The sequence below is a fragment of the Trichomonas vaginalis genome, chromosome I (assembly GCF_026262505.1).
Source record: "Trichomonas vaginalis G3 chromosome I, whole genome shotgun sequence".
Lineage (NCBI taxonomy): Eukaryota > Parabasalia > Trichomonadida > Trichomonadidae > Trichomonas > Trichomonas vaginalis.
Genome location: NC_067203.1, coordinates 19,741,773 through 19,881,577, shown reverse-complemented (window position 1 = coordinate 19,881,577; position 139,805 = coordinate 19,741,773). Strand labels below are relative to the sequence as shown.

The window sequence follows — 139,805 nt, the reverse complement described above, 5'->3', positions numbered from 1 at the left end:
ATGGTTTGGTTAGATATTAAGTTTTTTAGATTAATATTTTAACATTTTGATAAAACAAGCATTTGTTCCATTTTAGAATCGCCATTGAACTCTGGTTTGACTAACATGATGTTGTATGATCAAATAAATTCTAACTTCATGAGATAAATTTTGAAATTAGAAAATGCAATATCTGACTCAAATATTTATATGAACACATTTAACATTCAATGATAAACTAAAGTACTATACAGCAGATTCGATTTGGCTTATATTTTATATAATCAACTAATAATCCTATAAAATTGTGCTATTCACGTTGCTCAAAGATGTATTGAACATTCACTACTTGTGTATTGATAAAATTAGATATAGATTCTAATGTAAATCGATATTTTGAAAATTCATATATATTTTGTCTTGGTTTGGCATTTGATCGTGTTGAAACAGGAATTGCAATATCTATCATCTAAATATATAACTATCAAAATATGAGCTATAGATTTTTAAATTATTCTCCTGAATATGAGTGACTAACATAATTATATTGAATTGAGTAGTAAGAATCTTAAATATTAGAATCTGACGATAATTTATTATAACTGTATAAAGGAACAAGACTATAAATGATGATGAAAATAAAGATTAAATTTAAATCTGAAAATTTGAAAACATTAAGTGTAGTGTACACTCTTGTCGGTCACAGTGTCTCATTCCGGGAGACATTGTCACTGCATGTCTCCCAGAATGATATAAAGTTCCCCATTCATAACTTGAATGCGAAACTTTGACCGACAAGAGTGTATTGTGCACTCTTGTCGGTCACAGTGTCTCATTCCGGGAGACATTGCCTCTGAATGTCTCCCAGAATGAGACAATCTTCTGCAATCAGAATGTGATTGCAAAACTTTGACCGACAGGAGTGTATTGTGCACTCTTGTCGGTCACAGTGTCTCATTCCGGGAGACATTGTCACTGCATGTCTCCCAGAATGATATCAAGTTCCCCATTCATAACTTGAATGCGGAACTTTGACCGACAAGAGTGTATTGTGCACTCTTGTCGGTTGAAAGTTCTGCAATCAGAAGAAGATTGTTATCTCTCCTGAAATGGCACATATTTGATAATTCATGGAGCAGAACTTTGCACGCAATCAGACAAAAGATTGCGACAGAGTAACTGGGAAGACAGCAACTTGAAGCGATAAGCTGCTTGGGTGCTGTCTCCCAGATGCATCTGTCGGGCAAAGTCTCAAAGGAGCAGAACTTTGCACGCAATCAGACAAAAGATTGCGACAGAGTAACTGGGAAGACAGCAACTTGAAGCGAAGTTTTGTTTTCGAGTCTTTGGTTAAGAAATCTTAACAAAAAAACAAAGAAAAAAATCAGATAAAGTTGTCAATAACTTCATCAGTTAATGCTCACCTATGGGAGGTGTTTTGCGGGAGCTGGGGGTATCTTGGTGAGTACTCAGGAGGCCAAGAAGGGCACCCCAACCGACATTATCCTGATGAATTCAGTTGTCAACCATTCTGAAAACCGCCGAAGCCGTCGTGTGTAGAGAAATTGTTTAAATTTATTTTTTTCAGATTTAAATAAAAATAAGAAATGTTTACTATTATGGATTTTGAAATTTTTTTAAATTAAGAGTAGGAGATGAGACAAATTTAAATTTTTAAGAAATATTTGGAAGGGCGTAAGATACGCCAACTTAAAAATATTATCAAATGAGAGAAAATCACTCAACAAAAAAACAATTCTTTCAAAAAGTTTGACATTGATCTTTCTAATACATATTTTTGGAAGGGCGTAAGATACGCCAACTTAAATATATTATTAAATATGAGAAAATCGCTCAACAAAAAAACAATTCTTTCAAAAAGTTTGACATTGATCTTTCTAATACATATCCTATGGAAGGAGTTTACATTCACAAAATAAAAACCAGTTCAAAATCTTATTACTCCTTGAATTAAAATCATTTAATTTCAAATCCATTCCAAATCCTTAAATCTGTATTAAAATCATTTTGCCAACAACCAACACAATACAAATTACATTTCCATATATCTTCTTGTCCATTTTAATTTTTTATCTCATTTTATTTAATTTTATTTAAAGCATATAGACATCGAGATCCTTTACACATAGTTATATAAAAGTCAAATACATAATAAATTCTTAATTCTAGAGATATCTCAAAATCTCATTTTTTTAATTTAAAATACCTTTCATTTTTCACAGTACGATCACAACAAACAAGCCATTTACTAATTAACACATATAAGAAAAATATCAAATTACAAAACAACTTTCAATATCATTCGCATCAAATTCTATTTTTTCATAATTATCAACTACATGTTATTATATAATATATGTCGGCGCATATTCCACTCTATACAAGTGTCAGACACACTCACACAAAGCTGTGAGATTCATACCTCTATCAGTAGGACTTCTCAAATCAAGAACACATATGTTTCACTATCGCACATCTGTGTAGGATCTAATTAACCCTTTGGACTGGTACTTCAAAATTTGATAATTTGATAATTTCATGTGATATCATCATTTGCCTTTAAAACAACTGTGCGTTAAACTAGACACGTTTCTCTATCATAATGCGAAATATCAAAGTTTGGGAGACTCCCAAAGTGTCTGAAACTGATCATAAGGGTGAAAAACCGTTTTCCAGAAGTTGGGAACGTAGGGTATAAAAAATATGGAAATATCTGTAATGGAGTATTGTAATGTGTAATATCCAAGATATTTTGATTCTTATTCTTTGTAAATTCATTGAATTTGGAGAAAATATATGAACTGTAACTGTAACAATTTGAAATAGATTATGATGATTAGATTAATAAAATGATTTGATTTTAATAAGAAAATGAATCATTATCGAGAAAAAATGAAAATATATCAATATATGAAATTTCGAGATTAAATGGTACGATTCTTAATCTATGTATGTGAATAAAAAATGATATGCAATTGCAATGTCATTAACTATTTTTTTGAAATATTTTTTTGGTTAATTGAAAATAAATACATGAAGAATCGAGGATCTATTAATGTGCATCAACCTATATGCCTGCAGTTACTAGATTTGTAACATCAAATCTATGCATTTGTGACCTAATGCAAGTGTTGAATAAGGAATTAAAATATTTCAATGGGTAACTCAAAGATATTGTAGAATATGGAATCCATATACAATATATTTTATGAGAAGTAGTGGCTTACTGTGAATCTGTTATATTTTTTAAGAACCCATCGATTTTTTGAAATTGAGAACATGCACGTTTTTTAAAAAGCCAAGCTTTATTAATTATAATGCTTGTTATGTAATAATGACAATATATTTTAATGATCGAAAATCATATTCATCAGGAACATTCATATAGTCAAAAATAACGAAACACTAGAAATTTTGATTTTTGTATTAAGCTCTCAAAATATTTTTGATTTTTGCATGAATTGTGTTAAATTTACGGATATATTCAATTTGTTCCAGAATTTCAATGACATTATCACCTTATTCCTTTGATACCTTAATTGATTCCGGGGCTTTTGGTTCCATTTGTAGCTGCCATAACCGATTCAACAATATAGACTATTCATGCGAAATAATTCCGATGGAAATAAAAAATAATGAGCAGCAATTACAAGTATTTAAGCATGAAATCTGTTTAAATGCCCAAATTAATCATCCCAATATCATTAAACTCGTCGATGTCATGATTGATGCTAATAACATTTACACAATTTTTGATAGCTTCATTGGGGTTACGCTAGATAGCATGGTTCAAAAAAACAATGGAATTGATGAACAAACTGCTGCAAAGTACTTCAAACAGATAATGAGTGGCATATCATACTTACATCATCGAGGAATTGCTCATAAAGAAATATCTTTAAAGAGCATACATGTTTTAATGGATAATACAATCAAGATAACAGAGTTCGGAGTATACAGACATCCATCTAAGAGTTCAGGTATGACTTTTGTATATATGCCTCCTGAAGTACTGCTTGAGAAGAGTTTTGATAAGTTTAAAGCAGATATTTGGACTGCAGGCATCTGTCTATACGCAATGACAGCCAATCATATGCCTTGGACTGTAAATGAATCAACTCCTGTAGAAAGCGTTTGGGAAGACATTGAGAGCCAAATATGCAGTGGAGAGATTATATTTGATGATAATCAGTCAGAAATGCTCCAAGACCTCCTCAGTCAGATGTTATCTATCGAACCTGATTTCAGACCAGATGCGGACGAAATTCTCAATCACCCATGGCTTGAGATGATGGCACCTGATGAAAATATCGATGCTCCTGAACCAAATCAGAAAATAATATTTACTGTCAATTCATTGATTAATGATATTGATAATAAGTAATCTTTTATTACTCTTTCTATCATAAAAACTTGTTTTTATACTAAATAGGGTGCCGTTTATGATATTTAAGCCTGAGATACAGTTTCTCCATGTACTCTTATTATTATAAGCATATGGTTCAAGCTTTCTTTCATTAGGAATAGAAAATGGGTATATATTGAAGGTCAAATCTCTGAGTTTATTAAAAATATTAATTTTAAATCTGAATTAATTCCTTATCATAATATCAGCAAACAATCGTCGAACATAATAGCTTGCTGTTTAATTAAAGATTCAAAATAACATGCTTACAAATTGTCACGTCCAACAGCTTGACTATTGGCAATAGCTCATTATGACTACATAGCTAGTGGTTGTTAGATTGACCTGTCCAAACAGTCTAAGATATGACTAAATGAAGATATTGGAAATGTTGAACATGAGATTATGCCAACAAAATTTAATATTTTTGATTACTTGATGTAATGTATTTTGATGGTTATATCAGGATTTGATATTATATTTTGGTCAAGGCAAACTTAGGGAAAAATGAGTGAAGAACAGGAGTTAATTTCCATTAACTTGAAGGCTATGAACAGCGATGAGATGCATGCAATTCAAGTTCCTAAAGATATTACTGTTGATTCTTTGAAGGTTTTAGCTTCAGACTTCACTAATATTCCAGTTGAAAATATGAAACTTATTTTCTGCGGTAAATCACTTAAAAATGGTACAAAAATCTCAGAATACAATATTTCAGATGGTCAAGCAATTATTGTGTTTAAAGGAAGATCACAAGAAAATCGTCCGGCCGCAGATCCAGAACCAGAACCTCTACCACCCCCACCTGGACCAAGAATTGATGTTCGTGTTTCTGAAATAAATATTCCTGATGGAGACAATGGAAATAATTCTCCCCAATACTATCTCAATCAAATTCAGACTTCTTTGGCAAAACTTCAAACAATATGTGCAGACTTACAGATTTCTATGGCTGATAATAATGAAAGTCAGCAAAGAGAACAAGCAAATCACCTTCTTGAAGAAATTAACGCATCCATACCTATTTTAATCAGAAATGCAAACGTTTTGGCCGAACCCGAAGGTGGTTTCCCATTACCTGGTAGAAGAAATGGTCGCAGACCAAGAATTATTACACACACTGTTAATCGCGAAATGACAAACCCGGCAGACTTCTTCAGAACGTTAACATCCGATCTTACAAATATTCTTGGTGGAATTATGAATGAAAACCAAAATAATCAAAACCAACAAAATCAGCAACAACAAGCACCAGCTCAACCTGCTCCAGCTCCAACAGAACCACAAAATCAACCAGATAATTCAAATACTCAAGGAGCTTAAATTTTTTTGATAATATTATTAGATATTAATTTATTAGAGGTGAATTTGATTCCAAATATACTACTTTTATAATAATTTAAATGTGCATGATTCGAATATTATATCTTTTTTTTTTTTTATTTGATTTGATTTGATTCCATATGCAGTGTCAAATCTTTGTCACTGATAAAGTCTGATGGACCCAGTGAGAACTGAGTATGTTCAGCAATTAATTCGCATAAATCTAAATTTTGTATCTATGAGGTAAATCAGATTTTACTGATCCCACCCGGAGTTATCTGACATTTCACATGTAATTTTTATAAAATTGTAGAGTTAATAATAGGTGGCAATAAAATTTGTTGAATTTCTATAATTTTCATTTAATGTAATGTTGATTTAAAAGATTGTAACAAGGACATATTTGATACAAGCAATAACAAGCAAAATTAACATGTTTACAATATACAAAATATAATAAACTACAAAACAGTTCTATTAAGTATAGTAGAAAGTTCATCGATCTCTATATCAGGGATACTTTTTGCTTCCTCGATATTAATTGGGATTTGGAAACGTGTATCATTACAAGTTCCTTTTTCCATAAGTTCAAATAATACTTTACAACCAGCAACCATTCTTGGTACGTCGCATGGAATTGGCTGACTAAAGTAATGTTCCATGTTAGTATGAGTAATTCCTACGATATACATGTTTGAAATAGCTGCTAAATGGAAATTTGGAAAGTCTTTTTGTTTGGACATCATTGCTAGGTATCCTGTGTTCTCCTGCATGAAAATACTATTATAATATCCAGATCCACTTGGATGGCAAACAACTTTTATAGTGGACCATATTTTAACGGTTTTGCCGATATCATTAAAGTCCCATTGCTCAATTTGCCATTTTTCGGATTTCGGAGGACATTCCTGGGAAAGAGCAGCCAAAAGCTCTTTAATATTGTGAATCTTTCTTGACAGTCCTGGTCTATTGATAATACTGTACTTATAAGGTTTGATCCCTTCCAATTTAAATATTTTAAAAATTAATTTTCGGAGTTTAATGATTCCTCCGACCGTATATCCATGTGCAAAGTGTAATGATGATAAAATATATAACTTATTGACGAAAACTTGTTGAGTTTTTAAATCAATATTTAAAACGTTGATATTTTTGTCCATTTTGAAGTATTTGAGATACTCTGTGATCATTCCATAACCTGATGGATTCGTACAAATGTAAAATCCCTTATCATACACTTCCTGTGGTACATGCATTATTGCACAAAAGAAATCATGAATCAAATGACCCCATTGCCCTATAATCTGTGTGTAGTATACTCCAATATCATAAGAACCAACTGTAATTCTTTGAATCAATTGTTTTGGATCTTCTTCGAAAAAAACTCGAATTCTAGTGTCACCAATAGCTGGTTGTGGAGACAAATATGCATTATCAAATTCCGCAATGTATACTGCTGATTTGAGGAAAAAATTGCTATGAACAAAAGAACATGAAAGTTTTCTCTCATCATCATTGATTAATCTTGCTTTTTGATATCGTGAAGGATCAATTCTTGTAACTGTATAATTAAGCTTTGAATATTTTAAATTGAAAAACCATTCCGTCCGTGTAATTCGATTTTGATATGCTATAGTAAGATTGCTTACTTGAACCCAAACGAAATCATGTGGATTTATAAATGATTTCATAATAGTTAGCATTAAAAATTGGATCAAAATTATCATAAATTTCGCATTATTTTCCATTTTGTTTGTCACTTTTCTTTTATATAGAAAATTCCGTTAAATCTAAAATCATAATTTATTTGAAAATAAACGGTTGACCATATTCAGAAATTTGAAAGGATTTAATAATTCACGTATGAATATTGATGAAATCGTTCTTATTTAAATTCAGTCAAAAAGTTAGAATAATCGTTATTTTATATTACGACTTCAGGAATCGAAATTTTTCAAGGGATTTGATCTAACAGAGAACAAGATTTTGAGGTTATTCATATTACAGTCGAAATCAAAAGGCATCCGCTATTATTCACACTCTTTATAACCTATTTTCTGTCGAAATTTCAAGTCGTTTGCTATGATACGACTTTTAACATATTGCATCAATGTGCTTTGATGTATGTTTATTGTTCAAAATAAAAGTTTGTGCCCATTCAAAAAAAAGTTGATACAAAAATTTTGTCACTTTTCATATGATTTATTTTTTGTAATGGAGTCAGAATTAGACGCATTAATGGGCTACAAGAATCCCGAATTGTTGACTAATAGTAATTTTCAGATTGATTTGAAGCTCCCACAATCCGATATTCAGAATTATAAGTTTCTTTTGCCAAAACAAGGCTTATCACTATTACATATTGCAGCATTTGCAGATTCTTTAGAATGTTTTATTTATTTGTTTAAAAATGTCGGAATTCCTCTTACAAAGCCAAGCACGAATGGATACACTCCAATTCATTATGCAGTACAAGGTAATTCATTAGAAGTTTTATCGTTTTATTTAGCATATTCAAATATTAAATATGATATTGATTTTCAGAATATATTTGAATCAGAATACAAGAGTTCTTCAGACATTAATCTTCCATATATAGCAATAGCAACAAAATCCATTCATTCTTTATCTATTTTAAAGAAAATTGGATATTCGATTTCAAAATTATTCCAAAATTCCGTTTATTGTTTAACAAATCTTGTCAACCTTGCTTTAGATGTTGAAGATATTGATTGTCTTGAATGGATTTTAAATAATGCAGGCATTGAGGATGAAGAAGAAATCAATTCACTTCAAAAAGCAATATCTCTTGATTTTGACGATGCATTTTACTTTTTATTTTCAAAGAATAAAGAAAATGCATTGATAAAGAATAATTCCAATCAAAATGCTTTAGAAATCGCTTGCAGAAAACAGAAAACTAAAATTGTTGAAAAGATTGTTCGTTCTATAGATAATATAGATACTCCAAAAGATGTTAAGGCTACATGTGCTGTTCACTGGCTTTGTGAATCACAAAACTTAGAAATTGCAAAATTGATTCTTGAAAAGAAGATTGATGTAAATAGATATGATGATAATAACAGATTAGGACCATATTATATGATTAATCCAAGAAATGAAAATCTTTGCTTGGAAATTTTGAAATTGTTGGTTCAAAACGGTCTAGAAATTGATGGGCATGCAGAAAACAAAAGAACAATACTTGGAGAATATGTAATGTCTATCAAAAAATCTCCAAAGATTATTGAATATTTAATTGATATTGGAGCAAGTTTAGACACTTATGTGACACCAGAAAGGACTATCAAAGAACAATTATTAATAACTTCCCAACGAAATCCAGCAATAAAGAAAATCATTGACAAATATCCATCAAAATTTAAATGAAACACAGTATTTACTCAAATATTGTTACATTGTTATATCTAATTACGGAATACTTTGTTTTTATGCATATATTTAATAAAATTATTTTGTTATTTTGTAGGTACTTGATATTTATCTTAAGTTGAAGTAAATTAATATACTTAGTAGCTAATCAGATAAGTTAGTGGAAAAGTGAGTATTTCAAGCTGAAGAATCTTAAAGTGGAGCTCATTCTTTGCCCAAAAAAAGTGGCATATGAGTATATTGTTTCTCCTTTATCTGGTCATTAAAACATAATTGATCCATATTATTAGTATGAAGCAATTATTTACTAGGTGGTGAAGAATATTTATATTGCAGCAATCCAATAATTCGTTGTTCAACTCAACATATCCTCCATTAAAATTTATATTTTTATTTTTTCGAAATATTACAACAGTTGCAACCTTACGTATCATCAACTATAACCAAAGTACTTTTCCGGCTTAAAAATTTAAATCAATATTGAAAAAGCAGATTGACTAATCATTCTGATTAAATATTATGTACATGTACCGGGCAATAAGATCTCAAATATATTACCTTAACTTCCTTTTGATTATAAGATACTGATCAAATTTATGCTCGTTGTGGGGCAATTGTCACTAACTCATCAAAAGCTTAAGATGAGGAATCTAAACATACAAATTTAATACACATTTTGTTCAGATTATTTATTGGCATCTTTAACTTACTTATGAATAAAATCATGATTTTATCATAATGCTTGTTGATATATATATGTAACTATATATTATATTTGAGAAAATACTTTATATGGATTAAGCTCAGGAATTTAAGTCTCCTTTATATAATAATAAAAAAATTAGATTTTATTTTGATGTATAATTGACATATTTTAGGCTAATAGTTATAGATTAATAAAAATAAAATACATCTATCGATTTAAAATACAAAGAAATTGTTTTATTTCTTTATAAAATTAAATTTTCAAGATTTTTAAACCTCATTTTTCCAAAAAAAATCAAAAATTGTAAAAAACTGTTTCATTTTCTACAAATTTGCTTATGAATTTTCCAAAATCTAAAAAATTTGGAAAAAAACACCAAGGGGAAACTCATTCCAAGTGTCCAATACAGTAGCTTCCAGCCAAAGAAGATTGGAAAATTTTAAATATTGATATCGATTTTCATCAATTACCTAAAATTGATTGTTCACAGTTAACTGCATCAGATGCAATTAAATTCTAATATTTTTGAACATACTCAAAATAGTTTTCGAAACTTATCAAAATTTCCCACAAATTAAGAATACTCCAACTCTCATACGCAGATATTATTACCAAAATCTTATTGTAAGAAGGGATGATTAGTATAATCGAAGGTATAGCGATTGATTTACCCGATTCCCTTTTTATTTTTAATTACAAATCCTTATTAATGCATATTTTGTATGCAACTGTAGAAGGAAAGCGAAAAATTGTTTCTTCCAAACAATTTCCGAAAACTGCCTAATTAATAAACAATTTCCTTTCTTAACATCGAATCCTGCTCTTCTAGGGCCATATATACAAACGAATCGAAGTTTGATGTTTTATTTTTACAACATATTTATTTTCATTTTTTTCCAGAGGAATTAGTTGATGTCTGAAAACCAAAATGAACCCAAAGAGAAAAAGATTCAGTATACTCCAGAAATTAAGTTTAGAATATATGAAACTGATAATGAGTCACTAAAACGTTTTGAGGACTTAATAGATGTTGAACCTGTCGACACAATCGAAAAAGTTAACAAGATTATTTCAGACTCAGAACAATCATCGCCTGATAAACCAGGAACTCCTATACAATTAGCTCAGCGAAAGAAAGATATTGATCTGAAACGTATGATGGAGCCCCAAATACAAGATTTACTATCAGAAACATTAGGTGTACTAAGGAAATACGGTGCATCAGCCCAGCACTAAATTTTTGTAATAACTTTACAAATCAATTTCCTTGTTACAAATCAATTTCCTTGTAACAATTCAAATCGTTGTCTGTACAATAATTATTTTTGGAACCAAAAATATTTTAAAGAAAGTTGAGTCAAAGACAGCTCTCTAAAGATAAGAAATATTTCAAAGATCAAATCAAAGAATATTCTATCTAATGTTTCTTTTCATATCGTATAGAACTTAATTGTCATGCTAATTTCATCGATTATATGATTTCTTGATCAGGATTCAAAAGGATTTGAGCATGAATTTTGAGTTATTTCTTGATTTCATCATAATTCATTATCCACATCTAAAGATGTAACTCAATTATTACGCTTGTTGAATAAAATCTAGTATTTTTAAAATCAAGATATTCATCTTGATGAAATGAATAAAAGTCGAATGATATTGATAGACGTTAATTAATGTGATTTATTTCATATTGCGATCATGTTTTTCAATTATTCACTTAAAATTTTATTTGAGAGAGATTGTGAGAAAAAGTGACATTAAAATCCGCTAATTGAGAAAAAGTAATTCATTTTGATCGCATTGAAAATTTTATTACCGGCATTATTCTTGAATGTCAAACATCAATCTCGACTCTAAGATTGAAAAGGCAAACAAAGTAATTTATGAAGCCTTTAGAAGATACGGCAATAGGCTCTCATTCTGCTACAATGGAGGAAAGGATTCAATTGTTTTATTAGATTTAGTTCTCAGATGCGCACAGAAGATGAATGTCAACATCAAGCCATTCTATTTGGAAGTTGATGACGAGTTTGATGAGATCGTTGATTTTATTTCCTTTTCCGAAAAGTATTACGGAATTAATCTTATCAGATTACAAGCAGATAACTTAAAAGATGGTCTTGAAAAGTTGGTTAATCAATACCAGATCAACTCTGTTTTCTTGGGTGTAAGAGGAGATGATATTCCGAATATCAAAATGAAGCATTTTGAACCAACAACAAATGGCTGGCCAGAAGCTGAAAGAGTTATGCCAATACTAGAATGGACATACAGTGATATTTGGGATTATATTGATAGATTTAACGTTCCTTACTGCACTTTATATAATTTTGGATATACTTCAATAGGACCCAAATCGTTGACAATTCCAAATCCAAAATTATATGATCCAGAGAAGAATGTCTATCTTCATGCAAGATATTTGACAGATCCTTCTTACGAAAGACTAGGACGCACTAATAGAAATCATTAATATATTTAGGATTTTTAAAATGTTTGTATTATATCAATAATTCACGTAATTTCATTTTTCATGAAATTTTCTTTGAGATTTGATAAGCTCAGCTGCATTATTTGAGATTCCAATGGAAATTTAAGTAACTCGGTTTAATCTTATATATCATGGATCAAATATTCTATGCATTCTTTTTGAATTAAACAATAAAAGCCATTGGTATCTGGCTTGAATTCCTGAAAGACTATATTGGAATCATGATAACCAAAATAGCTCGTAAAGCTAAATTGAAATGCTCTGTTTCAAATCAAGGAGGTACGTTAAAAACAAAAGTTTTCATATGAGTATCGAAATTGATGGTATTTTAAAGAACCTAGCTACAATTCCTGGAGTTACTGGTTATCTGGTTCTTAAAATGAATGGTCTTCCATACAAAACATCACTCAGAGAAGCCGAATCAGTTCATTACGCAGGATTAGTCAGCGAATTTGTTAAAAAAGCAAAAGTATCTCTTGAAAATAGCTTACTTCCAGGTGCAATCAGCCAAATTCGGGTTAGATCTCACAAGAATGAAATTATTATTGTTCCAGATAATGACTTCATTCTCGTAGCTATACAGGATGCCACCATTCCAGTTTAAACGAATTTTTGTAATAAGATCGTTGTTATTCTTAAATAAAATTTGTCTGTATAATTATCTTAATAAAATGACAAAATAAGATATCTATGATATCGCCCAAAACTCAACTAAAATCTGTCAGGATTCTTTACTTCAAAGAAATCTCTTTCTTATTAATTTTTTTGCTATATGAATTCCATTTCATGTTTCAACAACAATTGTGGCAATTTTTCTCATTCCTCATGAAGCACAAGAACGCTTCAGTGAAATTAATCAATAGGATAGAATGTTTATCCTTCATTTCAATAATTTTATATTTTGCTTAGTGGAAAACTCAAAACTTTTGGAATATGCATATCCATATTATAGTGATCTTTTTCATTTAATTTGACATTTTAGTCAAATATAACTGTCAGCCCCTCAATTTCTAATCCTTCCTATGAATTTACTGACCGATGAGGAATTTATTAGTATAACAGAAAATCTCATTGATCCAAATTTTCCGAAGGAACAGCTGCAAGGGCTATATGATGATTTGCTATCTAGACCAAATTTTGCCAATATGGTTTTATCTTTTTCGCTTAAACAAGAGACTAATCCGAACGCTAACACTGGGAATCAAAAGGTTATAATAGATGCTTGCTTTAAACGCTTATTTATACCAGAATATCACAAAAAAATTTTTATACACAATCAAGATTTTCTGGTTCAATCAGATTTCATGGACCTTGCGCTAGAATATATCGATAAATCTTATACTAGATTAGGGAAAATGATTTCTAAACTACTTTTCATCACAGAAAACAAATTTGACGTATTCTTTCCATTATTAAACAAATTTGAATCATCTGATAACATATATGACAAGTACAAATTGCTGTTCTTCAAATATTTATACTTTATTATTAATCCAAATCAAGAATCTTATTCCGACTTCTTTATTTTACTCCAACAGTTTACAACTGATGACTTATTCACAGATACAACAAACAACTACTTTAGAATTAGAATTTTAACAAAAATTTTTAAAAAAGTTCATTATCCATCAAAAAATCAATTTGTTTTGATGCTTTCTAAAGAACAATCACATATTGAATATATTTTAGCCATGATTTCACAGCTACTATCAATAGAAAGTCCATCAGACTTGAATTTAAAGTTAATTAACGTTTTTGTCATGTCTCTGTGCAATTTAGCAGGTTGTTTTCAGAAGAACGAACAATCAGAAGAAGATCTTAATGCATTTTTGCAGGAATTAATTGAACCTTTTATCAATATTTTAAATTATTTAATTAATACGGATTTTCTTAAAGGATCTAACACTATTGAACTTATTATATCCAATTTCACATCACAGATTCTAGATGTGATGGATATGGAGACTTATTTACCTCATTTATTTCCAATAATTGAAAATTGCTGCAAAGTTCCAGATTTATCAGATGATGATCCAACAGTTTTCATTTCTAGTCTCTATGATGAACTAAATCTTAATAGCTACTTGAAAGATGATGATTTAAGACTACTTTCTTCAAAACTCTTCAACAAAATAATTGATATGAATCCTGATAGCAAATACATCATATTTAATGCGATTTTGCATGATGGACAGGACATAAATACTGAAAATTCGTATTTATTTACGTATTATATTCAATATTTGATTTCTTCTGAAACAAAGCTCTCAGATGATGATATGGCGATCCTAACAACAACATATGATGCAATTCTTGATTTTCCATCTGATGAAAACGATGCTTTTATGATTTTAGCAAAAATTGCGTTGTTGTCAGTTTCTCCTTACATTGGAAGGGAACAATTCACAGAAGATATTGTTCAAAGTCATCTTGAGATCATCCAGAATTCGATAGAAACTTATTTAACGGAAAAATCTCTGGATATTGATTCAATTCCGAAACTAAACCTCATAGAAGTCATTCCTACCTTTAGTTTATGCGTTTTCACATTGTATCTAAGGTATATTCGCAATTCTGTTCAATGTGGATTCGAAACTTTTATAAATGAAAAAGTTCTTGAGTTTATAACAGAATATAAGAAGATTTCTATACTTTATAGTGATACTTTGGCTTATTCCGCTATAGCAAAGAAGATTCCGGACGAAGCAACAAAATATCTTGAATCAATTCTTGTTCCTTTATATGATTCGATACTTTTGATGCTTGATGACGAAGATATATGTGATAAGGAATACGAAGTTGATGCAGAAATCGAACAAAAATGCCATACAATTTCAGATATTTTATTATCTGTTGGAAAATTGATAGATTTCAGGCCAATGATGGAAAAACATTTAGAGATAATAGAGAAACTGGTAGAAAACGATTTAGAAATAGTAGATTTCGTAGAATCGTTAAATCCTTTGATTGATTTCGAAAATCACTTGCAAATGATGATCGAATACACTATGAGACTATCAGATATAAGAAACCTATCCGCTTGTTGTCTTTCTGAGGTTTTATTACAAATTTCGTATAGTATTTGCAAATATCCGAATGTTTTCTTTTCTCCGAACGAAAATGGTCAGACACTGGCAGAAATATTTGTGTCCTTCTTCATGGGAAAGCTTTATAACGAAAAACCAAAGAATTATGAACTTGGTGGTGAAATCTTTGTTATAAAGAGCCAATTCAATCTTTATGATACGGATTACTTCCCATTCATGGTCATATTCGCACTTGTTATTTCAAACAAAGTTAATTTTGATGTTTCTCAAATAATTAACTTTTGTCTTGAAAAAATCAACGACCAAAATAATGAAGATAATCCAGTTGTGAAAAGATGCTTATCAATTCCTATCCTCGCTGCTTTATCCATTCCTGATTTTCATATTCCAGAAGAAGTTTGTGTTTTGATTTACCAATTGTTCCAAATTTATTTTGAAAACGAAAACACTCAACCATTCGACCAAGAAGACACAAAAATCGGTAAGAAATTCGTTTCAGAAGGATTTTCAAAATTATCCCAAATCTTTGAAGTCGAAAGTGAAAATCTTATGAAAATATCCAATATATTTAATAAATAAATATCTATGTGTTGTATGTTGTTAATGAAAAGTTAATTTTTTTATAAACAAGAATTTCATTACAAAGAAAATCCTGAATTTTAACTTCTGAGCTAAAGATTCCATAAAATTTGCATTTGGTGATTGCTTTATTTTACAAAGGATATGAATTCAAGAATTCTCCAATCATGATGAATTGCATTGCAACTAATTTGTTTTTGATTGCTGATTTATTCCAAACCACAGCTCAGAACATTGCGAAAATATTGCCATATTATATATTATCTGGTAAGATAGCCTCGTTTATCATTATTGACAGATATTATAAAATGAGCAAATTCTTAATATATTATAATTGCAATTTCATAGTCATTTAAATGTGATTCCAAGTTCATCAAACAAAATACTGCCTGGTTTAGTTATCGATACAATTGTCTGAGGCTTTTTTTAACATTTTCTTTATGATAACAAATTAGAATAATTTTTCTTTTTCAATGTTACAGATGGCTAAAAAATCATTCCTAGGTTAAACCAATTATCAATATGACTATCAATTTCATATACTTCATAGTTGATTGCTTCATAATCAATAAAAATATTCATATGAAATTCTTCAAATGAAATTTTTCATAAATGATTTTTATTCATGCATTTAATCACTTAGGGTTCTGGTTGATCTGATGATGAAGATTTCTTTCTAATAACGAAGAACCAAATAAGAACTGCAATAATTACAACTGCAGCTATAACACCAATAACAATGCCAGCAATAGCACCACCACTTAATCCATCATCATCTTCTTCAATTTCTGCTGGAGGGGTGGGAACTTTGTAACATTCATATTTATATTTGTTAACGATGCAAGGATCTTTCTGAAATACATTATCCATTTCTTGCTTGGTATAATCAGAACATTGTTCACGAGTAAAATGGCCTTTTTCATCAGGTAATAATAAAAATAGATCTTCATCGAACATTATATCAACACCTTCTGAAACTGTTGTTTCGTTCTTTTTAATAGTACCCAGATTTGCTTTACTTTTACCACTCCCCATGTAATTTCTGGGGAAAACGATAATTCATTTTTTTTATGGATGAATAGATCGTTTTCCTAGAAAGGACCTCATATCTCTGGCTAAAAAGAGTGTCAGATCCTAAATAGGTTATTGATCTAGTGTACAAATCCAATAAAAAGCCTATTTTTTTGGCTTTTTTGGTGCTCATTTTTTCGAAGATCTACATGAATATGGGGAAACCATCGGATTTTTTTGGTTAACCCACATCTTCATGTAGTCTGGACTATCTTTCCTCGAAGGACCTCTTTACGGGTGTAAAAACTCATAAAGTTCTCAAAAGATTCATTCTCGATCTCCATGCTGAAAGAATTTACAATAAAAAAGAGATCTACGCATCAAACTACAGCCATAAATGAACTGAACCCCTAAAGCTCAGCTCTTAGTTTATCAAAAACGTCGAAATCCTTCTCATTGCAATCAAATTTTCTCAATAACTCATAAGAAAAATCGAATTTTGATTAAGCCGATGTTATAGGTATCACAAATACTACAAACTTGAGCAATATCGAAATTGCCAGCAAAAGTTTGAAATTGCATTGCTCATATTTGTTTTGTAAACTAAAAATCTGCTTATATTATTCATTAAGTTTTATATATTATTCATTAAGTTTTATATATTATTCATATACTTTAATAAAAACAATACTATTTCACCTTAAAAATGAATTTCATAAGTCAATATTATTTTTTTGAAAATGTATCAATTTTCGATTAAAACAACATGAGAATAAAATTTACGCATAATTATTTTAAAAATGGTTTTAAAAATTTACAATTGATGAAGAATAAGATTGCAAGAAGTTTTGAAGTTTAATTTTAAGAAAAAAAATTCGGATATTATTCATGGATCTAAGTAATCTGATATTTGAGTATCGACACTATGCATAAAACATATATTTATAGTTTTTTTGGATTTTTATGATTTTAAGGCGTCAAAAATTTTCTCACTGGGTTTTCGTCTATCAATCTCAGCTCATTATATACGCAACCAATCAAAAATCTGATATGGGAGTCCAAGGCTAACTTTTTGTTGTCTACCTAATAAAAGAGGAAGCAGCATTAGTGAGAATAATCGCAAATATTCAATTTAAATTATCTTTTTATTCTTAATTTAAAGTGACAAAAAGAATAAAAAACCTATTCTAAGGCATGTTGTTATGTAAATGAGACTAGACATCATATTTTATGTTATGAAAAAAAAATATTTAGAATTTTAGAACAAAATAAATAGAAAAAATAGCATAACTTATGGATGTGCGTATATTAAATTTAATAAATTAAGAGAAATTATTTTTGGCGCCAAAATTATTCGTTAACTCTCAAATTTTTCTGAGTCAATAAGCCGCCAAAAAAGTGTCATTTTGTTTCGTTAGAGAAAGATGAATTGTCCATGTCATCCAATCGGAACAAGGGGGATGGGGATTAGATGATAAAGAAGCAATTCATGCTCTCTATCTGAAGCAATCAGACTTACCAGCAACAATGTGAATCAGTCTTTCACTGAATGAGTAGGTGTTGGAAGAACTGTTCTCTAAAGCGATACAGTTGCGCTACATGTTCGTCAACTTGTCTAGAAATAAATATATCATTTGTTTTATACGTTTTTTCGTAATAAATCTATTTGTATTTGTTGTATTTGAGTATGAAGATAACAAAAACTACGGCATAAGACGCAGTACACTGGGCTTCGTTGCCATTTTATTTATCATGTTAAGAATAAACTTAACAGACATGCTTTGTTTTCGACGAAGCCATCTAAAATAACGTACATCTAAATAAAACTAAAAAAACTGTAAAATTTCTTTATTTGATAGTATACTTCAAATTATGCACTATACCTTCTAGAATTCTATAACACTCTTTGCATATAATTTTTTTAAAAAAGGTTATATCTCGACAAAAATATGATTTATCAATAGAGTATGTAAAATAAAACTCATTCGCAGTTAGTATGGCTAAGTCGTGTACGGAGGCACTGCGAGCCTCCTTACCCATTATATGTGAATTTGACACTTTACAAAACCGTTAACGTATATTTTACAACACAAACACAAACACCAACTTAACCTTAAATATTTATAAAGCCGCCAACCACTTCACCTCACTAATGTTTTCACAAACGACTTCACTACTGTAAAAATAAACGTTCTCACTTACAAAAGTATTGCAACTCCTCCCATTGCTGTGCTTCACACAATACTTCATATTCTTCAGTATCGCTGCTGTCGCTCCAATCGTCAGAGTCAAAGTCACTGTCAAAATAAATGTTAGTAAGTTTTGACAAAGCTAATGAAACACGCTTACCGTTTGTATCGTATGCTTGTATAAACTTTCCATTCTTCATTCCTTCATAAACGCTCAAACTAACTTTACCCTTTCTCCCTCGTATCTGATAGAATGTATTTTCACGAGGAACGAAGAACAAATTCTTGAACTCATGACCGTTGTAGTTTGTTATCTCAATAGTTTTCGCCATTTACATAAAAATAAACTTAAAAATAAACTTAAAATTAATGATATCACCACCCTCACACGTATGAAAACATAGCACAAAAATAAATTTAGGTGAAGCGGTGACATCTCACCTCTTTTTTCACCTGTTTTTTCACCCACTTGAATTCATTGCTTTATAACTCTCTTCCTTTCTCCAACTCTTCTAACTTCTTCTTAAGTTCAGCAATGTTGTCCTCATGAAGTTTAATCTTCCTTAATATACCTTCTCTATCTAATGGTTGCTTTATCTTTCTAAACTGAACTCTACCATCCTTCATAGTATGAATGTAAAAACCTTCTGGAACCGCTCCTGATTTAATGTATTCTACCAAAAACTTTTGTTTCATTGCTTCAGTGACTTTAGTCGTCATTTTACTCTAAGGTGAAGCTAGCACAGCGATAATGGATTTCATGACTTTTTAGTATTTCATGCAATCTTAACAGATAGCCTTACAAGTACTTCCAGTGTCCCTAGCTGTCCCTCCTTTTTATATAACTCCATGACATTTATAATCTCGCGAAACTTAACAGGTAGCATAACAGATTAAAATCAGATGAGGTTTTGAACCAAAATTTCTAAGCAACGTTGTCAAGGATTTTGAGGAACTAGGGACAGAGTGTGGCAAAGTCCAAGATTTAATTTATCTTCATCTGTTTCATCAGCTATCTCATCTAATATGCCAATATTTTATTCATAACTCGTGGCAAACTCACTAACTTTCGTTATGTTCATCTGCATGCTTCATCTGATAGAAAGTATGACTTTCATTAACTCTGTGAGATAATGAAAACTACTAGGGACAGAGACCATGGCAAAGTTCATGACTTTCATTATTTCCAGAACTTAATGAAAACTACTAGGGACAGAGACCATGGCAAAGTTTATGATTTCATCGTTTATGATTTGTCATGATTTCATCGTGAATGCTTTTGTCAAGATTTCATCGTTTATGATTTGTCAAGATTTCATCGTGAATGATTTGTCATGATTTCATCGTGAATGATTTGTCATGATTTCATCGTGAATGCTTTGTCAAGACTTTGTCATGACTTCTTCGTAAATGCTTTTGTCATGACTTTGTCAAGATTTCATCGTGAATGCTTTTGTCATGACTTCTTCATCGTGAATGCTTTGTCAAGACTTTGTCAAGATTTCATCGTTTATGATTTGTCAAGATTTCATCGTGAATGCTTTGTCAAGACTTTGTCATGATTTCATCGTAATGAACGTAAATGCTTTTGTCATGATTTCATCGTTTATGATTTGTCATGATTTCATCGTAATGAACGTGAATGCTTTTGTCATGATTTCATCGTAATGAACGTAAATGCTTTTGTCAAGATTTCATCGTGAATGAACGTAAATGCTTTTGTCAAGATTTCATCGTGAATGAACGTAAATGCTTTTGTCATGATTTCATCGTAATGAACGTAAATGCTTTTGTCATGACTTTGTCAAGATTTCATCGTGAATGCTTTTGTCATGACTTCTTCATCGTGAATGCTTTGTCAAGACTTTGTCAAGATTTCATCGTTTATGATTTGTCAAGATTTCATCGTGAATGCTTTGTCAAGACTTTGTCATGATTTCATCGTGAATGAACGTGAATGCTTTTGTCATGATTTCATCGTTTATGATTTGTCATGATTTCATCGTAATGAACGTGAATGCTTTTGTCATGATTTCATCGTAATGAACGTAAATGCTTTTGTCAAGATTTCATCGTGAATGAACGTAAATGCTTTTGTCAAGATTTCATCGTGAATGAACGTAAATGCTTTTGTCAAGATTTCATCGTTTATGATTTGTCAAGATTTCATCGTTTATGATTTGTCATGATTTCATCGTGAATGAACGTAAATGCTTTTGTCAAGATTTCATCGTTTATGATTTGTCATGATTTCATCGTAATGAACGTGAATGCTTTTGTCATGATTTCATCGTAATGAACGTAAATGCTTTTGTCATGACTTCTTCGTGAATGAACGTAAATGCTTTTGTCAAGATTTCATCGTGAATGAACGTAAATGCTTTTGTCAAGATTTCATCGTTTATGATTTGTCAAGATTTCATCGTTTATGATTTGTCATGATTTCATCGTGAATGAACGTAAATGCTTTTGTCAAGATTTCATCGTTTATGATTTGTCAAGACTTTGTCATGACTTCTTCGTGAATGCTTTTGTCATGATTTCATCGTTTATGATTTGTCATGATTTCATCGTTTATGATTTGTCAAGATTTCTTCGTGAATGCTTTGTCAAGACTTTGTCAAGATTTCATCGTGAATGCTTTGTCAAGACTTTGTCAAGATTTCATCGTAAATGCTTTTGTCATGACTTCTTCGTGAATGAACGTGAATGCTTTTGTCAAGATTTCATCGTTTATGATTTGTCATGACTTCTTCGTAAATGCTTTTGTCAAGACTTTGTCATGACTTCTTCGTTTATGATTTGTCATGATTTCATCGTGAATGAACGTAAATGCTTTTGTCATGATTTCATCGTGAATGAACGTGAATGCTTTTGTCATGATTTCATCGTTTATGATTTGTCATGACTTCTTCGTTTATGATTTGTCATGATTTCATCGTGAATGAACGTAAATGCTTTTGTCAAGATTTCATCGTGAATGCTTTGTCAAGACTTTGTCAAGATTTCATCGTGAATGCTTTGTCAAGACTTTGTCATGACTTCTTCGTAAATGCTTTTGTCATGATTTCATCGTGAATGCTTTGTCAAGACTTTGTCATGATTTCATCGTAAATGCTTTTGTCATGATTTCATCGTGAATGCTTTGTCAAGACTTTGCCAAGATTTCATCGTTTATGATTTGTCAAGATTTCATCGTGAATGCTTTGTCAAGACTTTGTCAAGATTTCATCGTTTATGATTTGTCATGATTTCATCGTTTATGATTTGTCATGACTTCTTCGTTTATGATTTGTCATGATTTCATCGTTTATGATTTGTCAAGATTTCATCGTTTATGATTTGTCATGATTTCATCGTTTATGATTTGTCATGATTTCATCGTGAATGATTTGTCATGATTTCATCGTGAATGATTTGTCATGATTTCATCGTTTATGATTTGTCATGACTTCATCGTTTATGATTTGTCATGATTTCATCGTGAATGATTTGTCATGATTTCATCGTGAATGAACGTAAATGCTTTTGTCATGATTTCATCGTAAATGCTTTTGTCAAGATTTCATCGTTTATGATTTGTCATGATTTCATCGTGAATGAACGTAAATGCTTTTGTCATGACTTCTTCGTGAATGAACGTAAATGCTTTTGTCATGATTTCATCGTAAATGCTTTTGTCATGATTTCATCGTTTATGATTTGTCATGATTTCATCGTGAATGAACGTAAATGCTTTTGTCAAGATTTCATCGTGAATGCTTTGTCAAGACTTTGTCATGACTTCTTCGTAAATGCTTTTGTCATGATTTCATCGTTTATGATTTGTCATGATTTCATCGTGAATGATTTGTCATGATTTCATCGTGAATGAACGTAAATGCTTTTGTCATGACTTCATCGTTTATGATTTGTCATGACTTCATCGTGAATGAACGTAAATACTTTTCTCATGATTTCATCGTTTATGATTTGTCATGATTTCATCGTTTATGATTTGTCAAGATTTCATCGTTTATGATTTGTCATGATTTCATCGTTTATGATTTGTCATGATTTCATCGTGAATGATTTGTCATGATTTCATCGTGAATGATTTGTCATGATTTCATCGTTTATGATTTGTCATGATTTCATCGTTTATGATTTGTCATGATTTCATCGTGAATGATTTGTCATGATTTCATCGTGAATGAACGTAAATGCTTTTGTCATGACTTCATCGTTTATGATTTGTCATGACTTCATCGTGAATGAACGTAAATACTTTTCTCATGATTTCATCGTTTATGATTTGTCATGATTTCATCGTTTATGATTTGTCAAGATTTCATCGTTTATGATTTGTCATGATTTCATCGTTTATGATTTGTCATGATTTCATCGTGAATGATTTGTCATGATTTCATCGTGAATGATTTGTCATGATTTCATCGTTTATGATTTGTCATGACTTCATCGTTTATGATTTGTCATGATTTCATCGTGAATGATTTGTCATGATTTCATCGTGAATGAACGTAAATGCTTTTGTCATGACTTCATCGTTTATGATTTGTCAAGATTTCATCGTTTATGATTTGTCATGATTTCATCGTTTATGATTTGTCAAGATTTCATCGTTTATGATTTGTCAAGATTTCATCGTTTATGAACGTAAATGCTTTTGTCATGACTTCTTCGTAAATGCTTTTGTCATGATTTCATCGTAATGAACGTAAATGCTTTTGTCAAGATTTCATCGTGAATGCTTTTGTCATGACTTTGTCATGATTTCATCGTTTATGATTTGTCATGATTTCATCGTTTATGATTTGTCATGATTTCATCGTTTATGATTTGTCAAGATTTCATCGTGAATGAACGTAAATGCTTTTGTCATGACTTCATCGTTTATGATTTGTCATGATTTCATCGTGAATGCTTTGTCAAGACTTTGTCATGACTTCTTCGTAAATGCTTTTGTCAAGATTTCATCGTGAATGATTTGTCAAGATTTCTTCGTGAATGCTTTGTCAAGACTTTGTCATGATTTCATCGTAATGAACGTAAATGCTTTTGTCATGATTTCATCGTTTATGATTTGTCATGATTTCATCGTAATGAACGTGAATGCTTTTGTCATGATTTCATCGTAATGAACGTAAATGCTTTTGTCAAGATTTCATCGTGAATGAACGTAAATGCTTTTGTCAAGATTTCATCGTGAATGAACGTAAATGCTTTTGTCATGATTTCATCGTAATGAACGTAAATGCTTTTGTCATGACTTTGTCAAGATTTCATCGTGAATGCTTTTGTCATGACTTCTTCATCGTGAATGCTTTGTCAAGACTTTGTCAAGATTTCATCGTGAATGATTTGTCATGATTTCATCGTGAATGCTTTGTCAAGACTTTGTCATGATTTCATCGTAATGAACGTAAATGCTTTTGTCATGATTTCATCGTTTATGATTTGTCATGATTTCATCGTAATGAACGTGAATGCTTTTGTCATGATTTCATCGTAATGAACGTAAATGCTTTTGTCAAGATTTCATCGTGAATGAACGTAAATGCTTTTGTCAAGATTTCATCGTGAATGAACGTAAATGCTTTTGTCATGATTTCATCGTAATGAACGTAAATGCTTTTGTCATGACTTTGTCAAGATTTCATCGTGAATGCTTTTGTCATGACTTCTTCATCGTGAATGCTTTGTCAAGACTTTGTCAAGATTTCATCGTTTATGATTTGTCAAGATTTCATCGTGAATGCTTTGTCAAGACTTTGTCATGATTTCATCGTGAATGAACGTGAATGCTTTTGTCATGATTTCATCGTTTATGATTTGTCATGATTTCATCGTAATGAACGTGAATGCTTTTGTCATGATTTCATCGTAATGAACGTAAATGCTTTTGTCAAGATTTCATCGTGAATGAACGTAAATGCTTTTGTCAAGATTTCATCGTGAATGAACGTAAATGCTTTTGTCAAGATTTCATCGTTTATGATTTGTCAAGATTTCATCGTTTATGATTTGTCATGATTTCATCGTGAATGAACGTAAATGCTTTTGTCAAGATTTCATCGTTTATGATTTGTCATGATTTCATCGTAATGAACGTGAATGCTTTTGTCATGATTTCATCGTAATGAACGTAAATGCTTTTGTCATGACTTCTTCGTGAATGAACGTAAATGCTTTTGTCAAGATTTCATCGTGAATGAACGTAAATGCTTTTGTCAAGATTTCATCGTTTATGATTTGTCAAGATTTCATCGTTTATGATTTGTCATGATTTCATCGTGAATGAACGTAAATGCTTTTGTCAAGATTTCATCGTTTATGATTTGTCAAGACTTTGTCATGACTTCTTCGTGAATGCTTTTGTCATGATTTCATCGTTTATGATTTGTCATGATTTCATCGTTTATGATTTGTCAAGATTTCTTCGTGAATGCTTTGTCAAGACTTTGTCAAGATTTCATCGTGAATGCTTTGTCAAGACTTTGTCAAGATTTCATCGTAAATGCTTTTGTCATGACTTCTTCGTGAATGAACGTGAATGCTTTTGTCAAGATTTCATCGTTTATGATTTGTCATGACTTCTTCGTAAATGCTTTTGTCAAGACTTTGTCATGACTTCTTCGTTTATGATTTGTCATGATTTCATCGTGAATGAACGTAAATGCTTTTGTCATGATTTCATCGTGAATGAACGTGAATGCTTTTGTCATGATTTCATCGTTTATGATTTGTCATGACTTCTTCGTTTATGATTTGTCATGATTTCATCGTGAATGAACGTAAATGCTTTTGTCAAGATTTCATCGTGAATGCTTTGTCAAGACTTTGTCAAGATTTCATCGTGAATGCTTTGTCAAGACTTTGTCATGACTTCTTCGTAAATGCTTTTGTCATGATTTCATCGTGAATGCTTTGTCAAGACTTTGTCATGATTTCATCGTAAATGCTTTTGTCATGATTTCATCGTGAATGCTTTGTCAAGACTTTGCCAAGATTTCATCGTTTATGATTTGTCAAGATTTCATCGTGAATGCTTTGTCAAGACTTTGTCAAGATTTCATCGTTTATGATTTGTCATGATTTCATCGTTTATGATTTGTCATGACTTCTTCGTTTATGATTTGTCATGATTTCATCGTTTATGATTTGTCAAGATTTCATCGTTTATGATTTGTCATGATTTCATCGTTTATGATTTGTCATGATTTCATCGTGAATGATTTGTCATGATTTCATCGTGAATGATTTGTCATGATTTCATCGTTTATGATTTGTCATGACTTCATCGTTTATGATTTGTCATGATTTCATCGTGAATGATTTGTCATGATTTCATCGTGAATGAACGTAAATGCTTTTGTCATGATTTCATCGTAAATGCTTTTGTCAAGATTTCATCGTTTATGATTTGTCATGATTTCATCGTGAATGAACGTAAATGCTTTTGTCATGACTTCTTCGTGAATGAACGTAAATGCTTTTGTCATGATTTCATCGTAAATGCTTTTGTCATGATTTCATCGTTTATGATTTGTCATGATTTCATCGTGAATGAACGTAAATGCTTTTGTCAAGATTTCATCGTGAATGCTTTGTCAAGACTTTGTCATGACTTCTTCGTAAATGCTTTTGTCATGATTTCATCGTTTATGATTTGTCATGATTTCATCGTGAATGATTTGTCATGATTTCATCGTGAATGAACGTAAATGCTTTTGTCATGACTTCATCGTTTATGATTTGTCATGACTTCATCGTGAATGAACGTAAATACTTTTCTCATGATTTCATCGTTTATGATTTGTCATGATTTCATCGTTTATGATTTGTCAAGATTTCATCGTTTATGATTTGTCATGATTTCATCGTTTATGATTCATGATTTCATCGTGAATGATTTGTCATGATTTCATCGTTTATGATTTGTCATGATTTCATCGTTTATGATTTGTCATGATTTCATCGTGAATGATTTGTCATGATTTCATCGTGAATGAACGTAAATGCTTTTGTCAACTTCATGCTATTTGTCATGACTTCATCGTGAATGAACGTAAATACTTTTCTCATGATTTCATCGTTTATGATTTGTCATGATTTCATCGTTTATGATTTGTCAAGATTTCATCGTTTATGATTTGTCATGATTTCATCGTTTATGATTTGTCATGATTTCATCGTGAATGATTTGTCATGATTTCATCGTGAATGATTTGTCATGATTTCATCGTTTATGATTTGTCATGACTTCATCGTTTATGATTTGTCATGATTTCATCGTGAATGATTTGTCATGATTTCATCGTGAATGATTTGTCATGATTTCATCGTTTATGATTTGTCATGACTTCATCGTTTATGATTTGTCATGATTTCATCGTGAATGATTTGTCATGATTTCATCGTGAATGAACGTAAATGCTTTTGTCATGACTTCATCGTTTATGATTTGTCAAGATTTCATCGTTTATGATTTGTCATGATTTCATCGTTTATGATTTGTCAAGATTTCATCGTTTATGATTTGTCAAGATTTCATCGTTTATGAACGTAAATGCTTTTGTCATGACTTCTTCGTAAATGCTTTTGTCATGATTTCATCGTAATGAACGTAAATGCTTTTGTCAAGATTTCATCGTGAATGCTTTTGTCATGACTTTGTCATGATTTCATCGTTTATGATTTGTCATGATTTCATCGTTTATGATTTGTCATGATTTCATCGTTTATGATTTGTCAAGATTTCATCGTGAATGAACGTAAATGCTTTTGTCATGACTTCATCGTTTATGATTTGTCATGATTTCATCGTGAATGCTTTGTCAAGACTTTGTCATGACTTCTTCGTAAATGCTTTTGTCAAGATTTCATCGTGAATGATTTGTCATGATTTCTTCGTGAATGCTTTGTCAAGACTTTGTCATGATTTCATCGTGAATGCTTTGTCAAGACTTTGTCAAGACTTCTTCATCGTAATGAGCGTAAATGTTTTGTGAAGAATATAACAACCGCCTGAATTCAGACGGTTGCTTTTTATACAAAATTCACACAGGAAAATTCTTGAGTTTTGGTTGAAAGAATACGGTCAAGCCAAAAGTGGCTCGACCTCAAAACAAACATTTTATGAGCTTACTAAGGCATTTATGAATGAATTCAAAGGTATTTGCATACATCCTGACCTCGTTCATTTTGTTGCTGAATGGTGCTCTGTAAAGTATGCATTTTATGTCAAAGATATTATGGACTCCATAGACAAGAAAGTTCATGAGAAGTTAGATGAAGAAGAACTCGAAGATACAGTAGAGAATGCAAAAACAAGCATTTTATGAGCTTACTAAGGCATTTATGAATGAATTCAAAGGTATTTGCATACATCCTGACCTCGTTCATTTTGTTGTTGAATTCAGCAAAAATAATGTTTAGGGTAGATGGTTTTTAGGTGTCACTACGTCACCATGTCACCAGGTTAATTAACTTCTCTTAAAATTACTGACAACATGACATTTAGACAACAGTCCAGGAAATATATTTTATCGTATATGTTTTGTCATGATTTTATCGTTTATGTTTTGTCATGACTTCATCGTAATGAACGTAAATGTTTTGTCATGATTTCATCGTATATGTTTTGTCAAGTTTCATCGTATATGTTTTGTCAAACATGAACGTAAATGTTTTGTCAAACATGAACGTAAATGTTTTGTCATGATTTAATCGTAATGAGTGTAAATGATTTCATATAATTGCTTACCTCGGAAAACCGAGAGAAGAGATTCCATATGAAAATCGCAAGAATTTGGCTCCTGGTTTGAAATATTATTATGTTCATAGACTTCATCGTATATGTTTTGTCAAACATGAGCGTATATGTTTTGTCATGATTTCATCGTAAATGTTTCATCATGATTTCATCGTATATGCTTTGTCATGATGATTTTATCGAAACTAAACGTATATGTTTTGTCATGATTTCTTCGTATATGTTTTGTCATGACTTCTTCATCGTAATGAGTGTAAATGATCCAAAAATAATGTTTACGTTCATGTTTGACAACACAGCAGGAGGAAGGTAGTTATGAATTATTTTTAAAGAACTGGAGGTGCTACCATGCTACCATGTGCTACCAGGTCATTTAACTTCTCTGAAAAAGTGTGACAGCATGACATTTTGACAACAACACAGGAGGAAGGTAGTTATGAATTATTTTTAAAGAACTGGAGGTGCTACCATGCTACCATGTGCTACCAGGTCATTTAACTTCTCTGAAAAAGTGTGACAACACGACATTTTGACAACAACACAGGAAATAAATGTTTCATCGTTAATGATTTGTCATGATTTCATCGTAAATGAATTTTCATGACTTCTTCGTCAATGATTTGTCATGACTTCATCGTAAATGATTTGTCATGAGTTCTTCATCATGATTTCTTCGTTAATGATTTGTCAAGACTTCATCGTCAATGATTTGTCATGACTTCATCGGAAATGATTTGTCATGACTTCATCGTAAATGATTTGTCATGACTTCATCGTAAATGTTTCATCGTCAATGATTTGTCAAAACTTCATCGTAAATGAATTTGTCAAACTTAAACGTAAATGGTTTCGTCAAACATGAACGTCAATGGTTTCGTTATGGTTTCATCGTAAATGAATTTGTCAAACATGAACGTCAATGGTTTCGTCAAACATGAACGTCAATGGTTTCGTTATGGTTTCATCGTTAATGATTTGTCATGACTTCATCGTAAATGGTTTCGTCATGAGTTCTTCATCATGAGTTCATCGTCAATGATTTGTCAAGACTTCATCGTCAATGATTTGTCATGACTTCATCGTAAATGTTTCATCATGAGTTCTTCATCATGATTTCTTCGTCAATGATTTGTCAAGACTTCATCGTCAATGATTTGTCATGACTTCATCGTTAATGAATTTGTCAAACTTAAACGTAAATGGTTTCGTCAAACATGAACGTCAATGATTTGTCATGACTTCATCGTAAATGTTTCATCATGAGTTCTTCATCATGATTTCTTCGTCAATGATTTGTCATGATTTCATCGTCAATGATTTGTCATGACTTCATCGTTAATGAATTTGTCAAACTTAAACGTAAATGGTTTCGTCAAACATGAACGTCAATGATTTGTCATGACTTCATCGTAAATGTTTCATCATGAGTTCTTCATCATGATTTCTTCGTTAATGATTTGTCATGATTTCATCGTCAATGATTTGTCATGACTTCATCGTTAATGAATTTGTCAAACTTAAACGTAAATGGTTTCGTCAAACATGAACGTCAATGATTTGTCATGACTTCATCGTAAATGTTTCATCATGAGTTCTTCATCATGATTTCTTCGTTAATGATTTGTCATGATTTCATCGTTAATGATTTGTCATGACTTCATCGTTAATGTTTCATCGTCAATGATTTGTCATGACTTCATCGTAAATGTTTCATCGTTAATGATTTGTCATGACTTCATCGTAAATGTTTCATCATGAGTTCTTCATCATGATTTCTTCGTTAATGATTTGTCATGATTTCATCGTTAATGATTTGTCATGACTTCATCGTTAATGAATTTGTCAAACTTAAACGTAAATGGTTTCGTCAAACATGAACGTCAATGATTTGTCATGACTTCATCGTAAATGTTTCATCATGAGTTCTTCATCATGATTTCTTCGTTAATGATTTGTCATGATTTCATCGTCAATGATTTGTCATGACTTCATCGTTAATGAATTTGTCAAACTTAAACGTAAATGGTTTCGTCAAACATGAACGTCAATGATTTGTCATGACTTCATCGTAAATGTTTCATCATGAGTTCTTCATCATGATTTCTTCGTCAATGATTTGTCAAGACTTCATCGTCAATGATTTGTCATGACTTCATCGTTAATGAATTTGTCAAACTTAAACGTAAATGGTTTCGTCAAACATGAACGTCAATGATTTGTCATGACTTCATCGTAAATGTTTCATCATGAGTTCTTCATCATGATTTCTTCGTTAATGATTTGTCATGATTTCATCGTTAATGATTTGTCATGACTTCATCGTTAATGTTTCATCGTCAATGATTTGTCATGACTTCATCGTAAATGTTTCATCGTCAATGATTTGTCATGACTTCATCGTAAATGTTTCATCATGAGTTCTTCATCATGATTTCTTCGTTAATGATTTGTCATGATTTCATCGTCAATGATTTGTCATGACTTCATCGTTAATGTTTCATCGTCAATGATTTGTCATGACTTCATCGTAAATGTTTCATCGTCAATGATTTGTCATGACTTCATCGTAATGAACGTAAATGATCCAAAAATAATGTTTATGTTAGAATGTTAGATCTAACACCTTTTCTAACATGTTTTCTAACATGGAGGATTTCATCTGATATAAACATTCTTTGGTGAAAGTATCCTAAAAATATTTGATGGACTTTAACTAAAATAATGTTTAGGGAAGAATGTGTATATCAGATGAAACAGTAAAGTATTATATCTATTAAATCGTCTATGATGTAAATTGTGTATAGAATGAAATGAAGGAAGAATGTTTATATCAGATGAAATCCTCCATGTTAGAAAACATGTTAGAAAAGGTGTTAGATCTAACATTCTAACATAAACATTATTTTTGGATATTACGTTCATTACGATGAAGTCATGACAAATCATTGACGATGAAACATTTACGATGAAGTCATTGACAATCATTCGATGAAAACATTACGATGAAGTCATGACAATCATTGACGATGAATCATGACAAATCATTAACGAAGAAATCATGATGAAGAACTCATGATGAAACATTTACGATGAAGTCATGACAAATCATTGACGATGAAACATTTACGATGAAGTCATGACAAATCATTGACGATGAAACATTAACGATGAAGTCATGACAAATCATTAACGATGAATCATGACAAATCATTAACGAAGAAATCATGATGAAGAACTCATGATGAAACATTTACGATGAAGTCATGACAAATCATTGACGTTCATGTTTGACGAAACCATTTACGTTTAAGTTTGACAAATTCATTAACGATGAAGTCATGACAAATCATTGACGATGAAGTCTTGACAAATCATTGACGAAAAATCATGATGAAGAACTCATGATGAAACATTTACGATGAAGTCATGACAAATCATTGACGTTCATGTTGACGAAACCATTTACGTTTAAGTTTGACAAATTCATTAACGATGAAGTCATGACAAATCATTGACGATGAAATCATGACAAATCATTAACGAAGAAATCATGATGAAGAACTCATGATGAAACATTTACGATGAAGTCATGACAAATCATTGACGTTCATGTTTGACGAAACCATTTACGTTTAAGTTTGACAAATTCATTAACGATGAAGTCATGACAAATCATTAACGATGAAATCATGACAAATCATTAACGAAGAAATCATGATGAAGAACTCATGATGAAACATTTACGATGAAGTCATGACAAATCATTAACGATGAAACATTTACGATGAAGTCATGACAAATCATTGACGATGAAACATTAACGATGAAGTCATGACAAATCATTAACGATGAAATCATGATGACAAATCATTAACGAAGAAATCATGATGAAGAACTCATGATGAAACATTTACGATGAAGTCATGACAAATCATTGACGTTCATGTTTGACGAAACCATTTACGTTTAAGTTTGACAAATTCATTAACGATGAAGTCATGACAAATCATTAACGATGAAATCATGACAAATCATTGACGAAGAAATCATGATGAAGAACTCATGATGAAACATTTACGATGAAGTCATGACAAATCATTGACGTTCATGTTTGACGAAACCATTTACGTTTAAGTTTGACAAATTCATTAACGATGAAGTCATGACAAATCATTAACGATGAAATCATGACAAATCATTAACGAAGAAATCATGATGAAGAACTCATGATGAAACATTTACGATGAAGTCATGACAAAATCATTGACGTTCATGTTTGACGAAACCATTTACGTTTAAGTTTTGACAAATTCATTAACGATGAAGTCATGACAAATCATTGACGATGAAATCATGACAAATCATTAACGAAGAAATCATGATGAAGAACTCATGATGAAACATTTACGATGAAGTCATGACAAATCATTGACGTTCATGTTTGACGAAACCATTTACGTTTAAGTTTGACAAATTCATTAACGATGAAGTCATGACAAATCATTGACGATGAATCATGACAAATCATTGACGAAGAAATCATGATGAAGAACTCAATGATGAAACATTTACGATGAAGTCATGACAAATCATTGACGTTCATGTTTGACGAAACCATTTACGTTTAAGTTTTGACAAATTCATTAACGATGAAGTCATGACAAATCATTAACGATGAAAATCATGACAAATCATTGACGAAGAAATCATGATGAAGAACTCATGATGAAACATTTACGATGAAGTCATGACAAATCATTGACGTTCATGTTTGACGAAACCATTTACGTTTAAGTTTTGACAAATTCATTAACGATGAATCATGACAAATCATTGACGATGAAGTCTTGACAAATCATTGACGAAGAAATCATGATGAAAACTCATGATGAAACATTTACGATGAAGTCATGACAAATCATTGACGATGAAGTCTGACAAATCATTGACGATGAACTCATGATGAAGAACTCATGACGAAACCATTTACGATGAAGTCATGACAAATCATTAACGATAAACCATAACGAAACCATTGACGTTCATGTTTGAACGAAACCATTGACGTTCATGTTTGACAAATTCATTTACGATGAAACCATAACGAAACCATTGACGTTCATGTTTGACGAAACCATTTACGTTTAAGTTTGACAAATTCATTTACGATGAAGTTTTGACAAATCATTGACGATGAAACATTTACGATGAAGTCATGACAAATCATTTACGATGAAGTCATGACAAATCATTTCCGATGAAGTCATGACAAATCATTGACGATGAAGTCTTGACAAATCATTAACGAAGAAATCATGATGAAGAACTCATGACAAATCATTTACGATGAAGTCATGACAAATCATTGACGAAGAAGTCATGAAATTCATTTACGATGAAATCATGACAATCATTAACGAGAAACATTTATTTCCTGTGTTGTTGTCAAAATGTCGTGTTGTCACACTTTTCAGAGAAGTTAAATGACCTGGTAGCACATGTAGCATGGTAGCACCTCCAGTTCTTAAAATAATTCATAACTACCTTCCTCCTGTGTTGTTGTCAAAATGTCATGCTGTCACACTTTTTCAGAGAATTAAATGAACCTGGTAGCACATGGTAGCATGGTAGCACCTCCAGTTCTTTAAAAATAATTCATAACTACCTTCCTCCTGCTGTGTTGTCAACATGAACGTAAACATTATTTTTGGATCATTTACACTCATTACGATGAAGAAGTCATGACAAAACATATACGAAGAAATCATGACAAAACATATACGTTTAGTTTCGATAAATCATCATGACAAAGCATATACGATGAAATCATGATGAAACATTTACGATAAATCATGACAAAACATATACGCTCATGTTTGACAAAACATATACGATGAAGTCTATGAACATAATAATATTTCAAACCAGGAGCCAAATTCTTGCGATTTTCATATGGAATCTCTTCTCTCGTTTTCCGAGGTAAGCAATTATATGAAATCATTTACACTCATTACGATAAATCAAACACATTTACGTTCATGTTTGACAAAACATTTACGTTCATGTTTGACAAAACATATACGATGAAACTTGACAAAACATATACGATGAAATCATGACAAAACATTTACGTTCATTACGATGAAGTCATGACAAAACATAAACGATAAATCATGACAAAACATATACGATAAAATATATTTCCTGGACTGTTGTCTAAATGTCATGTTGTCAGTAATTTTAAGAAATTAATTAACCTGGACATGGTGACGTAGTGACACCTAAAACCATCTACCCTAAACATTATTTTGCTGAATTCAACAACAAAATGAACGAGGTCAGGATGTATGCAAATACCTTTGAATTCATTCATAAATGCCTTAGTAAGCTCATAAAATGCTTGTTTTTGCATTCTCTACTGTATCTTCGAGTTCTTCTTCATCTAACTTCTCATGAACTTTCTGTCTATGGAGTCCATAATATCTTTGACATAAAATGCATACTTTACAGAGCACCATTCAGCAACAAAATGAACGAGGTCAGGATGTATGCAAATACCTTTGAATTCATTCATAAATGCCTTAGTAAGCTCATAAAATGTTTGTTTTGAGGTCGAGCCACTTTTGGCTTGACCGTATTCTTTCAACCAAAACTCAAGAATTTTCCTGTGTGAATTTTGTATAAAAAGCAACCGTCTGAATTCAGGCGGTTGTTATATTCTTCACAAAACATTTACGCTCATTACGATGAAGAAGTCTTGACAAAGTCTTGACAAAGCATTCACGATGAAATCATGACAAAGTCTTGACAAAGCATTCACGAAGAAATCATGACAAATCATTCACGATGAAATCTTGACAAAAGCATTTACGAAGAAGTCATGACAAAGTCTTGACAAAGCATTCACGATGAAATCATGACAAATCATAAACGATGAAGTCATGACAAAAGCATTTACGTTCATTCACGATGAAATCTTGACAAATCATAAACGATGAAATCATGACAAATCATAAACGATGAAATCATGACAAATCATAAACGATGAAATCATGACAAAGTCATGACAAAAGCATTCACGATGAAATCTTGACAAAAGCATTTACGTTCATTACGATGAAATCATGACAAAAGCATTTACGAAGAAGTCATGACAAAAGCATTTACGTTCATAAACGATGAAATCTTGACAAATCATAAACGATGAAATCTTGACAAATCATAAACGATGAAATCATGACAAATCATAAACGATGAAATCTTGACAAATCATAAACGATGAAGTCATGACAAAAGCATTTACGTTCATTCACGATGAAATCATGACAAATCATTCACGATGAAATCATGACAAATCATAAACGATGAAGTCATGACAAATCATAAACGATGAAATCATGACAAATCATTCACGATGAAATCATGACAATCATTCACGATGAAATCATGACAAATCATAAACGATGAAATCATGACAAATCATAAACGATGAAATCTTGACAAATCATAAACGATGAAATCATGACAAATCATAAACGATGAAATCATGAGAAAAGTATTTACGTTCATTCACGATGAAGTCATGACAAATCATAACGATGAAGTCATGACAAAAGCATTTACGTCATTCACGATGAAATCATGACAAATCATTCACGATGAAATCATGACAAATCATAAACGATGAAATCATGACAAAAGCATTTACGAAGAAGTCATGACAAAGTCTTGACAAAGCATTCACGATGAAATCTTGACAAAAGCATTTACGTTCATTCACGATGAAATCATGACAAATCATAAACGATGAAATATGACAAAAGCATTTACGATGAAATCATGACAAAAGCATTTACGTTCATTCACGAAGAAGTCATGACAAAAGCATTTACGTTCATTCACGATGAAATCATGACAAATCATAAACGATGAAATCTTGACAAAAGCATTTACGATGAAATCATGACAAAAGCATTTACGTTCATTCACGATGAAATCATGACAAATCATTCACGATGAAATCATGACAAATCATAAACGATGAAGTCATGACAAATCATAAACGATGAAATCATGACAAATCATTCACGATGAAATCATGACAACATTCACGATGAAATCATGACAAATCATAAACGATGAAATCATGACAAATCATAAACGATGAAATCTTGACAAATCATAAACGATGAAATCATGACAAATCATAAACGAAGAAGTCATGACAAATCATAAACGATGAAATCATGACAAATCATAAACGATGAAATCTTGACAAAGTCTTGACAAAGCATTCACGATGAAATCTTGACAAATCATAAACGATGAAATCTTGGCAAAGTCTTGACAAAGCATTCACGATGAAATCATGACAAAAGCATTTACGATGAAATCATGACAAAGTCTTGACAAAGCATTCACGATGAAATCATGACAAAGCATTTACGAAGAAGTCATGACAAAGTCTTGACAAAGCATTCACGATGAAATCTTGACAAAGTCTTGACAAAGCATTCACGATGAAATCTTGACAAAAGCATTTACGTTCATTCACGATGAAATCATGACAAATCATAAACGAAGAAGTCATGACAAATCATAAACGATGAAATCATGACAAAAGCATTCACGTTCATTCACGATGAAATCATGACAAAAGCATTTACGTTCATTCACGATGAAATCATGACAAATCATAAACGAAGAAGTCATGACAAGTCTTGACAAAAGCATTTACGAAGAAGTCATGACAAATCATAAACGATGAAATCTTGACAAAAGCATTCACGTTCATTCACGAAGAAGTCATGACAAAAGCATTTACGATGAAATCTTGACAAAGTCTTGACAAAGCATTCACGATGAAATCTTGACAAAGTCTTGACAAAGCATTCACGAAGAAATCTTGACAAATCATAAACGATGAAATCATGACAAATCATAAACGATGAAATCATGACAAAAGCATTCACGAAGAAGTCATGACAAAGTCTTGACAAATCATAAACGATGAAATCTTGACAAAAGCATTTACGTTCATTCACGATGAAATCATGACAAATCATAAACGATGAAATCTTGACAAATCATAAACGATGAAATCTTGACAAAAGCATTTACGTTCATTCACGATGAAATCTTGACAAAAGCATTTACGTTCATTCACGAAGAAGTCATGACAAAAGCATTTACGTTCATTACGATGAAATCATGACAAAAGCATTCACGTTCATTACGATGAAATCATGACAAATCATAAACGATGAAATCTTGACAAAAGCATTTACGTTCATTCACGATGAAATCATGACAAATCATAAACGATGAAATCTTGACAAATCATAAACGATGAAATCTTGACAAAAGCATTTACGTTCATTCACGATGAAATCTTGACAAAAGCATTTACGTTCATTCACGATGAAATCTTGACAAAAGCATTTACGTTCATTACGATGAAATCATGACAAAAGCATTCACGTTCATTACGATGAAATCATGACAAATCATAAACGATGAAATCATGACAAAAGCATTCACGTTCATTCACGATGAAATCATGACAAAGTCTTGACAAAGCATTCACGATGAAATCTTGACAAATCATAAACGATGAAATCTTGACAAAGTCTTGACAAAGCATTCACGATGAAGAAGTCATGACAAAAGCATTCACGATGAAATCTTGACAAAGTCATGACAAAAGCATTTACGTTCATTACGATGAAATCATGACAAAAGCATTTACGTTCATTCACGATGAAATCTTGACAAAAGCATTTACGTTCATTCACGATGAAATCTTGACAAAAGCATTTACGTTCATTACGATGAAATCATGACAAAAGCATTCACGTTCATTACGATGAAATCATGACAAATCATAAACGATGAAATCATGACAAAAGCATTTACGTTCATTACGATGAAATCATGACAAAGTCTTGACAAAGCATTCACGATGAAATCTTGACAAATCATAAACGATGAAATCTTGACAAAGTCTTGACAAAGCATTCACGATGAAGAAGTCATGACAAAAGCATTCACGATGAAATCTTGACAAAGTCATGACAAAAGCATTTACGAAGAAGTCATGACAAAGTCTTGACAAAGCATTCACGATGAAATCATGACAAATCATTCACGATGAAATCATGACAAATCATTCACGATGAAATCATGACAAATCATTCACGATGAAATCATGACAAATCATTCACGATGAAATCTTGACAAATCATAAACGATGAAATCTTGACAAAAGCATTCACGATGAAATCATGACAAATCATAAACGATGAAATCATAAACTTTGCCATGGTCTCTGTCCCTAGTAGTTTTCATTAAGTTCTGGAAATAATGAAAGTCATGAACTTTGCCATGGTCTCTGTCCCTAGTAGTTTTCATTATCTCACAGAGTTAATGAAAGTCATACTTTCTATCAGATGAAGCATGCAGATGAACATAACGAAAGTTAGTGAGTTTGCCACGAGTTATGAATAAAATATTGGCATATTAGATGAGATAGCTGATGAAACAGATGAAGATAAATTAAATCTTGGACTTTGCCACACTCTGTCCCTAGTTCCTCAAAATCCTTGACAACGTTGCTTAGAAATTTTGGTTCAAAACCTCATCTGATTTTAATCTGTTATGCTACCTGTTAAGTTTCGCGAGATTATAAATGTCATGGAGTTATATAAAAAGGAGGGACAGCTAGGACACTGGAAGTACTTGTAAGGCTATCTGTTAAGATTGCATGAAATACTAAAAAGTCATGAAATCCATTATCGCTGTGCTAGCTTCACCTTAGAGTAAAATGACGACTAAAGTCACTGAAGCAATGAAACAAAAGTTTTTGGTAGAATACATTAAATCAGGAGCGGTTCCAGAAGGTTTTTACATTCATACTATGAAGGATGGTAGAGTTCAGTTTAGAAAGATAAAGCAACCATTAGATAGAGAAGGTATATTAAGGAAGATTAAACTTCATGAGGACAACATTGCTGAACTTAAGAAGAAGTTAGAAGAGTTGGAGAAAGGAAGAGAGTTATAAAGCAATGAATTCAAGTGGGTGAAAAAAACAGGTGAAAAAAGAGGTGAGATGTCACCGCTTCACCTAAATTTATTTTGTGCTATGTTTTCATACGTGTGAGGTGGTGATATCATTAATTTTAAGTTTATTTTTAAGTTTATTTTTATGTAAATGGCGAAAACTATTGAGATAACAAACTACAACGGTCATGAGTTCAAGAATTTGTTCTTCGTTCCTCGTGAAAATACATTCTATCAGATACGAGGGAGAAAGGGTAAAGTTAGTTTGAGCGTTATGAAGGAATGAAGAATGGAAAGTTTATACAAGCATACGATACAAACGGTAAGCGTGTTTCATTAGCTTTGTCAAAACTTACTAACATTTATTTTGACAGTGACTTTGACTCTGACGATTGGAGCGACAGCAGCGATACTGAAGAATATGAAGTATTGTGTGAAGCACAGCAATGGGAGGAGTTGCAATACTTTTGTAAGTGAGAACGTTTATTTTTACAGTAGTGAAGTCGTTTGTGAAAACATTAGTGAGGTGAAGTGGTTGGCGGCTTTATAAATATTTAAGGTTAAGTTGGTGTTTGTGTTTGTGTTGTAAAATATACGTTAACGGTTTTGTAAAGTGTCAAATTCACATATAATGGGTAAGGAGGCTCGCAGTGCCTCCGTACACGACTTAGCCATACTAACTTTCGCAGTATTAAAAAATCGTAAATCTTTCCAAAAAAATTTTGAATTACAAATTTTAAAACTTAAAACAACATTTTTTGAAGCGAAAAAACGAAATCTAATTTTTTTTTGGAAAATTTAGAATAAATAGAGCTCTTTAACTCGTCGAATACAAATTGTTTTCAAGTTTTTTTCGACCGGAAATTGAACTTTTAGAGTTTATACAATAAGATTCACATGAAAAAATACGGGTTTAACAAAGAAATCACCAATATAAAGGTTTTTTAGTAGAACGAGATTGATAAAAACTATGGTATGATAAAAAGACGATAATTTTTTTGGCGGGATAATTGAAGAATATGAATGATTCGAATTACAGACATACTCTTCGTGACTTATTTTTGACACAGAATAGCTGTAGACTAAGGCTTACTCTAGATCCAGACTTATTATACAATTAAATTTGCTTTTGGAATAAGACTTAATTTTAGTTACAAACTTATCTTAATATCAGACTTATATTTAGAATCAGACTTACTTTAGTCTAGAACTTACATTTAGAATCAGACTTCCATTTCAAGTCAGACTTACTTTCGTCCGAAACTTACATTTCAAGTCAGACTTACTTTCGTCCGAGACTTACATTTCAAGTCAGACTTACTTTCGTCCGAAACTTACATTTCAAGTCAGACTTACATTTCAAGTCAGACTTACATTTCAAGTCAGACTTACTTTCGTCCGAAACTTACATTTCAAGTCAGACTTACTTTCGTCCGAGACTTACATTTCAAGTCAGACTTACTTTCGTCCGAGATTTACATTTCAAGTCCAAGGAAAAGAGACTATTGATGACTTACTTTCCATCGATGGTGCACAACAGCAGGGAGGGGATTGGTGGGTTTGGGGAAATTCGCTGAGGCACTAGTGTCCGGATTGTTCGTCAAATAGGTTTCCTTTCCTATAAAGAAATGATACTTTTTTGGCGGCTTATTGACTCAGAAAAATTTGAGAGTTAACGAATAATTTTGGCGCCAAAAATAATTTCTCTTAATTTATTAAATTTAATATACGCACATCCATAAGTTATGCTATTTTTTCTATTTATTTTGTTCTAAAATTCTAAATATTTTTTTTTCATAACATAAAATATGATGTCGAGTAGGTGACAAAAGTGCATACTCTTAAATTAACCTTAAATGTTGAGAGTAGGTGCCAAAAGTGCTTACTCTTAAACAACCGTCGGATTTCCGGGTGAAATCGTGACACACTTTCGTCTTTCGTAGGCAGTGGTGGTTGTTACAAAAGGTAACTTCGAATGTAGCGTGAAATCTGCAAAAAAAATTCTGAAATTTGAATGGAGAACACAAAAATTGAATAGTTTACGTCAATAAAAAAGAGAAAAATGAAGCCAATGTGTCTCGAACCTAGGACTTAGAACAGCAATCCCACTGTTTATCCCATTACACTACATGCATCTTTCAACTAAGTGAATGAGATCAACTATATGATAACTTTTTCCCCATTATATTCTTGTGGAAAAGTGACAAATAGCAACTTTGACCCTCTCTCATATGATGTCTAGTCTCATTTACATAACAACATGCCTTAGAATAGGTTTTTTATTCTTTTTGTCACTTTAAATTAAGAATAAAAAGATAATTTAAATTGAATATTTGCGATTATTCTCACTAATGCTGCTTCCTCTTTTATTAGGTAGACAACAAAAAGTTAGCCTTGGACTCCCATATCAGATTTTTGATTGGTTGCGTATATAATGAGCTGAGATTGATAGACGAAAACCCAGTGAGAAAATTTTTGACGCCTGATTTTAAATATATTCAAATTTGGCAATCCAATAGATTTTTAAAAAATAGGTAAATAAAAATAGATTACATATGCAGCAGATTTAGAACATGAAACAAATCTTATAGTGACCCAAAAAAAAATTCATGATCCAAAAAAGAAAAAAATTGGCTAAATGAGAATCAAACCTTGGCATAATGAATCATTATGTAGGATGTTTCCACTACACCGTCAGTTCGAAAAATACCCTTGGTGGTTCTATTTAATAGCTACTCCCAACGATAGGCGGTGTCCCCAGCTTTAGAGGGGTGGTAAAAGTAAGGAAAATCTGGGTAATTAAGAAATTAGTGGTAACTTTTGGATTTTGATCATATTCATCTCTTTGGGTGAAATGTAATCCTAAAACATTACCAACGCCATCGCTTGAATAATGAGTAATTCTTGGTTCTGCATCAAAATTATCAGAATCTGTAATTATTTTAAGTTTATATTTACTAACGGCTGTTAAAATCAGAGAATTAATTTCAATACCATAATTCAAAATGTATTTGAATTTGAAGACTCTTTCCCAATCAATTGTTGTTGTAAATACAGAATAAAGATTATTAATGTTGCCTGGAAATGTGTATCCTGCGCCAACTTTTATAATTTGAATTTTAATTTCTTTTCCAGGTGTATCAGTGTATAATTTAATCAGTGGATATCTTGTGTTATCACCTTTAATAGTAAATGGAGATGTTGCAGTTAATTCTTCATCTAGAAATTTTTTATCACTTGTATCATAGAATTTATATTTGGCGCTAAAAGGAGAGTCTGCCGTTATAACTACACTTCCTGCAATGCAAACAAAGTTGTCTTGAGTAATTGTTTTCGTCATCAGTTCTGTTTGTACATACCTGGTTCCTGATTGAAATTCATTTACTAATATTATTGTGTTTTCTTGTGTGCAGCCATCAATTTGTCCAGTAACATCTACTGATATACTAAATGCACAGAGTAGAGAAGCGAACATGAAATAAAATAACAACGTTATTGTTGTATTTAAATTCAATTCGAAATTTATTTTGTTATATTAATTATACTAATCATTCTGATTGTTTTTATTTTTAGGCGCAAAATTCAGTGATCAGATATGAAATCCAGTTCTCAATTTGTTTCTCAAGAAGTTTTAGGTAATGCACTATACACAACGAGACAAATAAAAATAGAGAGTAAGACCAAAAAATTTTTATGTTGTGCATTCAGAAAATTGTGAACTAACGATTATCTCACAAAAAATAAAATATTATGGAATAGTAATGAGATGTTCTTTTAATATGGATTAATATTTATTTTATGGAAATTTATATTTTGATACAAGTTTGACTATATGTCATACCTTCGGCGCGACAATTGATGATAAACTTTTGTTGTCTACCAAGAAATTCGACTGTGAGAAATTCCATTTTTAATTTTAAACGAGCACTTGAGCCACGTTTTATCTGACTTCACCAGCCAAAAAGCCCCTGTACTAAGTGTCATGTTTTTGTTTATTTTAAAGTTTCTGCCATGTAATGGTTTACATTGCAATTTTTTTGAATACTTTACATCACCATAAAATGGCAGTACAAGGCTAGTTTATCCGAGACTTGAAATTTATTGTGGAGACAATACATTTAATAGTTCAATAGCTTATCCATAATTATTATCAAATCGATAAGCGTTATCCAGTTTTGGGACAAGAAAATATTTTCAGTTGAACAAATGCTTTTTCGTAATTATATTAAATAAAGCCTTCATATAGAGAGTATTGGTGTTCATTTATTCAACAAGAAATCACAATTTTTTATGAAATCGTAATTAATTTGCCCATAAAATCAAAATTTCGATAGCAGATCAATTTCAACTTGCAATGTGTTAATATATTTAGAATTTTATTAGCAAATTTCAATTATTTAATATGTTACAGACTTCATTTCTGAAGTTTCCGGGTGAGTTCTCAATTTTTTTGTTGTTTTACTGCTTTTTATCCATTCATCTAAAATGATTAAGAAAAGATCTCCTATTAACATATGTACAAATATTGGAAGTTCAAATGTATAAAGCAATGGAGGGCATCCTTTTTAATTTTTATCATCATTTGAAGTTCCAATAATAACGAGTTTCTTTCTTATCTCAACATTACTTCCATATGATTCCCTTCAAATTAGAGTATCCCCATTATTATTCTCTGTATCTGAATTTCCTGAAACAAATATTTTACAGCTTCAAGGTGATCTTCATGTATTGCTTCATAATGAGTTGTTTATCCTTTTTGTAAGAAATATAATAAATCGTTACCTTTGATTGCAAGTTAGAATCCAAGATTTTTGGTAATCAATAAAAATCTTCAATGAAATCGAAACAATCTTCAAGAGTTAAAAGCTTATCATTTCAATGAATTCAATGATATCATTATTTGAATTTCGCCCACATCAAATTAGTATGATAGTATATTTTTTGGTTTTTTGGGATTTGACTTTGCTTGATGGATTTTTGGGAAAAATATATGTGACTTTTTTTTTCAATTGATTGAATGAATTTACCTTGTGCCTATTAACTTTTAACTCTCTCAGGTCCTTCATTGTTATGGTAGATCACAATATATTTCAAAACTATTGCATTCTATTGGGAAATTGACCGAAACAAAAGTATTGGAAATGTTGCAAGATTATAGTTGTAATTTACTTAATAGAACTTTGATCAACAGAAGAATGATATTTTTCGATGTGATAGTATATAAATATAAGTTTGAAGATAATATTAAAAAGAAAATAATTTATTAAACTCTGATAATATGTCTGAAACCAGCATTCTTGCGTGAGTGTTGGTTTGTATATCCTAAATATTCTAATTCACTAACAGCAACTTGGAATCGTGATAAAGCCAAAGCTTTGTCTTCAATATTCGCTTTCGCTTGGAATGCACGCATCCATTCTGATGCTGAGACTGACTTCTCATACTCTTGAAGTATCTGATATGCGATGGCCGTATCTGATTTGTTTTCTGGATCCGAAAGTGCTTCGTTTAATGACTTTCTAGGGTTAAAAGTTGCAGAATTAGAAACAGGCATGTAATTAGGTGCAGACGGATCTAAATCAATAAACAACCTCTGCATAAAAGCAAAATATCTGTGAACACCTTCAGATATTTTATTAATTGTTGGAAAACTGGTAGATTTCAGGACAATAATGGAGGTCAATTTTATATATAATAAATAAACGTGTATACAACAATTTGGAAAGAATAGTTTCTGTCGACGAGTTGAATCCTTTGATGATTTCGAAAATCACTTGCAAATGGTGATCGAATACATTATGAAGCTATCAAATATTCAAAATATATCCGGATGCCGCCTTTATGTGGTTTTATTACAAATTTCGTATAGAATTTGCAAATATCCAAATGTTTTCTTTTCTCCGAACGAAAACAGTCAGAAATTTCTGGAAACATTTGTGTCCTTCTTCATGGTAAAGATACAAAAATCGGTAAGGAGTTCGTTTCAGAAGGATTTTCAAAATTATCACAAATCTTTTAACACGAAAGTGAAAATCTTATGAAGTGAATAAATACATGTGTATATACATGCTGTATATTGTTAATAAAATGTCAATTTTTTATAAACAAGAAATTCTTTACTAAGAAAATCATGAATTTTAACTTATGAACTAAAAAATACATAAGATATGCATTTCATCATGATGAATCACTTAGGGCTCTGGTTGAGTTGCTGAAGACTTCTTTCTAAAAACGAAGAGCCAAACAAGAACCGCAATAATAACAATTGCTGCAATAACACCAATAACAATGCCAGCGATAGCACCACCACCTAAACCTTTACTTTCTTCTTTAGGTGTTGGGGTAGGAATAGTTATTTTATGACATTCAGGATCATCCATTTTATTGAAACAAGGATCATCTTTAAATGCTTTATCTTTTTCTTTTGATGTAAAATCAACACATTCTTGATTGGTATAATGACCAGCATCAAAAGGTAATAACAAAAACAGTTCTTCATCAAACAATATTTCAACACCTTCCGAAGCAGTTGTTTCATTTTTATCAATAGTAATTAAGAAATTTGTGTTAACATTTTGATTTTGCGCATATAAATCACTTGGAGCAAAATTTAATCCCAAATAATTTCCTACACCATCGCTTGTAGTAGGAGTTATTACAGCATTGGCATCAGAATTATCAGAATCTGTACTTATTTGGAGCTTATATTTACTAAGGGCTGTTAAAAGTAATGCATTAACTTGTACTCCACCTCCAATTATATATTTGAAATTGAAAATTCTCTCAAAATGAGTAATTGTAGTAAATACAGAATAAACATTATATGTAGCACCTGGCAATGAATATGATTTTCCTACGTTTACAAATTGAATTTTAATTTCTTTTCCAAGAGTATCGGTATATAATTTAATGATTGGGTATTTTTGATTATCGCCTTTAATTGCAAATGGGGATGTAGCTGTCTTTACTTCATCTTCAAATTTACTTTCAATTGTATTATAGAATTTGTATTTGGCGTTAAAAGGGGAGTCTGCCGTTATAACTACGCTTCCTTCTATGCAAACAAAGTTTTCTTAAGTAATAGTTTTGGTTACTGGCTCTTTTTGGAAATAACTTACGGCTCCTTCATATTCAACTGCAAATGATATCTTGTTTTCTTCTGTGCAGCCATCGATTTGTCCAGTAATATCTACTGATATACTAAATGCAAAGAGCAATGCCGTGAACATAAAATAAAATAACAACGTTATCGTTGTATTTCAATTCAATTCGAAGTTTATTTTGTTAATTAATTATACTAATCATTCTGATATTTTTTTTAATAAATTCAATTCAATTATCAGATATGAAATTTGTTTTCTTGTGCGTTTTTACAGGCGCGTTGCCTGCTAAAAATATTCCAAAAATGTAGTTCCTGGAGTTATGATTATTTTTAATTTAAATACTACTTAATATTTGAATCAAAAATAATCATAGTTTATGGAATTAGTTTTTCAAGAATCTTAATGATTGCTCAATAAGACCAAGAAGAATTTTATCTGGCAAATGAATAGTTGTGATTAATGACCTTATCCTCTCAAAAATAAAAATAATTTGGAATTCTGGAAATATCACAACATTATTTTAATATAAATAATGAGAATTGCAAACATATCACCATAAACTATCATATATTTATGGAAAACCTTAAGTTATCGCAGATTATTGATGGGATTCATTTTATTTCTGATTTCAAAGGATAAAATACTCGTAAATATGAAGAAATACCATATATAACTGTTGTAATGACAGATGAATAGGAATAGATTAAGTTTTAGTAATTAGTACTTTTACATTATTTTTAATTGATTTTTTTTTCAAAATTGCATACCAGAATTCAAAAATTCCGTCATTTTTATTGTTTACCACCTTTTGTGGCTAACTTGAAATACATAATAAGAAAAATATTTTTACGAAATTAAATTTTCTGTGGCATAATTGAAAAAAGATATCTTGCAACATCTGAAAAACCTGCTATTGATGCTAATGTAAATGCAGTGTATCCTTCATTTGTCATTGCATTTAAATTGCATCCGATAGAGATTAGATATTTAACAACATCGATATGGCCATTATATGATGCATAAAGCAATGGAGTGAATCCTTCTTCATTTTGTTCCTCTGTTGAACTTCCAATAGAGATGAGATATTTAATTATCTCAAGATTACCTTCACGTGATGCTCCAAGAATTAGTGAATCGCCCTTAATATTCTTTGTAAGAGAATTTGCTTCAACAGATATTAGATATTTTACAACCTCTAGATGATTTTCACATGTTGCCTCATAAAGAGCTGTAATTCCATAAATGTTCACTCTGTCTTTATTTGCACCAATAGAAATAAGGTATTTTACAACTTCAAGATGGCCATTAGATGAAGCTAACATTAGTGGAGTAAATCCATTTGTGTTAGCAGCCTCTTTCTTTGCACCTAAACATATGAGATATTTAACAATATCAAGATGACCTCTGGATGAGGCAAACATGAGCGCAGTCCATCCATTCCTATCCATTGCTTCTATATTAGCACCAATAGAATTCAGATATTCAACAACATTGAAGTGGCCTTCCATTGCCGCCAGTGCAAAAGGAGTACATCCATCTTGAGATATTTTATCTCTATCACATCCAATAGAAATAAGATATTTTACAATATTCAGTTGTCCATTGGATGAAGCAATCATTAATGGAGTGTATCCTTCTTTATTTTCTGTCTCTTTATCAAAATCACATTCAATTAATGACTGAATGAGACTGAGATTTCCTTTTTTAGAGGCTAAATGGAGGATATTAACACAAAATTCTCTATCTTCAGATGCTCTTAATATTAATTTTTGATCAGCATCTTCTGAAAGTGTATCAAACATTTGGTAGAGACTTTCAATATCATTAGAATTCTTGAACTCTGCAACTTTTGTATGAAACTCTTTTAGAACAAAAAATCTCCTATTCTTGTTATTGGAGTGTCTTGACTTCAAAAACGAAGAACCGAAATATTGGATAAATATTTTGTAGTTATTTTCATTAATTAAATCCTGAATTTCATCAATAATCTCATCATTACATGAATCGAAATGGATGTGCTCAATTAATGGGACAAAGTTATCACTTTCTTTTGCAAGAGAAATAATAAATTTGGCTAATGAATCTTCATCTTTGATTGCAAGCTTGCTATTAGTTAATATCTTCTCAGAAATATCTAATCCAAGTTTTTTCGCAATCGGTATAAGTTGATTTGAATTAACTTCGTAGAAATGTAATGAAATAAAATCAATACATTCAATAATCTTTTCATGTGAGTTGGTATAGAAATAATCTTCAAGTAGTTGGATACAATTACTTGTATCAATTATCTTTTTGTCAACTATTTGAATTTACTTCATCAAAAGTGACAGCTCTCAATTTTTTGACATTTGTAAATTCTAAATTGAATGAGAAAAATGAAATAATACTAAGCATAATACAATATTCTAGATTTAATTATAATTAGGAAAAGTTAGTTTTGAGAGTACTTTTCATAGGCATATAGAATGAAATCTTCTGAAAAATAATATCACATAAACTCATATTATTTTCTAATATATAACTATTTTATATAAAAATCAAATTCAATGATCTTAAAAGCGAAGGATAAACCTCAAAATTTACGAATATAATGAGTGGGAATATAATGCTTATCTATCATAAAACCATATGAAATATCAATTTTTGCTTTACGCCTAATTTTTGACGACAATTAGCAAAAAATGTTAAATGTTAACACTCAGTCCATTTGAATATGAAAAATAAAATTGACTTTGATTAAATGTTTTTATTTATCATGCAATTCTTCTTGCGACCAAAGATTTGAATAAAAGTTCAAAAAATAAGATAGCTTAAAAAATAATATACGGTAGTGTTTACTAATAGATGAATAGTATATAAATTCTATTAAAATGGATTTGATCCAAAAAAATATAAAACCAAAAATAATTGTTATAATTTAAATGAAGAAGTAATTTAAAACGATTTTATTTATGATCAAATTTTATATATTTTTTTGGATCAAATCCATTTTAATAGAATTTATATACTATTCATCTATTAGTAAACACTACCGTATATTATTTTTTAAGCTATCTTATTTTTTGAACTTTTATTCAAATCTTTGGTCGCAAGAAGAATTGCATGATAAATAAAAACATTTAATCAAAGTCAATTTTATTTTTCATATTCAAATGGACTGAGTGTTAACATTTAACATTTTTTGCTAATTGTCGTCAAAAATTAGGCGTAAAGCAAAAATTGATATTTCATATGGTTTTATGATAGATAAGCATTATATTCCCACTCATTATATTCGTAAATTTTGAGGTTTATCCTTCGCTTTTAAGATCATTGAATTTGATTTTTATATAATATAGTTATATATTAGAAAATAATATGAGTTTATGTGATATTATTTTTCAGAAGATTTTGTGTTCTTCTTCAAAATTTTATTTTTTTATTAAAAAGAATCTTTACAAAATATATATTTACTTTAATTAATATTTAAAAACGTGCTCTATCAGAAGTTCCAAAAATTCAATATTTTAGCTTTTCTGAGGTGTCACTTTTGATGAATTTCTGTTTACAACAATTCAAATGAGATGTTGTCCAAAATTAAGGTAGTCACAAAATCTAAGTAGTGAGGCTCTCAAAAATTGAACCGTACTCCATACAAAATTTGTGTACCCTCACTACTTACCGTAGGTTGAATAGCCCGAGACCAATTTCAAAGGTCGTGTACCAATAAAAAATTTTGAATCAATTTACACAACGTGCCCATTTTACTCACTCAATATTTGAAAAAATAATTCAATTTTGAGAAGAATGGTCCTCTGCGTTTTGAGTGAGTGACGAAAAAAAATCTCAGAAAAATTGAATGAGTTTTTATGGCCATGAACCAAATTTGTGAAGTTCCCGTTTAAAAAAATGCAACCAAGAACACGAATTCCCGAGTTTGCAGAATTAGAAAACTATAAAAATCTTGGGCTATTGACCCAGATGCAACTCGATTTACTCTATCGAAGAGTAAATGGCGAGTCTTATCAACAAATACGGAATGTTTACTCAATTTCAAAGACGACAGTAGCACGCGCAATCATGCGCACTGCTACTTGTCGTTCATGGACAAAAGGTCAGTCAGGGGGTGGTATGACCCTTTTGTCACTACCAGATGAAATGCAGTTCAAAAAACTTGTTCAAGAGATGGCAGACGACTTGAACTGTATTACAACATCAATGGCCATTGCTGTCTGTACGGAATTACAAAATAGGAGATTAAAATTTGCGGCGCGGGTACTAATCGCTGCAAGATGCCCGCATCTTCTAGCGAAGCTCGATGATTACTGCCCATCGCCATCCCGTGGCTGGCTTAATCATATCGCCACAAGATTGTCAATTCGGATTGTGAGCTCCCAAACTATTGATATGCTCCGACGCTCTACCTGTGACGCAAACCATATTCGCCAATTTTTCCTCTCCAAGCATAGATACTTTGCCCGCAGGAAGAAGTTTATTGCGAATATGGACGAGACAATGCTCTATTCCAAACGTCGCTATAAAGTTCTTACTGCTGGCCGGAATCGCCCAGTTCGCGCTGAAAAGTCTCAGCTTCCACATCTTACAGGGGTCTGTACCATCTTTGCAGATGGTACAACTATGAAGCCAATGGTGATACTTCCACAAAAGAAGACCCTTGATGCGGAATTGGAAGATCTGGACGCCTTTTTTGTTCGCTCCGAGAGTGGATGGATGAACAAATACCTTTTTATGGTATACTGTATCATGTTCATCTGCAAAGTACAGGAGAAAAGGTCTCAAATGAATGTGTTTGATGCCCAGGTACCTTTTCTCCTAATTGTAGATGGTCATCCATCCAGGCTCTCTTTCTTGGCCGTTCGCCTCTTGAGCGCCTTCAATATCGAGCTTCTTGTTCTCCCAGGCCATACATCTCATATCTTACAACCTCTTGATGTTGGGATTTTTTCTCCCTTGAAGGCCCAATTCAAGAAGTTGTTTGATATGGCGACTATCCGGTACGATCAGCAAGGGCATATGGTGATCAATTATGTATGGAACGCCAGAGAACTGCGCTATATCATGGTTCGCAGCTTCCTTGATGCATGTAGTGTGTCTTGCACAGCTACAAACATCGAAAATGCTTTTAAAGCAACAGGAATCTATCCATTGGATATGAACAAACCTCTTGCTTCCAGATACATTGTAGCAAATGGAGTTCCTCCTGCAAGGCCCAATTTTGTCAACGACAAAGTCCTTACAGATCCAAATGTGATGATGCAAGTCTTCCAAATGGAATATGGACGCCCCATGCAGCAACAGGATTGGTATTTCAATCTGTTTGTGGCTATGCAATCTGTTTTGGCCTGGAATGGAGCATATGGCCAGGTTCTTAGTCGTGAGTTACATCTCCTTTATCCTACTGCAGGTGGATTTCAAAAAATCCAATTAAAATGATATAAAGCTGAGGAGCTCCAGGGTGAAGAGGAATTGATGAAGAAAAGAAGCAGCTGCATAATGGAGTGAGGAAGCATCTTGATGAAGAGAGGAAGCACCTTGATCAAGAGAGGAAGTACTTTGAAGAAGAGAGGAAGCACTTTGTTGAAGAGAGGAAGCACTTTGATTAGAGAGGAAGCTGCATGATGAAGAGAGGAAGCACTTGTTGAAGAGAGGAAGCACTTTTGAAGAGAGAGAAAGCTGCATGATGAAGAGAGGAAGCACTTGATCAAGAGAGGAAGCTGCATGATGAAGAGAGGAAGCACTTTGTTGAAGAGAGGAAGCACTTTGATGAAGAGAGGAAGCATTTGTTGAAGAGAGGAAGCACTTGATCAAGAGAGGAAGTACTTTGAAGAGAGAGGAAGCACTTTGATGAAGAGAGGAAGCTTTGAAGAAGAGAGGAAGCACTTTGAAGAGAGGAAGCATCTTGATGAAGAGAGGAAGCACCTTGATCAAGAGAGGAAGCATCTTTGATGAAGAGAGGAAGTACTTTGTTGAAGAGAGGAAGCATCTTGATCAAGAGAGGAAGCATTTGATGAAGAGAGGAAGCACTTGATCAAGAGAGGAAGCACTTTGTTGAAGAGAGGAAGCACTTTGTTGAAGAGAGGAAGCACTTGATCAAGAGAGGAAGCACTTTGAAGAGAGGAAGCTGCATGATGGAGTGAGGAAGCATCTTGATCAAGAGAGGAAGTACTTTGTTGAAGAGAGGAAGCATCTTGATCAAGAGAGGAAGCTGCATGATGAAGAGAGGAAGCACTTTGTTGAAGAGAGGAAGCACTTTGTTGAAGAGAGGAAGTACTTTGAAGAAGAGAGGAAGCACCTTGATGAAGAGAGGAAGTACTTTGAAGAAGAGAGGAAGCACCTTGATGAAGAGAGGAAGTACTTTGAAGAAGAGAGGAAGCACTTTGTTGAAGAGAGGAAGCATCTTGATGAAGAGAGGAAGCACCTTGATCAAGAGAGGAAGCATCTTGATGAAGAGAGGAAGTACTTTGTTGAAGAGAGGAAGCATCTTGATCAAGAGAGGAAGCACTTTGTTGAAGAGAGGAATCACTTTGTTGAAGAGAGGAAGCACTTTGTTGAAGAGAGGAAGCACTTTGATGAAGAGAGGAAGCACCTTGATCAAGAGAGGAAGCACTTTGAAGAAGAGAGGAAGCTGCATGATGGAGTGAGGAAGCATCTTGATCAAGAGAGGAAGTACTTTGTTGAAGAGAGGAAGCATCTTGATCAAGAGAGGAAGTACTTTGAAGAAGAGAGGAAGCACTTTGTTGAAGAGAGGAAGCACTTTGTTGAAGAGAGGAAGCACCTTGATCAAGAGAGGAAGCATCTTGATCAAGAGAGGAAGCACCTTGATCAAGAGAGGAAGTACTTTGAAGAAGAGAGGAAGCACTTTGTTGAAGAGAGGAAGCATCTTGATGAAGAGAGGAAGCATCTTGATCAAGAGAGGAAGCTGCATGATGAAGAGAGGAAGCATCTTGATGAAGAGAGGAAGCACCTTGATCAAGAGAGGAAGTACTTTGAAGAAGAGAGGAAGCACCTTGATCAAGAGAGGAAGCTGCATGATGAAGAGAGGAAGCATCTTGATGAAGAGAGGAAGCATCTTGATCAAGAGAGGAAGCTGCATGATGAAGAGAGGAAGCATCTTGATGAAGAGAGGAAGCACCTTGATCAAGAGAGGAAGTACTTTGAGAGAGGAAGCACTTGATCAAGAGAGGAAGTACTTTGAAGAAGAGAGGAAGCACTTGATGAAGAGAGGAAGCACTTGATAAGAGAGGAAGCTCATGATCAAGAGAGGAAGTACTTGATGAAGAGAGGAAGCACTTGATTGAAGAGAGGAAGCACTTTGAAGAAGAGAGGAAGCACTTTGATGAAGAGAGGAAGCATCTTGATGAAGAGAGGAAGCACCTTGATCAAGAGAGGAAGCATCTTGATCAAGAGAGGAAGCATCTTGATGAAGAGAGGAAGCTGATGAAGAGAGGAAGCATCTTGATCAAGAGGAAGCACTTTGAAGAAGAGAGGAAGCACTTGATCAAGAGAGGAAGTACTTTGAAAAGAGAGGAAGCACTTTGTTGAAGAGAGGAAGCATCTTGATGAAGAGAGGAAGCACTTGATGAAGAGAGGAAGCACTTTGAAGAAGAGAGGAAGCACTTTGATGAAGAGAGGAAGCATCTTGATGAAGAGAGGAAGCACTTGATGAAGAGAGGAAGCATCTTGAAAGAGAGGAAGCATCTTGATAAGAGAGGAAGCTGCATGATGAGAGGAAGCATCTTGATCAAGAGAGGAAGTACTTTGAAAAGAGAGGAAGCACTTGATGAAGAGAGGAAGTACTTTGAAGAAGAGAGGAAGCACTTGATTGAAGAGAGGAAGTACTTTGAAGAAGAGAGGAAGCACTTGATGAAGAGAGGAAGTACTTTGAAGAAGAGAGGAAGCACTTGATGAAGAGAGGAAGTACTTTGAAGAAGAGAGGAAGCACTTGATCAAGAGAGGAAGCACTTGATCAAGAGAGGAAGTACTTGTGAAGAGAGGAAGCATCTTGATCAAGAGAGGAAGCATGATGAAGAGAGGAAGCACTTTGTTGAAGAGAGGAAGCTCTTGATGAAGAGAGGAAGCACTTGAAGAAGAGAGGAAGCACTTGATGAAGAGAGGAAGTACTTTGAAGAAGAGAGGAAGCACCTTGATCAAGAGAGGAAGCACTTTGAAGAAGAGAGGAAGCTGATGATGAGAGGAGGAAGCATCTTGATCAAGAGAGGAAGTACTTTGTTGAAGAGAGGAAGCACTTGATCAAGAGAGGAAGCTCTTGATGAAGAGAGGAAGCACTTTGAAGAGAGGAAGCACTTTGTTGAAGAGAGGAAGTACTTTGAGAAGAGAGGAAGCACCTTGATGAAGAGAGGAAGTACTTTGAAGAAGAGAGGAAGCACTTGATGAAGAGAGGAAGTACTTTGAAGAAGAGAGGAAGCACTTTGATTGAAGAGAGGAAGCATCTTGATGAAGAGAGGAAGCACCTTGATCAAGAGAGGAAGCACTTGATGAAGAGAGGAAGTACTTTGTGAAGAGAGGAAGCATCTTGATCAAGAGAGGAAGCACTTTGTTGAAGAGAGGAAGCACTTTGATTGAAGAGAGGAAGCACTTGTTGAAGAGAGGAAGCACTTGATGAAGAGAGGAAGCACTTGATCAAGAGAGGAAGCACTTTGAAGAAGAGAGGAAGCTGCATGATGGAGAGGAAGCATCTTGATCAAGAGAGGAAGCACTTGTTGAAGAGAGGAAGCATCTTGATCAAGAGAGGAAGTACTTTGAAGAAGAGGAAGCACTTGATGAAGAGAGGAAGCACTTTGTGAAGAGAGGAAGCACTTGATCAAGAGAGGAAGCATCTTGATCAAGAGAGGAAGCACCTTGATCAAGAGAGGAAGTACTTGAAGAAGAGAGGAAGCACTTTGTTGAAGAGAGGAAGCATCTTGATGAAGAGAGGAAGCATCTTGATCAAGAGAGGAAGCATCTTGATGAAGAGAGGAAGCACTTGATGAAGAGAGGAAGCACCTTGATCAAGAGAGGAAGTACTTTGAAGAAGAGAGGAAGCACTTGATCAAGAGAGGAAGTACTTTGAAGAAGAGAGGAAGCACTTTGTTGAAGAGAGGAAGCACTTTGATTTAGAGAGGAAGCTGCATGATGTAGTGAGGAAGTACTTTGATGAAGATAGGAAGCACTTTGTTGGAGAGAGGAAGCACTTTGAAGAAGAGAGGAAGCACTTTGTTGAAGAGAGGAAGCATCTTGATGAAGAGAGGAAGCACCTTGATCAAGAGAGGAAGCATCTTGATCAAGAGAGGAAGCATCTTGATCAAGAGAGGAAGCTGCATGATGGAGTGAGGAAGCATCTTGATCAAGAGAGGAAGTACTTTGAAGAAGAGAGGAAGCACCTTGATCAAGAGAGGAAGTACTTTGAAGAAGAGAGGAAGCACTTTGTTGAAGAGAGGAAGCATCTTGATGAAGAGAGGAAGCACCTTGATCAAGAGAGGAAGCACTTTGATGAAGAGAGGAAGTACTTTGAAGAAGAGAGGAAGCACTTTGTTGAAGAGAGGAAGCATCTTGATGAAGAGAGGAAGCACCTTGATCAAGAGAGGAAGCATCTTGATCAAGAGAGGAAGCATCTTGATCAAGAGAGGAAGCTGCATGATGGAGTGAGGAAGCACCTTGATGAAGAGAGGAAGTACTTTGAAGAAGAGAGGAAGCACTTTGTTGAAGAGAGGAAGCATCTTGATGAAGAGAGGAAGCATCTTGATGAAGAGAGGAAGCACCTTGATCAAGAGAGGAAGTACTTTGATGAAGAGAGGAAGCATCTTGATGAAGAGAGGAAGTACTTTGTTGAAGAGAGGAAGCATCTTGATGAAGAGAGGAAGCACCTTGATCAAGAGAGGAAGCACTTTGAAGAAGAGAGGAAGCTGCATGATGGAGTGAGGAAGCATCTTGATCAAGAGAGGAAGTACTTTGTTGAAGAGAGGAAGCATCTTGATCAAGAGAGGAAGTACTTTGAAGAAGAGAGGAAGCACCTTGATCAAGAGAGGAAGTACTTTGAAGAAGAGAGGAAGCACTTTGTTGAAGAGAGGAAGCATCTTGATGAAGAGAGGAAGCATCTTGATCAAGAGAGGAAGCATCTTGATCAAGAGAGGAAGCTGCATGATGGAGTGAGGAAGCATCTTGATCAAGAGAGGAAGTACTTTGAAGAAGAGAGGAATCACTTTGTTGAAGAGAGGAAGCATCTTGATCAAGAGAGGAAGCATCTTGATCAAGAGAGGAAGCATCTTGATGAAGAGAGGAAGCATCTTGATCAAGAGAGGAAGCTGCATGATGGATGCATGATGGAGTGAGGAAGCATCTTGATGAAGAGAGGAAGCGTAAGAACCGATAACATTTACAAAATATTAAATTTATTTTGTAAATTTTCCAAAAGCCTTAGTACCAATGTAATATAAATGCTCCAAAAATACCATCCCTTCTTCCAAAAGCGTAAGAACCGATAACATTTACAAAATATTAAATTTATTTTGTAAATTTTCCAAAAGCCTAAGTACCAATGTAATATAAATGCTCCAAAAATACCATCCCTCCTTCCAAAAGCGTAAGAACCGATAACATTTACAAAATATTAAATTTATTTTGTAAATTTTCCAAAAGCCTTAGTACCAATGTAATATAAATGCTCCAAAAATACCATCCCTCCTTCCAAAAGCGTAAGAACTGATAACATTTACAAAATATTAAATTTATTTTGTAAATTTTCCAAAAGCCTTAGTACCAATATAATATAAATGCACTAAAAACCCAACTGCCAATAGCATGTATTCAAAAAATGCAATTCAATACAAATTTGATTGCATTTTTTGAGATGGAAGTGTATCTGAATTCACAATTGTAATCCACGAATACACTTCCATCTCATTGATAAGAGGCTAATGTTTTTCTCATTAATAAGGCGCTGTTGGCCTCTATCCATAGCCGAAGTGATATTAACGTATGTTAACGTACAAAGTAAAAACATGTTTTTTCTTTTTAAAATCATTTAGTAAGTAATAATATTTAGCACTCAAAAAAAAAAAAAAAAAAAAAAAAAAAAAAAAAGGGAAGTGGGGCTTCCAGGCACTTCGTGCCTTCTAGCCCTGAGGATGATTGATATAATGAAGTTTTTTTTTCTTGGGGTGGTCTTCCAGGGGCTGCGCCCCTTCTAGCCCACATAAATGAAGTTCTTATATACGGGTCTTCCAGGAGCTTTTCACAAAATATATATGTTTTCATGTTTTGTCAAGATTTCATCGTAAATGTTTTGTCAAGACTTCTTCGTAAATGTTTTGTCAAGACTTCTTCGTAAATGTTTTGTCATGATTTCATCGTAATGAGCGTAAATGACCCAAAAATATAATTTAGGTGAAGAGGTGAGATTTCACCTGTTTTTTCACCTCATTTTTCACCTCTTGAATTTTCATGAATTTCATCGTAAAGACTTTGTCAAGATTTCTTCGTAAAGACTTTGTCAAGATTTCTTCGTAAAGACTTTGTCAAAACTTCATCGTAATGAGCGTAAATCAGACAAAAATATATTTTAGGGTAGAAGGGTATATCTACCCGTTTTCTACCCTCTTTTCTACCCATATGTACTTACTGAAAAAGTATGTGTTCCATCTGTCATTTTACTCAGAATTTTACACCAAAATAATGTTTAGGTGAAGAGGTGAGATTTCACCTGTTTTTTCACCTCTTTTCTCACCCTCTTGAATTTTCATGAAATTTACACCAAAAATATACTACTAGGGTCATTTACGAAGAAATCTCAACAAAGTCTTTACGATGAAATCTTGACAAAGTCTTTACGAAGAAATCTCAACAAAGTCTTTACGAAGAAATCTCAACAAAACATAGACAAGAAAGTTCATGAGAAATTAGATGAAGAAGTCTTAACAAAGTCTTTACGAAGAAATTCATGAAAATTCAAGAGGTGAGAAATGAGGTGAAAAAAGAGGTGAAATCTCACCTCTTCACCTAAAATATATTTTTGGGTCATTTACGAAGAAATCTCAACAAAGTCTTTACGATGAAATCTTGACAAAACATAGACAAGAAAGTTCATGAGAAATTAGATGAAGAAGTCTTAACAAAGTCTTTACGAAGAAATTCATGAAAATTCATGAGGTGAAAAAAGAGGTGAAAAAAGAGGTGAAATCTCACCTCTTCACCTAAAATATATTTTTGGGTCATTTACACTCATTTACGAAGAAATCTCAACAAAGTCTTTACTGAAAAAGTGTCATATAAACATCTGTCAAAAGCCGCTTTTTAACTTCACTTAAAATGCCACGTAAGCTACGTAAGAATATACGTAAGAGGAAGAGAGCATTGAAACATCCAATAGTAAAACTGACACCACAACAACAGTTGCAACAACAAATGCTGAATGACCCCACTATGTTGCAACAAATGTCAAGCAATCCTATGCTTTTAAACCGAGTTGTTGGTGCACAGAGTGGAGGTTTAAGAGCGGCACTTTTAGCGAAAATGGCAGGCTATGGTGGAGCTGCAGACGGAACAGCATATAACCCTCAAAGTCAAATGAATTTGAGTTCACTCAAAAATCAAATAACAGATGTCAAAAAGTCAAACATAGACATACAGAAGCAAATAAGTGAAAACGAAAAGAAACTAGAATATGACAGACACACAAAGAAACTAAATGAGTTAAACGTAGAGAAAAAGAAGAAAGAAGAACAACTGAAAGAACTAAGTACAGAGGAATGCGAAAAAAGTGTCAGAAAAAGCAGCAGAAGTAGCAAAAATGGAACAAGATGTCATAAATTTGAAAAACCATACTACTCAATATAAAATACTGAAAGATGAAGAGATAAAACAAAAAGCCCTGAAGACATATATGGATAGCGATGAGTATAAAAAAGAAGTTGAAGCAAATGTAAAGGCAGAAAAACTTTTACAGTTGCAAAACCAAACCGTACAGTATGAAAACTTAGCACAAGAAAGTAAAAATAACGACGCGGCTATGCAAAAGGCAATGAAAAGCGCAGAATATATAAAAGCTAACAATGACTGGTTAGATGCCCAAGCCAACGCTAAAGCAGCCCAACTCATAGGGTCAATAAGGACAAAAATACAAGCGGATGAAGATAGTTCAAATGAAGCTTTAACAAATGCTGACTTTAAGAACGCCTTCGAAGCTCTTCATAGTAAGGTGAAACAAGTGAACGACTTCTCATCTGGAAAGAAACTGAAGTCTGAAGGTTTCGACAAAGAGTTAAAAGAAGTAGCACAAAATATGACGAAAATAACAGATGCAGCAACGAGACAGGCAGTTCAAAGTGCCTATGACGCCGTTAGAGCAACTGTTGTGAAAAGTCAAGAAAAAGAGTTACAACAGACCAAAACAGACCTAGTAAATGCTTTCTTAAGAACGAAAAGTCAGGTAGGACATTACGCTGCAGATGGAACATATGTGCCAGCTGGTGGAACTTATATACCACCAAACCCTCCAAGAGAAGCACCTGCACCAGGACTACCTAAAACATTTACATCGTCACATGGACACAGACACAGGCATGCACCAAAACCAGCACAACAACCACCTCCACAACCAGCACAACAACCAACAGTTCAAAACCCTGCACAACCAGCACAGCAACCAACAGTTCAAAACCCTGCACAACAACCACCTCCACAAACAGAGCAAGGACATAAAAGAAGTAGAGAACAAGGAAACCAAGAATTCTTAAAAATGCTTAAAGAAGACTATGGTTACCCAGATACTATTGACTTTAGTGACAGATATAAAGAAGCTATTCGAAAGTTCAAGGAAGGACATACTGACCCGAACCTATTTAGCTTTATGGCTCTGCACCAAAGGGGATATAATCTCAAACCTGGAAAATACAAGCTCGCTAAGGGATATGATTTAATAGCATATCATCCAAATGACATGAACGAATTTACTCCGAGATATTTGATGTCAGAGCTAAATGACAATTTAACTCTCTTCATGAAACGCGTAAAAAATAGAGACGGAACGAAAGAAGAAAGGTTTATGAGTCCGGATGACTTAGAAAGGGAACTTGTTGAAAACGGTCTCGAATATATGAAATGCCAGCAGATGAGGTACAAGAAACTCCACAGGAAGAAGTTCAGATACAACCAGACATGGAAGAAATAGTTCAGCAACAACAGCTAGAAGAGCCTGAAGGAAACGAACAAGTCACTCCTTTGGAAACTAACTTCACAGAACTAGATGAAGATTTGGAACAGCCGAAAAATCTTGACCCTCAACAAGAGTATGCGGAGAATATGGAATATTTCCAAGAGTCTAAAAAAAATTCAGCTGACATAGTAGAAGAATATCGAAAAATGTTTGCCGACATACAAAAGACTCCAACATCAGATGAAAATATCCAGCATAGAATGAAGAACTGAAAAAAAATGTACACAAATACAACAACCCTTTTTACTTACGAGCATTTAACGTTCAATCTTCGAATGAACTCGGTGAAGATAAAAGGTTAAATTTCAAGAAAACATATAGAAATGAAACATTGTTTAAAGTTCATTCAGAACCTAGCCAAGATGGAAACAAACCTACTTTTGTTTCTGCAGACGATGGAACTACAATGAGATGGGGTCATAAAGCTAATCCAGATAGGTGGTTCATAAACTTACAACCTCAATTCCAAGAAGTTGTAGACGCAATGGAAGTGAATGGTGAACCAGATGTAGCTGGTATTTTCAGCGCGGCTTTAATGCCATTGAAAGATATGAAACATGCAGATATTTTGGACCAGTATGAAATGAACATGGCTGATGGAAATATAACACCTGACGTTCTAGAACATTTATCTCAAAGAACTACACAGAACCATAGAGATGGTATATTTGGTGAAGAGTTTAGAAAGAAAGTTAGGGAGAGCGAAGGAAGAGAGCCTATTGTACATGACCTTGCAAACGAAAGTTTACAAAATGTCATAAAAAACTTACTTTGCAGACAATGAACTGAGAAGGGATGAATATTTAAGAAAACTCAAATGGACAGTACCAGATGAAATGTTAGTATTGAAAAACATGTTCCTTGACAAAATAAAACCAACTACAGAAATAAACGACGCAAGACTGAAAGATTGGGTAAAAGCTTTCCCATTCACAAAAGATATTGTTGGTAACATGGAAAGAAAACCAGAATGGCTACAAAAACATATATTTGGAAACGAGCTTATTCCATATGGACAAGCTCTGTTTGAAGAGCTTGAACCGGAAACTCAGGAAAGAGTCATGCAAACAATAAGCGACGACTCAAATACAAACTATGACAAACTCTTCTAGGATATAGGTTACCTGAGATGGGCGACCAGAGCCAAAGGCAAAAAGGACATGGGAAATTTGCAACATACTAGATGAACATAATGCAAAGATGCAACAACTTCAAGCAGAGGGCAATGAAGGAAAAAGAAGAGTTAAAAACTCAGTCAGGAAGAAAGTAAAGCTTGTCCACGTGGGTTCTATTATGACATATAAATCCAACTATTCTATATTTTTACTCATATGAAATGTACGCCGCTCAGAATATAACGCCAACAGTTTTGGATGCTATGAATGGAAATGTTTCCGAATGGTATAACGAATGCGACAATGCCATTAGAAGGTCAGAAATAGTTCCTGGAACTTACGAATATACAACTGCTGTTTCTTATGGAAACGTAGGTGAGTTTGGAGAAGGTTCTTCAACAACAGTAGATATTGCTTGCGACAGGTTTCATATTATTTCTATTGACAACTCATTCTTATACGTGGAACAAGACATTGAAATAAAACCTTCTGCCAAGTTGTCTGACAAGAAAGGTTGCAATGGAATTTTCTATGTCGGATACCAATATGCTCCAGAAGTTTTCATGGGATATAAGATAATTCTAACTCTGACTTAGTTCAAACAGTAACATGGGCAAACTATGAATGGTTCGCTTTGAGAAACTCAGTACAACCACAAGCTAGAGAACAAACAGACCAGTATGCCACCATTGAGAAAATAAGAAGACTTGACCCTAACGTTCCAGGAGTTTATGTTAACCTTTCTGGACAAACTGCAGCAGCAGTAACCAAAGTAAAACTGAAACTTAGAGTTCCTTTGTCATCTTTCCTCATCTTCAGGTTTTTAAGATACTTGCCAAACTGGGCAGGAAAAATTTCTATCGAACTTACTCCAAGCAAAAAATAACTTATCATTGCACCAACGCAAGACCCATTCACTCTTACAGAAGTAGTGGGAACAAATAAAATGTCATTCGCCGACTTTTGCAAAAACAAAGTTGACTTAGACTTTGGTTTCTCAAACCTCAACACTGAAGTAAACTATTATTTCAATGCTGCTGGAGATGCTTGGGACCCAGTTAAGTTCACATGCGAAAAATTTGAATGCAAGAGAATAGAAAGCAGACTTGCAGTCTATATGTTGGACCAGATATTTCAAATGCTTTAGCTGCCAAATATATTGCAGTTCCACTTTATTTCCCTATACACCAAATATCTGTCAAAGACTTTGCAGGTGAAGTTGGAAACCAAAGTGCTGACCCAGGTGCAAGAACAGATATTGCTTTAAACAACTGCAATGAAACATGCAGATACTATGTTTGTACTGTTCAGACGAAACTATAAATGACTATTCTTGCTTCTACAACCCTGGTATTAAATACCATATAAACATAGATGGCAAATATTATCCAAGAGAAGAATATTCTACAGTTGAGGATATGAGGTCATACAACTTGACATTAGATGCTATGAACTTTAACAACAACTTCACAACAAACCATTAACCCTGAAATGCAAAGTTCTATTATGCCATATGTGAAAGTATGGACCCATACAGGAGCTCAAAAAACTCAATATACAAATGGAGACCGTTCAAACTTTTGGCTTGGCATTCCATTTGCTGACTCAGAAGACTTATTGGGTGGTATTTCAACTGTTGGTACTGTACAAATACAATATACTGGTGACAGAGACGGTCCAGATGAATTGAAAGCAAAGAAGTTTACAAAACCAATAGCACTTTTCACGGAAGATGCTCTTTTGAAAATTCGTTCGATGAAACCTGCTGGGGCTCCTCAGATTGGTATAACGACAGCTTCCATCGAGCAGATTTTGGCAGCAGGTCAGTAAGTTGTTCTTGAACTGACTTCTCTCCGTCAAATATTGACAGTACGCCAGTCTTAACATAAAATTGTATTATAAACTTACCTTTAGAAATATCTGTAAGTTTTGTTGTTATATTTTTGTCTGCTTCAAGAACTTTCACCATTTCAGTTATACCAACTTTCTTTGCTTTATGAAAATATTTTGGTTCAGCAAATATTGCTATTCTATAACATTTTCCATTGTTTGTATAAAGAACTATTCTATCAATGAACTTGTATTGTTTGTGTGTGTAAACTTTGTTTTGCTTCAATTCAATAAGATATCCGAATACGTCCATCTTTTTATTCTAAGTAAAATGTCATTTCCGAAAAATAGAAGCGTGAGTGTTTCAAAAGGTTTAATGGCGGTGGCAGATGTGAAGTTAAATTCACCAACTCAAACAAACAGTCAAAGTGTTGTTGTCAATGTCAAAGAAAGAGATGTTGAAGTGGGGAAACCATACGAAGACGAAGATGGTATAACAATAGTTCCTGTAAAGAACAACCAACATATCCTGAAGTTAGCAGAGACTTAAGTTCTGTTGCAGATATTCGAAACGACTACCAACAACTTAAAGACAAACTTAAAACTCAGGAGAAGATTGTCAAGCTTTAGGTATAATGTTAAACTTGGTCGAACACAACCCTGTAAAAGTGAACTCATATGTCATCGCACCTCATGAAATTTTGAAAAGAACTATTGAAACTTTTGACAGAGGCAGACGATATAAAACATCAAAGAAATAGAACCCGACATTGCTTGCTGTGGTGTTTCATATAATGTCATTGACAAGATATACGTTATGAAAGGAGGTGAAACGTTGAACTTAAAATATAGTTTCCCAGACGTTATAAAAATATTTGACGACCACAACATTTCATTAAAATTTACTTGCTAAGTAAATGGCAGAAGACATAGTGGTTTATACTATTACGACTAAAAACCCTGAGTCATATAATTCTATAACAACAAACTTACAAAGTCTCAAGGACGATATTGAAACTAACCTTAAACACGATGACGACTAAAGCTTGTTTTGCTCTTTTGACACCAGAAGATTTTATTGTTGTGAATGGTAAAAAATACTCCTTTGAAGATACTTACTCAGATTATACCACCAACAGGTTTTGTTGACTTATTTAATACTTTAAGGACGGATGTAACATGTGCTGCAACTAGAGCAGGTTTCATTATGTTTGGATGTCCGACTGAGTTTAGTATAAACGATATGAGCTATAATACAAAACTTATATCTGGTTTTTACTACCAACAGTTTCCTATAACAGGAAAAGGTGTCATACAAGGTTTGTCTGTTCCATTGACTTTAAGTACAACCTATTTTTATAATTGTTTCAAACTTAGGTTCAAAGTGCTATTCGAATGTCGACAGAAACTACTATGACTATGACCAAAAGATACTCATGCGTATAAACAACACTTTCTCTGCTGGTTTGCCTATTGTTCATTCGAATGAGAGTTTTCAGCTTTAGTAAACTCAAACACTTTAGCAAACATAACTTAACCCTAGTTGACGCAAACTTTGTTCCTGTAAAACTTTTATGTCCTATGTATTTGTCAATGACGGCAGAAAGTTTCGAATTGGAAGATGCAACTTGGTGAAAGTATTGTACTACAAGAACAACTTCAACAACAAATAGCTCAAGAACAACAAATGGAACAAATGCAACAACAAAGTCAAGAATAAAAAAAAATATTTTTTTTTATTTTTTATAAAAATGTACAGAATAGATGTTTCAGATTTTTATGACTTTCAAACATTTCAGAAATATGTGTCCATTTAAGAGAATCATTAACAAAGCAGTCGAGAATTTGAAACGTTTAGTCATTTATGTCGACTCTGCCCCAGAATGTTATGTCATGAAAAATGGGATGTTGTCTTTAACAAACCAAGAGCAACCATAGTTTCAGAACAAGAATGTAGACAAAAACTTAAGAAAATAAAAGTCGTACAAGTTGGTATGAAGATGTTAGATGCTGGGATATCTTATTGTCAAAGTTAGAAGATTTTTCAGTTCGAGGTATAAAGTTTTATACACCTTCTCCAAATTCTATTCTATCTTCACTGGATATAAATACGAACAAGTAGAATGGAAAGAAAATATTATAGAAGCTTGGTTAGACCATGTCAAAGAAATTATATGCAATGGAAACGAAAGAGTCTATGAGTATATCTTATGTTGGTTTGAAACATCTTACAATATCCAAGTGCTAAAAATGAAACTGCTCTCATTATAATTGAAAACAAGGAACTGGTAAGAATACTTTCTTTACAGATATTTTGTGCAAACTTGTTAGAGGGCTATTCGAATCCGAATATGACAAACTTAGAAAACATCTGCGGTAAATTTAACTCTTCAATAGAGAATATGAAACTTATAGTATGTAACGAACTTCAAAGTTATAGATACAACAAAAAGTTTTGAACTCAGATCTTTGAAGAGTCTTATAACAGACAAAGTTGGAGTTGTTGAAAGAAAAATATAAAGACCAAAGAGTTTGTGAAAATGTTGCAAATTTTCATCATGGTTTCAAAACAATGCCGTTCCGATGAAGTTAGAAAGTTTCGACAGAAGATATGTAGTTGTCAGAACGTCAGATTCTCATATGCAAGATACAGAATATTTTGACGACTTAGCAGAAACTTTGACACCTAACTTTTACAACCACTTGTTCTCTATTTTCATGACATTAGATATTTCTAAGTTCAATCCAAGACAAAATTCCATATACGAAGAAAGACAAACATTGTTAGAAGCAAACAAGAGTGTATATGAACTGTTTTACTAGATGAGACTAAACTTTGAGTGTTTAGATGAAGGTCATTGTACGATGAATATAAACCAATATTGTCAAGAATATGGTTATATGGCAGCGTCTAAAAAGAACATTCTCTGGCAAATGTCAAAAATCTTTTAGATGTTCAGAACGGCGTATATACAAAGAAAAATTTTTATGAGTAAATTTAAAAAAAAATATTTTTTTATCGATAGAAAAGATGACGAAATATATTTCAGTCAACAAGTATATGACAGAAGTCAAAGAAGAACTAGACCCAATTCGCTTATTGAAATGTTTATCTTCTACCATTTTGAAAGTGCTTCATTCAGGCAAAGTTTGGAACATCGAACCAGTTAAGTTTTGCATTTGTGACTAAAAAATGGTGCGAAATTGAAGACTTAGACATAGAAGGTTTGTTAGCAGTCAAAGAAAATTTTGACAGAAGGTTCTCAAACCTTAAAGAAGGTAAAGCATACAAACTTGTTATACCTTATGAACCAAAGAAAGCAGACGACTATGAATATTATGAGTCTAAGATAGTGTTGAAAGTTCAAGGTAAATTGGGTAAAAAGATTTTAGAGTCTAAGCCAGTGTTTGCTTCCTAAAGAGAAGAGAACATTGAACATTGACCCAGAAATGTTTTAAAAATAAAATTTTATTTTACATGTCGAATTTTTTTTTCTCTGGAACTGGTTCAGGTTCTTTCTTCTCTTCTACTTTTTTTCTCTTTCTTTCTTTCTTTTCTTCATTCTTCTTTTCTGGTGGAGTTATGTCAAAACTTCTCAGAAACCGATATTTCTGTAAAAGTCTTTGTCCTTTAAATAGCTCTTCTATTCTGTTTCCTATTTCATCTTCAAGAACAGCGCATGTGTCTTCTTTGCATTCTAAGAAACTTTTGTTGGACTTCATCTTTCCAATCGGCGTCATCTCGTTCAACAAGTCTGTCATTGACAAATTTTAAGACTGCCTCTGCTTAAGGTTTTATGGTTCTTGTCAATATTCCCAGAAACAGAACTTTAGAACAAATTCATCCTTTCTTGTTTTACACTATGTAAGATTTATGGTCGACAGATGTTTTTGCTGTCAAAAAGTTTGTCTCGAATATAGATAGCGAATCGCTAGACATTTTCAAAAAGATAAAAATTTTAATTTTTTCTAAAAATATGTTAGAAAAAAAGTTTGCTGACATTGACAGATGTATGTGAATGTTTTATATTACAAGAACAAGAGGAAGTTAGAAATGCTCAGATAAAGCCTATACATGACAAGTTCTTATTTGCTCAGAATGGTATAACAGGTCTAATTTGCACCGCCTGGGTCGGGTTAAGACTTTCACTTATCTTAAAAATAAGGCTGCACAACAACAAGAACTAGATGAGAAGAACCCATTCTATGAGTTAGTTGTCATTTGTAGTACTTCTGGTCAATTTGACCAAACCGTCAATTCGTTCAAAGATATTATAAGAAGTCTAAGTTAGTATGTATAAAGGATAACTGAGTTGTTAGATTGGATAAAGAAGTACCAAAGAAGAGTTTTGAAGTATAATGCTATAAATGAGTATGTCAATTCGAAGTTTAAAGACCCAAATGGAGGAAATGCAGAGATATTAGAGAGTTTGATTACAGCGAGAAGAAAGCACATCAGTAAACAAACAGAAAGAGATAGAATAGCATTTCGAAGAAATTGCAATCTTACGATTGATTGAAAGACTTACCCTCACAGATGTCTATTCTTATCTAGATGAATATTCGCCTCTCATCCTTTGTTTAAAGAACAGAGAACAAGATATGTGTCGAATTCTTAAGAAGCTCAGACACTTCAAATCTCTGTGTGTCATTTGTGTAACAGACAGCAAAGAGTTTAAGTAAGGATGTTAAAGAATACTTACTGATATCATACTTTTCCCTGGATTGTCCGAAGACGATTTCATGGACTTATGAAAGAGTCCCATGGCAGGTAAGTTTGACAGACATGAACTATGGGAGAAGTACAAAGTCATACAAGACCCTCATACTTTCTTTCAGAATTCATATCTACGCGAACAAAGTTTCAAATTGTAAAAAAGTCAATAAAAATAAATGGTTCAATTTACTCTGCTTGTTTGAAGTTGTCAAAATACTCTGTTATTTTTCACGATTTTCATACGGAATTCAATAAAAATATATTTTAGGGTGAAGGGTATATCTACCCCGTTTTCTACCTCATTCTTACCCAGTTATTTTATAAACGTTTCACAATGGTAAACGTTATTTTTTAAATTTTGTGAAAACTCAAACGGTTGACACAAGCCCTAAAAATTATTTTACTCAGAATTTTGTTGCTGATTCAGCAAAAATAATGTTTAGGGTAGAAGGGTATATCTACCCCGATATCTAACCTCTTTTTTCTACCCAGTTATTTTATAAAGCGTTTTTACATGGTAAACATTGTGAATTCGTGAAATTCTAAACAATTTCGTAGCTTCTATTTCTTCTGTCAGTACATCGGATTGTTTTATAACAATGCCGAAGGTTTCTTTATATTTCTTCTTGACATCTGAAAGAAGGAAATCGTCAGCTGTTGGATAGTTTTTGTTTAGAAATGTCAACATGTCCATTTTTACTTCTGCTGGTTTCTCTGCCTCCCTCTTTAAGTCAGCATAGTCGTTTCTCATACGTTCTTATCTCTTTGACGGAGTAGTTATATTTTCCTAATTGCTGCCTTACATTTTGAACATTGGGGTTCATTTTTTTGCGTTATAATTCTGAAACCTTACCTGCTAGTATGACTAAGGCGTCAATTGCTCTCTTTAACTCAAAAGTGCGGGTTTTATCTGTTTCATGTCCATATCTTACCTCTTCTATCTTTATCTCTTATCTGCCATACACATTCAGCAACTAACGAAACAAAGTTGTCGTAGGTCTTAAAACTCCCCAGATTTGTATATGTCAGAGATGTTCTAATATACCATATCGCAATCTTTGTCCATGACTTTGTGGTTGCAATGAAATCCAAGAAACTCATAGTTAACCTTTCGTATGAACTTCTTTATTTCTACTGAGTCAGTTGCTTGACTTCTATTTCATCGAATTCTGGAATAGTAAGCTTTTGTTGCTGGATTTCAGGCAATTTGGGTAAATGGTCGATGAGGTCCTGAATGTCATAAAGATACTGTTTCATTTGTTTCATCTTTCGCACAACAGTCCAAAGTACTTGTTAAAAGTTCTTGCTTTATCTTCTGGATTTTTGTTTCGAAAGTATATGAAGAAGGAATGAAGCTTTTCATCTCTACTAACATTTGAAGTTGGGTTCATGACTAACGAGTTTTGGTGCTGTTGTTGCTAACATGTTCTTACAAAAAAATAAAAAAATATTTTTTTAAAAAAACCAACTTTATTTTTTATTTCGGAAAACTCATGACAAATTCAAGAGGGTAGAAAAGAGGTTAGAAAAGAGGTTATATCTAACCTTCTACCCTAAAATATATTTTTGCCGAATTCATGAGTTTTGGTTTAAAGAATACGGTGGAGCCAAAAGTGGCTCGACCTCAAACAAAGCATTTTCTGTATAAAATTCATGAAAATTCAAGAGGTAGAAAAGAGGTTAGAAAAGAGGTTAGATATACCCATCTACCCTAAATTATATTTTTTGCTGAATTCAGCAACAAAATTCAAATTGTAAACGGTTTAATAGAAAAAGTGTTATTTTTTCATGTCCGAAGACTCGAAGGTGCAACACTTCCAAAATACGACGAACTCAGAAGAGCAGCATGCGCGTATGTTCTTGACAACTTCTTTGAGTTCTCCAGGAACACCTTGGAAAATGCTGAAGAACTCCGACACAGAGAATTTGGAGAAATTGCACTCCAATACTACATTGACAAACAAAGGGTAAACAAAGGGTAAACAAAGGGGTAAAATAAGACTAAAAACTTAACGTTTAAAAAGTGACATTTTTATGAGCTCCGAGTCACCGAGAAAACTTGGTCAGATGTTAGCAGCTTACTTCCCTGAGGAGGGATGGAAGCGTTACATACATCAGGTTCAAAAACAACGAACCTGGAATTGCGTACAAATTCGCAATTACATGACCATGGAGAGTACGAAAGGTTTCTACAAGAAAACCAGCTCTAAACAACTCAGAAAGAAAAGAATAAAAAGTTTAACTCGTAATTGTTTATTTTTTTTACTTGTATGGGCAAAAGCTGCAAGAATGAAGTCGAACTACTCAGTCTTTGTTTTGAACGAGCTGGACGGCTCTTGCGAGTACGTCTGTTTTTGCGGTCTCCAGCTGGTGTCTGACCTTCGTAATTGCGCATGTTCTTGAGAGAGCTCCAGTTGTTAAATGATTGTAGGATGAAGAGTCTCTCAGACTGCTTGAGGTAGTCTTCACGGTCACGAACCGAATCTGTGGTACGAGTCAAATCGGTCGATTTGAGGGAAGAGACTGAAAAGCCTGTCGCAGCTTCCATTGGAGCTGTAGCATACTCTTTGCGTAAACGTGTTCAGACCTTCTTCGAACCTTGGTCTCTCTTCGATTGAGATTTGAGATTGGAATTGCTGGGGTGGAGGGTTTGACATGAACATCCAAGGTTGGGGAAGTAAGGCATAGGCTGAGGAGGGTAGTTCGGGAAGCCTTGTAGTGGAAATTGGTAGTAACCTTGAGGTGAGAATTGGTAGTAAATTTGGTGGAGGGACTTGCTGGAACTGAGGTTGCTGAGGTGCAGGGGCTGGTGCTTTAGGTCCTCTGGTTTGGGAATGGGCTCGGTTGTGGTACGTTCGGACATCTGTTTGTGGCTTAACCGTCGGAAGGAAAAAACCTTTCCTGTTGGAAGGAAAAAACTTTCCTGGTTGGAAGGAAAAACCTTTCCTGTTGAAGGAAAAACTTTTCCTGTCGGAAGGAAAAACTTTTCTCTTCGAAGGAAAAAACTTTTCTTGAAGTTCGACCAAAAAGTTCTCAATTTTCGAAAATTTGAATGGTTTACGGACGGACAACTGGAAGATTCTTCCTGTCGTCGGGAAATTTTTTCCAGTTGCGGGAAATTTTTTCCAGTTGTGCGGAAAATATTTTCCTGTCGGATGGAAGGACTCGGAATACCAGAAGGATTTGACGAGGCAATTTACCTTATAGAGATAAATGAAGTTTTTAAGCAGTACTTGCGCAGGGTAATGAAGCCCAAGGTCAAGTTCACCGCTATTTCTGGAAGGGCGCCTTGAATCTCGAGACTTCGACTGGAATTCCAATTCAAATACCAGACGGGACAGGCCTACGATGGCATAAAGGACGCCAAAAGAGAAGCTCTTGTTAAGTTCCTAAACAAACGTCCTTGGATAAAAATACCAAACAAGGAGAACCCCCTACCCCATATGAAATTGCAATTCAGTCTCTCCTTCACTTCTCGGGTCAGCGTTCTACATTAACCGTGTGAAGGCGACATCCAACCAGTTCAGTTAAACATCTCATTTCACTTCAACTTTTTTTATGTTTTTACTCACACTCGTACTCAACAGGTTTGTGTACAAACTATTTCAACTGTGAACCTGTATTGACCGGTCTTCCTGTAAATTGCAAGTTTGGTCAATACACAGTTATGGTGGCAAGAAGGACAGTGGGGAATGTTATTCTGACATCTGTTGTTTTGCGCTCGAGGAGAGATTTGAAATTTCAGAAGCCACCTCCCCAAGAACTCCAACACCAACACTTCAAGTTGCCAAAGACTCATGTGAAGAAGAAGCCTTCTGGTAAGTTTCTTATAGCCATATACATGGCACGTGTTAGAGTTAATAAAAACATTTTTTTTCATTTTTTGAATGAAGCAAGTTAAATTCGTCCCACACCAATCTCAATGGACCGATGAAGAGTTTCAAGCCATGGTTGAAGGCGTTGAGAACGACATTAGACGGCGAACTTGAAGGAGCTCAAATCACAATTGCAACCAAAATTGCAGAAGTCAAGGAACAGATAGCTCCACTTAAAGCTACCAAGCTACTCTTGACCTCATGGATAGTTACCGTTTAGATGTCAAGAGTGGAATAGACATTTAAAATTAAAACTTCTAAACTACGAAGTCTATACTCCAAAAGTTAGCAGAAATGAGAAGACTTTACCAGAGCTACTTACATGTTAAGGGACTTACCTTCAAGCAGTCCGACCAAAGATGAAATGTCTGACATTGTCCCAATTTTGTCCGAAAGTCAGCTCAGATGTTTGAACTGCTCCCAACATATCCAGAATATGAACGTTTGCCTGAACTCTTCCGCAATTCTCAAAAAAACGTTTTTTGTTCTCATGTCGAAACTTTTATCGGAAGAGACAACAACAAACGTTCAGAAGAAGAACAAGATATTATTTAAACTTGTTGTATGACTTAACCGTCATAACAAGCTTTTTGAAGTAAACCGTTCATTCTCAAAACCACTTCATTTTTCGAATGTCCGAACAGCACCGAAGCCGAACACAATGGCAGATGTCTTTCAATGTTGCCAGACAAAGGCCCAGTTCAAAGTTCAAATTTGAAATTTGAAAGCTCATCTGACAACACCGTTAAAGACTCTCCAAAGTAGGTCTTATGGAAGAGATGAAGGGACTTAAAGTGGAGTTCCTCATGAACCAAGCTTCCAATGAGAAAGTCCTGAATGATTTAACGGAAACCTTGCGCATTTACGCGAGAAGAACCGAGACCTTGCCAGACTCATCTACCTTTCTTCGAAGAGGATAGACGCCTATCTGGAAGGTATCGGAAAGGACAAACATGCAACACCGTAATTCGTGAACACAGGAATTGCCGAAGGTATTATCAAAGAAGAGGAAGAAGAGAAGAAGAGGAAGAAGAGGAAGAAGAGAAACCGAAAGAAGAGGAAGTTTGGGCAACCTTGTTGCCGATGGACACTTACGAAATTTCCCAACCCTACCCATACCAAATCCGCAACAAGGAGACAGGCAATGTGTCTTACCCCAGTCCTCAACTGTGGACATCTTGAACCTTAACCTCGAATCGCGGTTCAATCTCCATGGGTAAGCTTGTCGCAATTCAATGGGTTCCAAATCCAGACAAGAAGACGAGGGTCAGGACACATTGACGGTGACAAAGCTCAACAACCGTTAGGAGAACCTCGAGTGGTTCTAAGAGTAAAAAATTTTATTTTAGGGGGAAACCCCAAGTAAAATTTAGGTGTTTAGTTGCGTAAGCGCTTAAATTAATGAGAATTTGGACAAGTAGTTCCTGACCCCTGAATTGGACTCTTTCGTCATCCCAGTTGGACGTAGGGGTCGTCCCAGAGGAGTTGGTAGAATTGCCAATCCAAGGACGATTTGTCCTCCCAGGCATTGAGGATGTACTGCTCGTAGAGTTTCATGACCTCTGCCTTGCACCAGAACACCCTCTCCCTTGGAACGTAAGGCTTCTTCGAAGTGCTCGAATGCGATTGGCTGCGTGACCATCTGAAATGACACTTTTGTTCCGTTTGGTCAATGTTTGTGTCTCGTGCCATAGTCGACGAAAATACAAACAAAACAGGTTATAATGAGTTTGAGACCAAGAATGGTGTAACTCGACCTGTCCGATTAAATTCGAAAAAAATTTTTTATTTCATGCAATGTTTTATTTCTGTGCCGTCTTCAAGTATGCCCCAGTACTTACGCTTGGAGAGGACATGAACTTCGGTAAAAATTTTGTCCAATTTGAATTGACCCATCTTTTCACCGACCATGCCCATTTCAATGGAGTTTGTATAAGCCTTCTTCGTTCGTCATGAGTGCGTCAATGTTCTCATAGTAAACCACAACTTTTCGAATTTGATTCGAGAAGAATGTTGTTTATATTGTCAAGGGACTGCCTTTGCGAACTGAGGTAAGCCAATTTCGATCAATAGGGTTTTCCATGTGGTTTCCACTTTGACCTTGAGTGAATTCGTACTTCAAACAAAAGGAGAAAACCTTTCAACAAAGTTGTCGACCTTCTCATAATGTTTACTCTTCATCTCTTGAGGTTTTCTTAATGGAATATCCCCATGTCGAATTCATAAGCAATTTGAGTGTCATTGCAAGTTTGGGGTTTGAAGCTTTCCTAATATCATAACAGTTGTTGTATGACTTTTCCAACTGTATAGTTCCTTCCTGGGAACTCACCGTCTTCGTTTGGATTCCAGTTGGAATATATTGGACGAACCTCATGTATGCAGCGTTAAGGTCGACATAGTATATCTTTTCATCTGAGTCGAACTTGTCGCATCCAATCGGACCAGTTCGTGGAAATTCAAGTGAGTCTCTTATCTTCTGAGAAACTTTCTCCTGTTATCTCATAAACATCGTCGAAGCAAACCTGTTTCATATAAAACCTTCTGACCTAACTCAGATGCTCTCCAATACAATTTGGACGTCAATTGGATGTCTCAATGGAAGTTTGTTTATAGCATCTTGAAGTTCTTGCAACCTCATTGAAGTTCTTCTGGTTCAGGTTGGTATCCGAACAATCCAACTCCTTTTGGAACTGTGTACTTCTTTTGTACTAGAACTTTGTCTGGAACAACTTTTGGGTCTTGCTAACAATGAAAAGTTTGTTTCGTCTTTTGGTACAAAAGTTTCTGTCAGCTTGTCATCTGGAATTGTTCCAACAAACCTTTCTCGAAAAGAATGTTTACAGCTCTGACAATGTTGCACTTGCCTTTTCCGAACAATGGTTTGTAAGACTTTCGTTCAACATGAAGTGGTTGTGGACAATTGCAATCTTCAACCATGGTAAATTGAACTCAACAACATAGTCGTCATGTGAAGAACCTTTAGCTGTAGGTATGTTGACTCGGATATTGACATTTGCCAACGGTGCAATTTTTGCCAATTGACCTCTGAGAATGTACCTTGTCTTCACACATGACTCCAAGATACTTCATCTCTTCATCTGTAACAAGACCAGAGTTCCTGAGACATGTAAGAATGCAAGGTTTCGTTGACAATTGTTTCAATTGAATTGTAAATTCCATACCTTGTCAAGTCAATGTCAGACTTATTTATGAACGGGAAGTATCCAGCATGTTGTCTGACTGCTTGAGGGTTCGGTTGGTACCATTCAAATTTTACACTTGCAATTCCTTCAATTGCATTCAAAATGTCTGAGTCGGAGTCAACCATTTGTTCTCTCTTTGTAGTCTTGAAAGCGTCAAGAAGCATTGCAGCTGTTGTGACATTGCCATGTGCATAGTATATATGACCATCCAAATCTGTTATGGTTAGTCTGAGATTGTATCCTTTCTTATTTCCGTCTTGTATGGCAGCAAGTACACCCATGAAGCCTTCTTTGTTCTTTCCTTCGTCAAAGTTTACTGTAAAGGTTCGACCAGATGTAATTTGACTTCTAACTTCACGATACTTTTCATATGCATATCTTGTTCTTTCCATGGGAGCATGACCATCCTCTGCACTACCTTTTTTCCTTCTCAAAGGATGCAATTGTTCGTCATGTTTCCAGTAGAATCTGGCAAAGCCGTCGTGTCCTTCAACTTGAGGTTCACTAACATCGAAAGGCATGTCCATAAGACGTTCTTCTTCTAACCTCTCTAGTCTGTTTGGATAATTTGCGCGTGCTGTTTCCAATTCCATTTCGTAGCGAAGACCAGACAATTTGTCATAGACTTTTATGGGTCTTCCCTTCCTATATTTAAAATTCTTCGAAACTTTCCAACCATATCTTTCTAACTCTGCTTTTATTCTAGCAGATTTTCTATCCATTCTATATGGGGGCATTTTTATAAAAATAAAAAAATGTTTTTTCTTTACTTTACATAACCACCTGCTATCATAAGCCTTTGACGCCAACCCATACCAGCTAATGAAGGTTGACTTGGTTTAGTTTCCAAACTAAACTTTGGTTTTGGTTTATCTTCAGTTTTTGGTTTTTCTTCTTTTATCGGTTTTTTCGTCACTTTTCGGTTCATCTGACTTTACCTCACTTGCAGCAGTTTAGTTGTGTCGTCAACATCTTCATAAATATCATATGCCATTTGTTTTTGTTTTCCTTTCAACTTTTGTGTTTGTTGTAAAGTTTAGAATATTTCGACTCTAAGTCAATGAGATGTTCTATAATGAACTGTTGGTCGGTGAAGTATACTTTTCCATCTGTTGTCTCGAAAGCTCCTTCAGACTTCAATATTTTATTTGTGAGGGTCTGTTTCTTTTTTGAGATACTAGCCGTTCCATTTCTATGAAAAGTGACTTTATAGTTAGGGTTTGTATTTCCAGACCTGGCACTTTCTATTATTGAATTTTTCTTTCATCTGTAAGTTCTTTGACAGGTTTTGAAAATGTTCTGAACTTTTTGTTTGTGGTGTCAAATCTTACCGTTTCAACTTCTTCGGTCATTTCATCTCAGTAAAAAATTTTAGTTTGGTTTGTTTTCAACTGGTTGTTGTGTTTTTTAAGTCGGTCTAAAACTTCCTGAGGTATAGGAAGAACTTTACAAACACGTTTGTGTAACTGCTGGAAGCCGACAAATCCATCTTGAACCCATTTGTCTCATGCTTATTTTATATTCATCTCAGTAAAAAACTTTACATTCCCCACGTTTGAGGCGGTTGAGTTGTTATTGTTTACCCATTGTTGTGCATGGTTAATCCTCTGTAAAGAATCTTTCACCTTGGTCCATATAGTGTCCTGCTTGGTTATAGTAGTCATTTGCTTTGTTATAATAGTTTCCTGCTTGTCTTCCTACATTGTCCATCCATCCTTGAACTTTTCCTCTTGTTTCAGGATTTGGAATAAGATTTGCTGCATCTCGTGCTACATCCCAACCTTTCTGTACAGTTTGTATAATAGGTTGTGCTTTCTCTTTAAGTATACCTAATGTACTCAAAATCTTCCTTCCAACTCCAAATACACCTCTAGCTATTGTTCCCACTGCGGGCAAAAATCTGGATGCAACTCCTGCTAATGCGCCAAATAAACCCATTTCTTATAGGGTAAAAAATGACGAATCCGAACAAGGACCCCTATGTTTCTAAAGCGACAAAGAAAGCACTCATGATAAAAATCTTTAGTTCAACACCAAATGCTTGGTTTATGGATATCTTGGAAAACATTCCGAGAGTTAGAACAGATGGACCACCATACTGGCTAATATTTGTTGGTCAAAAACAAGATACTGTGAAACCATACCATTACAGTCCAAAAATATTTTAGATGTGAAAACTGCTTTGACAATATTCGTTGACAAATACCATCCAACAAAACTGACATCTGACTGTGAAAGTTCTTTCAAATCAGATGATATTAAAAACTATCTGCGTTCAAAAAATGTAAACCAATATTTCATTGTCGACCAAAACCATTCTGCTCTTGGTGTCATTGACAGTTGTATAAAAATCTTAAGAGACTTAAACCAACCACAAGGTGGTGAGGTAGATGAAATGTCATATGACGACAAATATAGACATTTCTCCATGGCAAAGATGAGACAAGTTTTAAATATTTACAATAGCCGTAAACAAAAAGGTTTGGGAAACCACTCCCCGAAGAAATAAAAACAACCCCGACTTAGAGAAAGACTATATAATAGTTTAGTCAAAAGAGACAAACAAGAAAGAATGCCAGGCTTCAAACTTAAGAAAGGTGACAAAGTAAAAATAGAAATACCTAAACGCGACCCATATGAAAATACTATTGACTATGACAACAATGGGAACTCGACAGGTACTCACCTTCGTGTTCGTAAAAATAGAAGAAAGTATACAAGAGAATATTATGAAGTTTTAGGCAAACATGGCAAAATGTACAGACTGCAAGCAGAAGATAAAACTACTATTGTCAGACCTCGTTTCAAACTTGTCAAAGTTCAAGGTGGTATACTTTCAAAGACAGTTCCTAACAAATATAAGACAACTCCTGACGAATATGCTAAAGAAGTTGAAAATGACGACTAAGCATTTCTATACCATGCGTAAACTGTCATGTAAGGTGGCATGTAGTCTTTACTTTGTCCCGTTGTTTGCGTATATCCCGAAACGCGATGTGTATGGTTTCCATCTCCCTGAGTGTCACTCCAGTAACAATTTATAGCAAACTTAACCTCGTCTTTAACATCATATCCTTTACCTTTTGTCATTCCTGACCAATCCCAATATCTATGCTTATGCCAACCTGCTTGAGATGTACTTAAATCTATGTAGTGACTGTGTGCAGGTAAATTTTCACCTGAAATCGTTTTACTTCCACCTGTTTCCTTTGAAGAGTTTGCACAATACAAAAACCTGTCGACTATTTGAGTCCAAGTTCCGAGACCAAGTACTACTTCTGGTCTGGTAGAGTTCATTGACGTGTAAATAGAACCTATAGGATATACTGTTTGAAGTATTTCAGTCTTTAATGTTTGAAGCTCTGTTTTGTCTGCTTTCTTATATAACCTTTCTTCAAGTTCATTTACGTCAGAGATGCTATGTCTATGATATTTTTGTGGTATGTTCCTTCTGTCCATGTGAAAATATACTCTTTTGTTGCATCTACATATCCTTTTATCCATGTCGAGTCTGCTTTTGTATTCCTTAACTCTGTAACACCTTTCTCAAGCTCTTTCAACTGTTTCCATCTTTCCATTAAACCTCTGGTATGACTTGAAACCGTTTGTGCCAACATATCTACAGTTTCTTTGTCGGCTTTAAGGTCTAAACATCCTGAAACCCACCCTGTATTGGCTTTACCTTCTAAAATCTTCGATGTCCGTTCATGGTACCATTCAACCATTTCTTTAATTTCATTGTCTTTTTCATCCACATATTCCTTATCTGCCTTCTTCACTAACCCACTAGCCAGATATGCTAACTCATCGTCAACATACTCTTTGTCAGCTTTCTTTTCAACATCCTCTTTTGTTGCATATGTTGCATCTGCTCTGTCATGTTCTTCTTGAACTTTTTCAATGACATACTCTTTGTCAGCTTTGTTGTCAATATCTGCTTTCAAAAGAAGTTCATCTATAGGTTTCTCGTTTAAAGTTCTTTTTGTTGGATTTATACAAACAGTATGGTTCTTGTTGTCTTGAAATAGAAACTCATCTGTCATTGGGTTTAATGTCAGTTTTAAGTTTCCTTCTTTCAATGACTCAGATATCTTAGAATAGTTTGAAAAGTTTGTTGTGTTCTTATTTAGAGCTTGTATAATGAGTTGTCGGTTGTGTTGTATTTCTCTCATAGACGCTGTTTCATTTGACATTTTTATTCTAGATAAAATATGCTTCCAATAGAAAAAGAAAATTCAAGAGTTGCTACAACTAAACCATTAGATGAACTTTTTACTAATGTCGGTCAAAAGTTTGAGACAGAGACCGTAAAGCATGAAGGCTATCGTTTTGACTACCCATTAAGATGGCTAAGAGACCCATCTGTCACAAAAGCTATTGGCTTTCGTAGAATGAAGTTTGTGTCTGTAGAAGATAAAAGTTTTCCATTTATTGTAAGGTTTCATATAGATTATATATCTGAAGGGAAACGAAAAATGTGGGAAGAAATTGAGCTAATACAAGTTGACCTTTCATCTTCTCTACAGACTGCGTTAAAAAATATAGAAGATAAAATAAATTCATGTTATGCAAAATATGCTGATGAATATGCAAATACCGAGAGCACACTTTATGTGAGAATTGTATATGACAAACAAAATTCACAAGTGTCATTTCAAATCTACGAAGACAATCCAAAGAAAGACGAACAAATATATACAGAATTCACTGCAATGTCATGGTATTATTTGCAAAGAATGTTAAATCAGAAAGTCGAACTTCCTTTAGCAAATATTTACAGTCGATATGCAAGAGATGAACCATATTTATTTAAAGATGTTTTCGACCCAGCTGCTATTATTGTTCATGCTTCATTTTCTGGCGCCCAAAACTCTTTCTTATGCTTGGCAAATGACTTTTACGAAAAACCTACAAAGTTATACGAACCACCAAGTGGAAGTATTTCAGACTTTCAAGTATGGTTTACTACAGATGGAAGAAAAAGAATAATTCCATTATACCATGCGTTTTACTTAGAACTTAGTTTCATATACAACTACTATCGAACGGTAAAAATATAATTTTTTAATACGGTTGAGGTGTTGGATTTGGTTGCCAACTAGACTGTGGTGCAGGTTCAGGCTGTTGTATAACAGGAGCTTGTTCTTCTGGTTCAGGGTCTTTAGGTATAATACCAACAAACTGACCTACTCTTTTACCAATATTTTTGACACCGTTCCAAATTCCTCTTCCTACGGTTTTTATTCCATTCCATATACCTCTTCCAACATTTCGAAAGAAGTTTCCTATCTTACTGAAGAAACCCATTTTACTATATGTAAAAATCTAATGTCCGCCTAGTCTCTTACGTTTCCTGTTGAGTTCCATAGCATTCTTTAACTGGAGCTCATACATTCTGTTTCTCCTCTGGTAGAAAACATATTCTGGGTCAACTCCTGTGTTCGCGTCATCTGCATAGAGTTGTTTATATCCCACTTCAGGGTTTGTATAAAACTCTTTCCATCTCATATTTGCATACCATGGTGGCAAACCTAACGCAGCGTCATTTGACATGGCAGTTTGCATTTGTACATCTGTTGGCACTTGACCATAGTTTGCCATTGCAGTTTGTATTCTAACTTCATTTGGAATATTCTCTGGGTTTGGTTGTCCAGGTTGCTGTGCATTCGCTAAGTTCTGTGCGTCCATTTAATATTAGATAAAAATATCTCTTACGAGTACATATACTGAACATTTGCAGGCATTGGTTCATCTTCATATTCTCTATATCTTTCTGCCACGTCAAATAAATAAATGACACAATGGAAAAAACCTAAAACAAGTAGTCCTATTTCAAACCACATTTACTTACCAATAAAATTTCTTTATTGTGACACTTTCTCCAGTTTATAGGACCTCTCTCATATTCTATCTTGTCATATCTAAACTCATAGTCATGTATGTCCTCTAACCATCTCATAACGGTTTCCAAACCACTTTTATCGGATGTAAAGTAAAAGCATGGATGGTTATGTAAAACGTCTAAAGTTTCTAAAGAGTCTCTCAAAGTCCAGTCTACTTGGTATTGAAAATCCCATGTGTTATAGAACGGTGGGTCCACCATAAAGAAAACATTTTCCTTGTCTTTATATTTTTCATACAACTCTGTCCAATGACATCTCACAAACTCTATACCCTCAATATATTTTTCTATGTCCTCTTTGAAAACATTTGTATAGTTGAGATATAAAACTTTTGACATAAGTGTTTCAATGTCATGAACTCTTATAGCACCACTATATAATAGTCTAGCAGATATACTATCCCAGTCTATATATTCTGCTTTTTTCAAAACCTCTCTCACAATATTTTTCTTATCTAATGGTATACGTTCCATCTTACCTATAGGTATCTTTTCTTTTAACTCTTTCAATATTTTGTTAGTGTCTGGAATATGTTTGAGACGGTTCATATAGTTGTCGAAGTCATTGCATATAATCTTTGAGTCAGGAAATACAGTATGGCACAAATGGGATATATAGAAACTTCCACCGAACAAATCTACAAATGTTAGACCATTCGGTAGTTTCTTAAGTTCTCTCAATATAATATCTTTACATTTACTCTTATTTCCAAAGAAGGGTAACGGTGGTTTTGTAAAATTCATTTTATATATATAATAAAAATGTTTTTTCCTGAAAAGTGACAGAAAAGTGACAAAACATGTACGAAGAAGTCTTGAAAATTCAAGAGGGTAGAAAAGAGGTTAGAAAAGAGGTTATATCTAACCTTCTACCCTAAACATTATTTTTGTCTGATTTTACGAAGAAGTCTTGACAAAACATGAAAACATATATAATTTGTGAAAAGCTCCTGGAAGACCCGTATATAAGAACTTCATTTATACTAAACATCTTCAGGGGCTAGAGGGGCGCAGCCCTGGAAGCCCCACTACCCTTTTTTTTTTTTTTTTTTTTTTTTTTTTTTTTTTTTTACTCATAGTAAAAACATTAAAATTTATAAGAATCGTTATGAAGAAAAATTGAGAACTTATGATTTTTATTTAAGAAAATGATTAAATAATATATAAATAACCATATAAACAACATTTTAGATTCCTCTGAAAAGGGTATCTCAAATTGGTCTATGACCAATTGAATGGTTCGCCGTTCCTATATAAGTTATGAGAATTGCCAATAACCTTCGTTTAACTAGATCGTGAACTTTTAAAGTAAATGACATATTGACTTATGTGCGTGATTTTTCACCCTTCCATTAGTAATCATACTTTCGAGATTTTACAATGAATTAACTTGCAAATGACAAGTATAATTTTTAAGGAATTACCGGTGTATTTACAATAAAATATTTGGGATAACTCTACATACCATTTACCAACAAATATCATGTTGGTAATTACCATTATATTTACACTAAAATATTTGAGATAACTCTACATATAAAACTCTCAAAAACACACCCATTTTTGGCTGTGTAAAAAAAAATATTCATACTATTGTTTGAATACCAAATATAAAGTTCGTCGAGATAATATCTATTATCTGATTAATGTTGTCAATATCTAACAGTGGATGTTTTAACATAGAATATGTCAATAGAAAAAGGATCTTTTCAGTATGATAGTAATTTTGGAAATATTTACAGATTTATCAATAGTCGAGTTAACAGAGCATTGATCAATAGAAAAAGGATATAAGTTTGAAGATAATATTAAAAAGAAAATAATTTATTAAACTCTGATAATATGTCTGAAACCAGCATTCTTGCGTGAGTGTTGGTTTGTATATCCTAAATATTCTAATTCACTAACAGCAACTTGGAATCGTGATAAAGCCAAAGCTTTGTCTTCAATATTCGCTTTCGCTTGGAATGCACGCATCCATTCTGATGCTGAGACTGACTTCTCATACTCTTGAAGTATCTGATATGCGATGGCCGTATCTGATTTGTTTTCTGGATCCGAAAGTGCCTCGTTTAATGACTTTCTAGGGTTAAAAGTTGCAGAATTAGAAACAGGCATGTAATTAGGTGCAGACGGATCTAAATCAATAAACAACCTCTGCATAAAAGCAGAATATCTGTTAACACCTTCAGTACTATTGGCAGAAGCGTTCATAAGCTGCTTCATTCTCGATGATTTCGTCTTTGGTGGCTGCATCGAGATCGGATTTGTATCTTTCTTCGGTAATTCTGGAAGAGATTTGATAATTGAACCGTAATTCTTAAAAGCTGTCTGAATATAGTCATCTCCCTTGGAGGCAAGTGCGGTCTTGAGGGATTCAAAGAGCTCTGATGAGCAGATATATGAATAATTTGTTGCATCTTTAAGTAGGAAAGGATTTAATTGCTCTGAGATAAGTAATTGAGAAGAAACTTGTAAGGCATCTTCACGGAGTTTAATTAAAAGGCTGATTGGAAGATCTTCTTCTTTAAGGATATTTTTAACTTCAGAAAAGTCATTAAAGTCAATAATATTAACTAAATCGGCTTCATCTTTCGAAGATATGTATTCAAATATGGATTGTCTGATAATTGTGAACAAGAAAGTAAATGAAGGATATCTATCAGAAATAATCGATTTAAGGATGCCAATAATCTTAGGATCTGGTGAAATACCGCGATGGAATAAAAAGCATAGTATTTGACTGACAAATATATCAAAAAGAATCGAATATTCAAAGCATTTTTCGAAAATTGTAACTCTTGGTATATCTGATGGCGGTGGAGTGCAGTGGAATAAAATTACTCTGTTATTTTGGATATGATGCATTTGATGATCGACAAATTCGACGCCTTCAATCTTTTTAAGAGCAGAAATGAACGGAAGAGCATCAGAAAGATCTTGAGGTGGCATAATATGTGCAATTACAGGGAAAGGTGACTGACTCTGTTCGTCAAAGAACTTCATAACCTTCTCAACTAATCTTTCAACATCCGTTTTGAAGAAATTTTCCTGAAGTTCGTTGAGATCTTTCATTATTGCATCATATCGTTTACTACATGAATCATTTGGTTGCTTACTAGCATTCTCGCTCAATATTCTAACATGAGACATTTTGAATGTATTTTGTCACTTTTTATTTAAATAACAAATCATCAAATCTGTTCATGTTATGTGAACAACAAAGATTTCATTAGGAATTGGTTATAAATCTTTCATATTTTGCCAAAGTATATTGATTTTATAAAATCTCGAATATAATCTGGTGAACAGAATTGTTTAAGTAATTACTTTACAAAAGGATTTAGGTATATTTCTAAATTATGTGATATCGCACATTTTTTCATATTCTAATGTGATGAATTAACTATTGATTTTTATATGTGAATAACGTGTATATAAAGCTTAGTTGTGGAACAAAAGGTGTTACATTACATATAGTACTAACATGGTTCTTTCAACAATTACAAGTATCATGTTATTGAGCAATATTTGTTTAAAGTTTCAAGATAAGGGGGATTTTCTATTCCAGAAGCCGTTTTCACCAAGTAGTTTAATTTAAACATACTTATATGGCCTCTACATTGGGTTGTATTAGATTATATACATCCAATTCTACCTAATTCACTTATCAATACTTTTTACATTCACTTATTTTTACAAATTTGTTAATCTTTCAAATAAAATTGGCACTTTTTTGAAAATAAAAAGTGTCTTTTTGTTGATTTTAAAATGGCCAAAACTTTAACAAATAATGACGCAAATAAACCACCGTCTAATGGAAAACAACAAAAACCAGAACCCTCTGAAGAAAAGGCAAAAAAAGAGTTAATTGATTACCTATTTGAAGGTATTGTAACTTTTGATGGACATTACAATGAGAAAAGCGCCAAAGACATTGAAAAAGAACAAACAAACGAGCGCGTGATTGCGAGTATGGCAACAGCTACATCAGATACCTTAAAAAATATAGAAAAGTGTAATATTTTATGGAAAAAACACGAAGCTGCATCATGTTCGAATCTAGTATCAAGTTTATTTAGTTATTTTTCGATTCAAAAACAATATATATATGTTAATTTACCAATTTTACTGGCCAATTTGATTGAATTCCTACTCAAAACAGACAATTTAGATGATTTTTCTTTTGAAATTGTTACACATCGAAAATTTATTTTTTCAACTTATGAAAACCTTTTAGATTTAGATCAGGCATTGATATCATTTTTAAAAGAAGTATATGAGCGTAATCTCATTACAAAAAAGAATCCAATGTACAAATATATGCTTTACACGTTATTTGACTTATTAGTCGAAGCTCTCAAAGATATTACACTTTCAAATGCAATAAGAAAAGCTGCACTCGAATTCTTCAATACAAATCTTTTAGTTTTTTCAGAATTATTTAAAATTCCAGAAAAAAACAATGCTTTTTTGGAAGGAATTATTAAAATTTTGGAAGATCAGATCAGTGATATTGAAAAAACTATTTTTAATTGCTTGAAACTCTTTATTAATAAATTTTATCCAAATATTGAACCAAAAATCTTGGATTTTTATCGTATAGTTAAAGAAAGGATTAACAAAGGAATTCGTGCTTACGATACGCAAAACAAGGAATCATTTCAAGTCAAAGATATGAATTATTGTTTTATGTTTTGGACAAAGTTAGCAAAAATCGAATACATGCTCAAAAATAACACAGAAACCAATATAGTATCAAAGAACTATATTCTTGGCAGCTATAATGTAATTATGGAATTAATTTTTGAGTTATTAAAGAAGAATGAGCCAAAACCATCCATTGATGAACCATATATACTTGAAGATATCATGCCAGAGGCAATTGCTATGGATTGCATGATGGAAATGTTTTATTTGATTCCTACCGAGATTTTTATTTTCATTTATAACAAATTATCATCGTATCCTTCTGAGAATGCAAATGAATTTTATGCCTGCACCCTTATGCTCTCTTATTTCGTTCACAAAACTAATGATGAAAGATTTAAGCAGTTTTTCTTTGAAAAACTAAATATATTATTGCAGAATTCATCAATTCTCAATGGATCTATCCGATATGCAATAGTATTTACCATTTCAAAGATAATTGGCTTTTATCCAGAATTATTAATGACGGATATAGACTTAGTTCGAACAATCTTCGACTTGATTAAAAAGCAACTTGATTCCCATAGTAAACATTTCGTAAGGTTGGCCCTCTACCTTTATTCCATACTTTTATCTTCATCTCCAATTGATTCTCTGAACGCAACAAGAGAAAACTTCATGATATTTGCAACAGAAGAGATCTCAAAACAAGATCGTAAAGAAGATGACTGCTGTAGATATGTTTTTGACTGTTTAATTTCAATTTTCCATCGTTCTCCCGTCAATCAACAGTATTATATATGGTCAGAAGCTCTTAAAATGCAAGAATGCACACAATACCTCTGTACTGCTCTAACATTTTTCGGTTTGGTCAAACCAACAGATGAATTATTGGATCAAACAGTCAAATTTTTGATCGAAGACTCGAAAAAATACGCTTTTGAGGAATCATTTTGTGCTCTCGTGCAGATGTTCCGATGGATTTCCCCTGAACAAGCCAAGAATTATGTTCCACAATGCTTAGATAGCATCCAAAGTGCAATAGAATCAAAGGACAAAAACACCATTGAAGCATTTGAGCTTCTTCTTGGCTTCTTGGCCGTAAATTACCAAGAAATGTTCAAGATCCACTCAAAAGAAATTGTTTCAAGCCTGAAAGCGAATCTCAATGACGACACAATGTTGCTGCAATTATATGTAGCTACAGCAGCTGCACTTTGCGACATTGCTCAGGCTTCTTTTGAATTTATTAAACAAGATTCAAAGGAAATTGCAAAGAGATTACTTGAATTATGCCAACAATATACAGAAGAACCAATTATTGATGCTACTTTCACGTTATTACGTACTATTCTTGAGAACAACTACGAAATCGGAAAAATTATTTTTAGAGACATTTTCAAAGTTATCAAATTAATACATAAAGGGAATAAGTACACAGACCAAATTGCTCAGTCGATAATCAACGTCATTTTGATCTTGAATTCACATTATTCACGTGAAATCAGCTTTTTAGTAATGAATGAGAGTGTAGAATGGATTACAAGGAAGGCACATAATAGTCCAGATAACCTTGTTGCAATGGTTGCAAACGAACTCTTGCAAATGTTATAATTATTTTTATTATTTGTTTGTATATAGATATTTTTAAAGTATAACTCTTTCAAAGTTACAAAAACTTATATTTATCAAGCTAATAAACATAAATCTTCAATAAATCCATAAATGAATTCAATTTCTTCAAATATTATGAGTAATATTATTGATATGTTAACTAGTTACGATTTTACATAACTAGAAATGATAAATGCAAGATTATTTATAATGTAACTGCAAAATAAGATGAAAAATATCTTCAAAAACAAAATTAATTTGAAACCAATGTTAACATTCCTTCTTCTTTTAGAAATATCTTACTTATGATGTCTGAATTATCAATAGGAAAGCAGATTTTTTTGAGAATTTTATTTTTCAAAAAAAATTAATCAAAATAATTACTAAAAAACTGTAATGGATATTTGGGGATTTTTAGTGTATATAAATAATAATTATATTTCAATGTGTCAAAAAATTGAGGGAAATCGAATTAGAAATTCCTGGAATATTTGACTGTTTCTGTTGTGAACTTAGAAATCTTAGGATGTGCTGTGTCCTCTTCGTGTTGTCCGTTTGGTTTCTTGTCACATCCGAGTTCATCAGCTGGAATAATGCCGCAGCAAGTCCAATTCTGGAGGATGATTGGCTCACCGTTTTCGTCGACCATGTCTTCATCGACAATTTCCATTTCATCGTCTTCAATTGGAATTTGCTTTCCTTTGTGGAATGTAATGAAGCATTGGGTCTCAAACTTAGGATATACACACTTGCACTTCTTGCACATATGTAATTCGAAGTAATCGAAGATTTTCTGGGCTGCTTCTGTTAATATTTTTTCATCTTCTTTTTCTGTTAAAATATAGACAGTAGATGTTGGTGTATCATCAGCAGCTGTTTCAAGTTCTTGATTTCCTGAAACATAGCAGTCTAATTGTGCGATTTGTGTGTTTGCAGCTTTGATATTAATTTGATCGGCATCCATTAACTTCATTTTGAGGCATTTGTCTGCTTCTACCTTTGTAAGGATTTTTTCGACAATTCCATGAAGTGCTTTTGCTGTAAGTTTCTCGGAATTAGGGAATGAGAAGGTAAATGTGTTGTTTACGATTTGGCGAGTAACGAGAACATATACTGGAACAGGGATGGAGAGCTGAACAACATAAGATGTTGTTTGGTCATCACGATAAAAGTCATTCATGCGCTCATAATCCTTAACAGAACCAAATGTGCCAAGTAAGAAGGCAGCTGTGGAGGTGCCAACTGTAATTGGTTCGTACTTGAGATCATTCGGGGATGGAGCTGTTTCAGGAGCTTTGTAAAACTGAAATTGCTTAAATATGGTATCTGGGAGTTCCTCAAACTCTTTTTGTGTCATTTCTGGTGTGACTCTCGTATCGATGAAGTGGAGAATTTGAGCAGGCCAGATAAGTTCTGTTGGCTGCTTATATAAACCGAAATGCTCAAGAGCTTCAACGAGAACTTGATGTCTTAACTCAATATTTCCACCTTTGATTTCTTTTGTGATTGGTTTTCTGTTAACATTTGCAACGATTATTTTATTCGGTGGCTGCTTTGGCCATTTATCAATAAACGCTTTGAAATCTTTGAAAATGTCTTTTGGAACATCTATCATAATACTGGTTCCTTCGACAATCTTCAGTTCTGGTGGAAAGGACATGATGTGCTGATATTTGTCACTTTTCTATCATTGACTGATTTCATTTCAATGACAAGACATGAATCAGAAAATATAGTGAATAGATACAATAAAAGCAATATTAACGAATGTCCTAATTTAAGGGAAATCGAATGAGATTTGATTTTTATCAATTTCGAATATATTGAAATGAATAAGATTAATATTGAAAAATTACTACATTTCTTACAACAAAACATTCTTCATCCATGTAACTAATTATTTATCTTTGATAAATTATATTTTTCTAGGACTGACATTAAAACTCATGACATCCTAGTAACAGAGTATATACATATTAAAGTCCTTTGAGTTTGGAGATTTAGAGCGTATACATCACTCATTTTATTGATATTCGGTTATCTGGATATTTCCAAGATTAATGAACAAATAGAGTAGAGTTAGTATCTTGCTTGAGGCAATAAAGTTGTTTTTATGAAGATTTCACTGACCTATTTGGAAGATTGCTGATTCAAAAAAAGTTGACATATTTTCAGAAATTTTTGTGATAAAATCGAGAAGAAGCACTTTTATTATCCATGTAAACGAAAAATAATGATAGTCATATATCTCATACATGAATTACACATGACTAACCAAAGAAACATCTCAACTTTTTACATTTTCATCTTTGATTGAATTTTCAAAAAGATCAAACACTTTATTCTTAAGATATATTGCACTAACTAATACCAATATCAATTTTGTATAGCATCCAATCAATAAAAACTATGCAGATTGTTTTTTAAGAAGAATATCATCGTGCTTTTTGTCATTAATTGAATTATTTCAAAATACATTCAAATTTGATATACAGCTTCTAGCGGAACGGTTGTTGATGTTCTGCAAGCCACTGAAAATTCTAATGTGCACTGCTAGTTAAGTCTTTACTCTTATGTAAATTTGATCAAATTGAATTCATAATCTAGACAATTTTTCAATTAGATACATCATTTTATAAGAATGCAAAGATGTCTGAGTAACATCTGGGGTGTGATGATTGGATGGCAAGTATGCTCTCTCATTTTAACTGGTGCTGGAGCTGCTTTGTCTTTTAATTATTATTACTCAGGAGATGTTTGCAGTTTACTTTCACTACTTATGTGCTATGCACTAGTTTTCATCATGAACATATGGTTTTTAAAACCTGCACAAACAAAATGGTGGATTTATATCCTTGTTGGACTTTGTGGATTTTTAGATGATTGGACAGCAGTTTTAGCATATAGATACACATCTTTTGCAAGTGCAATGCTTTTGGTTACAACAGTTGTATTCTGGGTAGCCCCAATGGCATATTTCATTTTTGGAAGGAAGATTAATTGGATTCAATTCATTGCTATGGGCATAGCTATAGCAGGATGCTCAATGATTATGGTTGCACAAGGAAGAGAAGGAGATAACTGGAAAGGAAACCTTTTATCTTTATTAAGTGCAATTTTATATGCGGTTTCATCAGTATTACAAGAAAAGATTGTTCATGAAACAAGTAAGAGTGCATATCTACTCAGATATTCCATAGGAACAACATTTTTCTGCGCAATCATGACAGGAGCTCTTGAATGGAGGCAAATCAAGTATTATAATTGGAATGTTAGATCAGGATTACTTACTTTTGCCTACTCATTCCTTCTTGCATGCTATTATATCTCAGTTCCAGTCGTTCTTGAATATTCAAACTCAACTATCATGAATTTGTCAATGCTGACATCAAACTTCTACTCACTCATCATTGACATAGTTTTCATGAATGGTATTAGAAGTTGGCTGTATTTGCTTGGCTTTGCTTTAGTTCCAATTGCCATTGTTCTGTTCGTTTACTTTGAAGACAAACCAAAAGTACAAAGTCAAGATGATGCAGCTGCAAATAATGAAGCTCATGAAAAAGAAGCACAAGAATTGGATAATAATAATACTAATCCAAATGAACAAGGAGCTGATGCGCCACAGGCCGAGCTTTAAAGATTTAGTTGTTTCAATGTATTTCATGCATTAGTTGCAATTATTACTCTCTTGATTTTTTTAAGTAATTTTTTTTATTTTTCTTATTTTATTCCAAATCTAACTATTGCATTTAAGGAGATGTAACTATACAGGAAAATGTGCATATTACCCATATGATTGTCTAACAGTTTAGGTAGATATGTAATCTTCTTCATATTTTCAGAATTTATAAGTAAATGCGGAATGATATTGAAGAATTCGGAAATTATAGATAATGGATGTGTATACTATTTATTATAAAAGTTTCATTTAGAATAAAGAATGTCAATGAAATTTCTCTCGAAGAAACGCTTCCATCCGAGGCGTTTAGATAACATCAGAAAAGTTGCAGAGGCTGAAGCTAAATATAAAGAAGAGCAAACAAGGATGGCTGAGCTTAGAAGAGAAAGAGAAGAAGAAAAAGATTTGGAAGAGTTAAGAAAAGCACAAGAAGCATCAGGCAGAATTGAAAAAACAACAAGGAGATTAGAATGGATATACAAAGCACCAATTATACAGAAAAAAGGCGACGAAGATGAAGAAGATGAAGTCAGAGTTAATCCATTGCTTGAAAAACAACGTCCAGACGCAATACTTCAAGAAAAACGTCATGCTCAAATGACTCAAAATAACTTACCTGGAGCAAAATTTTTAATGGCAGTTAATGAATACAAAGGAGATAAAGATATGAAGTTAAGAGAGGATCCATTTACTGCAATATTCAATAAAAAGAGAGAAGAAGAACTAAGGAAAGCACAAGAACAAAAATTAATTGAACAAGCTGAACTAATTAAAAACAAAAACTCACGATCAAACATTTCACAATTATACCCATCAGATGACGACGGAGAAAATGAAAGCGAATTAAAATTGAATCGGAAAAATACAATATCAAGGCAAGAAGTCAATAAAAAATCTGACCAATCGAAAGACTACAACAGTAGTGATAGTAGTAGCGATTCTTCCCATAATCATCATCGTCATTCGCACCATCACCATCATCACCACCATTCTCGCCATTAATCAATTGAAATACAACATATATTCCTTTTTATACACATATAATACTGTTTTGTTATTTCTTTATACCTGTAAATGTAATTATAGAGTTTCATTAACTTTTTTTTACTACAAACAAAAGAATTCTAGTTATCATACACATATTCTTTTATGGTATGCTTGTTTTCGAAAGAAATCTAGATTTTTCAAAAATAATATGATTTTCATATTTATTATTATATAACCATTTGCCATGAATAAAACCAGTAAACTGCAATTTAATGTGTTTAGAGGTGCAATTCTGTTGGACCGTTTTCTTCTGTTCCTCTTGGTGGTGTACCTGGACGTGGACCAACGAAATAGTCTTCTTCCCACTTCATTGGTGGCAAAACAGTGAAGCTGCAGAAGAGATTTTCGTCCACTTGCATTGTAGCACCTTTATTATCGTATTCATAACAATAGTTTGGAGCAGAGAATAATGTAACAATTCCTTGCTCGTCTTGGAATGGGAAGTCATATCCGCCCATAACGGCTTGATGACCTCTTACAACTAAATCGAAATGGAATCTTTCAAGGAATTTCTTAAGCGGATTGACACCAAAGACGTATGAGGCACCTCTATCATTACCTGCCCATTCAGGTGTTTCGAAATCTGGATCTGACCAGACTAGGTCGCATACTAAACCTTCTTCTGGAATTTCGAATGGTCTCTGAGATTCTAATGCACGGATATCATCAAGCTTTCTAAGATTTGGTGAAATACCTCCGTGAACGCAGAAGATCTTGTCATCAATAATGGCTGCAAGTGGTAAGCAGTTAAACACATCTGAAAACATACGCCAAACAGTGACGCTATATTGCTGTATGCATTCATCGAAGAAACCAAATTCACGATTGATATACGAACATTCATGATTTCCTCTGAGTAAAAAGAAGTTTTCTGGATATCTGATTTTGTATGAGAATAATAAACATATTGTTTCAATGGATTGGACACCTCTATCAACATAATCGCCAAGAAATAGGTAATTTGTTTGTGGTGGGTATTTGCAACGATCAAAAATGCGAAGAAGATCGTGATACTGACCATGAATATCTCCACAGATTGTAAGCGGAGGCTGAAGCTCGAGAAGGATTGGTTGATCAATTAAAATTTTACGAACTTCCTTGCAAAGCATTTGTATTTTTGAAAGTGAAAGACCAGCAGGTGTACCTGGTGGTTTGGAGCCGGCATCAAGTAATTTATCTGTAATAGCATCAAGCCACTTCAATGACATCAGTGCACGTTTATAATTAAAACTTTTTTGACAACAATGACTCATCATAATGGAGAACTTTTCAATTACGAGATTGATACTACTAATGTACAGCTGCTTTTTTACTTTAACACAACTATATTTCTTTCGCTTTATTTTCTGTTTGATCAAATGTCTTGAACAGATAAAGTTTTACTATCATGGATATTTAATACAATGCCAGTGGGTTTATGTCATATGCTTGTTAAAGGTAAATAGCGTTTCAAATTTCCATTTATTATACACTAATACCGATACTGATCAATAAGTTTAACTTTGGACAAAACATAGGATGAAAATAGCAAAATATATATTTTAAGATTGCAATTTGTTAGTTTTGCAATACGAAGAAAATATATGAGGGGTTAAAAAAGAAGGTTGTATAAGTTATTCAAATTGATACTCGTATATGCAAATTATTCAATCAACTGTGCTTAATTTGCTATTTTTTAGAATTATCTGAACAATCAAATAAAGAAGTTAGTGAAAGGAAAATCTCAAGTAATATTTATCCGAGATCTCAATATAAACCGTAAGAATGAACAACCATATTTGCGTAAAAAAGGGCTGATATGAAATAATAGAAAATTAATCAATAAAGAATTTAAACTCAAATGATTCGATTAGAAATCCTCTGAAAAAATGTCACCTTTTCATAAAACCAAAATTCAGAACCACAAATTTTTCATTAGTTTAGATGAATTTCATCAACTCAACTAATGAAATCATATTTCGGTCTAAATGAAATGGAAATAGCAATGTTCAATTTTTGTGAGGGTAAAGAAATTATTTTTAATTTATGATAAATTTAAATCACACTATGGAATATAATTAAAATGTTTTTAAAATTTCTCTTTCAATTTTTGAGAAAATTATGAATGTGATTATTCAATTTTCATCCGATTTCTTTTATTATTGTTTAATAACATGAACTCAGATATTTTCTGCTTATTTATTTTTTTTAAGGGTGCACACGAGAGGATCATGTAAACTTCAGAATTTAGAACCTTATTTTTAGGCATTATCTTGGCTACCTATTTAGGCTCGAAAAGCAAAACATATCAAAAAATACAACTTGACTCCATTATGACCCTTTCATGGAGGTAGTTTTTATCCGCTAGTATTTTCCCTTTGAATCTCTTTACAATTCGAAATCAAATTCAAAACTCAGTAGAAGAAAGGAAGAATCGACTTACTACGGTTGTAATACGAATAACTACATATATTTAATTATTTTTATTTACATAATAATTGTTTGAAGCTCATATTCCATCAAATTTTTAAATAAAAACATTAAAATGTTGAAAATGTTCATATATTTAATAGGGTTTTGGCACTTTATTGAGGAATTACTACATACATAGTCGAACTGAACTTGATATTTTGAAATTTAAATTATTTATCAAAATTAAAATTTAACTTGAAATTTATAATTATTTAGTCATATTTTGCATAATTCTAAGTAGATTTTGTAAAAAATCAAGAAAGAAAAATTTTAACGTGCTTTATTTTTTCTTTTTTATAATAATACATATTATTATATAATTAACATATTCATAATGTTTCACCCTTTCAAAATATAATCCTCCTCCTCTCAAATAAACGTACATACGGGTGGCCTCTTTTTTCAAAAAATTAAAATTTGAAATTTTGGGCTCAAATATTAGAGATTTTTTCAACCTTCAACGATATATGTTGTCTATATCAGACCTCCTTTCTTTTTGATACTTAACATTGTTCCTAAATCTTAGCCGTTAAGGCTGTTCTGAAAATATTTTTTTTTTCGAAAAAATTCGAAAAAAATTCTTAAGGGTGGCTTCCGATCAAATTGTCACTTTTTAGCCCAAGTGAGAAAATTTCGTAATTTATAACCAAGTTTTTTAAAATCTATATTTAATAAAGATTCTATTTTTCTTATTAAATTTCAAAAATGAGGGGGTTCGGAATCGTCCACAAATTGCCGAAAGGGTTTTTGCCAGTTTTGAATCCGCTTATTTTTATCGACCAAAATTATAATAAATATAATTTTCGATAAGTATTCTACCCAAATGATTCTTCAAAAAATTATTTTTCGGATTTTATTCCGTGAAAAAACGTTACAGAAAACGCTTATAAAATTTCGAATTTTCCCTAAAAAATTCAGTGCAGGTCGATTTAAGAGATTTTTCAAAAATAATCATATCAGTAGATAGGGTATAATATAGAGAAGCTTTATGAATAACTTAAAATCCGGAAAACTCAATATTCAACGAGAAAAACGCTTAACGAATCTCACTTTTAGTGTAAACATCACAAAAAATTGAGAGGGCTTTCTGGTCGGAAGCCTCCCTTAAAATTCAAAAATCCCTTAATTCCTGAGGATTTTGGAAAAAAGTTTTTACATGAACATGTGTATATTATATGAAGTATATTGATAAGGTAAAAATCAAATTTTATTGCATATTCATCGAGAAAATAAACTAACGAATCCCTCAAAATTGAGAGGGTAATCCTCCTCCTCTCAAATAAACGTACATACGGGTGCACCCTTAAAGCAAATTGAATCAATTTATTGAATTTAAAAAGAATTAACATAACATATATGTTAAATAAATTTAATTATCTTTTAAATAAAAGATTTTTAAAATTTTCTGAATTTTGAAAAGTTGTATTCAAAATTATGAATGCGCTAGGTCCCTCGTTACAAGCTTTACTTCAAGAACATATCTTGCTTATGTCTTTCCCAGTTGAAAAATATTCAACATCAGAAGTCCCTTTTAATCCTCCATTTATCACTCCATCACTTTTGATTCAAATTCTAAAACTTGCCACGCAAAAGTTTCAAGAGGATCCTATCGTTCTTAATATTAAGACGCCTATATACGTTATTGGTGATTTACACGGCCATTTATTTGACCTGTATAGAATATTTCAGAAAAATGGACTTCCGCCGGAAGCAAGTTATCTTTTTTAGGTGATTTCGTTGATAGGGGCGTTTATTCAACAGAAGTCATCACTTTTGTTATCCTTCTCAAGATTTTATATCCACAAAATATTTTCGTTATCAGAGGTAACCACGAGTTCATTCCCACAAAACCAACTAATACATTCAAAGATGAGATCATACAACTTTATGTTAACCATCAAGAGATTCTTACCAATTTTTATTCTTTATTTTCTTATCTTCCTTTAGCTGCTATTGTTGGTGATTTCATTTGTATGCATGGAGGTATTGGTCCACAACTCCAAACAGTTGAACAAATTGCTGCTCTAAAAAGACCCATAGAATTTTGCACAGATGTTGTAGAACCAATCGTTTGGAGTGATCCAAAACCTGAGCTTAATATGACTTATTTTGCATCACCACGCGGCCATGGATACTATTTCAATGAAGAAGCCCTTAAAACATTTTTAACACGAAATAACTTAAGAGGACTCATTAGAGGACACCTTTTCGTCGACGGAGTTTCCATAATGTTTAATGGCGCATGTATTACCGTATTCTCTGCCTCCAACTATGTTCCAGAAATGGAAAATAATTCTGGCATATTATATATCGATGAAGAAAACAATTATATTCCTATAGAATACTCTCCTCTGAATACACCAAAGCGCCGCATAGCAGAAAAAGTAATTCCATCCCTACCGATGTATGGCACTCCACAGAAAAGCGCTTTACTGATACCAAAGATAGTTAAGTGTGAAAAAGCGGTCAAGGTTAATAATTTCGCGGTTAATAGACCGCGGAGTATGTCGGTTAATGTTCCATTTGATAGAAGTAGTATATGTTGAAAGGTTGTGTGACTTTTTTTGTAAACGTAAGAATTCATACAATATTGAACGATTTTGTATCATTTTTTTTAACATATGAAGTAAAAAATGTATGATTCTTACGGTTTTTATTCTTACGTTTTTGAATAAATCAAGATTTAAAAAATTTTCAAAATTGTAAGACATTTACACTCAGCCCATACATAATGAAATAAAAAATAATTTTTTTAAAAAAATAAACCATTAAAAAATTAACATTAATTTTAAAATAATTTATCTTTTATCTTTTATAAAAGAAGCTATATATAGATGATGTCAGATATTCCGCGATTAATTAAACAAGTGTTTAAATCATGAATGGAATCAATGGAGTCATAATCAAAGACCTCATAAATGAGTAAAAGAAATTAGAAACTAATGATTATTTGAATTTATGAAATCAATTATTTGATTCATTCTTTCTTCAATAATTTCTATTCTTTTTGTTAAATCATCTATTTTCATTAATGAGGTGATTCTTGATTGAGGAATAGATTTCAAACTAACCACTCCTTTTATTTTTGAAATTTTGAATCCATCAACTTTAAACATTTTATTCAATTTACACGTTGTCAATTCTTCAAATAATTTTTTATTGTTAGCATAATAGTCATTAAATTCTTCAACAGATGAAAAAATTTTTATTTCAGTAATTGGTTTAACAACGTTTATTTTTTGTTTATCATCTTTACTTTCATTTATTTCTTCCTCCTCTGTTTCATTTATTTTTAAAATCGGTTTCATTTATCATTAAATAAAAATTAGAATATAAGTGATGAAATATATTTTTTAATTAATATTAAATCAGAAATGGCGGCAGGATTCTTTAAAAAATTATGGGAAGGAATTAAGAAAGCTGCGGGTTGGGTTCATAAAAATATTATTAAACCCGTTGCAAACTTTTTGGCACCAGTAGCGAAAACGGCAGGAACTATCATAGGTGGAGTATTAGGTACTAAAGCAGGTAATCCGGCGATGGGAGCACAAGCAGGTAACACAATTGGTGGAATAGCTGAAGGAATACTTAATAAAATAGGGGGTAGATAGTGGAAAAATAAATAAATATTATTTTTATCTTAGTATCGGTTGAAGTCTTTGATAAACTTTTTCTCCTTTATTTAATATTTCTCTTATTGGGGCGGCTTTTGGTGTTATTGATTCAGCAACGTCACTAATTGCTTCTTTATTCTTAAATATCCAATTTGCTCCTTTCTTCATTGTTTCCCAAACTTTATGCGCTCCTCTTTTTACTTTATCCCATAATTTTTTAAAGAATCCTGCAGCCATAGTTGATTATTTCATTAAAATTAAAAATTCATTTTCATCTTTTAATTTTGATTTTTTATTTATTAATAAATGACGACTAACTATTTAGTGCCAAACACTAAACCGATTAATGGAAATGTGTTTCATTCATTCGAAAAGATAAATGAAATATTCGCAAAGAATGACGGTAGAAGATATTATAGAGAACTTGAAAGTTCATGCTATGACTCTGATGCTCCATATTTTGATGATAAACAAACTCATTTAAGAATTACAAATCCGGCTCATGATGTGAACCAATTAGGTGACACATATATTAAACGCAAAGTTAAAGCAACTCTAGTTTCAAATAAAGCTTTCACATGTGATGCCGCTTTTAAATGCATGCGTTTATTCGTTGGTTACAAATCATCAAATCAAAGCTTTAAACAATTAGAAGTAGAAACCGAAAGAGGTGATGCCGGTTATCTTCAGATGGATTGCGCCCGTGAATCTTTCGCATTTGCAACATATAAACCAAAATCAGAAAGGAAAGTTAAAAAGTTTGTTCATTCGTTATATAATAATGTTCAAAATATGATAACTCAGTATGTGGTAAATATATTGACCCTTCAGAAGTTTTCAAGAACGCAAATGAAGAAGTTGATATCACTTTTGATATGATTATTCCGGTAAATGATTTGTTAGCATTTCAGGCGTTCGATGATTATCCTAAATCATTTGGTGAAATCATTCTTAAATATTATGTTTTCAGGGATACTTTAGTATTTTGTCAGGTTGACCGTTAAGAGTTGCTGATTTACAAAATTACGTTTATGAAAAGATAACTGATGAAAATTATGAAAAGATTATGAATCATGTTTATAAATATGATCGCAAATTCCAACAAATCGGACTTCCTGCCAAATTAATTACAAGCTTAGCCGCTACATCTGCTGACGCAACAGTTGATAACGTTATTATTTCATGCACAAAGATGGAAGTTTTAGAGGATAAATGCATTACACCAGGATATGGTTTAATTGAAGAATCAATTAAAGCAATACCACGTTTATTCAGTAAGGAAGATCCATTCATGATTCCAGCTCAACATATTGACGTTCGTTCACTAAATGGAGGTTGCATCACTCCTGAAGGTATCAGCTCAGATTTCTCATACGCTCTTCATAATGTTACAGATGTTGTGTTAACATTTCCGAAGAATGCAATGCAAAGAACAGTTTTAGAAAATCCAATGCTTCGAGGTCTTCAGGTCACTATAGATTCCAGAAACTTCCCCGATCAAGCGATGACCACAGTGGGTGACATATTCTTTACACGTATGCTTCAAGCTTCTGATTTAGATGGAGTGAATGAATGCACGGAAGAATACGAGGACTCATTAACTAGACCACTGAATGATGATAATGGCACACCATTAGCTAGAACATGGAAAGACCAAACTTCATTCTTATGCACTATTCCAGTTCAACGTGATGGAGCAGGTATATTCTTTGATGGATTAGAAACTTTCAATTCACAAGTTACAGTACAAGTGAAAGCATATCCAATCATTCAGGGTGAAAATGACACTTACTGTTCAAAGGTGACAAATCCTCCTCAGGTTTGGTTTACTAGGACTACATATTGGATATGGACACCGGACGAAGGTTTGAAATATCATCCAACAGGTACACCACCACAGTATAGAAGTTCATATGATGAAATATTGATGAATAGAAATGTTTAAAATTATAAATTTATTTTTGATTAAATGGATTTAAATTCATCCACCCCTTATGAAGAATTAACAGATGTATATAATACCTACATAGATGATATGATTAATGAAGCATTGAGTGATAATAGAAATGCTCTATCTAAGGAAAAATTAATGAAAATTCCATATTCTGAATGTTATTTAAATTCAATCACTGCAGCAATTGGTAAACAAAATAAAGGTAAAACATTAACGATATTAAAACAAATTATCATTATTGCTAACACTTCACCCCATTCACATGTGTTAATTTATATCAACCGTTCAGGTTCACCTTCAGATGATACATTTGAATCTTTAAAGCATTTAATCAAAATTCCAATTATTTATTTATCACAAGAAGAAGCAGAAGATTATTTAAAAAACTTTTTAATGTATAAAGAATTATATAATACAATCAAGAAGCAAGGATTAGAGGATAAAATTATTGATAAACAACGGGATGAATTATTTGAAACACTTTCTATTTCAAATTTTGATAGAGAATTTTTGCATTCACTCATTTTTCTAGATGATGCAGTGAAATCAAAACTAATAACAAATGAGAAATCATATTTTAATCAGTTATTAACTCAATGTCGACACATTCAGTGTTCATTCTTCATGGCTGTTCAATACTTCAAAGCATTAAGCACAAACATTAAATCAAATCTATCAACCCTTTTCATTTTCAGTGGGTTTAGTCGTCAACAGTTGAACGTTATGCTTTATCAAGTGAATTTACCAATGAGCATTAATGAACTTTGCACACAATATCAGCAATTAGGTGAACATGGAAAAATAATAGTTGATTTAAATAAAGGAAGTGTTAAATTTGATTAACTTTTTATAATTAATTTTTATTTTTTATTTATAATTAAACATGACAGAAATTGCAAATCTTCTACAGGTTCCATTAAAACAAGGGACAAACAAAAAGGGTGCATATAATAGAACTATGAAAGTTCCAGACGGAATGAAAGAATTAGTCCACATTGTTGCTGGTCTTCAAAAAGATGTTAAACAAATGAGAAACGTTTTAACATTACCAGAAGCTCAAGCATATGCCAAACGTCATGGACCAAATTGGGAAGCACACGAAGCAGACATTACAGGACCAAATGGAAAGCCTGATGGAATAAATGAAGTCTTTGTTACTGATGGTCAAGGAAATATTAAAGTCATAAATGGGTATAAATTAACAATGACGGATTATCCTAAACGTAAAGCATATAATGAACGTTATCCTATGAAATTTGATGAAAATGGAAAAGCTGTTAAACAATACATTGGAGAAGGTGAAAATGGTCCGATGTATTCATACCGTCATAATCCATATTCTTATTTCAATGAAGAATTAAATGCTGTTGAAGAGGGACCGGATGGATTACCACGATATGTTAATCAGTTTGATGATCAATATGCAAATATTAGACCTGAAATTCCAGCTAAGAAATTCTTTAAAGTTGCTTTATTCGATCCAGTGTTCAATGAACAGAAAGAAGCAATGAAAGCAGAATTTAAACCAATTCAAGTGGCAAGAATTTCTTCATCTTCACTTTCAGAAGCGTTCAAGGAATTGATAAAGAAACCACTTTATTCTCAACAAGGTTATAACTTTGATTTAATTAAAGAAAGTGATAGACGTAAATTAGAAAAATCAGATGGTTTTAAGAATGCATGTAATGAAATGATTAAAGATATTGTAAATGATAAAATAAGACTGGAAGAAACTCAAAACACTATCAATAACATAATTGGTGCAGTTACAAAGAAAGTATAAGCAAACAAGGATGAACCTTGGGATATTACCGTAACAACTAAATAAAACTTTAAATATATTTCTTTTTTTTATTCAATTATAAATGAGAAGACGTTTCACAAGTCAAAAGAACACTAACGCAAAAGCAGAGATTACGGTTGGTTATAACGTAAATGATGATAAATCACGAATTATTCAAAATGTTAAAGTTAATGTTAGCCCCGAATTAACAAGGTCAGCAACACAGTCCAATTTATTAACTCGTGACTTACCAAAGAATGAGGAGGAGCAAAATAAAGAAGATGGAGACCCAATCATTTTATCTGAACCTGGTAAAGAACCCGTTGAAATCCCCACATATCCAACATACCCCCCGCCTCTTTCATCAAACATCGAGAACCCAGGAATCTACGATTCCAGTCGCAATGCGCCATATAAAGTAGACATTAATTCTGAATTAATGAAAATTTACCGTGATATAATAATTAATAATTATGATTCAATAATAAATTTAATTGATCAATCCGGTTTAATTATTTTACCTTATGAATCATTAATTCACATTATCGCCATTCTTTGTGATGTTCAAGATTCAGACGTTAAGATTCAATTTTTCATAGATGATGAGGTTTCATGCTGCGGAACAGTTGCAAAAATAAATCCTATAAAGGATATTAGCACAATTAAGATATCAAAGAACGGAGCAACAACTGAACTACATTTAACTTATAAATAACATATACAATAAAATAGTTGATGAATATAAAATATCACTTGAAAAATTCTTTGTTAAGGCTATTTAATATTCAAGCATTAACATTATCGAATAATAATCCTTTGAATCATAATCAATAATAATTGACCTTTCACCAGTTTCTATCGTTTGTTTTATTTCTTTTTGTTCCCCACTATCTGGATCGGTCATTGTAATTGTTTTTGTTATAGTATCAGCTTTATCTTTAACTTCAATCTTTTTTCCATCAGGATATTTAAACCAAAATTCCAAAAATTCGATATTGTCAATCTGTTCATATTTTAATCTATCAATTACATTTTTAATACCATCTGAAAATCTTATGAAATGGTCATTATATGGGTTTGATTGAACTAAATTTGAATGAAGTGAAATATAACCTGTTGATGAATATGACATTGACTCATATTTTCTGAAAACACTAAAATTTATAACATGAATGAATTTCTTATTCGTTGAATTTATGAATTCTTGAGGTAATCTTATTCTAGTTTTATTTATCACTGGAAAATAACGCTTTACCATATTTTTAATCGTAATAAAAATGTCAATTATCAATATTATTTCGAATAATAGCTGTGAATTAAATTTAACAGTTAGCGGAATTTATAATGTTACTCTCGTTTCTGTGAGTGGTAAATTTAATCCCATTCTTTTAGACCCTTCAGATTATATATCATTTATTAAAGATGACCTTGAAAAACGTATGATATGTATATAAATAATGTGATAGCGAAATGGGATATTAACATGATTTTAAGTTATTTAAATGAATCATTTATCGTATGGTATGAAGAAAATTTTAAATCAAAACCCGATAAACTTTTTGAACTTGATGAAATAAATAACCTTATTAAATTCCCGCTGAAAATTAAATTTTGTACTCCTCATCTTCGTTCATTGTTGGGGATATTAAATTTTGAAAAAGATGTTGGGGATGTTTTGTATTCTGACACTGGTTCCAATTTCATTTTAATCAAATGTGATAAAGTTAATACCCCAATGAGATTTTCACATCAAACATTAGACCCTAACTCTTACCCATCAATACAAAACATTTTATCCATCAACTTAAACACATTTTCTTTATCATATCCGTTTCAATTATCCGGGAATTCATTTATTCTTCATTCAAAAGATTTATCAAATATTAAATTTAGAATAACTGACCTATTTGATTGTGATTTAGAATTCATGAATGAAATATTATGGCAATTTCAAATAGAAAAAATAGCTGATGAGATAACAGATTAAATATTTATTTTTAAATCATAATAAATGATTAAACAACAGCAACCACAGCAACTTAAGGCACAAAGCACCCAGGTCCCTCAGACCATTACATACGCCATATATGCATATAATTCAAAGACGGCAGAACAAACGCAAAGGTTGAAATATGGAGATTTGGAGATAGTATTGAAAAATGACCATTTCGAATTCGTTTGCAAGGGTGGTGCAGTGATATCAAATATAAAAGAAATTTTATTTATGAATTCAAAAATTAAAGGTATAACGGATGATATAACATCAATTCCACTAGAAGAACAAAGATATTACGCATTAAATGCATTTCCTAAAGTTTTGAAGATTGGAAGATTTAATTTAAATGAGGAATTCATAGAAGGTTTCCTAAATGACATAATGAAGAAGGCAGATAAGGAATATGTTGATAGTGAATTAATGAAGAAAGCAAATTTGGTTTATGTTGATAGTGAGTTAAATAAGAAAGCGGATAAGGAATATGTGGATAGTGAGTTAATGAAGAAGGCAAATTTGGTTTACGTTGATGAAAAAGATAATGAAATTAAAGAAAGGGTTGAATGGTATCATGAATGGACATCAAAGATTTTAAAAACTAAAGCTGATACAGGATGGGTTTCAGGATGTTTAGACCTTAAAGCGGATAAGGAATATGTTAACGATGAGTTAAATAAGAAATCGGATAAGGAATATGTGGATAGTGAGTTAAATAAGAAAGCTAATATATCATTTGTTAATGAAGAAATAAAACAATCAGAGGTCTATTTTACTCCACCATTTTTAAATTTTATGAAATCATCAGATAAAACCTTTGATATAGATTCTTTTGAATGGATATGTTTCGATGGAGTGACCATGTATTTAAAAACTATGAATCATTTACTCCATCTGTTTTGAATCCTGATACACGAGAGCCAATCATTAATCCAATAATTTTATATGTTGAATATAATAACTGTATATTTATGGGAATGATAACGGTTGGAGATGATTTTTACCCTTGTTATTCATTCGATTGTATCCAATGGTTCAAATGTAATTTAAATCAAGATGCTAAATTTAAATATTCAAATAATCCTATTAGATGTGTTAATAATAAATGGGTACTAATTTATGAAGTCAATCAAATTTTCATTAGTGAGGATGGGATAAATTATTATATGTTTAGTATGATGTCATCAGATTTGAAAATTGATTATACAAGTAAGTGGTATTACATTAACAACATGTATTTTATCCTACAAAATGATAAAATTTATAGATCATCTTCAATACCACAAGGTCAATTTGAACAAATTTTTCAAGCTGATGGAGACATTGAAGCTTTATGTTATGGATCAAATGTTTATGTTCTCGTTTCAAGTAGAATGGTCTATTCATATCCTGTAAGTTATAACAGACATATTTATTTATCACAGGATTTATCAAATTGGGAATTGGTTTATTCATTCACTCCAAAATTTACTCGAAATTATAGATTTACAAATTTATTTTATATTGATGGGTATTTCATTGCTTTAGGATGTGGTGATTTAGTAAATATTAGTAGTGATGGAAGAAACTGGTCTGAAATCACAAAATTTCAAGATGTTAGAAAAGCAATTTTCAAAAATAATACGTTAATATTGATAACAAGACCAGTTTTAAATACTCACCAATATTCAATATTATATAATAAATTCAATATTCATAATGGATTAAATACAATTCTTGAGATGATTTACCCCATTGGTTCTATTTATACGTCAATGAACTCAACAAATCCAGCAACAGTTCTGGGTTTCGGTACGTGGGAGCAGATTGTAGATAAATTCCTCTATTGTGCTAATAGTTCAAAGGAAACAGGAGGTTCGAAGAAAATTAAAGAAGCAAACCTTCCACCACACACTCATACAGGAACTACAAACTTTTCTGGCGACCATAGCCACTCATTAAGAGACCACCCATTATACAACTCAGAGTATGAAGCTGGCTATGACGTTTTATCTCCAGATTATAACCATTCAGCAAAAAAGACTTTTCGACAAACTGAACCAGGAGGAAATCATGTCCATACTTTCACAACAAATCCAACAGGCTTGGGTAAAGATTACATGCCACCATTTGTGACTGTATTCGCATGGTACCGAGTTTATTGAATGAACTAAATATATTTTATGTCTGTAATTAATTAGGTAATGAAGTAATGGATGAACTGCAGAAATATATTTTATCGTTAATGTTTACGTTAATGGTTTCAGGTTATTCAATAATGACTTATTTTTGAAGAACTGAAGGTGTCACCAGGTCACCATGTGTCACCAGGTCATTTATCTTCTCTGAAAAAATGTGACAACATGACATTTAGACAACAGTCATGGAAATATATTTTATCGTGAATGTTTACGTTAATGTTTACGTTAATGGTTTCAGGTTATTCAATAATTAATTATTTTTGAAGAACTGAAGGTGTCACCAGGTCACCATGTGTCACCAGGTCATTTATCTTCTCTGAAAAAATGTGACAACATGACATTTAGACAACAGTCCTGGAAATATGATGCAGTTCAAAAATAAAGTTAGTTTTAAAATTATTTTAATTTTTTTATTTTGTATGTAAGAACAGAAATGTCAGTCGAAGCACAGACATTCACGAACAAATCTAATGGCGAAACATTCACAAAAGGCACTTATAATGGTATTGAAGTCTTACGTAGAGACAAGGATGGTTACATTAATGCAACAAAGATGGCAAGAGAAGCGGGAAGGTTAAACCATTTAAACAGATTTCTCAATAGTGCTAAAATGCAGGAAATTCTTGAGTTTTGGTTGAAAGAATACGGTCGAGCCAAAAGTGGCTCAACCTCAAAACAAGCTTTTTATGAGCTTACTAAGGGTGTTATAAATGAATTCAAAGGTATTTACATACATCCTGACCTCGTTCATTTTGTTGCTGAATGGTGCTCTGTAAAGTATGCATTTTATGTCAAAGATATTATGGACTCCATAGACAAGAAAGTTCATGAGAAATTAGATGAAGAAGAACTCGAAGATACAGTAGAGAATGCTAAACATTTGTTTGAAGAAGAAGTTAGAAAAACGTGTGAAAAACAATTAGAACATGAACGTGAGAAATGTTATGGTTATAGAGATTCTTCATACGAACTAGACCAATGGGAACAAGAAGATTTAAAGAGAGAATTTAGAGAATATGAACTCGCTAAGATAGCATTAGAAACTGCAGAAAAGAAGTTAAAAGTTTGGGGTCGTTTTGTACAAAAATATTGTGAGTAAATGAACAATTTATTTTTGTCATAAACGACCAAAAATATATTTTATCGTTAATGTTTACGTTAATGGTTTCAGGTTATTCAATAATGACTTATTTTTGAAGAACTGAAGGTGTCACCAGGTCATTTATCTTCTCTGAAAAAATGTGACAACATGACATTTAGACAACATTTACGAAAATTTGATGCAGTCCAAAAATAAAGTTAGTTTTAAAATTATTTTTATTTTTTTATTCCTATATAAATGACAGCAACAAACAACAACAGCAACAACAACAACTATATCGTTTCTGATGAACAAGTTATTGATTCATTAGCTGAGGAATTAGTTGTGGCAGAAACTAAAACCCTCAACGAAAGAATTGGTGAAAACAAGATTGATTTACATAACTACCTCAAACATGATGGAGGAAGAGGAAGGAAAACTGGTACAGCTTTATTAGTAAATAAAATTTCAAATTTAACGATTATAGATGTTGATATCAATAAATCGTACAATGATGAACTTAAAGAAACAGTTGGAAAAGACATTTTATCAAAACTTTCGGATAAAGATGTTATCGTTAAAACCGCATCAGGAGGTCTTCACATTTATTGCAACACTAATTTCTTCTATGCAGTTTCGAACAGAATGATTAAATGTTATTCTTGCAATGATTATGATATTGACATAATGACTTCTATGGATGATTCAAAGCGTTCATTAGTGGTTATGGCTGAATCAAGAGTTCGCAAGAATGCATCAGAACCAATCAATACATACTCATTCATTCGTGGAAGTTATGATTCAACATTAACTAGAACAGTGAATGATATATTAAATGATTTGAATATTAAGGTAAGAGTTGAACAGAAGAACGAAGAAATAAAGACTATCATGAATGAAAACAAAGATGTAAACATTGACGATAAACTAGCTCAGAGCATAGTTGATGGCATCTGTGATTTTGAAGTACATAATGACGGTGGAAACATGAATTTAGAAAAAGAAGTTACATTATTCACACTGTTTCAAGCAATTAATTCGTTACCGGATCATTTAATTAATGAAGCATACGATAACGTTTATAACTTCTGCAGTTTAACAGAAAATGCAAAAAGTAATTTTGAAAAAGCACGTAGTAGATATGCACATTTAATGACTTCTCCATTTGTTTTAGTGAAGATTCTAAAACTTTATCAAAAGGAATATTATGATGAATACGTTTTGCCTTTATTACGTAAGCCAAAAATAACATTTGATATAAAACTTGATGACTCGTTTTTGATAACAGATATTAGACGCAAGGCTGAAAATCATCAGTATAAAAACAGTTCTGAAGTAATTGAGGATTTATCACGTGTAATCCGTTTTGTAGATTGTGGAAATAAATATTTCATTCAAAAGGACTATAATATCCACGACAAAATGAATCAAATATCATTCGTTCTTCAGTCAAACATGAAAGAGTCACTCAAAATGATTAAATTATTTAAAGAAGAAGGTAAAACCATAACAGCATGGGACGTACTATTAAATCAATTGTCTTCATTAACCGTTAAGGGTGTTTGCTTTAAATCTGATTCCCCAGATGTTTTCTCAACGTTTCAGGGTTATAAATACAACGTTCTCGAAAAAGTAGATTACTCAAAAATTGAGATGTTTATGGATTTCATTAAAGAAGCCATTTGTGATAATAACGATGAAGTGTATAAATACCTTCTCGGCTGGATTGCATCAATGATTCAACATCCTGGAATCAAGAATGAAACAGCAATTATTTTGAAAGGACTTCAGGGAACAGGTAAAAACAGATTCACAGACATTATTTCTGAACTCCTCGCCGGTTATTCATGTAAAAACATTACCGAAATAAGTGAGCTAACGGGTAATTTCAACTCAGTAGTTGAAAATAAAATGTTTCTTGTACTTAATGAACTCAAGAATGTAGGTGAAGACAGACTCGCAAACTTCAACGCTTTGAAATCAATTATTACGGATAATGAGATTAGAATTAATGAAAAGAATCAACCCAGAAGAACAGCACAGAATGTTGCCAATTTCGTTTTCGTAACTAATAACGTTTACCCTGTCAAAATTGAAGTTGGAGACAGAAGATACGTGGTTTTAAGGGTCAATGGTAAATTCAAGGGTCAATTTAATTACTTCAAGAATTTGATGAATTCATGCACAAAGGAATTTTATGATAACCTTTTAACATATTTTATCAATTACGACCTTTCATCATTTAATGTACGAATCATACCGATGACTGAAGCCAAACAAGATTTAATTGAATTATCAACAAATCCTTTAGATGAATGGATAAATACACATTATGATGAATTGAGTGCAGGTATGACATGTAAAAATGCGCTATTCTGCAAACCATCAGACATGAAAGACAAGAATTTCCAAATGAGTATTAAGGATAAATGTGATAGGAAACAGATAAGAATAGATGGTAAACAAACATGGTATTATGTTTTGAAAGAAGAAATGAAAGGATTATATAAACAGGTTGAACCAAACGATAATGAGGAATCATTTACTGACGATGAAATACCTGTAAATGAGGCAGTATAAAGTATGATTGGAATTTATTTTTGCATTCTCTTGTACCTGTTGTCAAAATGTCATGTTGTCACATTTTTTCAGAGAAGATAAATGACCTGGTGACACATGGTGACCTGGTGACACCTTCAGTTCTTCAAAAATAAGTCATTATTGAATAACCTGTGTTGTTGTCTAAATGTCATGTTGTCACATTTTTTCAGAGAAGATAAATGACCTGGTGACACATGGTGACCTGGTGACACCTTCAGTTCTTCAAAATAAGTCATTATTGAATAACCTGTGTTGTTGTCTAAATGTCATGTTGTCACATTTTTTCAGAGAGATAAATGACCTGGTGACACATGGTGACCTGGTGACACCTTCAGTTCTTCAAAAATAAGTCATTATTGAATAACCTGTGTTGTTGTCTAAATGTCATGTTGTCACAAACTTTAGAACGGCATAATTTAAATTTTTATTTTTATCATAAATGAATACCCCACAAGCTCAAAATTTACCACGAATCATAACAAGGGAGGAAACGATAAAAATGATGCGAGAACTTGCTAAAAATAACAAACCACTAAAACTGAGAAAATGTGGTTATGCAGTAATGATGGAAAGAGAGATGTTGTCAAAGAGGAATAAAAATTAAATTTGGATTGAGTTTAAAAATTCATCTTTATTAAAATTCATCTCTTCCAATCAATTTATTTATTCTATTAAATTCTTTTATTTTTGCTTCACTCAGTTTAAGGATTGAACGGTAAGTTTCTAATTTTTCGATTATTTCTTTATCGTTTTCAGTTCCATTAGTTTTATGGGCATAACCCACCGCATTGTGGCTTCTTTTTGTAATAGCATATTTTTGATTTAATTCTGTTTAGTTTCTTTTTATATTCATCGTCTGGACTCTTGGCTGCTTGTTGTCACTCATTTCTTACGAAATAAAAAAAATTAAATATTATTTAAATATAATGGAGTAATAAAATAAATCGGAATTTCTATTAATTTATTGTCAACTTCAACTAATGCATTGCCGTTAATATATCTAACAAATTCAGCTATTGTGTCAAATCTTCGTCTTCTTTTTGTCATTGATTTATCAGTTTTTCCATAATCGAGATGAATTAAAACTTTATTTCCTTTGTTTAAAATTCATGAGCCCCGAATTAATTTGTTCACGTTTAACATCATTCAACCTTTACATTTGCTTTCTAATATATTCCCATTCTTTGAAATATCATTTTTCATTTCCACTGGTTTCATGTTTATAGTTCTATGCCATGTATTATTGTAATAATATACTAACTGCTGTATGATGGAGTCATGATTTCCATCCCAGTATATCTGACCGTTAACCCCTAACGCATCTCTAAGAGTTCTCATTACCGCATCAACTATTTTATTATGAAACGTATATGGAGAGGATGAAAAGTAAAAATTAATTTGTGGGAAATAATGAGCCATAGCTGCCTGAAATCCTTTATCACCATCACCCCTGATATTATCTACTCTTTCATGATCTAGTAAGTATGAATAGCTCTTCTTGTTTCCTGTTCTGTTTCCCTTTCACCGGAATGCAATATAAATATCTAGTGTTAATTTAATGGCGAATAAATAAGTAACGTTTCCTTTTGAATATTCTAAATGATCGATTTCGTATGAATATGGATATGGAGCAAATGAAGGGCGACTAAATTTTTCCTTTAACGGTTGAATTTTCGGGTCAATTGGTTTATTTAATATCTTGAAACCCTTTTTAAAATCTTTTTGCTTCTTTAATGTTTGAAATGGATATAATAAAGTGAATGATGAAGGATTAACTGAAGGAGGAGGCGGTACTGTCGTTAGAGGTTTTGGTGTTGCAAGTGGTTTAATTTTATCTGCTTTGATTTTGGATTTCATTCCTTCCTTCATTAATTCTGGATGTATTCTATTCATTTGTTTTAAATATGCTGTATATAAAGGTTTGATATACTTTCCCGCTTCGAGTTTATGTTGAAGGATGAATTCCAAAAGTTGATCTTCATTTAAAAGTCGGGCTGAATATGGTTTAACTAATGAATCATAAATTAAAGCTTGTGCTTCATTTATGGTCTGAAGGACCTGGGTGTTTTGTTCCTTTGGTTTTTGTGGCTCAGGATTATATAATTTATATAATTCATCAATATCTTCTTCTGTTAATACTTTATTTTTGAAATCTTTCAATTGTTTAAGTTGTGATTTAGTTTTTCCCTTTGAATATTCATTATTTTTAATTTTGTCTTTAATTTCAGAAATTATTTTATTATGATATTTCAAAATTTCATTTTTATAATATGGATAATAATATTCCATATCATCACCCGTTATATTGTTATCATATTTTTGGAGATATGCTTTTAAATCATAATAATCAAGAAAATTTTGATTAAGTACTAAATCAGCAATTAAATTTTTAAATCTGTGTTATCCATTTATATAAAAATAAAATCAATGTTTTAAGGGTGCCCACCTCTTTGAATCATAGTATCAAAACCATCATTAACGGTTCCTTTTGTCTCTTCTGTGGTATTTTATTAAATAAATGGCATACAACATCCATTTTCACAACATACAGCCTTAGTGTGGTTGCTCCTGTTAATGCAGTCTTACCAATTGTTAAGCGAGTCATTGACCATTTTTAAGTTGTAAATTAATATTCTGACCATCAAATATCAATTTATCATTTATTATATCCAAATAATTTTTTAGGTGTTAATTGTTTATTTTGTCGTAAACTAACACCTTTCATTTTTTGTGCAATCTTTTTAAAATCACTTCCATCAATTGAACCGTTGAATGATGTATAACACTTAGGACATAAAGCAACCATGTTATCACCTTGTTTCTCAATTGCTAAACCCAATAACTTTCTCTCATGTGCTTTTTCTTCAGCTTTATTCTTTAATTTAGGTTTAAATTTCTCATCAAAACAGAAGAAATCAAATGGTGCGAATTTGAAAATGTTTTTATCATAAAATTGTTTTATCAGTAACAATTGCTTGAAATGCTTGAGTGTTAGGAAGATTTGGGTCGCCAGCGATTGCCCAATAAGATGAATCAGTATCACCTTCAATGAAATGAAAACGATTAACATTCAAGCATTTATACATAAAATCATAAATGAAAACTAAATACCAGTATTTAGCATTATCTAAAGTGAAGAATGCCTCTTGTAAACATGTATCACATCTATAAAATCTATCTTTAAGCATCACTTGATACGTATCCTCTCCTATTTCTCTTATGTTTTTAAACTTATTTGACATACATGCAACGCGTGCCTTCTGTGCATTCATTATTTTAGTCTTTGCGTAATTTTGTGTATTCATTGCATCGTAACCATATGATCCATTAAGCGAAATCTTGCAAAATAAACTTTTTCCTTTATTTCCTTCTAATTCAGCCTTTTGTCTTTCGTTCATAAATTCTTTCGCAAATTCATTAAAACAAGTGTTTTTAGTAAATGTTAAAATTGATTGAATGTCATCAATGATAAAATTAAACCTGTCGATTAGATACCAAAGATAATAAGAAGAAAATGGTTGATATTGGTTGTGTGTTGATGCTAACTGAGTTAATTTCCTCTGTTTCTGGTCAACTGGTAGATTGTTTGATTTCATGTAATTATACATAAAACTGCCAATTGTTTTTTCATCTGTGATAATATCTAAGTTTCTTATTATCGGTAAAAAGTTTATGTAATCATTAATGTATTTTTCATCAATGTGACCCTTTACTTCAGCCACGAATAAAGTATTTTTCTTTCTAATAATTCCCAGTGCTTTTGCTTTCTTTGTTGCTGTATCACAAATGATAACACCATTCAATCTTCCCGGCATATACATTTTATGGTCAGTATATTGAATGAAATCATGAGGATTAGATGAAAATGATGAAGGATATAATGAATTAAAGTCAACTCCAACGAAATGAGTCATAATGTTGGTGGTGTCCTCATTTGATACAGTTTTAGTTTCTGGATTATATGAAAGTTTATTAATGTGCGTGATTCCTTTAAGATTAACACGATGTTGAACATTTGATAGACCACCAGTAATTCCATTACGGAGAATGTGATAAGCTTCAACTGAATCTAAAGTCATTGGTAAATTATTTTTTAATGCATAATTTCTTAAATTGATTCTTAAACGTTGAACATCTTCATCTTTATTTGATTTTACGACATTGCAATAACAACACATTAACTGACAATTTTCTTTGGTATGTGGTTTTTCATTATCGATTCTATCTAATGTTGGTTTATTTACATATGTAAACGCTTTACCACACATTTTGCATTTAGATGAAAGGATTAAATCGTGATAGTATTGATAGTCATCCATTGAAACATTGTTTTTGGTATCTCTTTTCGCCTTTTCATCTTGTTTCTTATATGATTCAATTTTATATTTCCAATACTTTTTCGTTAATTCAAAACTTGATTCCACATTTTCTTCTTCTGGATATGTTTCGTTAGGATTGAAGTTCTTATATGCTAACGCGTAACGAATCATTGATGCATTAGATGATAATGAAAGATTATGGAGCATGTCAATTTTATAAACAAATGTTTCTTCAATAATTTTATCAATTGGGTCAATCATAATTTCAACGTCTTTATTGCAATAATGAATAAAATATTCTAATCTATTCTCAAAATTTTTAGCATCATTGAGATATATTTGATAATCTGAATCGGATATTGTTTCTTGTGTTAATGCTGAATAAAATGAATCTTGAGTGAATGGTTCCTTTTTATATACCCAGATTTGCCTTACTTTTACCACTCCCCATGTAATTTCTGGGGAAAACGATAATTCATTTTTTTTATGGATGAATAGATCGTTTTCCTAGAAAGGACCTCATATCTCTGGCTAACAAGAGTGTCAGATCCTAAATAGGTTATTGATCTAGTGTACAAATCCAATAAAAGCCTATTTTTTTGGCTTTTTTGGTGCTCATTTTTTCGAAGATCTACATGAATATGGGAAACCATCGGATTTTTTTTGGTTAACCCACATCTTCATGTAGTCTGGACTATCTTTCCTCGAAGGACCTCTTTACGGGTGTAAAAACTCATAAAGTTCTCAAAAGATTCATTCTCGATCTCCATGCTGAAAGAATTTACAATAAAAAAGAGATCTACGCATCAAACTACAGCCATAAATGAACTGAACCCCTAAAGCTCAGCTCTTAGTTTATCAAAAACGTCGAAATCCTTCTCATTGCAATCAAATTTTCTCAATAACTCATAAGAAAAATCGAATTTTGATTAAGCCGATGTTATAGGTATCACAAATACTACAAACTTGAGCAATATCGAAATTGCCAGCAAAAGTTTGAAATTGCATTGCTCATATTTGTTTTGTAAACTAAAAATCTGCTTATATTATTCATTAATTTTTTATATATTATTCATATACTTTAATAAAAACAATACTATTTCACCTTAAAAAATGAATTTCATAAGTCAATATTATTTTTTTGAAAATGTATCAATTTTCGATTAAAACAACATGAGAATAAAATTTACGCAAAATTATTTTAAAAAATGGTTTTAAAAATTTACAATTGATGAAGAATAAGATTGCAAGAAGTTTTGAAGTTTAATTTTAAGAAAAAAAAATTCGGATATTATTCATGGATCTAAGTAATCTGATATTTGAGTATCGGCACTATGCATAAAACATATATTTATAGTTTTTTTGGATTTTTATGATTTTAAATATATTCAAATTTGGCAATCCAATAGATTTTTAAAAAATAGGAAAATAAAAATAGATTACATATGCAGCAGATTTAAACATGAAACAAATCTTATAGTGACCCAAAAAAAAAATTCATGATCCAAAAAAGAAAAAAATTGGCTAAATGGGAATCAAACCTTGGCATAATGAATCATTATGTCGGATGTTTCCACTACACTACACCAGCAGTTCGAAAAATACCCTTGGTGGTTCTATTTAATAGCTACTCCAAACGATAGGCGGTGTCCCCAGCTTTAGAGGGGTGGTAAAAGTAAGGCAAATCTGGGTAATTCATCTTCGTAATTCTCCCATGTGATGAATTGATAAGGGAAAAAGGATTTAACACGTGATTTATTGTTTCCGAAATCTTGAGTAAATTGGTCTAATGTTCCACCCGCTATATAATTTCTGATGTCAATAAATCTTAATTCATATGGACAGTTTGTTTTCTTTACTATGACTTGCTTAAATTGAGAAGAAGAACCCAGCATTGATTTTATCTTCCATTTTGCAGTATTTAAATCACGAAGAATTAAATTTAAATCAAACTTTCCTGAATTAAAACCAATGATATTCACTTTATTAAATTCTTCATCTAAAAGCTCTTTCATTGCTTCCTTTTGTTTCTCATTTAATGTATTCATTAATTCTTCATATTGTTCAATATTTGATTTAGCAACTAATGAACAGGTTGAAAATAAAAATTCAATCCAATCAGAGATGAACGAATCACTTGATGTTAAGCAAAAATTCCTCGTAAATGTTTTATCACGGTCTACGACCTCGCCGCTTTGCGGCTTTATTTTGACAGTTGATGATACCATAAATGGTTTTAAGTAAGCGTTCAAAGTTGCACATTCAGAAAGTTGAAGTTCTTCTTTAGTCTCTAATGTTTCGAAGTCAAAAGTAATATAATATCTTGTTGGTTTATAATATTCCTGCAAATTATGTGCTAATAGCCATTGATATATCTTCTGTTTCGTGATATGTGGTGCATATGGTTGTTGTGTGTTTTGCAATTGAACGTCTTGAATTAATCTTCCATTATTTTCTTTACATTTCTCACAATGTTTTAAAAATCTTCTTTGGTTTTTCCTTTCTGGATCATCACGGATAGAATAAACTTCTTCTTTGCAAAAGGGGCAAACTTTATATCCTGTGAGTGCTTCAACGTCTGTTATTCTGTCAGCGTGAAGTTTTCCACATGGACTCTGTGTTAATAAAATATTTACTGTTTCAAATTCTGGATCTATCATTATTGATTCCACTAATGGAAAGTCTACCTTGTTAATGTCTACGTCTTCTGGTTGAGGGTCACAATAATAAAAATCAATATTAACGTTTAACATTCTTGCTAACCTCTCACTTTCTGATGAAATGTCAAATCCTTCATATGCATCTATGGCTTCATTTAAATAGCTTCTACGAGTTTTAGGATTAACACCATCAGGAATGTTATAGAAGCGTTTAAATAACCTTCTACCTTCTGCTCTTATTTGATTATCATTCATTTTAGCTGTTCCATTTTTGTTCATTTATGTAAGAATAAAAATTAAAAAATAAATAAAAATAAAGTTTATTTTTTTTTAAAGTCCGAGACTCAGAGAGTCCAGGGCTAAAGTCCATAAAATGAATTAAGAACACATAAATTTTTATCATCTGCGACGTGACGAATACATTTTAATTTACTCAAGAATGCGTACCCTGATACATTAAATCTAATTCCTGTCTTATTTAATTTCACAACTTTGAAAAGGAATGTATGAATAGCTATAAAATGATGAGAAGATGTTTTATGGGTTGCTTCCATTTTTTCTGAAATAAATGAATAAATATAATGCTTATACGTTTTCATATCTTTTATGTTCTTAATAACGAATGGTATAGACCTTTCAACTTCGTCTTCCTTCGGTGCTGTTCTTTCATATGAAACATTATTGGTATCTTCAATAATGAAACCACAATCGCATAAAATTGTATATGTACCAATTGTTTCTTTTGATATTTTATCTAACAAATCAAAAACTTTATCAACACCTGTACATTTATTTAAATAATAATTTGTGTAAATATCATGATCTTCTTTCTTAATCGTATTAGTTGCATATGTTACATTTTTCAGTGCTTTTTTGAATTTTTCGGAATCAAGAGGAGGTGAAAGTAATATACATGGATAATCTCCATCGTCAATAAATTGTAACTTATGTTTATGAATAAATTTTGTGCCTTCTTCTGAAAGTGTTTCGTCAATATCACCATCTAATAAATTTTTAGTAGATTCCAAAAAGTAATTTTTATATCTTTCTTCATGTGATTTTTGAACTTCTGATTCTGAAGCTGGGATATTCATTAAACCCTCTACTTCATTCTCAGCATTTCTCAATTCACTAATTCTTTCATCTATTTCATTTCTTAATTGTTCCAATTTCTCAATCTCATCGTTATAATATTCATCTTGTTTAATTTTTTCTTCAAAATATTCAGGAGGTGTTTCAAGGCTCTCTGAGCCCAGGTCCTCTGGACCATAAAGAGGAATATTCTCCTGTTTTTCAACTTTTTTGGGATATAAATATCTCATTATAGCCTTTTTAGTAATTGGTCCGTTATATTTAAATTCATTCAACAATCTGGAAAACTCTTTCACATTCTGCATATATGTTGGATAAGAACCGTCTCCAAAATTTTCTAAAATATTTTCTAATTCTGAATTAGTGAACTTTAAAGATTTCAATGAATTAGTTGTTATACTCATTTATTATAAAATAAAAAATAAAAAAAAATAAATTTAACTTAGTTTTAATTTTACATAAGAAGTTAATTTTTTATTAATGGTAATATAGGAATTGTAGGAATAAAAACTTTTTATAAATTATTCATAAATTTTTAAAATCGGTTTCATACAAAATAAAAATAAATTTTCATAAATGTAAGACATGAATTTTTAATGGTTTATTTTTTTTATTTCATTATGTATGGGCTGAGTGTAAATGTCTTACAATTTTGAAAATTTTTTAAATCTTGATTTATTCAAAAACGTAAGAATAAAAACCGTAAGAATCATACATTTTTTACTTCATATGTTAAAAAAAATGATACAAAATCGTTCAATATTGTATGAATTCTTACGTTTACAAAAAAAGTCACACAACCCTTCAACATATACTACTGATAGAACAAGATCTGTTCCAGTGTTTTTGTTGAATAAATAAATATTTGTTTGTTAGGTTACATAAAGCCTGAATTCTTTTTATCCAAACCTAAAATGTAATCATATAAGATTCAAAATTGTTCGTAAAAATTCATCCAATAGATTTGTAATACATCTATTTGGATAATAAACAAAGAATAAAAGCTTGTTCATATATACATTTGCCAATAAATGCCATATTTAAAGTTGACCTTCAATATTTCGGATATTTTAGCTACTCTGCTTGTATCGCGACTAATAATTCTTCTATTATGTATTAGAAGACCATTGTATTGTAACATTAAATACAATTACAGAAGATATTTCAAAAAAAATTAATTAGATTATGCTTAATAAACGCATTCTGATATAACTGTGAAATAGTTAAGTTATGAAAAAATAATATAGTATGATTTTATTTTCAAACAAACAAATTATAAATTTTTTAATGTTTATCAAAGATTTCTCCAGCAAAGGAGATACCTTTGAAGTCCATTTTCAGCTTTAGGAAGGCTGCACTCTTCAGTTCATTAAAGTTTCCATCGAAATCCAGAGATTTTATATTAACTTTGATTTTTTCAGTTGTTAGAGGGAAACCAACAACAGCGAAGAAGTCAGGAACATGTAAAGAAAAGCTGAACTCAGGAATAACATTCAACAAATCAATGAATTTACATTTTCCAACTCCTCTTATTTTTGGCATTTCAGGAACGATTTCAAGTAGTTTTGCGATATCAGCGAGTTCAATATATATAACAGGTGGCTGCAAATTGATGGATAAATTCTTATCTTTCAGCATCAAATCAAGAAAAACATTTTCTGCGAGCAAAATATCCTTTTCATCGCCAAATTTAACACGACCAGACTTCAATTCCATTAACAAAATGTCTGATTTGTATGTGGAAGTGATTCCTCCTTCGCATTCAAAAGTCAAATGAACATTTGTTCCATTGTGAATGACCATCTCAAATGGAGACAAATAAACAGATAGATTTGGTATCTCAAACCTCAGTTTCGATACTTCTGTTACAAATGAAACGATGGAATCAATAAAAGAAGCGTCAATAACTAATTCTGATAAATGCCTCAGGTTAATGACATAATTGGAAGCCGAACATGATAATGCAATCTCATTTTTGTTCTTTTGTAAACAATTTTGACAAAAAAGTGCCAAATTAAAATTGAAATCTTTTCTACCGTTTTCAATACTCTCAAAGAAAGGGGTGTAGATCTTTCCAACCTTGCGCTTAAGTTGGATTGAGTTGAATCCGCCTTCGATTACTTGAACGTTCGACTTGTTTTCCATGGAAAATGATAAATTATTCAAAATACAAAGGAAATCTGCGACTTTTAAGTTGACCTGACCAATTTCAGCATGTACAGGTGACGTAAATAACAAATTTGGCAAGTAAATTTGCGCATCTGTGTCAACTAACAAAAATACTTTTTCTAACTGATCTTTTGTGAGTTTTCTGTCTCCTTTCTTTGCTTCCGCTAACATCCTATACAAAACAATTGTGTTGTAGTCTAAAGAATGATCTAATTTTTGAATATTTTCGTTTCTATTTTTAGAATCTTTGTAATTTTGCAAATATTCCTTCATTTCTTTGAATTTGTCAATAAATGTCTTTGGTGATGAGATATTGGTCGCTGCTTTGTGAATAAATTTCCATAATCCTTTTTCATCCAAATTATCATCGGAAGTCATGTTCCTTGTAGTAATATATGGCATGAATCTTGGTATATTAGATGCTGTATGTATTAAAAATTCGATTTGCCATGGAAGAATTTCACAATTTATTTCATCAATGTTAATTGAGAGTTCTAATTGGGAATCAATAGTTGCAATGGCTTCTGTTGAAAAGTCTTTGATGATAAAATTATGATTTTCGTTGTAAATGTTGTTCATTTGCTGAATGAAAATTGCATTTTCTGTTGTGTTGATCAATTCTTCATTTTTATCAAGGTAAGCGCTTATCCCATTAAGCTTGACTAACCTGGTGGTCTTATCGATCTTCTGAACAGGATCAGTAATTTCGATTTCTTTAATTAAAATTCCTAAATGATAATCTCCAATTGCAATGACAATGTTAATACGTTCTATTTTGATTTTCATCTGCGAAACAAAACCGAAAAGCATGCTTTTTATATTTTTAGGTGATATTAACATCAAAAGTCGACCAACTTGAGTTTTATATTGCTCATGAGCAAGTAATTGATGCTCCCTAATTTCTTTTAAAACGCTATGATGCGGCATTTCATCTTTATCACCAAATAATGATTTGATATAAAAGCGAACATCAGTAATATTCACGACAATCGGGTCTTTCATCATGCTTGTCCAAGGAAGGTATGAAGAAATGTTTCTGATTATGCAATTTTCGGCAATTAATGGTAAATCATGTTGAAGTAATGAATATTTGTATAGCTTTAGGTCTTTCATTTCAAATTTACTACTTAATATCGATACTTTCAAATCATTTTTTGTGAGATTATCGGTATATGATGTAATAATGGAGTTGAGGATATCACATAAAATTTGATTCATAAAAAATGATATATTTCATTTATACAAAACAGCACTTGTACTTACATTATCTCGATTTGATGCTATGTTGGCTCCAATTATGGAAGATTGAAAGTTTTATCAAATTATGACATTTTATAATTGAATTAAACATCACATTTAGGTGAAAACAATCAATTTAATGCAAAAACTTTAACGATTCTCTGGCAAATAAGATTTCAAAATTAATTATTGATTCAAATTACAATAAAAATAATATGGTTAATTAAGAGATGGAAAAGCAAATCACTGTGTAATAAACAGAAATTCATCAAAAGTGACAGCTCTCAATTTTTTGACATTTGTAAATTCTAAATTGAATGAGAAAAATGAAATAATACTAAGCATAATACAATATTCTAGATTTAATTATAATTAGGAAAAAGTTAGTTTTGAGAGTACTTTTCATAGGCATATAGAATGAAATCTTCTGAAAAATAATATCACATAAACTCATATTATTTTCTAATATATAACTATTTTATATAAAAATCAAATTCAATGATCTTAAAAGCGAAGGATAAACCTCAAAATTTACGAATATAATGAGTGGGAATATAATGCTTATCTATCATAAAACCATATGAAATATCAATTTTTGCTTTACGCCTAATTTTTGACGACAATTAGCAAAAAATGTTAAATGTTTTTATTTATCATGCAATTCTTCTTGCGACCAAAGATTTGAATAAAATTTCAAAAAAATAAGATAGCTTAAAAAATAATATACGGTAGTGTTTACTAATAGATGAATAGTATATAAATTCTATTAAAATGGATTTGATCCAAAAAATATATAAAATTTGATCATAAATAAAATCGTTTTAAATTACTTCTTCATTTAAATTATAACAATTATTTTTTGGTTTTATATTTTTTGGATCAAATCCATTTTAATAGAATTTATATACTATTCATCTATTAGTAAACACTACCGTATATTATTTTTTAAGCTATCTTATTTTTTTGAAATTTTATTCAAATCTTTGGTCGCAAGAAGAATTGCATGATAAATAAAAACATTTAACATTTTTTGCTAATTGTCGTCAAAAATTAGGCGTAAAGCAAAAATTGATATTTCATATGGTTTTATGATAGATAAGCATTATATTCCCACTCATTATATTCGTAAATTTTGAGGTTTATCCTTCGCTTTTAAGATCATTGAATTTGATTTTTATATAAAATAGTTATATATTAGAAAATAATATGAGTTTATGTGATATTATTTTTCAGAAGATTTTGTGTTCTTCTTCAAAATTTTATTTTTTATTAAAAAGAATCTTTACAAAATATACATTTACTTTAATTAATATTTAAAAACGTGCTCTATCAAAAGTTCCAAAAATTCAATATTTTAGCTTTTCTGAGGTGTCACTTTTGATGAATTTCTGTTTACAACAAAACTAATGGAATAGAGTCTTTGTGCTTGCGATAAAATGCTAACTGCTTAAAAATTCAAATATTTTGTTATATCAAGTCTAGACATGCAGAACTTGGATTTAATTTTATGCCATGAGAAAAAAGCTGAAAAGACATTACGTTCTCAATTGAGTCCGCAAATTGTTCAAAGAATTTTTTTGGATATTACTTATTTACTGATTCTCTAGAGATAAGAACAGATTTTAACAATAACACATCAAAAAGGGAAGAAGACCTAAATATACAATTTATAAAAACACTCTAATTTAAAACAGATAAAAAATGGAGAGAATCCATCATCGCAAACTTATCAAGATAGATCTGTGGCAATGATGCATCAAGATCCGATATATTTGGAAATAATACCTTATCACATGGAGAAGATACTTCATCCAAAACTTTCATCTGCTGAAGTTGGTTTGAATTCCGCACCATTGCAAGGAATCTATTTTTTACATTAGTATTGGTCCTATTATAAAAGAATCTTGCAATTACAGTCCATCTTGACCCAAATTCTTTGAATTTTTGCAACAGTAGGGCATCTTCCTGCGGTGTCCAAGGGGAATTATTAACAAAAGGGGATAAATAATACTCCCATCTTTCTTGGCATTGACGAGGATTCCTATTTTGCATTTTACGTGAAATTTCGAACCAATTCAGTTTTTTGGATGATTGTACAAGTGACTTGAGCATGTTATCTTCAGATGTAGACCATTTATTGTGTCTATGCCTTGGCTTCGGCGAGTCATCTTGATCGGAACTCATCTCTGAATCTATTTAAATTTGATTACTATTGAATTTTGATATTATTCAATTTAAAAAATGAATTAGATTATTGATTTTCCAAATGAGTAATCCATATAAATATATTTTGTACAAATTTTCGTAATTGTTTAGATAAATTATTGAATGTATTTACGGTTATAAAATCTCGTAAATCTCAAATATTTTAAACAAATCTTTAGGAACATGTTTGATCAAATCAAAAATAATTTGTGGTTCAACTTCAATTTATAAATTCTGTTATTTTTAGCTCTGTGATGTGAATACATTGTTCCATTATTTAAAATTTTATTGCTCAAACATTGATTGACCATTTGACTAATGTCTTTTCAAATTTCTGACTTATACCAATATGTATTTGATCAAATTAGACTACCACAAATTTACATTTCTTTTTTATACCAATATGTATTTTTTTCAGTTTTCTGAGATTGATTATCAGTCATAACCAACATTAGTAACACTAATAAATTTTCAAATTTCGAAAGGATCGTTAATTGAATTCGTATTTTTCTCGGGACAAAAGTTCTTTCAAATCAATGTCTAATCTATCTAATATAATCTCATTTTTAATTTAAATTCAAACTTTTGAAATGGCATTCAAATATTTTCTTTATGTAAATCATTCAAATTTGGACAAAATCCGTTCTAAACGGTAAGAATTAAAATGTTGAATCTCAACAATAATTGGTTTGGTCAGTGACATTGATCGTGATTATGTTGTAAACAGAAATTCATCAAAAGTGACACCTCAGAAAAGCTAAAATATTGAATTTTTGGAACTTTTGATAGAGCACGTTTTTAAATATTAATTAAAGTAAATGTATATTTTGTAAAGATTCTTTTTAATAAAAAATAAAATTTTGAAGAAGAACACAAAATCTTCTGAAAAATAATATCACATAAACTCATATTATTTTCTAATATATAACTATTTTATATAAAAATCAAATTCAATGATCTTAAAAGCGAAGGATAAACCTCAAAATTTACGAATATAATGAGTGGGAATATAATGCTTATCTATCATAAAACCATATGAAATATCAATTTTTGCTTTACGCCTAATTTTTGACGACAATTAGCAAAAAATGTTAAATGTTTTTATTTATCATGCAATTCTTCTTGCGACCAAAGATTTGAATAAAATTTCAAAAAAATAAGATAGCTTAAAAATAATATACGGTAGTGTTTACTAATAGATGAATAGTATATAAATTCTATTAAAATGGATTTGATCCAAAAAAATATAAAACCAAAAATAATTGTTATAATTTAAATGAAGAAGTAATTTAAAACGATTTTATTTATGATCAAATTTTATATATTTTTGGATCAAATCCATTTTAATAGAATTTATATACTATTCATCTATTAGTAAACACTACCGTATATTTTTTTAAGCTATCTTATTTTTTTGAAATTTTATTCAAATCTTTGGTCGCAAGAAGAATTGCATGATAAATAAAAACATTTAACATTTTTTGCTAATTGTCGTCAAAAATTAGGCGTAAAGCAAAAATTGATATTTCATATGGTTTTATGATAGATAAGCATTATATTCCCACTCATTATATTCGTAAATTTTGAGGTTTATCCTTCGCTTTTAAGATCATTGAATTTGATTTTTATATAAAATAGTTATATATTAGAAAATAATATGAGTTTATGTGATATTATTTTTCAGAAGATTTCATTCTATATGCCTATGAAAAGTACTCTCAAAACTAACTTTTTCCTAATTATAATTAAATCTAGAATATTGTATTATGCTTAGTATTATTTCATTTTTCTCATTCAATTTAGAATTTACAAATGTCAAAAAATTGAGAGCTGTCACTTTTGATGAATTTCTGTTTATTACAATTATAACATTTACATAACATCACTACGTTAATTTTGGACTTATTTTTTCTAATTCTTTTTTCATATTTTAGCGGTCATTTTTACAATCTTCACATTTTAATAATTAGGAAGGACATTTCATATCTTTTATATCAATTACAATTTTGTTTCAATTTTTTTAAAGAATTGATTTTAAAATTCATCAAAAATATATTCCTTCATTAATAAATGGGATTGAAATCTTAAAATCCCTACCGCTGTTTTCTTATTTTTATTATATATTTTTTTAAATAATATTCGAGTTTATTAACCAATTGTTATGAATTTACACTCTTTGGGGTAATAAATATATTCGTTATCTAAAGTGAATTTATTTAAATTGAGATTATTTATTCTTTATAATTATTTCCATGAAATAACTAACCTTTAACTTAATCGACGAATATATCTTATATATTAAATATTATTTTACCCTTTTCAGAATATGATTCGAGTTATTTATTTCTATTTCTCAAGAATCACTTAGAAAGAAAATCTATTATGATATCATTTATTCATTGTGAATATCTATGGGTAAATATAATATAGAGAAGCAAGCTCTAATTCGCAAACTCACTAAGAGAAACAATAGATATCTATTTTAAAAGAACTTATTTTCCTTTTATTAATATAAAAATATAAAAAAATACAAAACAAATATAAACAACATGTTATTCTTTTCTCATTTCTTTCAACAAAGATTCAAAATCATATATTTGAGAAGCTTTTTGGATGCTTTCACTGTTGTCACAAATAGGAATGAAGCCAACTTGGAATTTCAACCATCCTAAGACTGGTTCCGATGGATTTGGAATAGATGGCAATAATTTATCATTTTTATCCATTAATTGACTTTTCTCGACATTTGGAACAGTTTCTTGATAATATTCCCATCGGAATGCACTTTTAACTTCACTGTCCATTGTCGGCAATACACTCTGTATTGTTTCAGGAACATCGTAATGTTTATGGCTTTTATGACTTCTAGAATCATCCATTTCAACAGGTTTCGACAGAACTCTTGCAGATTTTGGTGGCTCTTGCAAATACGAACCAACTCCTTCATTATCATTTACTTCTAATGTCACATTTTGCTTCTTATACTTTCTTAATAACTCATCCAAATTTAAGTTCATTGATTCATCAGATTCATAATAAATAGAATCATTCTTTTGAACTTTTGGCAGGCTTTCTTGAGAAGATTTCGATTTAATTCCGTCAGATTTCTTAGGTTTAATTTGATCAATTTCTGTCTTTGGTTCTTCAAATTTTGGTGATGGTAATTTATTGTCACTTTTAATTTCCCTGATGCCACTTTTTGGCTCTCTACTGTCACTTTTTGTTTCATCAGCCGTTGATTTGTGTTTTGAGTGTTTTGACTTTTTGACAAATGTTGACTTGACACTTTTTGTATCATCATTTTTCTTTGGTGTTTGAACTTTGATTACGAACAAAGATTTTGCGTCCAAATCATCATCATTTGGCTTTGATATTGTAGAAATTGTTTCAGCGACAGCTCTGTTTGTTTGGTTTGTATTCAGAGAAAGGGAATTGTCTTCTGTTTGATTTGGAGAGAAAAATTGTTTCTGGAACATGAAAGGACTCTCTAATTCAACAACATCATCTTCATCTGCCATGTGCTTTCCTGTCATTGAATCCTTGAAGAAAGAATCATCATCTAATTCGTCATGTTCGGAATTCATGATTTTATCAAGAGCAAAACCGCTTCGATTATTAAATTCAACTTTTCCATCAAGTTTTATCTGAAGTTGATTTTGTTTTTGTCTGGTTATTTCACTTTCTGAATTTTCTACATTAATATAATGAACATCAACAGTTGATTTATGATCATTTTCATCATTTTTATCATTATCAGTAACTATCTTATTTTTGACACTTTTTGTATCGTCATTAGTTTTAATTTTTGGTTCATTATCATTAGAAGATTTATTTTTGTCACTTTTTGTAAGATCAAGTGATTTGATATCATCATTATTTTTAGTATCTGTGAGAGTTTTATATTTTTTGACATTCATGACACTTTTTGCATCGTACTTGTCACTTTTGATTTCGTTAATGTCAGTTTTGAAGTCATTATCTTTAATTTCACTTTTTGGTCTATAATTTGCAACACTTTTTGCATCATTATATGTTTTGTTATTATCTGTTGTTTTTGTTTCTTTTTTGTCACTTTTTGGTTCCTTATTGTCACTTTTCTGTTCAGATATAAGTTGAATGATTGGTTGTGTTTTTATGCTCTGTGTAGATTGAACTGACTGACTATCTGTGAAAATTACGATTGGTTCTTCGTAATTCTTTTTCTGTTTTTTGTTTTTCTTCGGTTTCTTTGGTTTTGGCTTCTCTTCTATTATGTCTATTGATTTAGGAGTGTCTGCCTTGATTGGAGTCTGTTTCGGAATAGTTTTTTCTTTGATTTCTTTAATTTCATCAAGAGTAACCACTTTTTGCGGTTTTGTCTTCTTCTGCTTCGGTATTTGATCTATTGCTTCAACCGGCGGTGGATTGTTTGGAGTAATTTTCGGAATAATTGGAGTGGTTTTCGCATTTTCTTTTTTCTGTTCTTCTTGGGCTGCTTTTCTGTATGATTCTGCAATCTTTTGTAGAGGCGCTTCGTAAACAGGTGTATGAGTGTTCTTTTTCTTTTGTTCTTCCTGTAAAATTGGCGGTGGCTTGCGAGGCTTAACATTTCTCGGTCGTATAGGGTGTCCATAGTCTGTGTGATCTATCTCAGATGGTGTGTCAAGATGTAAAATAAATCCTGGAGCAGGAGATAATAAATCTTGTTTTGGTTTTGGAGGTAATGTCGATTCTGTATCTGTTGTTGAATATACATTGGTAAATTCTTTTAAAGGTGGCGGTTTGTAATGACCTTTCGTGCTTTTTGTAGTATTCGATTTCGAATTTGAGTTTCTTGAACTTTTTGATTCAGAAGGAAATCTAAAAATTGGTATACTAACTGTGGAAGTCTGTGAAACAGATTTTGATGACGAACTTTCTAAGGTTTTCGATGTATTCAATTTTGAATTTTCTTCAACATCTGAATCAAAATACACAGAAGGTAGTTCATCACCACCTGTTTCGTATGTTTGTCTTGGACTTGAAGAGTAACCATGAGTTACTGATGAATAATAATCGGAATAATAGTCATAACTGTCGTAAGAACTATAGGAATAACCAAAAGAGTATTTTCGTGGCGATGCTGAGACATAAAACTGATCATTTGACCTATATGGAATATTATCCAAAGTACTTCGACCGAATTGATCATGTTTTGAGTTTATAAACTCTAATGATTTGTTTGCACGACCTCTTTGATGTGAGTTTTCATTGTAGCTACCACCAGGTTTACTGTGGTAACCACTTCCGTGCATTTTTTAATTTTTTTTCTCTGTAAAGGGTTTTCAAATATCAGTTTCGATATCATCTTACAAATTTATCTTTCACAAAACAATAATTTATTTCTAATCAAAATAAAGCCAGAAACCAGAAAATTTCCCAAAATTTCATTAGATTCATCAATGAGACATAGTGGCCTGATAATATTTTCAGCTGGGACCAATGTATATCAGAAAGAAATAAGAAAATTGTTTAAATTTGGTTCCAATTTCGATTCAAATTTAGTTTGTAAAGTGATCTAAGTTGCTACAATATATCTACTCCAGCAGATATTCATTTTGTTTAATTAATAGCAAGGCTTATTATCGGATATGAAATTATTTTTCCATTTCGTTATTTCAAGAATTTCCAGATTTTGAATACAATCGTACTATACTGTACAGAACGAATCTTAACTTTGGATAAACCGCAGTCAGACTTTATTTACGCCCGTAAACGTCAAAATTTCTGTTTAACAATCATTTTACCATGCAAATGATTAAAATATCCAATTATAAAGAAATCAATTTTTTTGGAATTGAAAATAATCGCTAAATGGCCGAACACTTTACTTCATTTCATATATTGATGGAACCAACATTGGACGATCTTACAGAGCTCAAGAGGCTTCTTGGCTTAGGATCAACACCATACGTTGAGGCACTCCTTAAGGCTGAGATTCAGAAGATTGAACCAAAATTCGCTACAGTCAAGGCACCAGAACCAGCCAAGCCAGCAGCTCCAGTTCGTAGATACCAGTCTATCACATCCTATGCATTCTCTGATAGCAAGAAGACAGCAGAAATCATGATCAGAGAAATCCGCGGTCTTGAACAGGCCAAGATCGAGTTCGAGCCACAAAAAAACGGCTTCTCAATCGCTGTCATCCGTGAGGAACAGAACCTTCCAAACCTCAAGCTCGTTGTTTCTCCAATCAAGGAGATTGTCCCAGCTGATTCAACATACAAGATCCGCCGTGAGACACTTACAGTTATCCTTGCTAAGAAGAAAGAGGAGACATGGATGAAGCTTAAGGATACATCCCTTACACCAAAGAAGGAAGAAAAGAAGAAGCCAGAAGATGATGTTGATGCTAAGGAGAATCCAAACGCTGCACTCATGAACATGATGAAGAAGCTTTACGATGAAGGCGATGATGAGATGAAGAGAACAATCTCTAAGGCTATGTGGGAAGCTCAGCATAAGAAGCCAGAAGACGAAGAGAAGAAGGATAAGAAATAAAGAGCACTATATTATGAAAACTTTTTTTCATTACTTCATTCTTTTTTTTATATTTTTAAGAATTTCATTAAAAAATTTGCCAGCAAAATATGAATTAAGTCTTGTATGAGCGAAAGGTTCTTTAAATTAGCCATTTTTAACCATAGAGACATCAATAAGGTAGAAAAAATCAGACATATAATTGATAAAAATTGTTGCATGCTAAGTAGTGTCAACGATAGAAATTGAGATCCTTTTAATCGTCGAGGAAGTACGATTATTTTTTGGGCGAAAAGTATCTTAAAATATGATTATTAATATGTTTTTAAAATAAAAAATTTGAAAGTTAATTTGAGATTCTCATATAATTTTTTGAATGAAAAAATAAATATAGTCTATATGAGTTTTTGAATAATCACACCTGAGATATATCTAAAAAATAATTAAAAATAGAGTTTGAGAAGACTTTTCAAGGTGTAATGAAAAGTGTGATATAGAAAATAATTATAGATATTTTAATTTTATATATTGTGCTAAGCATTATATTAAATTTTTAGGAAAAACACTTTTCATAAGTATTCAATATTTGAGAATACGGTCCAAAAAAAAATAGATTCTCTTATATTTGCTTATATAAAAGGAGACTCTCTATCAGATGCGAATGCATGAATTCAGCACCTTTGATAGAGAGTTTCCTCTTATATAAGCAAATCTTTTTCATTCGTTTTTGTTAATATAAAAACATCAAAATCTACCAATATGAGAAATTAAACCCTGCGAGGCACCAGTCTAGAACTGGCACTTCGCAGGGTTGAATTTCTCTTGACAAAATACAATAATCAAATGCTCCAAAGTTTTCAAATTTTTATTAGGAATAGGAGCCTACAATGCACTGATTATATATCAGTGCCTGGTAGGCTCCTATTCCTTCTCTAAATGGGAGAAACTTTGTTTGAATAAGATAACATGCGAACAAAGTTTCTCCCATTTAGAGTGGGATTTGGGGGGTGGGAGGTACATAGATAGACTATGTATCTCTCACCCTCCAATTCCCTCGGGAAAGTTCGAAAACTTTGGTGCAATCAGCAACGATTGCACCAAAGTTTTTGCGTTTAATTGAAGGAATTGCTCTTTATGATATATACAGTTACAATGCATATATCATAAGGAGCAATTCCTTCCAGATATCTGGCAAACTTGCTCGCAATGGTTCACAATTGCGAACAAGTTTTGTCATTTGTCAAGAGAAATTAAACCCTGCGAAGCGCCAGTTCTAGACTGGCACCTCGCAGGGTTTAATTTCTCATATTCGTAGCTTTTTATGTTTTTATATTAACAATAACTCATGAAAAAGATCCGCTTATATAAGAGGAAACTCTCTATCAAAGGTGCTGAATTCATGCATTCGCATCTGATAGAGAGTCTCCTTTTATATAAGCAAATATAAGAGAATCTATTTTTTTTTGGACCGTATTCTCAAATATTGAATACTTATGAAAAGTGTTTTTTTCTAAAAATCTCAGAATATATTTACAATAGTAAAATAAATAAGATATTTAAATTTATTTTTAAATGTTTTTTTTATATGAGATTCTCAAAAGTTAGATCAAAAGTCTGTTTTTTCTAAAATCTAATATCATAATCTATTTCTCATTTTAAGTACATCTTAATTCATTTTATTTTCTATATTTTTTCAATATTTTTGAGGGAATTGTGTTGCTTCCCCGACGATAAAATTGAGAGGTTTACACATTGACACTACTTAGCATGCAACATTATATCTATTGATAGCTGTTAGGTTATGGAGTTACGATGTTGCAATTTATGAAATTTCATATCACATATCGAACCTTAAACTCATTTCTAGAATGGGATTTTTCAGTAGAATCTGGGAGTGGCTTCTTTCTTTGTTCTGGAATAAAGAAATGTCAATCACAATCCTCGGATTATCAAATGCAGGCAAGTCAACTCTTATTAGAGCGTTAATGGGAAAGCCTACAGAAGATGTTGTTCCAACAATTGGCGTTGAAACAAATACATTCACAAAAGGTCGTGTACAAATTAAGGCATGGGATATTGGAGGACATAAACAGTTCCAATTCCTCTGGCCTACATATTGTCAAAATGCAAACGCAATTCTTTACATTTTGGATGCAGCAGATGAAGAAGCAATAGCAGAAAGTATCATTCAATTGCATAATCTCGCCAAAGATGAAAGCGTTGGAAAAGTTCCAATTTTAATTTGCGGAAACAAAGAAGATCTTAAGGATGCACTTCCAGCTGCAAAGCTTATCGAAAGACTTCGTTTATCTGAAATCGAGGGACATGATGTTGCTTTATTCACAATTTCCGCCAAAGAAAAAACACATTTAGACTCTGTTGTCAACTGGTTAGTTGAGCATGCATAAATTTTATTTGTTTTACCAACATTCACTAAAGTTTTTATTATATCGTATTTACAAAAAATCATTTTAAGATTTTCATAATAAATATAGGAATTCCAATACTATCCCTACTTTCACCAACTTAGGTGCTTGGTTTTTAAAGTTATTATCACATAATATCAGCCATCTCAAATTAAAAATTCTGAATTATAATACAAATCTTTAGTTGAGGCATGAGCAATCCATTAAACACAACTGTGCAATTTATTTTATTGACTTGTTGACGGTCACTATAAAAAGAGAGTTTAAATTTTGAATTAAATATAACACTTTTCAGCCGTTTTGTAATTTTCTAGTATTTTTGCTTTTAATCTTGAACAGCATTTGATTCAAATTTGATGGGTCGTTATCGATTTTGTAATTTAATCGTTATCGTCTATTTCTAAACGTGCATTTTGGAACTAAATCGCATATAACTTTAAAATGACTTAATATTTAAAGGTTTATGTGGTAAATATCAACGAAATGTAATATTAATATGTGCACCATATATGAATTACAGACATTTGAGCAATTCGAAATTTCATCGCGTTATATATTCATTTAAATTCGATCAAATCAACATTGCAATTATAAAACCATTACACATCCAGTCAATATTTTTCAATTTCATGCGAATTATATCATTATTACACATTTTAAAATGGCGAAATATAGTCCAAAAAATAAACTTCGTTTTAAACTCAATTCTCACACATATTTGGATTAAATCATATGTGACTCATATGATCATACATCTCATTTGAGGTCTAAAAAATGATTTACCGAGAAAACTTGCATTCGAACTAAAATTTACTAAATTTAATCAAATTGGTTTACAAACGTAAAGTTTATGCCAAATATTTACGTTTGTAAACTAATTGAGTAAATTTATAGCACTTTTTTTCTCGATGCAATAATTTGAACTACGAGTTTACCAAATTAGTTTACAAACGTAAAGTTTATGCCAAATATTTACGTTTGTAAACTAATTGAGTAAATTTATAGCACTTTTTTTCTTGATGCAATAATTTGAACTACGAGTTTACCAAATTAGTTTACAAACGTAAAGTTTATGCCAAATATTTACGTTTGTAAACTAATTGAGTAAATTTATAGCACTTTTTTTCTCGATGCAATAATTTGAACTACGAGTTTACCAAATTAGTTTACAAACGTAAAGTTTATGCCAAATATTTACGTTTGTAAACTAATTGAGTAAATTTATAGCACTTTTTTCTCGATGCAATAATTTGAACGACAAGTTAATGTAATTAGTGTTCTCATGTTTACAATTCAATATGTCTATGCATATGATATATGCAAATTCTATAAATAAAATATTATTAAATAAAATTCTTTTCAATTCCTTAAAAATAGCGTTTCTTTTGAATAAAAAATGATTTTTAACTAATTTTAGGACTCTTTCTATTTCACAAAAATACCTGAATTTAATTTTCTGATGCAAAATTTATGCTTTTTATCATGAAATTCTTTTTTTCAAAATTTTTTTGGATTTTTTTCCATTTTGAATATAGTTAATTTTACTTTATTTCACATTCTATTAAGAAATACTTAGGCCAATCCCTGTGGGACCCAGTGGTAACTTTCCATGGAAACCACTCAGTGGGAACATTTTTTATTTTTGACGGAAAAAATTCTAAATATTTTTTTCATTTTTTGATTTTTGAATTTTTTTTGGAATTAGAGAATAAAATTTAAAGCGATAGATATGCTTGATTATTCAAGATATTGATATTAAATCAGAAATCAATGGTAAATAAAGAGTTTTATAAAAACTTACCACGTGGTAAGATGAAGTGACCACAAATTGAGTTGTGGTACATAAAAATTACCACAAAATTGAGAACTTTTCCCACAAATTGAGAATTTTTACCATAAAATGAACGATGGATATCCACGAAAGTTACCACAACTCACTTCTCGCGCAAAATATGTTTAATATTACATATTAAATACATTTATCAACATTAATTATTTTGAATTGTGGTAAAACGATATGTCACATATTTTTTTATAAAAATTTGTAAAAATGTTTATTTTAATTTATATAATTAAATATTAAAATTTTAAATTTTGAAATAAAATAAATTAAATTCGTCCGTTATCTTTAATTCGCTCGGCGAATGCCGAGCTTACGTACTCATGTATTCCTTCTTGTTACAACTCGAACAAGAACATCACCTTTAACATATTATCAAGAAGCCCACTATAAACTTTTCATTTGATGAGTTTTGAATCGCGAGCTTCTTGATAGTCAAACTACGCACCAGCACTACAACTTCTTTCACCCGAACTAATACAAATTTACACATTGGAGCTGCTTTGCTCTGAGAACTCTCATCAATCGATGAGAGTTCTCAGAGCAAAGCAGTTCTAACCGAACTACGCACAAACACTCCAACTTAAAGCAACCAAATCAATACGATTATATACATTGGAACTGCCTTACTCTTATTTCTCTCATCTATTGATGAGAGATCTCAGAATGAGGCAGTTCAATCGAACTACTCACAGACAGTCCAGCTAACCAAACCGAATCAATACAATATATACATTGGAGCTACTTTGCTCTTATTTCTCTCATCAATTGATGAGAGAACTCAGAGTAAAGCAGTTCCAATCGAACAGACAAGCTAGCACAAGATTACACATTGGAACAGTTTTACTCTGAGAACTCTCATCGATTGATGACAGATCTCAGAGTAAAGCAGTTCCAATCGAACTACACACAAGCACTGCTTCTTACAGCAACCCAATCAATACGCACATATACATTGGAGCTGCCTCACTCTGAGAACTCTCTTCATTTGATGAGAGATCTCAGAGTGAGGCAGCTCCAATCGAACTACATACAGACATTACCGCTAACCATAACCCAATCAATGTACGTATTTACATTGAAGCTACTTTACTATTATTTCTCTCATCAATTGATGAGAGATTTCAAAGTAAAGCAGCTCCAAAAAGAAAGTGAGAAGAAAAGAAGGAAAAAGAGAAGAAAGAAAAGAAGAGAGAGAAAGAGGAAAAGAGAAAAAGAAAAAAGGACATATTAAATATGATATGCTGTTTTTAGTGCCGAGGCGGCGAAGCCGCCGAGGCACGATTTTTTTGGTCTCTTCCTTCCACGTGGTAAGCTTTTTTAAAAGTTTGGACAGGCCTAGAAATACTATATATATGTAGATTGAATTCTTTTATTTTGGCACTTTTTATTTTTTTAATGTTTTTTTTTCTCCAACACTCAGCCCCCATCAATTCAAATCAAGCATTTACCAACGTAAAATACCGGTATTCCAATCAATAAGAGGACAGTTCTGTCAAGACCCTTCCTGATTTGAAGGAACTTGAAAGAACTGCTCTTTAACCGACTTCAAATAAGAAAATTTCACTCATATTATCATGTTAACATCGAAACTACTGCCATTTAGAGAGCAGTTCTTTCAAGATCTTCGAAGATTTGGAAGATCTTGAAAGAACTACTCTTAAAATGGCAGTAATTACCGTAACTTTCTACTTGATAGTAACAATACCGAAGCTACAGCCATTTAGAGGGCAGTTCTTCCAAGATCTTCCAAATCTTCGAAGATCTTGAAAGAACTACTCTTAAAATGGCAGTAATTACCGTAACTTTCTACTTGATAGTAACAATACCGAAGCTACAGCCATTTAGAGGGCAGTTCTTCCAAGATCTTCCAAATCTTCGAAGATCTTGAAAGAACTACTCTTAAAATGGCAGTAATTACCGTAACTTTCTACTTGATAGTAACAATACCGAAGCTACAGCCATTTAGAGGGCAGTTCTTCCAAGATCTTCCAAATCTTCGAAGATCTTGAAAGAACTACTCTTAAAAATGGCTGTATTGCGAGAGGGTTTGATTTTTCGTTTATTAAAATTGTATTCTATGATATAATTTAATTCAAGATTTGTATTTCTGTTATTTTTGTGATATCATTCAAGTATATATATCAGAATATGCACATAATGATACCACATATACTTAAACTATACGTATTTAAATCTTAGCGATCAATATAATTTTTTTTTTGTAATATCGAATAAAAGTTTGTTTTCGCATTTCCGTTTTATTTGACTACATGAAGATAAGAATTCTTGAGAACGATTTTAAATAAATTGCCAAATTGAAGAATTCGATATATGATGATATTCACTGATTTCTGCCAAACTTGTAGGAATGAATCTATTTAGAATAAAAACGATTTGTGCATTGGAAGCTCAGAACAAGTTATGTTCATTATCCCAATATGAAGAAAATGCACGTTTAGAAAAAGACGATAACGATTAAATTACAAAATCGATAACGATAACGATTAAATTACAAAATCGATAACGACCCAAATTTGATTTTAAATTTTATTCGGATGTTTTGTAAAGTTACGATTTTTTTTTCAAAAAGCAAACAGGGCATGGATCTGAATTTCGAATATATTGCAGCTCATATCAGCGATTATATTAATAAAGAAAACTTCTTCGATACATTTGATATCGAAGATATCAAAACAATCATGAAATATTCACGTTTGACAGCTGATCAATTCGTTACTCTTCTCAAACAATCATCATCAACTATCAATACAAAAGAATTATATAACTGTACACGAAAAGCAAATATTACTATCAAAAACTTCGAAGAAGTCGTTTCAATTCTCAAATCTCTCAAAAAATACATGAAATTCAATATATTTGATGGCATTATTGATTTTCTAAAACATAATGAGAAAGTAATAAACAATTCTGCTAACGAAACAGAAATAGTTCAAGATAAATCTAAAGCATTTCAAAATGCAAGTGAAAATGCAACCAAATATACAACTACCAATGCAACTAATGAAAATTACCATCATTCACAAGATATTTTAGCTAAAATCGCAGAACTTACGGAATCTAATGATTTTGGAACCGTTTATAGATTCCTTATTGAACTTTCTTCGAAAGGAAACCATGAAATGATTTCAAAATCAATCGAAGCAGGACTTTGGAAAAAGATTGCTCCTAAAGAGTATAATTGGGAGCCTGATAGGACTGTTCTTCATTTTGCAAGCGAAAACGGAAATCTCAGACTTGTTCGATCACTCATCGAATGTGGTTGTGACAAAGAAGCAAAGAATAGTAATGGATGTACTCCACTCATTTATGCATCACAAAATGGCAAACTTGAAGTTGTTCAATATCTTATCTCTGTTGGAGCTAATAAAGAAGCAAAGAATGATTTTGGATCTACTCCACTCATTTGGGCATCACGAAATGGTAAACTTGGCGTTGTTCAATATCTTATCTCAATTGGAACTAATAAAGAAGCAAAGGATAATAGTGGACTTACTCCACTCAAATATGCATCACAATATGATCAACTTAACATTGTTCAATATCTTATCTCAGTTGGAGCTAATAAAGAAACATAGGATAGTTCTGGGAAACCCCACTGATGGGTGCAACAGGCAAAGTTTAAGGCTACTTAAAAACTATTTGTGCCGATTAATTCCATCATATACTTATTTTAAAATTCATTTTTTTTAACTTTTAATAATATTTCAAGCAAATGCACTTGTCTGTTTGAACATCTCATACTTTACTTTCTCAACATTTAGACTAAGGATATCTCTTTTGAAATCTATTTCAGAAACTTAGGGTAGTTCTTTAAGGGCGGACTGTAGTCGGTTTGCAAAAGCCAAAAAAAAGTGCGGAAATTAAATACCGCAGTTTGAGTACTTTCTGATGGTCTGTTCTTTAGAAAGTATACATTTGTAAACTTTCTGACACTAAAAAATTTTGGTCCTTTCAAAGTTTTTGACAATGTCAAAAAGTATACATCGAAGTTCTCAAATTTCCTCTCAAACGGCGGGTTTTTAAAAACGCTCAATTTTTCATTGGCCTTAGAGGAAGTATTTTTTAGATATTTTGATTGATCATATATCGCTATACTACCATATATCATATCCATAAAAATCATGGAAAAAATATCTCGAAACCAAAGAAAAAAGTGGGAGTATCAAACCGATTACAGTGCACCTGTTGTAAACAGAAATTCATCAAAAGTGACACCTCAGAAAAGCTAAAATATTGAATTTTTGGAACTTTTGATAGAGCACGTTTTTAAATATTAATTAAAGTAAATGTATATTTTGTAAAGATTCTTTTTAATAAAAAAATAAAATTTTGAAGAAGAACACAAAATCTTCTGAAAAATAATATCACATAAACTCATATTATTTTCTAATATATAACTATTTTATATAAAAATCAAATTCAATGATCTTAAAAGCGAAGGATAAACCTCAAAATTTACGAATATAATGAGTGGGAATATAATGCTTATCTATCATAAAACCATATGAAATATCAATTTTTGCTTTACGCCTAATTTTTGACGACAATTAGCAAAAAATGTTAAATGTTAACACTCAGTCCATTTGAATATGAAAAATAAAATTGACTTTGATTAAATGTTTTTATTTATCATGCAATTCTTCTTGCGACCAAAGATTTGAATAAAAGTTCAAAAAATAAGATAGCTTAAAAAATAATATACGGTAGTGTTTACTAATAGATGAATAGTATATAAATTCTATTAAAATGGATTTG

The 139,805-nt window shown here is 32.0% G+C and overlaps 47 protein-coding genes and 8 pseudogenes across 55 annotated transcripts, besides 15 other annotated features; 27 read left to right on the top strand and 28 right to left on the bottom strand.

Annotated features, from left to right (window-relative positions):
- Nucleotides 1–3,505: 3,505 nt before the first annotated feature.
- On the top strand, nucleotides 3,506–4,430 carry TVAGG3_1016260 (protein serine/threonine kinase protein; the record flags this gene model as incomplete). The annotated part of the gene is made up of 1 exon (XM_001326416.1): nucleotides 3,506–4,384. One exon carries the CDS (start codon nucleotides 3,506–3,508, stop codon nucleotides 4,382–4,384), a length of 879 nt encoding a protein of 292 aa, XP_001326451.1.
- Nucleotides 4,431–4,895: 465 nt separating this feature from the next.
- TVAGG3_1016250 (ubiquitin-like family) lies at nucleotides 4,896–6,041 on the top strand (the record flags this gene model as incomplete). The annotated part of the gene is made up of 1 exon (XM_001326415.1): nucleotides 4,913–5,728. The coding sequence occupies one exon, from the start codon at nucleotides 4,913–4,915 to the stop codon at nucleotides 5,726–5,728; it is 816 nt and encodes a 271-aa protein (XP_001326450.1).
- A 67-nt stretch (nucleotides 6,042–6,108) lies between these two features.
- On the bottom strand, nucleotides 6,109–7,512 carry TVAGG3_1016240 (glycosyltransferase family; the record flags this gene model as incomplete). Its single annotated transcript, XM_001326414.1, has 1 exon — nucleotides 6,190–7,431. One exon carries the CDS (start codon nucleotides 7,429–7,431, stop codon nucleotides 6,190–6,192), a length of 1,242 nt encoding a protein of 413 aa, XP_001326449.1.
- Nucleotides 7,513–7,942: 430 nt separating this feature from the next.
- Nucleotides 7,943–9,307, top strand: TVAGG3_1016230 (protein ubiquitination; the record flags this gene model as incomplete). The annotated part of the gene is made up of 1 exon (XM_001326413.1): nucleotides 7,943–9,118. One exon carries the CDS (start codon nucleotides 7,943–7,945, stop codon nucleotides 9,116–9,118), a length of 1,176 nt encoding a protein of 391 aa, XP_001326448.1.
- A 1,361-nt stretch (nucleotides 9,308–10,668) lies between these two features.
- On the top strand, nucleotides 10,669–11,509 carry TVAGG3_1016220 (uncharacterized protein; the record flags this gene model as incomplete). The annotated part of the gene is made up of 1 exon (XM_001326412.1): nucleotides 10,740–11,063. One exon carries the CDS (start codon nucleotides 10,740–10,742, stop codon nucleotides 11,061–11,063), a length of 324 nt encoding a protein of 107 aa, XP_001326447.1.
- Nucleotides 11,510–11,658: 149 nt separating this feature from the next.
- On the top strand, nucleotides 11,659–12,300 carry TVAGG3_1016210 (flavin adenine dinucleotide biosynthetic process; the record flags this gene model as incomplete). Its single annotated transcript, XM_001326411.1, has 1 exon — nucleotides 11,659–12,300. One exon carries the CDS (start codon nucleotides 11,659–11,661, stop codon nucleotides 12,298–12,300), a length of 642 nt encoding a protein of 213 aa, XP_001326446.1.
- Nucleotides 12,301–12,602: 302 nt separating this feature from the next.
- On the top strand, nucleotides 12,603–13,035 carry TVAGG3_1016200 (dynein intermediate chain binding; the record flags this gene model as incomplete). The annotated part of the gene is made up of 1 exon (XM_001326410.1): nucleotides 12,623–12,922. One exon carries the CDS (start codon nucleotides 12,623–12,625, stop codon nucleotides 12,920–12,922), a length of 300 nt encoding a protein of 99 aa, XP_001326445.1.
- A 170-nt stretch (nucleotides 13,036–13,205) lies between these two features.
- Nucleotides 13,206–15,975, top strand: TVAGG3_1016190 (armadillo (ARM) repeat-containing protein family; the record flags this gene model as incomplete). The annotated part of the gene is made up of 1 exon (XM_001326409.1): nucleotides 13,968–15,944. One exon carries the CDS (start codon nucleotides 13,968–13,970, stop codon nucleotides 15,942–15,944), a length of 1,977 nt encoding a protein of 658 aa, XP_001326444.1.
- A 92-nt stretch (nucleotides 15,976–16,067) lies between these two features.
- TVAGG3_1016180 (glycoprotein 38 family) lies at nucleotides 16,068–17,649 on the bottom strand (the record flags this gene model as incomplete). Its single annotated transcript, XM_001326408.1, has 1 exon — nucleotides 16,584–16,979. The coding sequence occupies one exon, from the start codon at nucleotides 16,977–16,979 to the stop codon at nucleotides 16,584–16,586; it is 396 nt and encodes a 131-aa protein (XP_001326443.1).
- A 1,500-nt stretch (nucleotides 17,650–19,149) lies between these two features.
- On the bottom strand, nucleotides 19,150–19,476 carry TVAGG3_1016170 (uncharacterized protein; the record flags this gene model as incomplete). Its single annotated transcript, XM_051254681.1, has 1 exon — nucleotides 19,150–19,476. One exon carries the CDS (start codon nucleotides 19,474–19,476, stop codon nucleotides 19,150–19,152), a length of 327 nt encoding a protein of 108 aa, XP_051080255.1.
- Nucleotides 19,477–35,376: 15,900 nt separating this feature from the next.
- Nucleotides 35,377–35,616: a mobile genetic element.
- Nucleotides 35,617–39,741: 4,125 nt separating this feature from the next.
- Nucleotides 39,742–39,978, top strand: TVAGG3_1016150 (uncharacterized protein; the record flags this gene model as incomplete). The annotated part of the gene is made up of 1 exon (XM_001294166.1): nucleotides 39,742–39,978. The coding sequence occupies one exon, from the start codon at nucleotides 39,742–39,744 to the stop codon at nucleotides 39,976–39,978; it is 237 nt and encodes a 78-aa protein (XP_001294167.1).
- Nucleotides 39,979–41,793: 1,815 nt separating this feature from the next.
- Nucleotides 41,794–41,840: a mobile genetic element.
- A 650-nt stretch (nucleotides 41,841–42,490) lies between these two features.
- Nucleotides 42,491–43,452, bottom strand: TVAGG3_1016130 (uncharacterized protein; the record flags this gene model as incomplete). The annotated part of the gene is made up of 1 exon (XM_001326407.2): nucleotides 42,703–43,452. The coding sequence occupies one exon, from the start codon at nucleotides 43,450–43,452 to the stop codon at nucleotides 42,703–42,705; it is 750 nt and encodes a 249-aa protein (XP_001326442.1).
- Nucleotides 43,453–45,225: 1,773 nt separating this feature from the next.
- Nucleotides 45,226–45,602, bottom strand: TVAGG3_1016120 (uncharacterized protein; the record flags this gene model as incomplete). The annotated part of the gene is made up of 1 exon (XM_001326406.1): nucleotides 45,241–45,576. One exon carries the CDS (start codon nucleotides 45,574–45,576, stop codon nucleotides 45,241–45,243), a length of 336 nt encoding a protein of 111 aa, XP_001326441.1.
- Nucleotides 45,603–46,168: 566 nt separating this feature from the next.
- On the bottom strand, nucleotides 46,169–46,357 carry TVAGG3_1016110 (glycoprotein 38 family; the record flags this gene model as incomplete). The annotated part of the gene is made up of 1 exon (XM_001326405.1): nucleotides 46,169–46,357. One exon carries the CDS (start codon nucleotides 46,355–46,357, stop codon nucleotides 46,169–46,171), a length of 189 nt encoding a protein of 62 aa, XP_001326440.1.
- Nucleotides 46,358–47,934: 1,577 nt separating this feature from the next.
- Nucleotides 47,935–49,265, bottom strand: TVAGG3_1016100 (protein ubiquitination; the record flags this gene model as incomplete). Its single annotated transcript, XM_001326404.2, has 1 exon — nucleotides 47,935–49,263. A coding segment is annotated over one exon (1,329 nt), but the record flags the coding sequence as incomplete, so codon positions are not given.
- A 1,329-nt stretch (nucleotides 49,266–50,594) lies between these two features.
- Nucleotides 50,595–50,632: a mobile genetic element.
- Nucleotides 50,633–52,060: 1,428 nt separating this feature from the next.
- On the top strand, nucleotides 52,061–52,683 carry TVAGG3_1016080 (annotated as a pseudogene). The gene has a single exon. A coding segment is annotated over exon 1 (623 nt).
- A 98-nt stretch (nucleotides 52,684–52,781) lies between these two features.
- Nucleotides 52,782–53,084, bottom strand: TVAGG3_1016070 (uncharacterized protein; the record flags this gene model as incomplete). Its single annotated transcript, XM_051254680.1, has 1 exon — nucleotides 52,782–53,084. The coding sequence occupies one exon, from the start codon at nucleotides 53,082–53,084 to the stop codon at nucleotides 52,782–52,784; it is 303 nt and encodes a 100-aa protein (XP_051080254.1).
- Nucleotides 53,085–53,792: 708 nt separating this feature from the next.
- TVAGG3_1016060 (SLEI family protein family) lies at nucleotides 53,793–54,191 on the bottom strand (the record flags this gene model as incomplete). The annotated part of the gene is made up of 1 exon (XM_051254679.1): nucleotides 53,793–54,191. A coding segment is annotated over one exon (399 nt), but the record flags the coding sequence as incomplete, so codon positions are not given.
- A 125-nt stretch (nucleotides 54,192–54,316) lies between these two features.
- TVAGG3_1016050 lies at nucleotides 54,317–55,216 on the bottom strand (annotated as a pseudogene). The gene has a single exon. A coding segment is annotated over exon 1 (900 nt).
- Nucleotides 55,217–56,193: 977 nt separating this feature from the next.
- TVAGG3_1016040 (SLEI family protein family) lies at nucleotides 56,194–57,387 on the bottom strand (the record flags this gene model as incomplete). Its single annotated transcript, XM_001304187.1, has 1 exon — nucleotides 56,194–57,387. One exon carries the CDS (start codon nucleotides 57,385–57,387, stop codon nucleotides 56,194–56,196), a length of 1,194 nt encoding a protein of 397 aa, XP_001304188.1.
- Nucleotides 57,388–58,126: 739 nt separating this feature from the next.
- Nucleotides 58,127–82,998: a mobile genetic element.
- On the top strand, nucleotides 60,084–61,272 carry TVAGG3_1016030 (annotated as a pseudogene). Its single transcript has one exon. A coding segment is annotated over exon 1 (1,189 nt).
- TVAGG3_1016020 (uncharacterized protein) lies at nucleotides 64,128–64,547 on the bottom strand (the record flags this gene model as incomplete). The annotated part of the gene is made up of 1 exon (XM_051254678.1): nucleotides 64,128–64,547. The coding sequence occupies one exon, from the start codon at nucleotides 64,545–64,547 to the stop codon at nucleotides 64,128–64,130; it is 420 nt and encodes a 139-aa protein (XP_051080252.1).
- TVAGG3_1016010 lies at nucleotides 74,204–74,468 on the bottom strand (annotated as a pseudogene). Its single transcript has one exon. A coding segment is annotated over exon 1 (265 nt).
- On the bottom strand, nucleotides 76,305–76,622 carry TVAGG3_1016000 (uncharacterized protein; the record flags this gene model as incomplete). The annotated part of the gene is made up of 1 exon (XM_051254677.1): nucleotides 76,305–76,622. A coding segment is annotated over one exon (318 nt), but the record flags the coding sequence as incomplete, so codon positions are not given.
- TVAGG3_1015990 lies at nucleotides 76,796–77,381 on the bottom strand (annotated as a pseudogene). The gene has a single exon. A coding segment is annotated over exon 1 (586 nt).
- Nucleotides 78,602–78,937, top strand: TVAGG3_1015980 (uncharacterized protein; the record flags this gene model as incomplete). Its single annotated transcript, XM_051254676.1, has 1 exon — nucleotides 78,602–78,937. One exon carries the CDS (start codon nucleotides 78,602–78,604, stop codon nucleotides 78,935–78,937), a length of 336 nt encoding a protein of 111 aa, XP_051080250.1.
- TVAGG3_1015970 (uncharacterized protein) lies at nucleotides 80,241–81,089 on the top strand (the record flags this gene model as incomplete). The annotated part of the gene is made up of 1 exon (XM_001319354.2): nucleotides 80,241–81,089. One exon carries the CDS (start codon nucleotides 80,241–80,243, stop codon nucleotides 81,087–81,089), a length of 849 nt encoding a protein of 282 aa, XP_001319389.2.
- Nucleotides 81,094–81,336, bottom strand: TVAGG3_1015960 (serine threonine-protein phosphatase family; the record flags this gene model as incomplete). Its single annotated transcript, XM_051254675.1, has 1 exon — nucleotides 81,094–81,336. One exon carries the CDS (start codon nucleotides 81,334–81,336, stop codon nucleotides 81,094–81,096), a length of 243 nt encoding a protein of 80 aa, XP_051080249.1.
- Nucleotides 81,355–81,717, bottom strand: TVAGG3_1015950 (uncharacterized protein; the record flags this gene model as incomplete). Its single annotated transcript, XM_001304191.1, has 1 exon — nucleotides 81,355–81,717. The coding sequence occupies one exon, from the start codon at nucleotides 81,715–81,717 to the stop codon at nucleotides 81,355–81,357; it is 363 nt and encodes a 120-aa protein (XP_001304192.1).
- A 661-nt stretch (nucleotides 82,999–83,659) lies between the features above and the next one.
- Nucleotides 83,660–85,086, bottom strand: TVAGG3_1015930 (uncharacterized protein; the record flags this gene model as incomplete). The annotated part of the gene is made up of 1 exon (XM_001304192.2): nucleotides 83,759–85,084. The coding sequence occupies one exon, from the start codon at nucleotides 85,082–85,084 to the stop codon at nucleotides 83,759–83,761; it is 1,326 nt and encodes a 441-aa protein (XP_001304193.1).
- Nucleotides 85,087–85,685: 599 nt separating this feature from the next.
- Nucleotides 85,686–88,250, top strand: TVAGG3_1015920 (armadillo (ARM) repeat-containing protein family; the record flags this gene model as incomplete). Its single annotated transcript, XM_001304193.1, has 1 exon — nucleotides 85,703–88,195. The coding sequence occupies one exon, from the start codon at nucleotides 85,703–85,705 to the stop codon at nucleotides 88,193–88,195; it is 2,493 nt and encodes an 830-aa protein (XP_001304194.1).
- Nucleotides 88,251–88,418: 168 nt separating this feature from the next.
- On the bottom strand, nucleotides 88,419–89,864 carry TVAGG3_1015910 (structural constituent of cuticle; the record flags this gene model as incomplete). Its single annotated transcript, XM_001304194.2, has 1 exon — nucleotides 88,668–89,855. The coding sequence occupies one exon, from the start codon at nucleotides 89,853–89,855 to the stop codon at nucleotides 88,668–88,670; it is 1,188 nt and encodes a 395-aa protein (XP_001304195.1).
- A 961-nt stretch (nucleotides 89,865–90,825) lies between these two features.
- TVAGG3_1015900 (transmembrane transporter protein) lies at nucleotides 90,826–91,910 on the top strand (the record flags this gene model as incomplete). The annotated part of the gene is made up of 1 exon (XM_001304195.2): nucleotides 90,837–91,835. One exon carries the CDS (start codon nucleotides 90,837–90,839, stop codon nucleotides 91,833–91,835), a length of 999 nt encoding a protein of 332 aa, XP_001304196.1.
- Nucleotides 91,911–92,138: 228 nt separating this feature from the next.
- On the top strand, nucleotides 92,139–92,879 carry TVAGG3_1015890 (RNA splicing; the record flags this gene model as incomplete). Its single annotated transcript, XM_001304196.1, has 1 exon — nucleotides 92,139–92,879. One exon carries the CDS (start codon nucleotides 92,139–92,141, stop codon nucleotides 92,877–92,879), a length of 741 nt encoding a protein of 246 aa, XP_001304197.1.
- Nucleotides 92,880–93,107: 228 nt separating this feature from the next.
- Nucleotides 93,108–94,161, bottom strand: TVAGG3_1015880 (protein phosphatase 2A family, catalytic domain family; the record flags this gene model as incomplete). The annotated part of the gene is made up of 1 exon (XM_001304197.1): nucleotides 93,143–94,132. One exon carries the CDS (start codon nucleotides 94,130–94,132, stop codon nucleotides 93,143–93,145), a length of 990 nt encoding a protein of 329 aa, XP_001304198.1.
- A 954-nt stretch (nucleotides 94,162–95,115) lies between these two features.
- Nucleotides 95,116–95,960: a mobile genetic element.
- Nucleotides 95,961–96,479: a mobile genetic element.
- Nucleotides 96,480–96,809: 330 nt separating this feature from the next.
- On the top strand, nucleotides 96,810–97,103 carry TVAGG3_1015850 (metallo-dependent phosphatases family; the record flags this gene model as incomplete). Its single annotated transcript, XM_001304198.1, has 1 exon — nucleotides 96,810–97,103. The coding sequence occupies one exon, from the start codon at nucleotides 96,810–96,812 to the stop codon at nucleotides 97,101–97,103; it is 294 nt and encodes a 97-aa protein (XP_001304199.1).
- A 245-nt stretch (nucleotides 97,104–97,348) lies between these two features.
- On the top strand, nucleotides 97,349–97,921 carry TVAGG3_1015840 (phosphoprotein phosphatase protein; the record flags this gene model as incomplete). Its single annotated transcript, XM_001304199.1, has 1 exon — nucleotides 97,349–97,921. The coding sequence occupies one exon, from the start codon at nucleotides 97,349–97,351 to the stop codon at nucleotides 97,919–97,921; it is 573 nt and encodes a 190-aa protein (XP_001304200.1).
- Nucleotides 97,922–99,010: 1,089 nt separating this feature from the next.
- On the bottom strand, nucleotides 99,011–99,226 carry TVAGG3_1015830 (uncharacterized protein; the record flags this gene model as incomplete). The annotated part of the gene is made up of 1 exon (XM_051254674.1): nucleotides 99,011–99,226. One exon carries the CDS (start codon nucleotides 99,224–99,226, stop codon nucleotides 99,011–99,013), a length of 216 nt encoding a protein of 71 aa, XP_051080248.1.
- Nucleotides 99,227–100,358: 1,132 nt separating this feature from the next.
- Nucleotides 100,359–112,219: a mobile genetic element.
- TVAGG3_1015820 (uncharacterized protein) lies at nucleotides 101,337–101,786 on the top strand (the record flags this gene model as incomplete). Its single annotated transcript, XM_051254673.1, has 1 exon — nucleotides 101,337–101,786. One exon carries the CDS (start codon nucleotides 101,337–101,339, stop codon nucleotides 101,784–101,786), a length of 450 nt encoding a protein of 149 aa, XP_051080247.1.
- On the top strand, nucleotides 101,827–102,726 carry TVAGG3_1015810 (uncharacterized protein; the record flags this gene model as incomplete). Its single annotated transcript, XM_051254672.1, has 1 exon — nucleotides 101,827–102,726. One exon carries the CDS (start codon nucleotides 101,827–101,829, stop codon nucleotides 102,724–102,726), a length of 900 nt encoding a protein of 299 aa, XP_051080246.1.
- TVAGG3_1015800 lies at nucleotides 102,809–103,508 on the top strand (annotated as a pseudogene). Its single transcript has one exon. A coding segment is annotated over exon 1 (700 nt).
- TVAGG3_1015790 (uncharacterized protein) lies at nucleotides 105,023–105,619 on the top strand (the record flags this gene model as incomplete). The annotated part of the gene is made up of 1 exon (XM_001304200.2): nucleotides 105,023–105,619. A coding segment is annotated over one exon (597 nt), but the record flags the coding sequence as incomplete, so codon positions are not given.
- TVAGG3_1015780 (keratin-associated protein family) lies at nucleotides 105,892–106,860 on the top strand (the record flags this gene model as incomplete). Its single annotated transcript, XM_001304201.1, has 1 exon — nucleotides 105,892–106,860. The coding sequence occupies one exon, from the start codon at nucleotides 105,892–105,894 to the stop codon at nucleotides 106,858–106,860; it is 969 nt and encodes a 322-aa protein (XP_001304202.1).
- TVAGG3_1015770 (uncharacterized protein) lies at nucleotides 107,330–107,995 on the top strand (the record flags this gene model as incomplete). The annotated part of the gene is made up of 1 exon (XM_051254671.1): nucleotides 107,330–107,995. The coding sequence occupies one exon, from the start codon at nucleotides 107,330–107,332 to the stop codon at nucleotides 107,993–107,995; it is 666 nt and encodes a 221-aa protein (XP_051080245.1).
- TVAGG3_1015760 (uncharacterized protein) lies at nucleotides 108,665–110,557 on the top strand (the record flags this gene model as incomplete). The annotated part of the gene is made up of 1 exon (XM_051254670.1): nucleotides 108,665–110,557. One exon carries the CDS (start codon nucleotides 108,665–108,667, stop codon nucleotides 110,555–110,557), a length of 1,893 nt encoding a protein of 630 aa, XP_051080244.1.
- A 127-nt stretch (nucleotides 112,220–112,346) lies between the features above and the next one.
- TVAGG3_1015740 lies at nucleotides 112,347–112,986 on the bottom strand (annotated as a pseudogene). Its single transcript has one exon. A coding segment is annotated over exon 1 (640 nt).
- A 231-nt stretch (nucleotides 112,987–113,217) lies between these two features.
- Nucleotides 113,218–114,377, bottom strand: TVAGG3_1015730 (annotated as a pseudogene). The gene has a single exon. A coding segment is annotated over exon 1 (1,160 nt).
- A 97-nt stretch (nucleotides 114,378–114,474) lies between these two features.
- Nucleotides 114,475–115,104, bottom strand: TVAGG3_1015720 (DNA/RNA polymerase superfamily; the record flags this gene model as incomplete). Its single annotated transcript, XM_051254669.1, has 1 exon — nucleotides 114,475–115,104. A coding segment is annotated over one exon (630 nt), but the record flags the coding sequence as incomplete, so codon positions are not given.
- Nucleotides 115,105–116,555: 1,451 nt separating this feature from the next.
- Nucleotides 116,556–117,836: a mobile genetic element.
- An 80-nt stretch (nucleotides 117,837–117,916) lies between these two features.
- On the bottom strand, nucleotides 117,917–119,053 carry TVAGG3_1015700 (uncharacterized protein; the record flags this gene model as incomplete). Its single annotated transcript, XM_051254668.1, has 1 exon — nucleotides 117,917–119,053. The coding sequence occupies one exon, from the start codon at nucleotides 119,051–119,053 to the stop codon at nucleotides 117,917–117,919; it is 1,137 nt and encodes a 378-aa protein (XP_051080242.1).
- Nucleotides 119,054–119,805: 752 nt separating this feature from the next.
- TVAGG3_1015690 (regulation of parkin-mediated stimulation of mitophagy in response to mitochondrial depolarization) lies at nucleotides 119,806–122,133 on the bottom strand (the record flags this gene model as incomplete). The annotated part of the gene is made up of 1 exon (XM_001301787.1): nucleotides 119,934–121,931. The coding sequence occupies one exon, from the start codon at nucleotides 121,929–121,931 to the stop codon at nucleotides 119,934–119,936; it is 1,998 nt and encodes a 665-aa protein (XP_001301788.1).
- Nucleotides 122,134–122,308: 175 nt separating this feature from the next.
- Nucleotides 122,309–122,345: a mobile genetic element.
- Nucleotides 122,346–123,419: 1,074 nt separating this feature from the next.
- Nucleotides 123,420–123,457: a mobile genetic element.
- Nucleotides 123,458–123,737: 280 nt separating this feature from the next.
- TVAGG3_1015660 (RNA polymerase II transcription regulator recruiting protein) lies at nucleotides 123,738–124,241 on the bottom strand (the record flags this gene model as incomplete). Its single annotated transcript, XM_001297052.1, has 1 exon — nucleotides 123,738–124,241. One exon carries the CDS (start codon nucleotides 124,239–124,241, stop codon nucleotides 123,738–123,740), a length of 504 nt encoding a protein of 167 aa, XP_001297053.1.
- Nucleotides 124,242–124,977: 736 nt separating this feature from the next.
- Nucleotides 124,978–125,015: a mobile genetic element.
- Nucleotides 125,016–126,085: 1,070 nt separating this feature from the next.
- Nucleotides 126,086–126,122: a mobile genetic element.
- A 641-nt stretch (nucleotides 126,123–126,763) lies between these two features.
- On the bottom strand, nucleotides 126,764–129,808 carry TVAGG3_1015630 (uncharacterized protein; the record flags this gene model as incomplete). Its single annotated transcript, XM_001301786.1, has 1 exon — nucleotides 126,815–129,535. The coding sequence occupies one exon, from the start codon at nucleotides 129,533–129,535 to the stop codon at nucleotides 126,815–126,817; it is 2,721 nt and encodes a 906-aa protein (XP_001301787.1).
- A 286-nt stretch (nucleotides 129,809–130,094) lies between these two features.
- Nucleotides 130,095–130,886, top strand: TVAGG3_1015620 (S100 protein binding; the record flags this gene model as incomplete). The annotated part of the gene is made up of 1 exon (XM_001301785.2): nucleotides 130,095–130,781. The coding sequence occupies one exon, from the start codon at nucleotides 130,095–130,097 to the stop codon at nucleotides 130,779–130,781; it is 687 nt and encodes a 228-aa protein (XP_001301786.1).
- Nucleotides 130,887–131,604: 718 nt separating this feature from the next.
- Nucleotides 131,605–131,991: a mobile genetic element.
- A 625-nt stretch (nucleotides 131,992–132,616) lies between these two features.
- Nucleotides 132,617–133,444, top strand: TVAGG3_1015600 (small GTPase superfamily, Arf family; the record flags this gene model as incomplete). The annotated part of the gene is made up of 1 exon (XM_001295612.1): nucleotides 132,629–133,168. The coding sequence occupies one exon, from the start codon at nucleotides 132,629–132,631 to the stop codon at nucleotides 133,166–133,168; it is 540 nt and encodes a 179-aa protein (XP_001295613.1).
- A 100-nt stretch (nucleotides 133,445–133,544) lies between these two features.
- Nucleotides 133,545–137,559: a mobile genetic element.
- Nucleotides 137,560–137,629: 70 nt separating this feature from the next.
- On the top strand, nucleotides 137,630–138,625 carry TVAGG3_1015580 (histone-lysine N-methyltransferase family; the record flags this gene model as incomplete). The annotated part of the gene is made up of 1 exon (XM_001301784.1): nucleotides 137,630–138,625. One exon carries the CDS (start codon nucleotides 137,630–137,632, stop codon nucleotides 138,623–138,625), a length of 996 nt encoding a protein of 331 aa, XP_001301785.1.
- Nucleotides 138,626–139,233: 608 nt separating this feature from the next.
- Nucleotides 139,234–139,271: a mobile genetic element.
- Between the last annotated feature and the right edge of the window lie 534 nt (nucleotides 139,272–139,805).